Raw genomic sequence first — 132,695 nt, forward strand, 5'->3', positions numbered from 1 at the left:
TTTTGCTCTTGATGCGGTGGATCTGGAAGGCTGTTAAAGCAGAGACTGCAGTTGTCTGTACATTCACTTGTGTCAAGTTACAGTCTCTAGTGAATGTCTACACAACCCTTGCACAGTCTTCAGATTTTAAGGCTGTTAAAGCAGAGACTGCAGTTGTCTGTATATTCACTTGTGTCAAGTTACAGTCTCTAGTGAATGTCTACACAACCCTTGCACAGTCTTCAGATTTTAAGGCTGTTAAAGCAGAGACTGCAGTTGTCTGTATATTCACTTGTGTCAAGTTACAGTCTCTAGTGAATGTCTACACACCCCTTGCACAGTCTTCAGATTTTTCTGTTTTAAAACTAATTCTAAAAGGGATTAAAGTTGTTTTCTTTCCTACCGATCTACACAACTGACCGGACATACAGTGTATTCCTCTGGATTTATCCTCTGTATTCCTCTGGATTGATCCTCTGTATTCCTCTGGATTGATCCTCTGTATTCCTCTGGATTGATCCTCTGTATTCCTCTGGATTTATCCTCTGGATTTATCCTCTGTATTCCTCTGGATTGATCCTCTGTATTCCTCTGGATTGATCCTCTGTATTCCTCTGGATTTATCCTCTGTATTCCTCTGGATTTATCCTCTGTATTCCTCTGGATTTCTCCTCTGTATTCCTCTGGATTTCTCCTCTGTATTCCTCTGGATTTATCCTCTGTATTCCTCTGGATTTATCCTCTGTATTCCTCTGGATTTTCAGGAATGTTGGTGGCAGCATCATGTTATGAGTATGCTTATATTAAATATTAAATGAGCAAATCCCAGGTAAAAGTTAGAGGAAACCCCATCTGAGTTTTATTTTTCCTTGTGGACAATTACATAAATGTTCATGCCAAAGATACATCAGAATGAAGTGTTGTGATGGCTTGGAGGGGGAGGGCTGCCGTCTTATTGGCTCTTAACCAACCATTGTTTGTTTTTTCTCATTGTTTGTAACTTGTTTTGTACATAATGTTTCTCCTACAGTATCTCATGATCGAAAAGAGCTTCTGAACATCAGAATCTGTCATAGTTGAAGTGTACCTATGATGAAAATTACAGGCCTCTCTCATCTTTTTAAGTGGGAGAACTTGCACAATTCGTGGCTGACTAAATACTTTTTTGCCCCACTGTAAGTCACTGGCTTTATCAATAAGTGCATTGAGGACATCGTCCCCACAGTGACTGTACGTATATACCCCAACCAGAAGCCATGGATTACAGGCAACATTCGCACTGAGCTAAAGCGTAGAGCTGCCGCTTTCAAGGAGCGGGACTCTAACCCGGAAGCTTATAAGAAATCCTGCTATGCCCTCCAAAGAAACCATCAAACAGGCAAAGTGTCAATACAGGACTAAGATTGAATCATACTACACCGGCTCCGACGCTTGTCGGATGTACCAGGGCTTGCAAACTATTACAGATGACAAAGGGAAGCACAGCCGAGAGCTACCCAGTGACACGAGCCTACCAGACAAGCTAAATAACTTCTATTCTCGCTTCGAGGCAAGTAACACTGAAACCTGCATGAGAGCATCGGCTGTTCTGGACGACTGTGTGATCATGCTCTCCGCAGCCGATGTGACTGCAGGGCCAGACGGATTACCAGGATGTGTACTCAGAGAATGCGCTGACCAACTGGCAAGTGTCTTCATTGACATTTACAACCTACCTTCAAGCAGACCACCTTAGTCCCTGTGTAATACCAACATGTTTTAAGCAGAACACTAAGGTAACCTGCCTAAATGACTACCGACCTGTAGCACTCACGTCTATAGCCATGAAATGTTTTGAAAGTCTGTTCATGGCTCACATCAACACCATTATCCCAGAAACCCAAGCCCACTCCAATTTGCGTACCGCACCAACAGATCCACAGAATCTCTATTGCACTCCACACTGCCCTTTCCCACCTGGACAAAAGGAACACCTATGTGAGAATGCTATTCAGCTCAGCATTCAGCACCATAGTGCCCTCAAAGCTCATCACTAAGCTAAGGACCCTGGGACTAAACACCTCCCTCTGCAACTGGATCCTGGACTTCCTGTCAGGCCGCCCCCAGAGGGTAAGGGTAGGTAACAACACATCTGCCACGCTGATCCTCAACACTGGGGCCCCTCAGGGGTGCGAGATCAGTCCCCTCCTGTACTGCCTGTTCAGTCATGACTGCGTGGCCAGGCACTGCTTGCCGTGCAGTAGCAGAGACAACAGTCTATGATTTGGGTGACTGGAGTCGTTGACAATTTTTTGGGCCTTCCTCTGACACCGCCTAGTATATAGGTCCTAGATGGCAGGAAGCTTGGCCCCGGTGATGTACTGGGCCGTAAGCACTACCCTCTGTAGTGCCTTGCGGTCGAAGGCCGAGCAGTTGCTATACCAGGCAGTGATGCAACTGGTCAGAATGCTCTCGATGGTGTAGCTGTAAAACTTTTTGAGGATCGTGGGACCCATGTCTAATCTTTTCAGTCTCCTGAGGGGGAAAATGCGTTGTTGTGCCCACTTCACGACTGTCTTGGTGTGTTTTCGACCATTATAGTTTGTTGCTGATGTTGAAGGAACTTGAAACTCTCGACCTGCTCCACAACAGCCCCGTCGATGTGAATGGGGGTATGTTCGGACCTCCTTTTCCTGTAGTCCATGATCAGCTCCTTTGTCTTGATCACATTGAGGGAGAGGTTGTTGACTTGGCACCACACTGCCAGGTCTCTGACCTCCTCCCTATAGGCTGTCTCTTCGTTGTGGTGATCAGGCCTACCATCGTTAGCTAACTTAATGATGGTGTTGGAGTCGTGCTTGGCCAATGCAGTCGTGGGTGAATAGGGAGTACAGGAGGGGACTAAGCACACACCCCTGAGGGGCCCCAGGATCACCATGGCTGATGTGTGGTTGCCTACCCTTACCAACTGGGGGCGGCCCGTCAGGAAGTCTAGGATACAGTTGCAGAGGGAAGTGTTTAGTCCCAGGGTCCTTAGCTTAGTGATGAACATTGTGGGCACTATGGTGTTGAACGCTAAGCTGTAGTACCGGAACAGCATTCTCACATAGGTGTTAATTTTGTCCAGGTGGGCAGTGTGGAGTGCAATTGAGATTGTGTCATCTGTGGATCTGTTGAGGTGGTATGCAAATTGGAGTAGGTCTACGGTTTCCGGGATGATGGTGTTGATGTGAACCATGACCAGCCTTTCAAACCACTTCATTGCTACCAACGTGAGTGCAACTGGGTGGTAGTCATTTAGGCAGGTTACCTTTGCTTTCTTGGGCACAGGGACTATGGTGGTCTGCTTGAAACTTATTAGGTATTACAGACTCGGTCAGGGAGAGGTTGAAAATGTTAGTGAAGACACTTGCCAGTTGGTCTGTGCATGCTCTGAGAACACATCCTGGTAATCCGTCTGGCCCTGTGGTCTTGTGAATGTTGACCTGTTTAAAGGTCTTGCTCTCATCGGCTACAGAGAGAGTGGTCATACAGTTGTGCGGAACAGCTAGTGCAGTCACGCATGCTTCAGTGTTGAATGCCTCAAAGTTAACATAAAAGGCATTTAGCCCGTTCGTAAGAATTGTGTTTCTGGGCAGCTCGTGGCTGTGTTTCCCTTTATAGTCCGTAATTGTTCGCAAGCCCTGCTACATCCGACGAGAGCCAGAGTCAGAGCCAGTGTAGAAGGATTCAATCTTAGTCCTGTATTGACACTTTACCTATTTGATCGTTCGTCTGAGGGCATAGCGAGATTTCTTATAAGCGTCCGAATGAGTGTCCTGCTCCTTGAAAGCGGCAGCTCTAGCCTTTAGTGTGGATGTTGCCTGTAATCTATGGCTTCTGGTTGGGATATGTACGTACAGTCACTGTGGGGACGATGTCGTCGATCCACTTACTGATGAAGGAAGTGACTGAGGTGGTATACTCCTCAATGCCATTGGATGAATCCCGGAACATATTCCAGTCTGTGCTAGCAAAACAATCCTGTAGCGTAGCATCCTCGTCATCTGACCACCTCCATATTGAGCGAGTCACTTGTACTTCCTGCTTTAGTTTTTGGTTGTAATCAGGAATCAGGATTTGCCAAAAGGAGGGTGAAGGAGAGCTTTGTACGCGTCTCTGTGTGTGGGGTAAAGGTGGTCTAGAGTGTGACATGCTGGTAGAATTAGGTAAAAATGGATTTAAGTTTGTATGCATTAAAGTCCCCGGCCACTAGGAGTGCCGCTTCTGGATGAGCATTTTCTTGTTTGCTTATGGCCTTATACAGCTCATTGAGTGCGTTCTTAGTGCCAGCATCGGATTGATGGCTACAAAAAATATAGATGACAACTCTATAGCTTATCATGAGGTACTCTACCTAAGGCAAGCAATACCTCAAGACTTCCTTAATATTAGACCTTCTGCAGCAGCTGTTATTGACAGATAGATACTCACCACCACCCCTCGTCTTACCAGAAGTAGCTGTTCTGTCCTGCCGATGCACGAAAACCCAGCCAACTGTATATTATCCGTGGCCTCCCGAGTGGCACCGCAGTCTAAGGCACTGCATCGCAGTGCTTGAGGCGTCACTACAGACACAATCTACAGATTCGATCTCGGGGAGTGTCGCAGCCGTCCTTGCCTGGAGACCCATGAGGCGGTGTACAATTGTTTCAGCACAGTCCTGATTAGGGGACGGTTTGGCCGGCCGGGATGTCCTTGCGCTATAGCGATTCGTGGTGAGCCGGGCGCATGCACGCTGACTTCGTTTCCTCCGACACATTGGTGAGGCTGGCTTCCAGGTTAAGAGAGCAGTATGTCGAGCAGTGCGGCTTGGCAGGGTCGTGTTTTGGGGGAATTTTGGCTCTCGACCTTCGCCTCTCTCGAGTCCGTACGGGAGATTCAGCGATGGGACAAGACTGTAACTACCAATTGGATATCACAAAACTGGGGAGAAAAAGGTGTAAAAAACCTTTATAATATCCGTTTCATCATTCAGTCACGACTCGGTGAAACACAAGATATTACCATTTTGAATGTCCCATTGGTAGGATAGTCTCGAACGGAGCTCATCCAGTTTATTCTTCAGGGATTGCACATTGGCCGATAGAACGGAGGGAAGAGGCGGCTTTCCCACTCCTGACGTCTTTTATTTATATTTCTTAAATTTTGTTTCCCTTTGAAAATGTGGAGTAGGTTGTGTAGATCTATAGAAACAAATCTAATAGAATCCCCTTTTAGATTTAATTTCAAACACACACACACACACACACACACACACACACACACACACACACACACACACACACACACACACACACACACACACACACACACACACACACACACACACACACACACACACACAACACACACAGAATACATAAACAGACAGAATACATAAACAGAGTAAGAAAGACATGGGGAGAGAGAGAGAAGGGCCAGCTATGCTCCAGAGATCAAGTGATGATGACTCATACCTTTGTGTTGCCATGGTGATGTTGGAATTTTTCTGGTAGAGGTACTGAGTGAGTGAATCTTGTGAGCATACAACAATAGCACAACCTGTTAGGAGGCAGCCGAAACACACACACCTATGTAGGCAAGAGGAGCAGTCGCTCATCTCCTTTAGGCAGGCCAAAAATGGGGCACAGAAATGCACCTTCTTTGTTCCTTCCAGGATGGTTATATGATTCACCCTCTGTGAGCTCACACTCGTAGCAGTCTATGTCCTCACTTTTTTTCTTACCTCTGCTGTTATTCAAGGCAAAACTAGGACAAGTGAGATTATATTGTGTGTATATAACAGTTGTAGATGTATGAGTGGTGTGCAGGACCATGACTCATTTCAGTTCATGCCAATTTGAATGTACAGGGATTGCCTTGCTCATACATTTTCATCATCATGTCATACTATCAACAAGACACATATTTGGTTTTCTAGATACACTCTTAGAAAAAAGGGTTCCAAAAGGGTTCTTCGGCTGTCCCCATAGTTAAACCCTTTTTTGGTTCGAGGTAGAACAATTTTGGGTTCCATGTAGTTTGGGTTCCATGTAGAAGGGTTCTACATGGAACCCAAAAGGGTTCTACCTGGAACCAAAAGGGTTCTACCTACTACCAAAAAAAGGGTTCTACAAAGGATTTTCCTATCGGGACAGCCTAAGAACCCTTTTAGTTTCTAGATAGTAAAACATTTTTCTAGGTGTGTAGACCTTGTGATCTAAAGCTGAAACCTGTGATCAAAATCAGATATGTGACAATAATTCATGATTCAGTTCCTCTGAACCATGATTCAACGTATACTGAACAAAAATATAAACACAACATGTAAAGTGTTGGTCCCATGTTTCATGAGCTGAAATAAAATATCCCAGAAATGTCTCGAAACGCATAAAAAGCTTATTTCTCTCCAATTTTGTGTACACATTTGTTTACATTCCTGTTCGTGAGCCTTTCTCCTTTGCCAAGATAATCCATCCACTTGACAGGTGTGGCATATCAAGAAGCTGATTAAACAGCATGATCATTACACAGGTGCATCTTGTGCTGGGGACAATAAAAGGCCACTCTAAAATGTGCGGTTTTGTCACACTGCCAAAGATGTCTCAAGTTTTGAGGAAGCGTGCAATTAGCATGATAATTGAATTTTCATTTCTCTACCATAAGCCACCTCCAATGCCGTTTGAAAAATTTGGAAGTACATCCAACCGGCCTCACAACCGCAGACCACATGTATCCACACCAGCCCAAGACCTTCACATCCGGCTTCTTCACCTGCAGGATCGTCCAGCTGGTGAAACTCAGGAGTCTGTCTTAATAAAACCCTTTTGCGGTGAAAAACTCATTCCAATTGCCTGGGCTCCCCAGTGGGTGGGCCTGGCTCCCCAGTGGGTGGGTGTATGCCCTCCCAGGCGCACCAATGGCTGCGCCGGTGCCTGGTCATGTGAAATCCATAGATTAGGGCCTAGTGAATTAATTTAAATTGACTGATTGCCTTATTATATGTAACTCAGTAAAATAGTTCAAATTGTTGCATGTTGCATTTAAATTTTTGTTCATTATAGATGCAACGCATTGATGCGTGTCATACCGCCTGTAAACACTTGGGGACAGTAATGATCTTGTGTTATACCCCGCTCCATTAGTGCCTCATTAGTCTTCGAAGGGGGGAAATTATGATGTTTGTGACTTAATGCAGGGTTTCCCAAACTCAGTCCTAATCCCCCCCCCCCTAGCACTACATAGCTGATTCAAATAACCAGCTCATCATCAAGCTTTGATTATTTGAATCAGTTGTGTGGTGCTGGAGGTAAAACCAAAATGTGCACCCAGCCCCAGGACCGAGTTTGGGAAGCCCTGACTTAAAGCACCTTGAGAGTCCTTGAAAGCCCCTCTTCTCGCCACATGAGGCAAATTAGCAGCTCTGTGAGTTGCCTGAATAGACGTGCGTTCTAGGCACGTTATAAACGAATATCAACATGAGCAGGTTGCTCTGATTGGGGCAATAGGCCACCTGCCAGAAACCAACAGCGGATCTGAGTTCATTGAGTACATTTGCCATGAGGAAATACTCCAAACATTTCTTCTTAATGAAGACTACAAGTAACATGAAATTATTTTATCAAACCCATGTGCATCGCCATAGCCTCTTTATATAAACCTAATCTATTTGGTGAAGGATGGAAAGAAATATAAAAACCTTCCAGATGCACAATGCCAGAACTCCTGTCCAAGAGAGGAGCTTTAAAAGAGTCTTTGGCACACTCCAAATCTAGGCCTAATGCCTTTGAGACTTGATCCGAGGGACTGAACCTAACATTAATCCCATATGCCCCGGCAAAGGCTTTCAAGAGATTGGGATTTGCAGATGAGGATCAACCCTGACCAGCCTGTATCTATCCATCTGTGGGTTAGCTCTGTCCCTAGCTGCACAGATGAGACGCTGGGTCTGACTTCATCCATAGAGATAGATAGATCTCTGTATCTTTGCCATTATGGCATCTGTTACAGCATGGGCAGTGCCATTAGGCTATCTCCATTTTAAAGTAGTAATTTACAAATCATAGGCAACCCAAATTAAATAAGAAGATAATGCTCTGATCATTGGCTGATTGCTCCCAACTCATTGGAATCCCCACCCAGTAGACTACTTTAAATGGTGAAAGCACCTAATGGCAATGTCCCTGCTAAAATAGGTTATATCAATCTAGATCAGCGATGGGCAACTCAGGGTCAGAGCTGGCCCTAGCCCTGTTGGGGGGCTCCCCCCACCTGGCGAACAAAACATTGTAGCGCCACCCCTTTGACAGCAGAGAGAATGTTTTAGAGGAAATTTCCTGCATATTTTTAGATCCAAACCCTTTCCATTCTCAAGAGCAGAGTTCTGCAACTGGTGACCTGCTGGTCGAATTTAGCCCACAAGTTGTTTTATTTTGGCCCCAAGTTCTCTGTACAAAACATTTTCTTTGTTGGACAAAAAACACTGGAAAACAACTGGAAATCAGCTCCAAGTGATTTTGATTTTGGAAATATCTTCCCAAGTATTCCCACGCATAATACTATGTAATCGTATACAAGTGTAAGCAAGGTTTGAAATCATTATGTTTAAGTCAAATAATATATATCTGTTTGGGCTTCTGTAACTATGTCCCGGGCCCCCTAAACATCCACTCAAGAGAAATTTGACCCGTGAATTTAGTTGATGATCCCTGCTCTAGAGTTTTCTATCTAATTTCTTACCCATTAATTTTTTTACTAATTTTTCTCCCCAATTTTGTGGTATCCAATTGGTAGTTACAGTCTTGTCTCATCGCTGCAACTCCCTGACAGACCCAGGAGAGGTGAAGGTCGAGAGCCGTGCGTCCTCCGAAACACAACCCAACCAAGCCAAGCAGCACTACTACTTCTTGACACAACACTCACTTCCCACCCGGAAGCCAACCGCACCAATGTGTCAGAGGAAACACTGTACACCTGGCGACCGTGTCAGTGTGCACTGCGCCCGGCCCACCACAGGAGTCGCTAGTGCGCGACGGGGCAAGGATATCCCTGCCGGCCAAACCCTCCCCTAACGACGCTGGGGCAATTGTGCGCCGCCCCATGGGTCTACCGGTTACAGTGGGCTGCAACAGAGCCTGGACTCAAACCCAGAATCTCTAGTGGCACAGCTAGCACTGTGATGCAGTGCCTTAGATCACTGTGCCACTAGGCAACTAATTTCCTACCAATTTCTTACTCAGTTTATACAGCATCTTGTGTTAACCAAGACATTTGCAGGTGTCAATCAAAGAGGAGATTGATGCCTAACACTAAACCTTCAACCAAAGAACAATATATCTCTGTTTTGGAAAATGTTGGTGATACGGTATATTTCTAGCTGTATAGTCAATATGAATCATCCAGAGTCTTGATATTAAAGACAATAAATAGACAAAATGTACAATACATTTCCATGTCAGTTGAGAACTCTGGACATTAAATTGAACTACAATAAGATACAAAATCAGTAACCATCTGAAATTATAGAACACGTATACATTAACAGTGCCTTCAGGAAGTATTCACACCCCTTGACTTTTTCCACATTTTGCTTAAAAATGGATTAAATAGAGATGTTTTGTCACTGGCCTGCACACAATACCCCATAATGTAAAAGTGGAATTCTATTTTTAGAAATGTTTACAATTGAATAGAAAATGTCAATCTGAAATGTCTGGAGTGAAGAAGTATTCCACCCCTTTGTTAAATACACTACATGACCAAACGTATGTGGACACCTGCTCGTCGAACATCTCATTTCAAAATCATGGGCATTAATATGGAGTTGGTCCCCCATTTGCTGCTATAACAGCCTCCACTCTTCTGGAAAGGCTTTCTACTAGATGTTGGAACATTGCTGTAGGGATTTGCTTCCCATTCAGCCACAACAGCATTAGTGAGGTCGGCCACTCATATTGTGCTATTAGGCCTGGCTCGCAGTCGGCATTCCAATTCATCCCAAAGGTGTTTGATGGGGTTGAGGTCAGGGCCCTGTGCAGGTCAGTTCCACACCAATCTCATAAAAACATTTCTGTATGGACTCACTTTGTGCATGGGGCATTGTCATGCTGAAAAAAGAAAGGGCCTTCCCCAAACTGCTGCCATAAAGTTGGATGCACAGGATCATCTAGAATGTCATTATATGCTGTAGCGTTAAGATTTCCCTTCACTGGAAAAAATAACCTCAGACCATTATTCCTCCCCCACCAAACTTTACAGTTGGCACTATGCATTGGGGCAGGTAGTGTTCTCCTGTCATCTGCTAAACCCAGATTCGTCCATCGGACTGCCAGATGGTGAAGCAGGAATTATCACTCCAGAGAACATTGCTCCAGAGTCCAATGGCGGCAAACTTTACAGCATGGGCTGTAACTTTACAGCATAGTAACTTTACAGCATATTACTCCAGCCGACGCTTGGCATTGTGCATGTTGATCTTAGGCTTGTGTGCAGCTGCCCAGCCATGGAAACTCTTTTCATGAAGGTCCCGATGAAGAGTTCTTGTGCTGACGTTGCTGACAGTTTTGAATTTGATAGTTCAACAGCACATGGCCTACCAATTCACGGCTGAGCCGTTGTTGCTCCTAGAAGTTTCAACTTCACAATAGCAGCACTTACAGTTGACAGGGGAAGCTCTAGCAGGGCAGAAATTTGATTAACTGACTTGTTGGAAAGGTGGCATCCTATGACTGTGCAACTTTGAAAGTCACTAAGCTCTTCAGAAAGGCCATTCTACTGCAAATGTTTGTCTATGGAGATTGCATGGCTGTGTGCTTGATTTTATACACCTGTCAGCAACGGCGTGGCTGAACTATAGCCAACTCCACTAATTTGAAGTGGTGTCCATAGACTTTTGTATATATAGCCTAAGTTCAGGAGTAATAATGTGCTTAACAAGCTACATAATAAGTTGCATGGACTCACTCTGAGTACAATAGTAGTGTTTACCTTGATTTTTTAATGACTACCCCACACATACAATTATCTCTAAAGTCCCTCAACCACAAAGGCCAGGGAGGTTTTCCCATACGTCACGAAGAAGGGCACCTACTGGTAAATGGGTCATTTTTAAAGCAGACATTGAATATCCCTTTGAGCATGTTGAAGTTATTCATTACACTTTGGATGATGTATCAATACACCGTCACTACAAAGATACAGGCGTCCTTCCTAACTTGGGTGCCAGAGAGGAAGGAAATTGCTCAGGGATTTCCCCATGAGGCCAATGGTGACTTTAAAACAGTTACAGAGTTTAATGGCTGTGATAGGAGAATACTGAAAATGGATCAACAACATTGCAGGTACTCCACAATACTAACCTAATTGATAGAGTGAAAAGAAGGAAGACTGTACAGAATAAAAATATGTTTGCAACAAGGCACGAAAGTAATATTGCAAATGTTATGTTTGGGGCAAATAGAATACAACATATTACTGAGTAGCACTCTCCATATTTGCAAGCATAGTGGTGGCTGCATCATGTTATGGGTATGCTTGTAATCCTTAAGGACTGGGGAGTTTTTCAGGATAAAAACAAACGGAATAGAGACTTACGTAACCATGGCTGGCCACCACAAACATTGGCGGATGAAACCCAGGGTCCGACGGAAGCCGGGATGATAGGTGAGTTCAGAGGAATGGGCCAATTCCAGGACCGGGGACCGGGCCGAATCTGGGACGAACATCCGGTTACAAACATCCGGCTGCACCTTCGCGAACCCAGCTCTCAATACCCCAGACTAGTGTAGCTGCTACACAGGAGGTAGGGAGGAAGGTCTCAGGGTTAGCTGGTGTAGTAGCGGAACTATACGGGCTTCACATTCTGGGACCCAGGGCGGTAAGCGATGGTAAAATTGAATCAAGTGAATAACAGAGCCCAACGAGCGTGCCTTGAGTTGAGGCACTCGGCAGTGCGGAGATATTCTAAATTCGTATGTTCGGTCCACATTAAGAATGGATGTTCTGCCCTGTCAAGCCAGTGCAACAACTCCTCCAGCACCATTTTGACCGCAAGCGCCATCTTGACCGTTCCCCGATTTTCCACGTCATAGTTCCTCTCAGCGGATTTGAGATGATGGGAGAGGAAACCACAGGGATGCAGCTTTCGGTCCTGGACAGAACACTAGGACAGGACGGCGCCCATTCCAATGTCCGAGGCGCAAACCTCCGCAACAAACTGACGGGACGGGTCCAGATGGATTAGGATGGGGGCTGTGGTGAAACAGTGCTTCAGATCCAGAAATGCCAGTTCAGCAGCTGGAGACCACATGAACGGAACTTTTGGAGAAGAGGGTGCAGATAGGGGGAGGCCAGGGTGCTGTACCCCCGAATAAAGCGTTGGTAGAAATGAGCAAATCCCAGGAAAAGTTGCAGCTGCATGTGGGTTGGGGCCACCGCTCTCACCTTGTCAGGATCCATCTGAATGTCCCCTGCAGTGATAACGTATCCAAGAAAGGAGATAGTAGAGCGATGGAACTCACATTTCTCCGCTTTAACAAATAGCTGGTTCTCCAGGAGGCGCTGGAGAACTTGTCGGACATGGTGAACATGCTCTTGAGCCGACTGAGAAAAGACACGGATGTCATCAAGATAGACAAACACAAACCGGTTCAACATGTCACGGAGCGCATCATTGACCAGGGCCTGGAACACTGCGGGAGTGTTGGTCAGACCAAACAGTATAACCAGGTACTCGTAGTGTCCACTAGCCATGTTGAAGGCTGTCTTCCACTCATCTCCTTCCTGTATCGAAACCAGGTGGTAGGCGTTCCGAAGGTTAAACTTCGAAAAGATGGTCGTCCCCTGGAGAGGCTCGAAAGATGAGGAGATGAGTGGTAGAAGGTAACGATTTTTACAGGGATGTCATTGAGGCCCCGGTAGTCGATACACGGGAGCAGGGTTTTATCCTTCGTTTCTACAAAGAAAAACCCTGCGCCGGCAGAGGAGGCAGAAGGACGCAGCTAGAGAGTCCTCAATGCATACCTCCATGGTCCTGGTCCCCATGATAGACAAGGAAAGAAGCTGCCCCCAAGGTGGTGTGGTGCCCGGGGGGAGGTTAATAGCGCAATCGTAGGAAGGAAGGGATGTGGCGCAAGCCTTGTTGAAAACCTCCAGAAGGTCCTGGTACTCCGTGGGAACAGCGGAAAGATCCGAGGCTTTCCCCAAGCCTGCAGAAGGACGTTACAGGGCAGGCTGCGCCCCCTTAAGGCAATGTGCGTGGCAGAACGGGCTCCAACCCAGGATAGAATCTGTAGCCCAGTCGATCAGGGGGTTGTGCCTTTGGAGCCATGAAAATCTCAAAACCAAAGGTGTACGAGGAGATGAAATTAGTAGAAACTGTAAGGACTCACAGTGATTACCTGACACTTTCAGGTTAATGGGAACCGTACTGTGAGTGACCCTGCCAATGGAGCATCCATCCAAAGCTCTTGCGTCCATGGGAATGGAGAGGAGTTGAGTAGAGATACCCAGATCAGATACCAGGGTAGCGTCCATGAAGCTCTCATCAGCCCCAGAGTCGATGAGCACCCGGGGAGATTTTGACCGTTCACCCCACAGCAGGATAGCATGGAGAGGAGTATGACTAATGGGGGTTTGGAGACTCCCTGTATGGTCCACCAATGTAACCGTACCTACTGATAAGCCTGGTCTTTTACTGGACAGCTGGCTATGTAATGTCCTGTATGTCCACAGTACAGGCAACTGTTGGAGCTCAGCCTGCATAAATGTACGCTAGGAGACAATCTAGCCCCGCCCAGTTGCATGGGCTCAGGAGGAGATGAGTCAACAGTCCCAGATGATCCCTGAGGGTACTCGGGTGATTTTGGATTCTCTCGGGAATGCAGACTTCGGGGACTTCCGGGGTTCTTCGGAGGCAAGGCAGAAACCTTGGACAAGCAAGTGTGGCTGAGAACAGACAGGCAGAAAGGTCGGAACCGGAAGACTAGAAAACTTGAGAACTGGTAACACAAGGAAAAACATGCTGGGATGACTTGACGAGACAAGACGAACTGGCAACAGACAGACAGAATATGCAGGTAAATACATAGGGGATAACAGGGAAAATAGGAGACACGTGGTGGGGGGTGGACACAAGCACAAGACAGGGGAAACAGATCAGGGTGTGACATCTACCAGACACTGGGAAACAAATGCACCATTCAGCAGGACAATAACCTAACACACAAGGCCAAATCTACACTGGAGTTGCTTAACAAAACGACATTGAATGTTCCTGAGTGGCTTAGTTACAGTTTTGACTTAAATCAGCTTGAAAATCCATGGCAAGACTTGAAAGTGGCTGTTAAGCAATGTTCAACAACCAACTTGACAGAGCGGAAATAATTTTTCAATATTGTACAATAAATATTGTGCAAAGCTCTTAAAGACTTACCCAGAAAGTCTCACAGCTGTAATTGCTGCCAAACCTGATTCTAACATGCATTGACTCAAGAGGTGTGAATACTTATGTAAATGAGATATTTCTGTATTTCATTTTCAATAAATTAGCAAACATTTCTAAAAACATGTTTTCACTTTGTCATTACTGGATATAGTGTTTGTTGATGGGTGAGAAAAAATGTCTGTAATCCTTTTTGAATTCAGGCTGTAACACAACAACATGTGGAATAAGTCAAGGGGTACGAATACACAGTAAAACGTTCTGTCTCAGTAATTAACATGGTGTAATACAGCCTCATCCAACCATATGGTTGAAGGTTGAGGTTGTACCGGTTGAAGGTTGAGATTGTACCGGTTGAAGGTTGAGATTGTACCGGTTGAAGGTTGAGATTGTACCGGTTGAAGGTTGAGATTGTACCGGTTGAAGGTTGAGATTGTACCGGTTGAAGGTTGAGGTTGTACCGGTTGAAGGTTGAGGTTGTACCGGTTGAGATTGTACCGGTTGAAGGTTGAGATTGTACCGGTTGAAGGTTGAGGTTGTACCGGTTGAAGGTTGAGGTTGTACCGGTTGAAGGTTGAGTTGTACCGGTTGCAGGTTGAGATTGTACCGGTTGAAGGTTGAGGTTGTACCGGTTGAAGGTTGAGGTTGTACCGGTTGAAGGTTGAAGGTTGAGATTGTACGGTTGAAGGTTGAGGTTGTACCGGTTGAAGGTTGAGATTGTACCGGTTGAAGGTTGAGGTTGTACCGGTTGAAGGTTGAGGTTGTACCGGTTGAAGGTTGAGGTTGTACCGGTTGAAGATTGTACCGGTTGAAGGTTGAGGTTGTACCGGTTGAAGGTTGAGATTGTACCGGTTGAAGGTTGAGGTTGTACCGGTTGAAGGTTGAGGTTGTACCGGTTGAAGGTTGAGGTTGTACCGGTTGAAGGTTGAGATTGTACCGGTTGAAGGTTGAAGGTTGAGGTTGTACCGGTTGAAGGTTGAGATTGTACCGGTTGAAGGTTGAGATTGTACCGGTTGAAGGTTGAGGTTGTACCGGTTGAAGGTTGAGGTTGTACCGGTTGAAGGTTGAGATTGTACAACATGAGACTGTATTCCACCATGTTAATTATTGAGACAGAACGTTTTACTAATGATGCTCACATTATGCGGTTGTTTAAGCTCCCACACATGAAGGCACTTATAGGCGTCTCTCTAGATAAGAGCATCTGCTAATTTACTCCAATGGAAATGTATTTGGAAAGAAGGCCTATCTCTCTTCTCCTACAAGTTATTCTCTCTCTCTCTCAATGTGACAATCATTCTTGCAATCCCTGCATTCACTGAATCTCCTCTTATCCACGGAGAAGATAATGGGAATCATTTTCTCATCATGCTCTCCCCTCCTTCCTTCTCATCCCCTGCTTTCTGAGGAGATGTTCTCCCACCCAGCAGACTGTGAATGCTCAACCTTGTCCATGCTTGACAGAAATGCTTTCACTCCAGGCAGAACAACAGAAGGCAGCAGCAGGAACAAAGCTGTGTGGTTGACGCGTGGCCTGTAACAGAAGTGATTCACTCACAAAGCCCTGGGCCGGGTCATCTGCTGGAGTTAGAGGAGGGGACTAGGGTGGAACCTTGTTGTTGTATCCCCCCCCCCCAGGGTTCTGTTTAGCTGGAATGTCAGCATTTTCAAGTTTAGCAGACACTCTTATCCAGAGTGATTTTTCATACTGGTCACACATGGGAGTTGAATCCACAACCCTGGCATTGCAAGCATCATGCTCTACCATCTGAGCCACTGGATGGAAGAGGGTGGGGGGGGGGGCTGGGCAGTGATGGAATCATATTGAATCTCCCAACCGTGTCAGAGGGCGACTGTGTATATCACCAACGAGGAATGACCTAGTCAAGTTTTTTGTTTTTAATCTGTTCCCTATGGGGGTCTGCAGGTTCACAGTGGCCTTAATGCGTTAGTGGCGTGAAGGAATCATCAATGACAAATGCAGTACTTAAGGTATCTTCCTCATGGATAATTATATTCCTTTCTTCTATATGTGACATGGTTTGCACTAGACTAGTGTCTGGTCACTTGGCCATGGTGTGTAATACATTAACCTGTAGTGTTGTCGAACATTCCTCTATCCTGTCTTATCCTCATTCATTGTTGGGTCATAGCGTTTCTTCCAAGCTTTGCCATTATTTTCATGATTGTACACCAGGGGGATATATATTCAAGCTGAAGCAATAGAAAGACACATTATTCCATAATAAAGTTCATTATTGATATCTTAATATCTTTGGGGCTTGACTAGGTACGTTGGTGGATTGAAATGGCTGTATATGGAATTGTGGACTGCGTTAATATTACAGTTTGGTAAGTATTTGTGTGTATGCACATGTGTTTATATGTGTTTGTGCTCATTTATGTCCTTTTCCATATGTGTGCGCTGTTTGAACACCAGCATGTGTAGCTGCCTCCTCTCCTGCCTGTCTGTCTGTGAAGTGTGCACTTGGAGAGGATGGGGATGCAGTTGCCATGACAATGGGGCTGTGTATTCAGGAGTGCAGGCAGAGCTGCGATTGGAGGAACCAAGCGAAGCGGGCGGGTGAAATGCTGGAGCAAACCTGTCAGCCAGCATCCCCCATTCACTTCCACTCGGTAGATCAGGAAGGTGATAGAGACGCTTGGCTCTCATCAAGGCTTCCAACCATCTTCCACAAAACATTTGACTAAAGGCAAGGACCACCTGAAACCCACCACCTCAGATCCAGCATGGCCACCATTACCTGCACCCGCTTCACTGAGGAATTCCAGATGTTTGAGGAACTGGGCAAGTAAGTTCCACTGGAGATTTTACCTTTTTTTTTACTAATCCAAAGTGGTATTTGGAATTGCATTTCTGGCCTGTGTGACAATGAAAGATGACCCCTGTTCAGTTTGAGTCAGAGGCATATGTTTACAGCCAGTGAGGGAGGCAGGGTTGATTATATCTGGTGGCAGAAATCAATGACATTAGACTTCTGAGGAATCCCTTTATGGTAGGAGAGGGGAAAGGTCTTTTTAGCTGATGAAATGTCATTTTTATGTGAGAAGGGGAGAGAAAGAATAAAAAGAATGGTGAAGAGATTAAATAGAGGAGTGAGAGAGAGAGAGTGGCTTGGTGCTGAGAGTTTAAGAGGGAACAGGTGGCAGTGGCAAGTCAGGGAGAAAGGTCTCACTTCTGATGGAGCAATGTGAAACGAGAGACATTTCCCGCCTGAGAATTATTTCAGAACTCTTGACAAATTCAATTTTCCTGAATGGAGTGCGTCTGGAGAGAGGAGCATCATCAATCAGAAGACAAAAAACGTAGGTAGCTAACTGTTATCACAGGAAGCTGGATGATGTCACTGAGTGTCTTATTGGAAATTCAGTGGAATGAGGCGAGAAGATGAGACTTTAATATTTTATATCGGTGCTCAGTGGTTCACTTTCATCCTCTACTGGTAACACACGAAACACACATTCTCCTTCTTTCCCATTATCTGCTGCTACGAGACGGCGCAATAATGTCGATCGTCTGATAAGTTCTCAAAGATTTCACAGAACTCAAAGAACTTTGAATTGTTCACTACCAATCGAGATAGAAAAGAGGACACATTGAAGTTGTTTATTCTCTGTGTATTGTGTTAATAAAATATCATGTTATTTGTCACATGCGTTTAATACAACAGGTGTAGACCTTACCCTGAAATGCTTACTTACAAGCCCTTAGCCAACAATGTAGTTTTAAGAAAATAAAGCTAAGAAAATATTTACTAAGTAAAACTAAAGTTTAAACATTTTTATTTAAAAAAGTAACACAATAAAATAACAATAATGAGGCTATATATAGAGGGTACCGGTACCGAGTCAATGTGCGTGGGTACAGGTTAGTGAAGATAATTTGTACATGTAGGTAAGGGTAAAGTGACTATGCATAGATAATAAATGAGGGGTAGTTCACTATTTCAGATAGTCCTTAGGTATAGGTGTTTGTGTTTGAGATTTTAAATTGTCCTGGATTGTAATGCTTGATGGTGCTACTTGAAATGCTTGATGGTGCTATATGAAATGCTTTATGGTGCTATATGAAATGATTGATGGTGCTATATGAAATGCTTGATGGTGCTATATGAAATGCTTGATGGTGCTATATGAAATGCTTGATGTGCCCCTTGTGTTTAAAGCATTGTAATGTGCTCAACCATCTGAGAGTTGTGACACATCTACAGAAAGGGTCCCCACCCACACTGCTACTCCCCCCCCCTCTCTCTCTCTCTTCTCTCTCTCTCTCTCTCTCCCTTTCTCTCCTTCTCTCTCTCGCTATCGCTTGCTCGCTAGCACGCACGCATGCACACACACACACACACACACACACACACACACACACACACACACACACACACACACACACACACACACTCACAGGCAGCCAAAGATGCTTACATAATTTCATTTGGGGGTGGCAATCCAATAGTTTGACATGGACATATTTCATAATACATACAGTACTATATATACACTACTGTTCAAAAGTTTGGGGTCACTTAGAAACGTCATTGTTTTTGAAAGAAAAGCACATTTTCTGGCCATTAAAATAACATCAAATTGATCAGAAATACAGTGTAGACATTGTTAATGTTGTAAATGACTATTGTAGCTGGAAACAGCAGATTTTTAATATAATATCTACATAGGCGTACAGAGGCCCATTATGAGCAACCATCCCTCCTGTGTTCCAATGGAACGTTGTGTTAGCTAATCCAAGTTTATCATTTTAAAAGGCTAATTGATCATTAGAAAACCATTTTGCAATTATGTTAGCACAGCTGAAAACTGTTGTTCTGATTAAAGAAGCAATACAACTGGCCTTCTTTAGACTAGTTGAGTATCTAGAACATCAGCATTTGTGGGTTCAAATACAGGCTCAAAATGGCCAGAAACAAAGAATTTCTTCTGAAACTCATCATTCTTGTTCTGAGAAATGAAAGCTATTCCATGCAAGAAATGGCAAAGAAACTGAAGATCTTGTACAATGCTGTGTACTACTCCCTTCACATAACAGCGCAAACTGGCTCTAACCAGAATAGAAAGAGGAGTGGGAGGCCCTGGTGCACAACTGAGCGAGAGGACAAGTACATTAGAGGGTCTAGTTTGAGAAACAGATGCCTCACAAGTCCTCAACTGGCAGCTTCATAAAATAGTTCCCGCAAAACACCAGTCTCAACGTCAACAGTGAAGAGGCGACTCCGGGCTGCTGGCCTTCTAGGCAGAGTTGCAAAGAAAAAGCCACATCTCAGACTGGCCAATAAAAAGAAAAGATTAATATGGGCAAAAGAACACAGACACTGGACAGAGGAAGATTGGGAAAAAAGTGTTATGGACAAACAAATCTAAGTTTGAGGTGTTCGGCTCACAAAGAAGAACATTTGTGAGACGCAGAAAAAAAATGTAAAGATACTGGAGGAGTGCTTGGCACCATCTGTCAAGCATGGTGGAGGCAATGTGATGGTCTGGGGGTGCTTTAGTGGTGGTAAAGTGAGAGATTTGTTCAGGATAAATTGGATCTTGAAGAAGGAAGGCTATTACTCCATTTTGCAACGCCATGCCATACCCTGTGGACGGCGCTTAATTGGAGCCAATTTCCTCCTACAACAGGACAATGACCCAAAGCACAGCTCCAAACTATGCAATAACTGTTTAGGCAAGAAGCAGTCTGCTGGTATTCAGTCTATAATGGAGTGGCCAGCACAGTCACCGGATCTCAACTCTATTGAGCTGTTGTGGGAGCAGCTTGACCGTATGGTACGTAAGAAGTGCCCATCAAGCCAGTCCAACTTGTGGGAGGTGCTTCAGGAAGCATGGGGTGTAATCTCTTCAGATTACCTCAAAAAATTGACCACTAGAATGCCAAAGGTCTGCAAGGCTGTAATTGCTGCAAATGGAGGATTCTTTGGTGAAAGCAAAGTTTAAAGGACACAATTATTATTTCAATCAAAAAATCATTATTTATGACCTTGTCAACGTCTTGACTATATTTCCTATTCATTTTGCTACTAATTTCAGGTATGTTTTCATGGAAAACAAAGACATTTCTAACTGACATCAAACTTTTGAACGGTAGTGTGTATATATATATTTTTGTTAACGCTAAACTCTCACAGGTTGGTGAGCACACATCGATGTCTGATGAATTAGCTGACATTTTGACATCATGAATGTAATGTGAGTGCAATTTTCCGGATCAGAACAGATCTGAACAATGAAAGTGGCAACTATGATTACGGCAGTGAATGATCTACGGCCGTGTCCCTTCTGTTTCCGACCTACCCTGGCCTTTTTCCTGATGTGTACTGACAGTAGTACTGAGGAAATAAACAATGTTACAGTGGCCAGGGTGAAGCCCTGTCTCAATCTGGATCCATTACGGTAGGCAGCACACAATCAAGTTCATGTGTCGTTTCGAGACTCACAAGCAATTCCTAACACAGTAACTCAATTAACCAATCCTTCCAGAGCAGAGGCACAGGATTACCATGAGGAAGTGCTGCTGAGAGAAAGAGAGATGATGCTATCTGTTTCATCTGGTTTGGGCAGAATGAACTGTCTTGTCTGCCCCCACAGCCGATCCACAGGGCTCCTTTGATCTACTTGCTGTTTCCATAAGGCCACTTGAGCTACGCACACAGAAGGAAAAGGCCACAATGGTTGAATAAAAGAGACGGCAGATTAGGTTTGGTTTGGAACAGAAGCTTGGGATAGCACTGACCTTGTGTCTCTGTCTTCAGTTTGAAAGGTGGTGGCGTCTCAGTCATGGGGATTGCGTGTTCTTAAACTCCAACCTGATCTGTCTGGGATCGTCGGCCAATGCCTGATTTTGTTGCAATCGTGCTATTGTACAACTCAAAAGTGTTTCGTGCCTACTGGCAAGATGCCGGTTCAAATATCAACCACAGTATTTGTCAGATTTTCCTAAAAGAATGCCCACAGTGCAATTGTCAGAGGATGTATTTTTCCGGTCAGACTGTGAATGAGTGCTATAGCCTCGGTCTGCATTTAGCTGGCAGTTTAACTTTGACCATGAAACGAATGAGATATTAGCCAATTTAGGTGCGAAAACATTACATTCAAATGAATTGGAAAAGGAAATTAATATTCACCATAACTGTGTGGTTCAATATGCATTTTTGTCTCCTGCTTTTTCCCAGGGGAGCTTTTTCTGTGGTGCGTAGATGCGTCAAGGTCCTCTCGGGGCAAGAGTATGCTGCTAAGATCATCAACACCAAGAAGCTCTCTGCCAGGGGTGAGTCTTTCTTATCACACTCCACCTCCCTAAATATGTATTAACAGTCCTTTAACAGGCGATTGTTGCATTGTTGGGTTTTCAGTTGGCAAGAAAGGCATTTCATTGTACTTGTGCATGTGACATTAAAACTTGACACTTGAAACTCATTTCATCCTCAGTTTTGCCAGAATCCTTTGTTGGGTACTGACTGACCTGGAAAACGCTGCTGGCTCACATTTCTAAAATGGTTTGAACTGGCTGGATATCTGACTGTGGGTTTTTCACAGTTTGATTGGCACATTCATATTTCAGTCTCCCCCCTTCAGTCCCCCCCCCCCTCTAGTCCTAAAGAAGGCAGCCCTACTTATGATCATCTGTTCAATGAATGATAGTTGTAACATTATCCAATGGGACTTAAACTACTGTTTTTGATGAGTTTCGTCTGTGATCCTATGCTTGACAGCAGGTTTGGAGTAAAATACTTCTCCCTAGACATCAAATTGATATGGCCTTTACTCTTAGTATTGCTGGTCCGTTGAAATGAATAACCTTAAAAATAGTTGAGACAAACAAGTAGCAGTGAGTTCATAATAGTTCATAATGGTTCATAATGGTTCGTAATAGTTCATAATAGTTCACAATAGTTCATAATAGTTAATAATGGTTCATAATGGTTCATAATAGTTCATAATAGTTCATAATAGTTCATAATGGTTCATAATGGTTCATAATGGTTCATAATGGTTCATAATAGTTAATAATAGTTAATAATAGTTAATAATGGTTCGTAATAGTTCATAAGAGTTAATAATGGTTCATAATGGTTCATAATAGTTAATAATAGTTAATAATAGTTCATAATGGTTCATAATAGTTAATAATAGTTCATAATAGTTCATAATGGTTCATAATGGTTCGTAATAGTTCATAATAGTTCATAATGGTTCATAATGGTTCGTAATAGTTAATAACAGTTAATAATGGTTCATAATGGTTCATAATAGTTAATCATAGTTAATAATAGTTCATAATGGTTCATAATGGTTCGTAATAGTTCATAATAGTTCATAATGGTTCATAATGGTTCGTAATAGTTCATAATAGTTCATAATGGTTCATAATGGTTCGTAATAGTTAATAATAGTTCATAATGGTTCATAATAGTTCATAATAGTTAATAATGGCTATTAATGGTTCATAATAGTTCATAATAGTTCATAATGGTTCATAATGGTTCGTAATAGTTCATAATGGTTCATAATGGTTCGTAATAGTTAATAATAGTTCATAATAGTTCATAATAGTTAATAATGGTTCATAATGGTTCATAATGGTTCATACTGGTTTGTAATAGTTAATAATAGTTCATAGTGGTTCATAATAGTTAATAATAGTTAATAATAGTTAATAATGGTTCATAATGGTTCATAATGGTTCATAATGGTTCATAATAGTTCATAATAGTTAATAATAGTTAATAATGGTTCGTAATAGTTCATAATAGTTCATAATGGTTCATAATGGTTCGTAATAGTTAATAATAGTTCATAATAGTTCACAATAGTTCATAATAGTTAATAATGGTTCATAATGGTTCATAATAGTTAATAATGGTCAGTGGCACCAAGGTGCCTTAAAGCTGGAATCCTTAATGATGAAACTGCCACGTCTGTTTGGGGTATTACAACAACAAAACAGTTACTGCAAAATACTTCTCCGTAGACATCAAATTGATATGGCCTTTACTCTTAGTATTGCTGGTCCGTTGAAATGAATAACCTTAAAAATAGTTGAGACAAACAAGTAGCAGTGAGTTCATAATAGTTCATAATGGTTCATAATGGTTCGTAATAGTTCATAATAGTTCATAATAGTTAATAATGGTTCATAATGGTTCATAATAGTTAATAATAGTTCATAATAGTTAATAATGGTTCATAATGGTTCATAATGGTTCATAATGGTTCATAATAGTTAATAATAGTTAATAATAGTTAATAATGGTTCGTAATAGTTCATAAGAGTTAATAATGGTTCATAATGGTTCATAATAGTTAATAATAGTTAATAATAGTTCATAATGGTTCATAATAGTTAATAATAGTTCATAATAGTTCATAATGGTTCATAATGGTTCGTAATAGTTCATAATGGTTCATAATGGTTCGTAATAGTTCATAATAGTTCATAATGGTTCATAATGGTTCGTAATAGTTCATAATAGTTCATAATGGTTCATAATGGTTCGTAATAGTTAATAACAGTTAATAATGGTTCATAATGGTTCATAATAGTTAATCATAGTTAATAATAGTTCATAATGGTTCATAATGGTTCGTAATAGTTCATAATAGTTCATAATGGTTCATAATGGTTCGTAATAGTTCATAATAGTTCATAATGGTTCATAATGGTTCGTAATAGTTAATAATAGTTCATAATGGTTCATAATAGTTAATAATAGTTAATAATGGCTATTAATGGCTCATAATAGTTCATAATAGTTCATAATGGTTCATAATGGTTCGTAATAGTTCATAATGGTTCATAATGGTTCGTAATAGTTAATAATAGTTCATAATAGTTCATAATAGTTAATAATGGTTCATAATGGTTCATAATGGTTCATACTGGTTTGTAATAGTTAATAATAGTTCATAATGGTTCATAATAGTTAATAATAGTTAATAATAGTTAATAATGGTTCATAATGGTTCATAATGGTTCATAATGGTTCATAATAGTTCATAATAGTTAATAATAGTTAATAATGGTTCGTAATAGTTAATAATAGTTAATAATAGTTCACAATAGTTCATAATAGTTAATAATGGTTCATAATGGTTCATAATAGTTAATAATAGTTCATAATAGTTCATAATAGTTCATAATAGTTAATAATGGTTCATAATGGTTCATAATAGTTAATAATGGTCAGTGGCACCAAGGTGCCTTAAAGCTGGAATCCTTAATAATGAAACTGCCACGTCTGTTTGGGGTATTACAACAACAAAACAGTTACTGCAAACAATCAACACTGTTTTCTTCCCGATGACATCATTGCACGTGCGATAGAACAGCAGAATATGTCCTGCGCTTTTTGTGTGACCAAACTGCTTGACGCTCCTCACCTCTGTTTTGTCTAACTAAACAATAACAATAACAAAGTGGCTGAGGGAGGACAGTGGTTCTGTTTCCCCTAAGCGCGGATTCCGCCTTTAACGTTAATTAACAGGCTAGCATAAACCAAGGCATTCTGAGGGACCACACAGCAGCCAAAGTATTCTTCTTTTCATTAAAAAATAATAATCATCTGATTTCCGGGTGCTGTTGAGATGAAAAACCTATTCTGTGTCTAAAATGGCATCCTATTCACTACTTTTGACCAGGGCCCATAGGGCCCTATACAGGAAATAGGATGCCATTTAGGATGCAGCCCTACTGTCTGGTAGGAGTGTGGGAGGAACCAGAATGCCCCACGGGTACGCTAGTTATCAGCAACTCACACCTCCTACACAATGTTTATTTGAAAAACGGTTCATCAACGTATGTACCTCATCACATAAAACAGTCAAAAAAATCAATGACATATCTTGTATAAAAACTATCGATAATGTTCACATGCATGGCACACACGCCACACGCACTCACTCAAGTCAAAGGAATCCACCCTAACTCATTCGAGACCTATCATGTCTCCTTGGGAAACACTGTAAGGCAGTCAGAAAGTGGACGTCCACTTGCATTCATTTTGCGTTGGGCTGAGCTGAATTGGCCTTCAGGGGTTGAGCCTGAGTGGCAGCAGCAGTTGAGTGGTGCCATTCGATTGAAACATGTAGACATCTCTGCTACAAGGAGACTGCGAAAGAGAGAGTGTGTGTGTGAGAGAGAGAGAGACAGAGACAGAGACAGAGACAGAGACAGAGACAGAGACAGAGACAGAGAGAGACAGAGACAGAGACAGAGCGAAAGAGAGAGTGTGTGTGAGAGAGAGAGACAGAGACAGAGACAGAGACAGAGCGAAAGAGAGAGTGTGTGAGAGAGAGAGAGACAGAGACAGAGACAGAGACAGAGACAGAGACAGAGACAGAGACAGAGAGAGAGACAGAGACAGAGACAGAGCGAAAGAGAGAGTGTGTGTGAGAGAGAGAGAGAGACAGAGACAGAGACAGAGACAGAGCGAAAGAGAGAGTATGTGTGAGAGAGAGAGAGAGACAGAGACAGAGACAGAGACAGAGCGAAAGAGAGAGTATGTGTGAGAGAGAGAGAGAGTATGTGTGAGCGAAAGAGAGAGTATGCAGGAATTCCTTTATGCAAATTTAACAGTTGCATAATCTTACTGCCGCCTATAGTCTTTTGACCTGGTGAGCCGGTATTTGGGTTTATACTTACAGTAGCTACAGCATAACATTAGCACTAATGAGGGAAATCCATGGAGGTGGTAGTAGACTTACGTTGTCAAGCGCCATATAGTGGGCCTTGGCTGTTAGGCTGCTCAATCAATTCAAAGGCGGTATTGTGTGAAATACATTTGAGATTTGGGTGAATCTCCTTTTTACGAGCATGTTACAGAGTGGTGGAGTGCAGGGAGCATGGCTCCTCATTCAACTAACCCATGTAGCTGCACTGTATCACTGAGCTGCTGGCGGGCAGACAGGTGGAGAAAGTGCGCTGAACCGGAGGAGTGCACCAGAGAAAGAGACAAAACACAAGCAGAGCTATTCATAAAATATTTCCTCTCCCCCTCTCTGTCGGCCTATTGAGAGAGAGAGAGAGAGAATGAGAGAGAGAGAGAGAGAGAGAAAGAGAGAGAATGAGAGACAGAGAGAGAGAGAGAGAGAGAGAAAGAGAGAGAGAGAGAGAGAGAGAGAGACAGAGACAGAGAGAGAGAGAGAGAGAGAAAGAGAGAGAGAGAAAGAGAGAGAGAGAAAGAGAGAGAGAAAGAGAGAGAGAGAGAGAGAGAGAGAGAGAGGTGTCTTGTATTAACCGGATGGAGGATATTCTAGCCTGAGGTAACTTCTTACTTCTGAGAATGTAATGAACAATAAATAGGCGATGGAAATTTCCTCCACTTTGCGTCTATCTCTTCACTTAGATCTGTACTGTACCTACAGTTCTATGTGATATATTTCACTTTGCATCACGACATTTCATTGTCTATGAGTTTAAAAAAATGTTTTTACTTGAAAACAAAACATATAAAAATCTACACTGTTTACATTGCTAACAGCCAGATGAAATTCAAACATCTTGGCCATGTATTGTAAACTGTTTAATCTTCATTTGGGTATTTAATGGTCAGATTAACAGAGGAATGTGCTTGTTTTTCATAAGTGTATTTCTGTATTTTTTTGTGTTTCCTATGCTCCACCTTGATCGAATTATTTATGTCTCTAACTTTTGATGTCTAATTGCTGCTGAGCTCCCTTGCAAAAGAGACTTCGGTATCAGTGGGACTCCAAGCTAAAATGAAAATGACCATCCAAATAGAAAAAATACCTAATCATCGTCAGGATTCCTGAACAGATCACGGCAGCAAGCCCTGAACTCTTGTGACCCCGGCCAAAACATAAAGTCAGCCCTGAACTCTTGTGACCCCGGCCAAAACATAAAGTCAGCCCTGAACTCTTGTGACCCCGGCCAAAACATAAAGTCAGCCCTGAACTCTTGTGACCCCGGCCAAAACATAAAGTCAGCCCTGAACTCTTGTGACCCCGGCCAAAACATAAAGTCAGCCCTGAACTCTTGTGACCCCGGCCAAAACATAAAGTCAGCCCTGAACTCTTGTGACCCCGCCAAAACATAAAGTCAGCCCTGAACTCTTGTGACCCCGGCCAAAACATAAAGTCAGCCCTGAACTCTTGTGACCGCGGCCAAAACATAAAGTCAGCCCTGAACTCGTGACCCCGGCCAAAACATAAAGTCAGCCCTGAACTCTTGTGACCCCGGCCAAAACATAAAGTCAGCCTTGAACTCTTGTGAACCCGGCCAAAACATAAAGTCAATTCAGAGTTGACAAGGTCATCATCAGTTAGAGAGAAGTGACTGTGTAGCACAGCCACGCACACCCACTCACTGCCTGTGTGTCGACACACAGGACACTGTTGCCTGAGGAGGCAATGAAGCTTCAGCGGCTCCTTTGTATGGCAGCAACTCTCATCTGAAGTCGTTAGGCTGTGCCAGACTGGCAGGGAATGGAAGCACAGCCACGATGACAAGTGCAATCTCCCCTAAACATCCTGACAGGCCCAGGTTCACTCCTCTCATACAGGGGGCAAGCGCCGATCCAGTTTTAATTAGCTAGCTACAATATAAGCAGAATCGGCTGGTTTGAGCGTGTTATTGGGTCCTCATCCCCTGGTTAACGATTGATTCTAACAAAGACAGCTTCCTTGGCCCCCTCACCTCAGCTGTGAAGCCCACTGCCTTACAGTGGCGGTCAGTTTTTTGAGCATGGCCTTATTTCAATTACAGCATGTTGGATGACTGTCATTCATATTCTGTTCATCCAGTTCAATCTAACAGCGATAGATTTAGGCTGCTACATGATACTCCATTTTCCCTGTACCCATCATGAGGTTGCTGCAACCTAGCCTATGAATGACAGTTTACAACGGAGGTGCACACAGGTTGAGAGACAAATTTGAGGTGACAGACAGTGACATACGGACAGACAGTGACATTCAATACCGCCTTGCACACTCTTGCCTCCATCTAGCTGATATAGGGTGTAATCATTAGTCCAACAGTTGTAAATGAGAGTTTATATTGGACAAAATCAGGTATGTTTATCCCCGTTTTTCTTACGTTTAAGAAACGTTTTCAACAGAATCAGCGGAATGAATACACAGTTCATTTTCATAGCAACCACGTTGTATCCCTTCATGCATCTATGCACCTTCCTCCTCTCACCTTTTCCCTTCACTCGTGGACTTCAATGTATGTGACCAGGCAAAAAAATCACTCCAAGCCAAACTGCTACATACAGTCTACATCGTTGTCACCATATTTACTAACGTAACATCATAGTCAGCATAGCTAATAGAACTAACGCGTTAGTAAACCCGCTACAATCATGGAGTAACGTTACAGTGTACAGTCAGTAAGCAGTTACATCGGTGGGCCCCAGTGGCAATAAATTAGTAAATCCAAAAACTTACCTTGACAGGGAAGAGTTCCAGTGTTGTGTTAGAAAGTCACAGATAGCTAGCTAACATAGTATCTCTCTGTTTGAGCAGGGTGTTTGCTAGCTAAGTAACATTAAGTGAAACTGAAAGTGAAAATAAAATTACAATCTCTCTCTCTCTGTCTATTTCTCTCTTGCTTCTCCTTCATTTTGGAAGATATTAAATTGTTCTAAACTGTTCAACTACTGTCTTTGTCTCTCTTTGAGTCAACTACTCACCACATGTTATGCACTGCAGTGCTAGCTAGCTGTAGCTTATGCTTTCAGTACTAGATTCATTCTCTGACCCTTTGATTGGGTGGACAACATGTCAGTTCATGCTGCAAGAGCTCTGATAGGTTGGAGGACGTCTTCCGGAAGTTTAAGTCTAAGTCTGTGTAAGTCTATGGAAAGGGGTGAGAACCATGAGCCTCCTAGGTTTTCTATTGAAGTCAATGTACCCAGAGGAGGACGGAAGCTAGCTGTCCTTCAGCTACACCATGGTGCTACCCTACAGAGTGCTGTTGAGGCTAATGTAGACCTTCTTTACAAAATAATGTGTTTTAATAAATTATTTGGTGACGTGATTATATTTAGTATAGTTTTATCTAAAAAGGATAACTATTTAAGTTTTACAATTTACATTTTTATGAAATTCACTGAGGACGATGGTCCTCCCCTTCCTTCTCTGAGGAGCCTCCATTGCTGCCTTACTCTACCTCACCATGTCCCACCTCTGTACTCAGTCTGGTCCCGTAACATAGTAAAATGTAAATCCGGGACACTCAAATTAGTACAGTATGATATGTTATGTTTGGTATGTTAAATAAGACAGAAGGTTACTTAAGACAACAATTAAAGTAGGGTGGTTGGTCAGGTTGGATGTGTATGCGTATAAGGCAAATAGCAACCTTAAAAGGTTGCATGTTTGAATCTCATATGGACAACTTTAGCATTTTAGCTGATTAGCAACTTTGAAACTACTTACTACTTTTTAGCTAATTTGCAAGTAAATTATAATGTTTGACAAGCCTTCCCCAAACCCTTTATCCTAAACTTAACCCTAAACTTAACCCTAAAACTTAACCCTAAACCCCTAACCCTAACCCCTAGCATAGCTAACATTAGCATGAGCCACCTAGCCACCTAGAAGTCGTAACATATCATATATTTTGCAAATTCGCTACATATTGTACCAATTGTAATTCATAACATATCATACAAAATGAATGATGGACATCCACAAATTAATACATATATAGTACCAGTCAAAAGTTTGGACACACCTACTTATTCATGTCACGAATCCCGCTTCCTGAGTCTGTTTTTTGCCTGTGTTCTGTCCTGGAGTGTTTTTTCCGGCATCCTGGAACGCACCCTGTCTGGTTGCCGGGCAATGTAGCCAGTTGGGAGTTCTGATTACCCGCACCTGTATCCCATCAGCTATCTGCACACCTGGTCCTGATCATCATCTCTCCTCTTCATAAGCCCGGACCTGACATCCATTCCCTGCCGGATCGTTAGCCATGAACAGTATGTTGTGCCATAGTATCAGCCTCAAGTTGGATAGAATTTGTTTTGTTGTTTTTTACGTATTGCTTGCCTTAAACTTACCTCCATTTGTTCTGTCTTCAGTTACTCACCCGGATCATTTACCCCATTCCCGCCTGGTCGTCGGAGGATTCCGCTTCCCCATTGGATCCACCTATTTACTCCCATCAACTCACCACCGCTGCCCGCTACGCCACCTGGATATATCTACCCATTCACATTCACTTGTAAATAAATACTCACCTTCTTCCTACTCTCCTTGTCCTGGTCTGCTTCTGGGTTCGATTTTGAAGAAACGTGACAGAACGATCCGGCAAAGGATGAACCCAGCGGACCTGGATTCCGTTTGCCATGCCATTACCCAGCAGGGGAAGACATTGGGACAACACAAGACAGCGCTACAGGAGATAGCGGGTGCAATCCAGAACTTATATGCTAGCTTGACACAAATCCAGGATCAGCTCAGGTTGCTGGCGATTCATTCACCACCTGTTTCACCCATCTCACCTGCCGTGTCTGATGCGGTTTCCTTCCGTGAACCCAAGGTACCGACGCCTGATAAATATGAAGGGGATTTGGGAAGATGCCGTTCGTTTCTTATGCAGTGTGGGTTAGTGTTTGATCTGCAGCCCCCTTCTTACGCCACTGACAAGGCTAGGATAGCCTTTGTTATTGAACTGCTGAGTGGAAGAGCTCTGGAATGGGCTTCAGCCGTTTGGGAACGACAGGAGACCTGCATGGCTTCATACCAGGAATTCACGGGAGAGATGAGAAGGCTTTTTGACCATCCAGTCCGAGGTAAGGACGCAGCTAAACGTTTGTTCACTCTTCGCCAAGGAGCTCGCAGTGTGGCAGACTTTATGATCGAGTTCAGGACATTGTCTGTGGAGAGTGGTTGGAATGAGGAGTCACTACAAGCGGCTTTTTACCAGGGGTTGTCGGAGCAACTCAAGGACGAGCTAATATCCTATCCAGAGCCTAGTGACCTAGACAGCTTGGTCACTTTATCTATTCGGGTAGATAATAGAGTCCGAGAGAGAAGGAGGGAGAAGCAGTGGGGCCCATCCAATCAATCAGCAACTCGGTTACCATTCGGTTCAGGAAGTGAACCAGAACGTATTGATCGTTATTCCCCACACGGGATTAGTGGAGGGGTCTTGCCACCAGATCCTGAACCAATGCAAGTGGGGCGACACGGGCTAACTAAGGAGGAGTGCCAACGTAGACGTGAGACCAACAGCTGTCTCTACTGTGGTAGCTCAGGACGTTACATCTCCGCTTGTCCACAGCGCTCGTTAAACTGCCCGGCTCGCTAGTTTTGGGAGGAATTTTAGCGAGCCAGTTTCAACCTCTCAAGAATCCTGTCAGACCCCGTTTTCCTGCGACCCTTATGAATAAGGATCAGAGCTTAGAGATGAACGCTTTTATCGATTCAGGTGCCGATGGCAGCTTTATTGATGCCGACTTGGTGGAACAGCTGGGGCTTTCCAAGGAGCAATTGCCGGAAGCCATTGAAGCAACCACTCTGAACGGCAGTAGTCTGGCACGGATCACTATGAGGACTGAACCGGTTAAGATGTTGTTGTCGGGGAATCATTCAGAGTTTATCTCCTTCTTCATTCTGTCCTCGCCCCATGTTCCTCTGGTTCTTGGTTACCCCTGGCTGAAGGAACACAATCCCTCGTTTGATTGGGTGACAGGTAAGGTAACTAGTTGGAGCATTGATTGTCATGCTAACTGTCTTAGGACTGCCTGTTCTCCTGCCGTTTCCAGTCAGGTCAGTGACTCTGCTCCTCCTGATTTGTCCCTGGTTCCAGAAACATATCACGAGTTGGGTGAAGTATTCAGTAAACAGAAGGCTCAGTCCCTTCCTCCCCACCGACCTTATGACTGTGCGATTAATCTGTTTCCTGGAGCCGCCTTTCCCAAGGGACGGTTATACAGTATCTCTCGACCTGAACGTGAGGCCTTGGAGACCTACATCAAGGAGTCTCTAGCTGCAAGTCTCATTCGGCCCTCGTCATCACCTCTGGGAGCAGGATTTTTTTGTGAGCAAGAAGGATGGCTCTCTTCGACCGTGTATTGATTATCGGGGTTTGAATGATATTACGGTCAAGAACAAGTACCCCCTGCCCTTGATGAGCTCGGCTTTCGATTCTTTACAGGGTGCTACAGTTTTTACGAAGCTTGATTTACGTAATGCTTATCATTTGGCTCGGATCAAAGAGGGGGACGAGTGGTTGACTGGGTTCAATACTCCGATGGGACATTTCGAGTACCAGGTGATGCCGTTTGGACTGACCAACGCTCCTGCTGTGTTCCAAAGTATGGTGAATGACGTTCTGAGAGATATGATTGGTATTTTTGTGTTCGTTTACCTGGATGATATCCTCATCTTCTCGAAGGAGCTTTCTAGCCACGTTCAGCATGTCAAGCAGGTCCTGTAGCGGTTATTGGAGAACCGTCTGTTCGTGAAGGCTGAGAAGTGCGATTTTCACGCCCACACGACGTCCTTCCTCGGGTACATCATCTCCAGGGGAGAGATCAAGATGGACCAAGAGAAGGTTCGGGCGGTTCGGGATTGGGTCCAGCCCGGTACGAGATTGCAGCTCCAGAGATTCCTGGGGTTTGCGAATTTTTATCGGAGGTTTATCCGTGATTACAGCCGGGTGGCCGCCCCTTTAACTGTACTGACGTCTTGCACCAGAAGGTGCAAGACGTCAGAAGCATTTCTAGATTTGAAGAGCCGATTCACCAACGCCCCGATTCTCTCTCAACCTGACACTTCCCGTCAGTTCGTTGTGGAGGTGGATGCGTCTGTGGGGGTGGGCGCCATCCTGTCCCAGCGTAGCTCCACTGACGGTAAACTCCATCCCTGCGCCTTCTACTCTTGTCGTCTTTCTCCAGCTGAAAGAAACTACGATGTGGGTAACCGGGAGCTTCTCGCTGTGAAGCTTGCCTTGGAGGAGTGGCGTCACTGGTTGGAGGGAGCGGAGCAACAGTTTGTGGTCTGGACTGAGCACAAGAATCTGGCTTACGTGCAATCGGCCAAACGTCTCAACGCCAGTCAGGCCCGGTGGGCTTTGTTTTTTGGACGCTTCAATTTTTCCCTGACGTTCCGACCTGGGTCGAAGAACGGGAAGGCAGACGCCCTGTCCCAGATGTTCTCCAAGACAGAGGAGAGTGGGGCCAAGACTGAGACGATTCTTCCCCAGAACGTTGTCGTGGGAGCCGTTACATGGAGGATTGAGGAGGTGATGGCGGCTCTTCGGACACAGCCCGGGCCCGATAACGGTCCACCCGGTCGGTTGTTCGTGCCTGAGTCGGTTCGTTCTGCTGTCCTTCAGTGGTCCCACAACAGCAAGATAGCTTGTCACCCTGGTGTTGCTCGGACTATGGCGTTACTGTGCAGACGATTTTGGTGGCCTGCCATGGGAGAAGATAGCCGGAGGTTTGTTGCCGCTTGTCCTGTTTGTGCGCAGAATAAGAGTACCAATCGGGCCAGCTCTGGGCTTCTTCACCCCCTACCTATTCCCTGGCGACCTTGGTCGCATCTGGCCCTGGATTTTGTCACGGGGTTGCCCTCTTCTGTTGGTAACACGGTTATTCTGACCATTGTGGATAGATTCAGCAAGTTTGCCCACTTTGTTCCCCTCTCCAAGCTGCCTTCTGCCACCGAGACGTCCGAGATCCTGGTTAGGGAGGTGTTCAGGGTCCACGGGTTGCCCTGTGACATTGTTTCTGACCGTGGTCCTCAGTTTACCTCTGCTGTCTGGAAATCCTTCTGTTTGGCCATTGGAGCTACAGTCAGTCTCACATCTGGATTTCACCCCCAATCTAATGGTCAGGCAGAGAGAGCCAACCAGAAGATGGAGTCCACGCTGCACTGTCTTGTTTCCTCTGATCCCACCTCTTGGTCCTCTCAATTACCCTGGGTCGAGTATGCTCATAATACTCTCCCTTCATCTGCCACTGGGATGTCTCCCTTCCAGTGCCTGTATGGTTACCAACCTCCCTTGTTTCCTTCTCAGGAGCGGGATCTCTCGGTTCCTTCTGTCCAGACCCACATTCGTCGTTGCCACCGCACCTGGCATCGGGCCAGGAAGGCCCTCAAGGTTTCTGACCGGTATCAGATCCAGGCGAATCGTCGCCGTATTCCTGCCCCCGCTTATACCGTTGGAGATAGAGTTTGGTTGGCTACACGGGATCTTCCTCTACGGACTGAGTCGAGGAAACTGTCACCGAAGTTCATTGGTCCGTTTGTAGTGGAGAGGATCATTAATCCTGTTGTGGTCCGACTCAAGTTGCCTGCTACACTAAGAGTACATCCCACCTTTCATGTCTCCTGCCTCAAGCCGGTTCTCCTCAGTCCTCTGTTGCCCCCTCCTCCTCGTCCTCCTCCTCCTCGGATGATCGGAGGTGGTCCTGTCTACACGGTGCGCCGCATCATGGACTCCAGACGGCGGGGTCGAGGGTTCCAGTATTTAGTGGATTGGGAAGGATATGGTCCTGAGGAGAGGAGTTGGATTCCTCGGCGTCAGATCCTTGACGATGACCTGCTTCGTGACTTTTACCACCTCCACCCTGGCGCTCCGGGTAGTCCGCCCGGTGGCGTTCGTCGGAGGGGGGGTACTGTCACGAATCCCGTTTCCTGAGTCTGTTTTTTGCCTGTGTTCTGTCCTGGAGTGTTTTTTCTGGCGTCCTGGAACGCACCCTGTCTGGTTGCCGGGCAATGTAGCCAGTTGGGAGTTCTGATTACCCGCACCTGTATCCCATCAGCTATCTGCACACCTGGTCCTGATCATCATCTCTCTTCTTCATAAGCCCGGACCTGACATCCATTCCCTGCCGGATCGTTAGCCATGAACAGTATGTTGTGCCATAGTATCAGCCTCAAGTTGGATAGAATTTGTTTTGTTGTTTTTTACGTATTGCTTGCCTTAAACTTACCTCCATTTGTTCTGTCTTCAGTTACTCACCCGGATCATTTACCCCATTCCCGCCTGGTCGTCGGAGGATTCCGCTTCCCCATTGGATCCACCTATTTACTCCCATCAACTCACCACCGCTGCCCGCTACGCCACCTGGATATATCTACCCATTCACATTCACTTGTAAATAAATACTCACCTTCTTCCTACTCTCCTTGTCCTGGTCTGCTTCTGGGTTCGATTTTGAAGAAACGTGACAATTCAAGGGAATTCATAATATTTACTATTTTCTACATTGTAGAATAATAGTGAATACATCAACACTTTGAAGTAACACATATAGAATTATGTATTAACCAAAAAAGTGTGAAACAAATTTTATATTTGAGATTCTTCAAAGTAGCCACTCTTTGCCTTGATTACAGCTTTGCACACTCTTGGCATTCACTCAACCAACTTCACCTGGAATACTTTTCCAACAGTCTTGAAGAAGTTCTCAGATATTTTGAGCACTTGTTTGCTGCTTTTCCTTCACTTCTTGGTCCATCTCATCCCAAACCTTCTCAATAGGGTTGAGGTCAGGTGATTGTGGAGGTCAGGTCATCTGATGCAGCACTCCATCATTCTCCTTCTTGGTAAAATAGCCCTTACACAGCCTGGAGGTGTGTTGGGTCATTGTCCTGTTGATAAACAAATGATGGTCCCATGAAACGAAACCCACTTGGGATGGTGTATCGCTGCAGAATACTGTGGTAGCCATGCTGGTTAAGTGTGCCTTGAATTCTAAATAAATCCCTGACAGTGTTACACTCAGAGCACCCCCACACCATCACACCTCCTCCTCCATGCTTCACAGTGAGAACCACAAATGCGAAGATCAAGACAAGGTGGCTGGAACCAAAAATCTCAAATTTGTACTTATCAAAGGAAAGATTTCCACCGGTCTAATGTCCATTGCTCATGTTTCATGGCCCAAGCTAGTCTCTTCTTCTTATTGGTGTCCTTTTAGTAGTGGTTTCTTTGCAGCAATTCGACCATGAAGGCCTGATTCACACAGTCTCCTCTGAAGCATTTATTTGGGCTGCAATTTCTGAGGTGCAGTTGACTCTAATGAACTTATCCTCTGCAGACTGTCTTTTCTCTTTTCTTATTTGAGCTGTTCTTGCCATAATATGGACTTGGTCTTTTACCAAATAGGGCTATCTTCTGTATGCCACGCCAATCTTGTCACAACACAACTGATAGGCTCAAATGCATTAAGAAGAACTTCTTAGGGATAGCCCCCTTTTTTTCCATTTTCGCCTAAAAGACATACCCAAATCTGTAGCTCAGGCCCTGAAGCAAGGATATGCATATTCTTGGTACCATTTGAAAGGAAACACTTTGAAGTTCATGAATGTAGGAAAATATAACACAATAAATCTGGTAGAATAAAATACACCACCAGCTTTGAAATGCAAGAGAAAGGTCCCAAATCTAGCCTTCACTCTGGTTGTAATTCCGATGGTGTCCACAATGTATGTGAAACGTTTCAGACTGATAACTTGAAGTATGAGCAAGATACATGACATTTAGTGTGAAGTCACCCAGGTACATTTGGGTGAATTGTGAAGGGCACATTTACATGACATTTTTCTGCAAGAATATCGTCAAATCTGTAAACTTGGACTTTGATTTAGCTTTTCCAGTATTAGTAGCCATATTCTAAGTTCAACATTTGCATAACACCCAGTTGTCATAACTTCATAACTCTCCATATACTTGCAATTTTTGTCCAAAAGGAAAAGGCTTACTGTCGTACAAGGTTAGCAGCCAAATTTTGCAACAGATACGGGGTTTCCGCATACTCCCGTAAAGCCCAGCTTATTGGCTATCTAGCTAGCTTTGACTGATTGAAACAACATTTAGGGTTAGATTTTCACAGATTCTTTTCTTTGCAAATTGAACGAGTGGAAATACAAAATCGATCGTGCATGCTATATGGACCTTTTTTTAACAAAACGACACTTCATGTTATCTCTGGGACCCTTGGGATGATAAATCAGAGCAAGATTTCAGAATGTAAGTACACATTTCACCATCAGAGGTGAATTTATCAAACCTATCGCAATGAAAAAAGTGTTTTGTTGTTAGGAGCTCTCCTCAAACAATACCATGGCATTTTTTTCCGCAGTAATAGCTACTGTAAATTGTACAGTGCAGTTATATTAACAAGAATTTAGCTTTCAGCCGATATAAGACACTTATATGTACTGACATTTGTTGTTTCTCTAAAATCTGCGATCGTGACACACAACGCTGCATGATTTACAACTGTCCCGACTCCTATTTAAGAAGGAAAAAAATTCCACATGTTAACTTTTAACAAGGCACACCCGTAAATTGAAATGCATTCCATGTACTACCTCATTAAGCTGGTTGAGAGAATGCCAAGAGTGTGCAAAGCTGTGATGAAGGCAAAGAGTGGCTACTTTGAAGAATCTCAAATATAAAATATATTTTGATTTATTTAACACTTTTTTGGTTACTACATGATTCCATATGTGTTATTTCATAGTTTTGATGTATTCACTATTTTTCTACAATGTAGAAAATAGTAAAAATAAAGAAAAACACTTTTAAATGCTACCGTAAACGAAACGTAACATATAGTACTAATTGGAGTGCTCTGGATTTATGTGTACTATGTTACATCTACCAGTCCAGGTTGCTGTGCTGTATCATCCTCCTCTCCTCTCCTTTATCCCTGGCACAAAACTCCCATTTCACCCGGTCTCCCATCCCTCCTCCGCACAATAGATTCTTCTTTTATCCATTCCTTTCCCACTAAAGCCCAACACACTCAGTCCTATTAGGGGACTTTAAGGGTCACTGTCTGTTCAAGATTGTGCATTTCACGTTGCCATGATTCAAACTTTGTTAAGTGTCATAATGAAGCATTGACTTTACACTTGGCTTTCCTGGTCTTTTGCTTCACATTTGTTGAAGTGTTCCTGAACAGCATTAGCCACTAAGGTGAGAGTGTTGAACAACTCAATACCTTCCCCGTGGTGGGAGTTTGTGCAATGTGCACGTTCTTTGTAATACCAAGTCACTTTGTGTCTTGCGTGGGAGACTTTACTGAGAAAGACTGTGATGAATCAAATGCTCTGATGCATTAATATTAATGAGTTAACCATCCCTGCCTTTGAGAGTCATCCAAGGTTTTTCTTCAGTTGGTTATGATTCAACCCATATAACAACCAACTGAGCTGCTGAAGGAAAGGCTCCTGAGCTCAGTGGAAGACAACATCAATACCAACATATTTGCTTAACATGGGTGAAATGTACTTGTATTGCTAGGAGGAATGTATATTGTATCCTGACTCATATTTCCAGAGTCAGAGTGTACCTGAACTACTGCTCTTCCAGATAAGCACCACTTGCTTGATATTTACAATGCCATTTGGTGAGTTTAAATAGGTAGTGTTGTGTGTTGTACTGAAGTATCAACATTTCAAAACCATTCTATTGTATGACAACTACACTAAATATCTCATCACAAGAACCACAGCGTGGTGACACGGACATTGACCACCAGAAGAGTCTGATATTGGCTCGATGTTCTGACCATGTCCTCCTACTGGGCTCTCGTGTGAAGGGCGCACGGTGACACATCATTTAAACAACAACGAGAGGCCGTAATGGACTGCTGTGTGCAGCCTGATTGAAGGGCCCTCAGAGGACCTGGCGTGGGCCTGCTGATTCACCTGAGAGGGAGGAGGCGGAGGGAAGAGAGGAGGGAAGGAGGGGAAAGCGTGGAAGGAGGGAGGGAACAGACGGAAGAGAGAGGAGCGAGGGGAGGGAGGGAGTGAAGAGAGAGTAGGGAGGACGGGGAGGTGCAGGCAGTAGGAAGGGTACGGAGGGGAAGGAGAGGGTTTCAGACTGAGCACATGCTGACTCTCTACCTACTGACTCTCTACCTACCATGTTTGACTCTATTACTGTTTGTTTTTTTACCACATTCTTGCCTGCATGCTCTTTTTATACCTCCCGTGTACATGCAGCATTGCCGGGGAAAAGTGGTGGTAGTGGTGTGCAGATGCTGGTGGGCGTCTATTTTAATAAATCCATTGAGAGTATGCACCATCAAAAATAAATCCATTATTCATTCGTTTAGACAGGTCCTAAGAAACAGAAGACTAATCAAATGTATTTTCAAAAGAATAGAATAGCATATTTTGAGTATAATTAGGCCTATGTTACGGGTCTGTGCAGCCATCGTTGCCATCCAAATGAAATCAATAGTTCATTATTTTGTTCATTAACCAGACAAGACACACCTACCCAGTCACTTTCAACAGACATATATTTTATAGTAAGAATATAATGGAATATAAAGTAGTAAAATACTAATAATATTCTTGATTTAGGCTACATTACTCCATGCTACATTACTCCATGTTTCTGATGAGTGATAGATGAGCAAACGAATAGATGAGCTATATCACCTCCACTTATTTGCCCAGACAGAAACCGATGAAACAAATAGCCTATAGAGACGGAGATTCAGTGAAACAAAATCACATTAAGTCACAGGTTTTTTGGTCGGGAGTAGGACTAGGCTACTAAGCTACTAGGAGTGAAATAATCAATTTGTTAACTAGACAAGATGCTCATGAGCAGCACTCACCTCAACCTAGCTAACATTTCCCCAGCCTAATTGTAGCCTATAACCAGTATCCAAATAGAGATTTAGTTATCAATAGAGATTGAATTATCATCTCGTTGACCACACGCAGGTAGGCTATTCCAATCATATCACATCGGTGCTGATGTGATTATCATCTCGTTGACCACACGCAGGTAGGCTATTCCAATCATATCACATCGGTGCTGATGTGATTATCATCTCGTTGACCACACGCAGGTAGGCTATTCCAATCATATCACATCGGTGCTGATGTGATTATCATCTCGTTGACCACACGCAGGTAGGCTATTCCAATCATATCACATCGGTGCTGATGTGATTATCATCTCGTTGACCAAACGCAGGTAGGCTATTCCAATCATATCACAACGGTGTTGATGTGATTATCATCTCGTTGACCAAACGCAGGTAGGCTATTCCAATCATATCACATCGGTGCTGATGTGATTATCATCTCATTTGACCAAACGCGGTGCTGAGTGATTATTCCAATCATATCATCATCGGTGCTGATGTGATTATCATCTCGTTGACCAAACGCAGGTAGGCTATTCCAATCATATCGGTGCTGATGTGATTATCATCTCGTTGACCACACACAGGTAGGCTATTCCAATCATATCACATCGGTGCTGATGTGATTATCATCTCGTTGACCACACGCAGGTAGGCTATTCCAATCATATCACATCGGTGTTGATGTGATTATCATCTCGTTGACCAAACGCAGGTAGGCTATTGCTTCAAATGTTTTACAATGATTGGATGACTTTGGGAGTTTTATTAAGTAACAATTTGAGACATACTTTGAATTGTATTAGCCTACTTTATTCCAGTATTTTCCCTGTTCCATGATATTTATTCCCACAGTAATTCCAGCCTAGTCTCATAGACTAGAAGTAACAGAGTAAATGTAAATCCAGGACACTCAAATTAGTATATGTTAGGTTTGGTATGGTTACATAAGACAGATTGTGGGTTGTGGTTGGTTGGATGGATGGGTGTATTACGCGAATGTCTGTCAACCCAAAGGATGGAAGTTCTCATCATGGACAACTTTAGAATTTTAGCTGATCAGCAACTTTACAACTACATACTACTTTTTAGCTACCTTGCAACTACTTAGCATGTTAGCCACATAGCCACCTAGCTAGAATTCATAACGTATCGTACGATTTGCAAATTCGTAACATATTGTACGCTTTGAAAGTTCGCAACATATAATGCAAATTGTAATTTGTAACGTATCATACGAAATGGGTGATGGACATCCACAAATGAATACATACCATATGAAACATAGCATAACATACTAAAAGGAACTAACATATGGAATTGTTTTAATATGGTCATACTATGGGTCCTTTAGATGTTTAAATTTGAATTGTAGGACTCCTTTAGGTATCAAAAAATATATATATATCTATAATATATATTAGCTAAAATATTGAATTTGGCCTTTACTACTATAGACCAGAGAAAGACATTGAATAATTTATAAATGCAAAAAAAAGAGCTAGAAAAAATAGATAGATTTACCACTAAAAGACCAAAATATATCCCTTTTGCAACGAGCTGTCAAAATGAAGACCAGAATTGACATGTTTCACTATAACTAATCCAGAAACATCTAGTTTTCGATTAAACAATTTAGCAGCACAGTGTGTGTCAATGCCTCCTCAGCATTATGGTTTCATACTAAGCTATAGGCAAAACCTTACTGAAATGATTACTAGGTTTTTTGGCGGAAGTAAAAGTTTCGGCTTTGATACCGGCAAAACCTTTCAGATATAAAGAAAAGGCAGAAAAAAAGTTGGCGGTATTGTAAAGTTGGTGGAAAAAGTCTGATTGGTACAACATTTGCTGTTTCTAAAAAGGACGTATTTGAGTCTTTTTGGAGACTTTGTTCATGTTTAGCCATGGCCCCCATACTGCAGAACAAGCAATGAAGAAGTCTACTGCTGGTGCGGTAAGTTTCTCAAAACCAAATGAAATCGTAAAAAAATAGCTTCTGGGCCATTCTGTAACGTCCCTTTTACATCAAAAATAGAGATTTGGTTTAAAAAAAAGAGTCAACCACTCCTTTAACTGACCCTGTATATAGTATGGTACTAACTGACCCTGTATATAATATGGTATTAACTGACCCTGTATATAGTATGGTATTAACTGACCTTGTATATAGTATGGTATTTAATGACCCTGTATATAGTATGGTACTAACTGACCCTGTATATAGTATGTATATTAACTGACCCTGTATATAGTATGGTATTAACTGACCCTTGTATATAGTATGGTATTTACTGACCCTGTATATAGTATGGTATTAACTGACCCTGTATATAGTGTGGTATTAACTGACCCTGTATATAGTGTGGTATTAACTGACCCTGTATATAGTATGGTATTAACCTGACCCTGTAAATAGTATGGTACTAACTGACCCTGTATATAGTATGGTATTTACTGACCCTGTATATAGTATGGTATTAACTGACCCTGTATATAGTATGGTATTAACCTGACCCTGTATATTGTATGGTATTAACTGACCCTGTATATAGTGTGGTATTAACTGACCCTGTATGTAGTATGGTATTAACTGATCGTGTATATAGTATGGTACTAACTGACCCTGTATATAGTAGTATGGTATGGTTAACTGACCCTGTATATAGTATGGTACTAACTGACCCTGTATATAGTATGGTACTAACTGACCCTGTATATAGTATGGTATTAACCTGACCCTGTATATAGTATGGTATATACCCTGTATGGCATTAACTGACCCTGTATATAGTATGGTACTAACTGACCCTGTATATAGTATGGTATTAACTGACCCTGTATATAGTATGGTATTAACCTGACCCTGTATATAGTATGGTATTAACTGACCCTGTATATAGTATGGTATTAACTGACCCTGTATATAGTATGGTACTAACTGACCCTGTATATAGTATGGTACTAACTGACCCTGTATATAGTATGGTACTAACTGACCCTGTATATAATATGGTATTAACTGACCCTGTATATAGTATGGTATTAACTGACCCTGTATATAGTATGGTACTAACTGACCCTGTATATAGTATTAAACTGACCCTGTATATAGTGTGGTATTAAACTGATCCTGTATATAGTATGGTATTAACTGACCCTGTATATAGTATGGTATTAACTGACCCTGTATATAGTATGGTATTTACTGACCCTGTATATAGTATGGTATTAACTGACCCTGTATATAGTATGGTATTTACTGACCCTGTATATAGTATGGTATTAACTGACCCTGTATATAGTATTAAACTGACCCTGTATATAGTGTGGTATTAAACTACCCCTGTATATAGTATGGTATTAACTGACCCTGTATATTGTATGGTATTAACTGACCCTGTATATAGTATGGTACTAACTGACCCTGTATATTGTATTAACTGACCCTGTATATAGTATGGTATTAACCTGACCCTGTATATAGTATGGTATTTACTGACCCTGTATATAGTATGGAATTAACTGACCCTGTATATAGTATGGTATTTACTGACCCTGTATATAGTATGGTATTTACTGACCCTGTATATAGTATGGTACTAACTGACCCTGTATATAGTATGGTACTAACTGACCCTGTATATAGTATGGTATTAACTGACCCTGTATATAGTATTAACTGACCCTGTATATAGTATGGTATTTACTGACCCTGTATATAGTATGGTATTTACTGACCCTGTATATAGTATGGTATTTACTGGCCCTGTATATAGTATGGTATTAATATGACCTCATGTGTTAAATCACAGGTACAATAATATGATGCACATAATTAACTTACTGTCTAATGAGTTGGTGTGCCTCTGTAATTGGCCATGGCAGACATGGCAGACATTTATTCTTGGGATAATATACATGCAGATGCTTTGCTCCAAAATGATTAGTGAGGATTTTACATGTACTATTTACTTTTTTTACACAAAGCCTGCCTCTCTATTTGCTATGTAGAGACTGACTTTGGGTTGGGGACCCTCGGGTGTAAGGCTCAGGTGTAAAGCTCAGGTGTAAGGCTCAGGTGTAAGGCTCAGGTGTAAGGCTCAGGTGTAAAGCTCAGTTGTAAGGCTCAGGTGTAAGGCTCAGGTGTAAGGCTCAGGTGTAAGGCTCAGGTGTAAAGTTCAGGTGTAAGGCTCAGGTGTAAGGCTCAGGTGTAAGGCTCAGGTGTAAGGCTCACGTGTAAAGCTCAGGTGTAAGGCTCAGGTGTAAGGCTCAGGTGTAAAGCTCAGGTGTAAGGCTCAGGTGTAAGGCTCAGGTGTAAGGCTCAGGTGTAAAGCTCAGGTGTAAGGCTCAGGTGTAAGGCTCAGGTGTAAGGCTCAGGTGTAAGGCTCAGGTGTAAGGCTCAGGTGTAAGGCTCAGGTGTAAGGCTCAGGTGTAAGGCTCAGGTGTAAGGCTCAGGTGTAAGGCTCAGGTGTAAGGCTCAGGTGTAAGGCTCAGGTGTAAGGCTCAGGTGTAAGGCTCAGGTGTAAAGGCTCAGGTGTAAGGCTCAGGTGTAAGGCTCAGGTGTAAGTCTCAGGTGTAAGGCTCAGGTGTAAGGCTCAGGTGTAAAGCTCAGGTGTAAGGCTCAGGTGTAAGGCTCAGGTGTAAGGCTCAGGTGTAAGGGTGAACAGAATGGATTGCATGGAGCAGGGAAAGACACTTGGCTGAATAGCACAGAAGGCCCATTAGCATTCTGATAATATACTGCTAGGCCATCGGGAGTTGGTTGGAACATTTACCCCAAAACAGCTGTGAGTGAGCTTGATTTCTGACTTTAGATTTTTTTTTAAAGGCCAAAAGGTGTATTAGTTATGGTCAAATCAACTCAAGGCATCACACTATCCAAAAGTGTATTTATTGTGCATCTACATTGAGACTAACTGTGAAGGTCTTCATCCAGGGTCAGGTCTATGTTTGCCTAGATAAGAACCTTACAGATTAAAGTCCATGCAGCAAGAGTGCAAAAGGAGACCACCCATTGGCTACGTCGATGTGCTAATCAATACTGTACATATGTTAAGTTGTAAATCCACTCACTGAACAGTGGACACCAATGATACTGTACAAAGTTCCACTGGTATGGTGAGTTGGACATATCCTTTTCTGCGGCTTCTGTCATTTGCTGTTTGACTGTTGTTGGGTAATACATGATTGGGAAACTGTTTCGTAAGGTTCATTGTAGTCTCACACTCTCCTTGTATAGTGCCGTTGACCTGTGCTCAGTGTTGTTGAAGTTTTTATTTGAAATCCTCCCTGTTGGATGATTTATACAGGGTCATAATAACTAAGTTTGCTGTGACTTTTTCCTCTGTAGTTTTTTCAAACTCATATATCTTATATTTCTATTTCTGGTATATTCTGTAGCGTTGCTTAGCAACACCATTTTCAAAGTCTAGAACATATCTTTGCTTTTACATTACAGTGGATACAGTACAGTACGGGAGGGCTGTACGGAGGGGAGATTGTCATACACTTAATAAAACGCTGGTACGGCAGCAAATATTATAGAAGTAAAGAATGAGGGGATATTTGTTTCATATCTTATCTGTCTAATGGTGGAATCCCAGAAACCATTACTCATTTATAATGATATAAATGTAGCTGCTACACAGCACTTGGGGTTTTGTGAAGCTTCCGCTCACACAAGAAAAGCCTGGATGATGGAGGAGGCTTGGTTTATCCAATCTCCGATGCGATCATGAACTTGATGAAGAGGGCAATGCCTTTGTACGACTTTAGGGCTGATACAGGCCTTCTCCGTCCCCGATTGAGCTCTACAGATTGTGCAGACAGTGAAGGGCTGTATTATTAAATAGAGGGGTAGAAATTAGGAGGGAATAGGGGGTCTCCTCTTCCTAATTTGTCAATATGGATTGCTCATTAATACCGCAGAAAGCCCTCCGCACTCACAAAGGAAGGTAGCGTTAATTTGGCAAAGCGGCACTGTTATTTCACTGGCTGCCCTCCCCCTCACTTTCATTAGTGGGCAAAGTGGCTCGTGGCGACGTGAACTCTCTCTTTTCCCGAACCTCCTCCTTTGCACCGTGCCCACCATCACCCCCTCCCACCCTCCCACCCACACCCTCATTATACATTACCAGCACTGTTAACCGTCAGCATCTACAGTACCTTCAGAAATTATTCAATACATGTTAGAATCACATATGACAGTGATTACACCTGTGATTCTTTCTGGGTTTGTCTCCCCCTTTCTGGCTTTGCACACCTGGATTGTACATTATTATTTTAAAAAATTCTTCAAGCTCTGTTAAGTTGGTTGTCTGTCATTGCTAGACAGCCATTTTTAAGCCTTGTCATAGATTTTGAAGCCGATTTAAGTCAAACTGTATCGAGGCCATTCAGGAACATTCAACGTCGTCTTGGTAAGCAAATTCAGTGTATATTTGGTTTTAGGTTATTGCCCTGCTGAAAGGTGAATTTGTCTCCCAGTGTCTGTTGGAAAGCTGACTGAACCAGGTTTTGCCTGTGCTTAGCTCTTGTCCGTTGGTTTTTATCCTAAAAAACTCCCCAGTCCTCACCAATGAAAAACATTCCCATACCCAGGGCTCCCGAGTGGTGCAGCTGTCTAAGGCACAGTCTCTCAGCGCTTGAGGTGTCACTACAGACACCCTGGTTCAAATCCAGGCTGTATCACAACCAGCTGTGATTTGGAGTCCATCAACATGCTTGCAAATATGAAGAGTGTTGTGTTGGATTTGCCTCAAACGTAATGCTTTGTATTCAGGACATAAATGTAATTTCTTTGCCAAATTGTTTGCAGTTTTACTTGAGTGCCATGCTGCAAATAGCAAGCATGTTTTGGAATATTTTTTATTCTGTACAGGCTTTCATCTTTTCACATTTAGGTTAGTATTGTGGACTAACTACAATGTTGTTGATCCATCCTCAGTTTTCTGCTGTCACAGCCATTAAACTCTAACTTTTAAAGTCACCATTGGCATCATGGCGAAATCCCCGAGCTGATGTATTGATTCACCACTCAACGTTTATTAATAACTTCACCGTGCTCGAAGGGATATTCAATGTCTGCTTTAGATTCTTTTTTTACCCATCTACCAAATGGTGCCCTTCATTTGCGAGGCATTGGAAAACCTCCCTGGTCTTTGTGGTTGAATCTGTTTGAAATGCACTGCTTGACTGGAGAACCTTACAGATAATTGTATGTGTGGGGTGAAGAGAGGAGGTAGTCATTCATAAATCACGTTAAACACTATTATTGCGCACAGGCAGAGTCCATGCATCTTATTATGCCACTTGTTAAGCAAATACCATTTCTCCTCCTTTTTAAGCTTGCCAACAAACTGCTTGAATACTTATTGTCTCAAAACATTTCAGTTTCTAATTTTTAATTCATTTGTAAACATGTCTAAAAACATAATTCCACTTGGATATTATGGGATATGGTGTGTAGGCCAGTGACACAAAATCTCAATGTAATCCATTTTAAATTCAGGCTGTAACAACAAAATGTGAAAAAAGTCAAGGGGTGTGAATACTTTCTGAAGACACTGTACAGTATTTTTTCCTTCGGTATCATCAATACTGGTATTAATGGTCCATTGTAGCTGGTGTTTTAAAAATCTACATTTCAAATCATTTCTGGGTGACAATTAAGTACCTTACTGTGATCACTTTCAATAAAAATGGTCAAAAATAAACAAAAATGGCTTCTTAGCAAAAAGCTATTTCTCAAGCAAGAACTTTTCTAGGACTGTGCGGATGTGGTCTAAGTGAGGGACCTCATTGAAGGAGCCTAATGGGAGGGATATGTGTCCTGAAACATAGATGTTATTGATGGAGAGGTTTGAAACTCCCTTTGTTATTCGTCTATTAACTTAAACCGCCTGGTGACTTCGCCAGGCAGGCTAAAACGCCAACTTGAAAAAAATGTGGACATTTCAGGCCTTCTTTTCAAACATCTCTTAAGGGAAAAGGGTATTATAATAATATAAGGCTATTATAACAGTATTATTCAGTATTTAGTACTTTATTAGGATCCTGGTGTCTGGTGGGGTAAGTGTGTGTGTCAGAGCTGTGTGTAAGTTTTTATTGTCAATTAAAATTTGTATTTTTTTATTGAATGTTTAAAATGTACAATGTACTTGCCATGAAGCTGCTCAACAACTGCATCACATTAGTCATCTGACCCACTCTTATCCAGAGTGACACACAGAAGCAACCAGGGTCAACGCCCTGGTCAATGGCACATCGACAGATCCCTCACAAGGTCAAAAAACGGGAACCTAAACCAGTGATCCATCAGCCCCAAGCTCCCAACTGCCAGCCTTCCAAGATGCCCCCCCCCCCCCCCCACACACACACAGTTCCTCAAGAGCTGCCCCTCAACCATCCGAGACCACCCCCACAGCCTCAGAATAAGAAAAATTAATAATAATAATAAAAAATACAAAAAATCCGTTCCCCTCCCCCAAGACCCCCCTGTGCACCAACAACCAACAAAATGAGCAAAAGAGAATAAAAGAGAAAGACAAAGGAAAACAGAAAACAACAATGCAAAAATCAACAAAGACTTGAAGGACAAGTGAAAATGTTTGAGTGCACGGCACTATTTACCTGTGTGTACCGTGTATGTGCACATGTTGTGAATTTGAATGAGAGTGTGTGTAAAATGCATGTATACAAACACCTGCACGGCATCAGCCTCAGGCAAACAGGTATTAGCTGTAAAAACATTGCCCCTTAGTGTCATTCAAACTTACAATACTTTTATCTTTGACCGTCATTCTATCCCCCGCCCAGCAACTCCACTCCCACTTGTCTCCAATTCCACATCCCAACCCTCAGCTTCCCTCAACCCCTCCCACCTATCTCCAGTTCCACATCCCAACCCTCAGCTTCCCTCAACCCCTCCCACCTATCTCCAGTTCCACATCCCAACCCTCAGCTTCCCTCAACCCCTCCCACCTATCTCCAGTTCCACATCCCAACCCTCAGCTTCCCTCAACCCATCCCATCTATCTCCAGTTCCACATCTCAACCCTCAGCTTCCCTCAACCCCTCCCACCTATCTCCAATTCCACATCCCAACCCTCAGCTTCCCTCAGCACCTCCCCCTATCCCCAGTTCCACATCCCAACCCTCAGCTTCCCTCAGCCCATCCCATCTATCTCCAGTTCCACATCCCAACCCTCAGCTTCCCTCAACCCCTCCCACCTATCTCCAGTTCCACATCCCAACCCTCAGCTTCCCTCAACCCATCCCATCTATCTCCAGTTCCACATCTCAACCCTCAGCTTCCCTCAACCCCTCCCACCTATCTCCAATTCCACATCCCAACCCTCAGCTTCCCTCAGCACCTCCCACCTATCCCCAGTTCCACATCCCAACCCTCAGCTTCCCTCAGCCCATCCCATCTATCTCCAGTTCCACATCCCAACCCTCAGCTTCCCTCAACCCCTCCCACCTATCTCCAGTTCCACATCCCAACCCTCAGCTTCCCTCAGCCCATCCCATCTATCTCCAGTTCCACATCTCAACCCTCAGCTTCCCTCAACACCTCCCACCTATCTCCAATTCCACATCCCAACCCTCAGCTTCCCTCAGCCCATCCCATCTATCTCCAGTTCCACATCTCAACCCTCAGCTTCCCTCAACCCCTCCCACCTGTCTCCAGTTCCACATCCCAACCCTCAGCTTCCCTCAGCACCTCCCATCTATCTCCAGTTCCACATCCCAACCCTCAGCTTCCCTCAGCCCCTCCCACCTATCTCCAGTTCCACATCCCAACCCTCAGCTTCCCTCAGCCCATCCCATCTATCTCCAGTTCCACATCCCAACCCTCAGCTTCCCTCAACCCCTCCCACCTATCTCCAGTTCCACATCCCAACCCTCAGCTTCCCTCAACCCCTCCCATCTATCTCCAGTTCCACATCCCAACCCTCAGCTTCCCTCAACCCCTCCCACCTATCTCCAGTTCCACATCCCAACCCTCAGCTTCCCTCAACCCCTCCCACCTATCTCCAGTTCCACATCCCAACCCTCAGCTTCCCTCAACCCCTCCCACCTATCTCCAGTTCCACATCCCAAACCTCAGCTTCCCTCAACCCCTCCCATCTATCTCCAGTTCCACATCCCAACCCTCAGCTTCCCTCAGCACCTCCCACCTATCTCCAGTTCCACATCCCAACCCTCAGCTTCCCTCAGCCCCTCCCATCTATCTCCAGTTCCACATCCCAACCCTCAGCTTCCCTCAACCCCTCCCACCTATCTCCAGTTCTACATCCCAACCCTCAGCTTCCCTCAGCCCATCCCATCTATCTCCAGTTCCACATCTCAACCCTCAGCTTCCCTCAACCCCTCCCACCTATCTCCAATTCCACATCCCAACCCTCAGCTTCCCTCAGCCCATCCCATCTATCTCCAGTTCCACATCTCAACCCTCAGCTTCCCTCAACCCCTCCCACCTATCTCCAGTTCCACATCCCAACCCTCAGCTTCCCTCAGCACCTCCCATCTATCTCCAGTTCCACATCCCAACCCTCAGCTTCCCTCAGCCCCTCCCACCTATCTCCAGTTCCACATCCCAACCCTCAGCTTCCCTCAGCCCATCCCATCTATCTCCAGTTCCACATCCCAACCCTCAGCTTCCCTCAACCCCTCCCATCTATCTACAGTTCCACATCCCAACCCTCAGCTTCCCTCAGCACCTCCCACCTATCTCCAGTTCCACATCCCAACCCTCAGCTTCCCTCAACCCCTCCCACCTATCTCCAGTTCCACATCCCAACCCTCAGCTTCCCTCAACCCCTCCCATCTATCTCCAGTTCCACATCCCAACCCTCAGCTTCCCTCAACCCTCCCACCTATCTCCAGTTCCACATCCCAACCCTCAGCTTCCCTCAGCACCTCCCATCTATCTCCAGTTCCACATCCCAACCCTCAGCTTCCCTCAGCCCCTCCCACCTATCTCCAGTTCCACATCCCAACCCTCAGCTTCCCTCAGCCCATCCCATCTATCTCCAGTTCCACATCCCAACCCTCAGCTTCCCTCAACCCCTCCCATCTATCTACAGTTCCACATCCCAACCCTCAGCTTCCCTCAGCACCTCCCACCTATCTCCAGTTCCACATCCCAACCCTCAGCTTCCCTCAACCCCTCCCACCTATCTCCAGTTCCACATCCCAACCCTCAGCTTCCCTCAACCCCTCCCATCTATCTCCAGTTCCACATCCCAACCCTCAGCTTCCCTCAACCCTCCCATCTATCTCCAGTTCCACATCCCAACCCTCAGCTTCCCTCAGCCCTCCCACCTATCTCCAGTTCCACATCCCAACCCTCAGCTTCCCTCAGCACCTCCCACTTGTCTCCAATTCCACATCCCAACCCTCAGCTTCCCTCAGCACCTACCACCTATCTCTGCTGGCCACCCTCTTCGAATTTCTACATTTCTACAGCTAATGCACAGCTGTCAACATCCTGGTCCTCAAATGAAACGGGTATACTTTCCTATTTATGCTATCTTTATTCCTCCACCAGTTTTGATCCTTTATATTGGGCAGACAGACCAGTTCCCTACCTCCGCCCGCAGCCACCCTCCTCCTCCAATTTTGATCCTTTATATTGGGCAGACAGACCAGTTCCCTACCTCCGCCCGCAGCCACCCTCCTCCTCCAGTTTTGATCCTTTATATTGGGCAGACAGACCAGTTCCCTACCTCCTCCCACTGCCACCTGCCTCCTCCATTTTGGGGATTATGCTGTAATCAATTGGTTGTACTCTTGGATTGAGCAGACCTTCCCATACAATTCTGATAACTCCATGAAATACATAACTCTACTGTTCCAATGTACAATATAATTTAAAAACAAAATACAATTTTCAAACATCTTTCCCATAAATACAGGTATTTTATCAACCAGCACATTTGAGTACATTTCATTGAGCACATTTCAGCCATAATATTTGTTCTCTTTTCAGGGGGGTTTTAATTCGAAATAGTAGCCAGCTCTGCAAAGCTTTTTCATTAATTTTTCATTTAATCGAAAATGAGACATGGCAATCTGCACAAAAGCAAAAAGGCCTTTTTTAAACAATGGATGAGCGTTTCTTAAAAGTAAAAAGTAAAACTTTTGAATAAGTGAAGCTTTTAGAGAGGTTTAGTGTTTTTATATTTAATGATCTCAACCCACCCAAATCATTATATAGATAGGCACACTTAATTTTGTCTGGTTTAGCATCCCAGATAAAGCTAAATATTCTTTGCTCATATTATTTGAAAAACAAATCATCAGGAGTAGGCCGCGCCATAAGTAAGTGAGTAACTGAGTTATGACTAAGGAGATAATCAGGGCAATTTTTCCATAAATAGACAGGTATTTACCATGGTTGCAGGATCTTGTCTATTTTCTATTGAAATTCATTGTGGAGAGCTCATTTATACTTTTTGTGACATGAATTCCAAGTTTGTCTACTTCACTGCCAGCCCATTTTATAGGTAAACTGCAGGGTATTGTGAAGTTGTACCTGTATCTTTTAAAGATCCAATACGTAATATTGTACACTCATCATGTAACGATCCTCTTCCTGTGAATGACTGGACCAAAGCGCAGTGTGAGACATGTTCATGATATTTGATTCAAATCAGAACACTAGGACAAAAAATAACAAAGAGGAAAACGAACAGTTCTGTAAGGAAACCAACAATACAGAAAACAACTAGGCACAAAACCCATGTGGGCAGGAGGTACCTAAGTATGGTTCCCAATCAGAGACAACGATAGACAGCTGTCCCTGATTGAGAACCATACCTGGCCAAAAACAAAGAAATACAAAAACATAGAAAAAAGAACATAGAATTCCCACCCTAGTCACACCCTGGCCTAACCAAAATAGAGAATAAAAGCCTCTCTATGGCCAGGGTGTGACGTATCATGATTAGGTTTTTTGTCCAAAGAGTCCAGAAAGGTTATCTAGATCTTCAATGAGACATTGCAGGCATCTAGCTTGTGGACTTAATACAAAAATTGTGTCATTGGCATACATGGACACCTTTGTTTTTAAACTGTGTGTAAGTGGACTATGCAAACTATTTGGAATTTTCAACACATGAATATTATACAAAGAAGAAGTGATGCAGTCAGTCTCTCCTCTACTTTTTGCCAAGAGAGACTGGCAGCATAGTATTCATATCAGCCCTCTGATTACAATGTAGAGCAAGATCTGCTCCTCTGTTCTGGGCCAGCTGCAGTTTTTCTAGGTCTTTTTGTTGCGGCATCTGACCACGTGACCGGGCAATAATCAAGGTTAGATAAAACTACAGCCTTCAGGCCTTGCTTTGTGGAGTGCGGTGTCAAAAAAAGCAGAGCATTTCTTTATCACGGACAGACCTCTCCCGAACTTTACAACCATTTAATCAATATGTTTTGACCATGACACTTTACAATCCAAGGTAACATCAAGTCATTTAGACTCCTCAACTTTCTCAACAGCCACATAATTCATTATCAGATTCTAGAGATCTAGGATGATTTCAGAGTCAAAGTGTTGAATAGTCAGATGCACAGAGTTACAGGTGTTATTGTAGTGTACGGTGAAAATCTTAGGCTTCGAGCTCCAATATGCAGGACTAAGTGAAAAAAATAATGAAAATTGGTGCCATCTTAGCCATCTATCTGCAGGTAACCAGCTCCATAGACAGTCCATCATCAGGCCACAGAGCTGCTGCACCAGTGCCAGACCAGCTCTGGCCTGACAGTTGAATTATTACACAGTTCTGTACATTATATTTGACAAGGAAGCTGACAAAAGGCCCATGTCTGGAAAAGAAAAATACTGTATCCTGCATTATGAACCTGTTTGTGTTTTTCACCCCGTTTCAGATCACCAGAAGCTGGACAGAGAGGCCAGGATCTGCCGATTGCTGAAGCACTCAAACATCGGTGAGTTCTTTCCTTTTGGAGGCCACTCTTTCAGTGTATCTCAGAAGCACTATGATCCATTCATATCATTTTTTGGTTATACTGTCTCATTGATTGGCTGACTCCACAATATTTGTTTTCCAATGTGTTACACTATATGCATTCTTTCACACTACCTAACATGAAGTAGTGCAGACTGGGACACTTCAAAAAGATACGTCACTAATCTTGGATCAGATTCTTTTGGCAGCAAAGTAAACTTATAGTTCACTTGTAATCTGCCTCCATTGAGCAGAATCATGCGCCCAGTGAAAGTATGTCAGCCATCCAGAGAGACAGACAGCTAGCTGACTGTTATGGTTCTTGTGCGTACAGCCGAGGAACATCACTCTGTGGCACCGTCAGAGCCGGCTCAGGTCCACAACGTGTAATTTACTGATTAACAGGCTGAGAAGCACTTTTCTACTTTTCCCAGACCCATAAGTGTTTAATAATGCATTCCACTCGCTGCCATGGACAGGATTGACTGTACAAGATCTCTCCATCACAGTTGACTCCCCGGTGTCCCCCTCCCAGAATGCAAAGAACCTTGGCACGAGCCCTGGACAACACCCTGTTGTTCTCTGAAAACGTCAAAGCAGTGACTCACTCCTGCGGAGTACAACCTTTTCTCACACAGGACGCGGCGGAGGTCCTAATCCAGGCCATTGTCATCTCCCGTCTGGACTATTACAACTCTCTGTTGGCTGGGCTCCCCGCTTGTGCTATCAAACCCCTGCAACTTATCTACAACGCCGCAGCCCGCCTGGTGTTCAACATTCCCAAGTTCTCCCATGTAACCCTGCTCCTCCGCACACTCCACTGGCTTCCAGTCGAAGGTCGCATCCACTACAAGACCATGGTGCTGCCTTCAGGCAACGCTCCAACCCTACACCCCAAGCGAGCCCTCCGTTCTGCCACCTCTGTTCTCTTGGCTGTCCCAGCCCTGACGGGGGTCAGGTCCTGCTCAGCCCAGTCCTAGCTCTTCTCTGTCCTGGTACCCCAATGGTGGAACGAGGTTCCTCCTGATGCTAGGACAGCATAGTCCCTGCCCATCTCACCGAAAACGTCTGAAACCCTACCTTTTAAAAAAAAATCTTGAATAAGACATCTCAGTTTTATCCACCCCCCATAAAAAAAAGCTTTCACTTATATTTTTCTACTAGCACTGATTTTGCTGTTGCTACTTTATTGAGTAAAATTGTACTTACTATGACTGTGATATGTGGTTGTTTCACCTAGCTACTTTAAGATGAATACATTAATTGTAAGTTGCTCTGAATAAGAGTGTCTGCTAGATTACCGCATTGTAAATATAACTGCATAACTAATCTAAAGATGTTTTCAACCGTTTGAAGTGTGAGAGAGAGAGAGAGAGGGGAATGAGAGAGGAAGAGAGGGAGCACGACTTGACTGTACTGTACAGTATGTCGAACCCAGCCTCCGAGTGGTCAGAGAGAGAATCAATACGAGTGTAGCCTGTGGATGCCCTCTGATAAGGTTGTTTTGTGATCTGTCAGGGATAGAGGAGAGAGAGAGAGAGAGAGGGAAGCTGAAACATCCAGCCTTCTATCAACATAAAACTGAATTCCTACTGCTCCTAAACAGACAGACTGGGAGGAAAGGAATACATTATCTGCTGTCGTCTCGCTGAAGATTTGCCCCTGTCGCCATGTATGCATTTTATAGCCCTCGTGGGAAATTTGCCTGCACAGACTGCAGCTCAATAGAATAAAGATCATCAGCGTCAAGCTCTCCCCTGATAATGTAGTCAAGTTCCCGGGTTCTGTACAGTATAGGCTCTGACGTGAGCTAGCTGCCTTTTTCTGAATCAGCCGGATGCATTGAGACACACTGCCCTCATCCTGTGCTCTCTATCCCTGAGCCTAACCGACCATCACAGGCTATTAAAGAACTGGCCCACATCCAGCCTTTTTCATGTGCTCCTTCGTCCACCATGCTGTTTGAGACGGTGCAGAGCAGCAGTGAATTGACTTTGCAGCCTTCGGATTGACTCGTTTTGTTTATCGGCACATTCTTTACATGGCGGCCTTCCTCTGCCGAAACCGGGGGCGGTTATTCGTCAAAGAGCCAAAGTCCGCCCACATAGATCCAGGAGAGGAGAGAACCAACGTGTTGGATGAATTGGCTCTGATACTCATAATTCAGGCTCACCACGCCAAGGGCTAAGGGCCAGGTTTGGTACGTTTGGTTATCAATAGAATAGGCCTGTTTTTTGTTGTTGTTGTTAGTTGTGTGATTCCTGGGAATGGATTTTGTAGAAGACCCACTCAAACCCATTACGACAGTGACACCCATATAGCGGTTTGGAGATATCCTAATGGCTCATGCTTATCATGCTTGGTGGGTTGACAGCAGTCCCTACCTATACGAGGATGTTGCCACAAATGAAGGCATTGTGTTCTGCTAGGGATAATTGGCGTATCAGCGTAGAGGCTCTCAAGCGTGTCATAAAGCTTTCCTCGGTGTGTTGTCATATTGCTCTGTGGGAGAGACAAAGTACTTCAACCATCCCATCCCTATTCAGCTAGAATTCCTTCTTGAATTGCGGTGGTAAATGCGGTCCCTTGACTTTGACGCCACGTAAAAACCATTTCAAATGACAAGAAAAACATGACAAAGCATTTTCTGTTTTGTTGAACTGCTAGTTAACACGAAGACATATGTAAGTCTGTTGTACTGCAAAACATCTATTTGTATGCATTGTAGAATCTACAGGGGGGCAGGCAAATTGGCTTGTCCCACTGGATGTGTAGAGGTGTAGTGAAATGTTTTGGGGGGATTTAGAGAAATCTATCTGTTATTTTGAATGCTAGACAGTTAACAAAAGTATTGAATATATTATATAGATCAATAGAAACAAGGGCTATTCAAATATAGAATGAATTATATCACTTTTGTGAAATATTTTTTAAAGGACTGATGACCGTAGATTTCGAGAAAATGTACCCAACATTTCTCATTGGTGTTACTACTTCTACTGGTGGCATAATGTTACAATAATGGTGAAAAAAATCTATATAAAATGCCATGCCCAAATGCCACCGTAATTCAAGAGCTTCCCAAACACATCTATATTCAGATAGCCTAACAACAGCCTGGACAAGTGATTGGTAAAGGAAAGCTTCTTTAAAGAGGCTGACATCAAAGATTCCCATCGAGAGCTCTCAGGAAATACACCGTTTGGGATGACCTAGGCACAACCCCTAACACAGGGAAGAGTGTTCTCTCTGCTGATATGGAAAGCCCTGCCAAGGGAACCAAAAGCAGACAGCGACAGGCCAAAAGCACCACCACCGGTAAGTAACACCAGATTGGCCTTTTCCTCTTGCCAAAACCCTCTGTGAACAAAACAGCAGTTCAGGGTCACAACGGTTATCAAAACCGATGAGGACATTAGAATGTCACTACTTCCATAAAACGTTCCCTCTCCACACCTCCGTTAGGATTTCTGCACATTTTTGGGAAATAAGACGTACTTTAAGTGTAGACAAAAACTACAAGCAAAACCCAGCAAAAGGAAATGGGGTGGGGTGTTGTTTTAGCAATGTTGACAGTGGCGAATGCAAATCAAAGTATTTTCAGGCAGCCTTTGAGCGGAATGAACTGAGATGGCTGTTTCAGGCTTATGTAATGGTGAGACTGTTGCTATGTATCCGGTGTTGGCAGGTGAAGGTATCTAAACTGCAGTCTTCCACTTTGTTCCCCTTTCTATCTCGGCACCCACACACATGCACACGCGTGTCCTCTCTCTCTCTCCCTCTCTCTCTCTCTGTCTCTCAGTGCGTACACACCCACACACAAGCGCCCGCGTGTCCTCTCCCTCTCCCTCTCTCTCTCTCTCTCTCTCTCTCTCTCCTCTCTCTCTCTGTCTCTCAGTGCGTACACACCCACACACAAGCGCACGCGTGTCCTCTCCCTCTCCCTCTCTCTCTGTCTCTCTGTCTCTCTCTCTCTCTCTCTCTGTCTCTCAGTGCGTACACACCCACACACAAGCGCCCGCGTGTCCTCTCTCTCTCTCTCCCTCTCTCTCTCTCTGTCTCTCAGTGCGTACACACCCAAGCGCCACACAAGCGCTCTCGCGTGTCCTCTCCCTCTCTCTCTCCCTCTCTCTCTCTCTGTCTCTCAGTGCGTACACGCCCACACACATGCACACGCGTGTCCTCTCCCTCTCTCTCTCCTCTCTCTCTCTCCCTCTCTCTCTCTCTGTCTCTCAGTGCGTACACGCCCACACACATGCACACGCGTGTCCTCTCCCTCTCTCTCTCCCTCCCTCTCTCCCTCTCCCTCTCTCTCTGTCTCTCAGTGCGTACACACCCACACACATGCACACGCGTGTCTTCTCCCCTCTCCTCTCTCTCTCTCTCTCTCTCTCTCTCTCTCTCTCTCTCTCTCTCTCCCTCTCTCTCTCTCCCTCTCTCTCTCTCTGTCTCTCAGTGCGTACACGCCCACACACATGCACACGCGTGTCCTCTCCGTCTCTCTCTCCCTCTCTCTCTCCCTCTCTCTCTCTCTGTCTCTCAGTGCGTACACGCCCACACACATGCACACGCGTGTCCTCTCCCTCTCTCTCTCCCTCTCTCTCTCCCTCTCTCTCTCTCTGTCTCTCAGTGCGTACACACCCACACACATGCACACGCGTGTCCTCTCCCTCACTCTCTCCCTCTCCCTCTCTCTCTGTCTCTCAGTGCGTACACACCCACACACATGCACACGCGTGTCCTCTCCCTCACTCTCTCCCTCTCTCTCTCTCTCTGTCTCTCAGTGCGTACACACCCACACACATGCACACACGTGTCCTCTCCCTCTCTCTCTCTCTCTCTCTCTGTCTCTCAGTGCGTACATGCCCACACACATGCACACGCATGTCCTCTCCTCACTCTCTCCCTCTCTCTCTGTCTCTCAGTGCGTCACGCCCACACACATGCACACGCTCTCCTCTCTCTCTCTCTCTCTCTCTCTCTCTCTCTCTCTCTCTCTCTCTCTCTCTCTGTCTCTCAGTGCGTACACACCCACACACATGCACACACGTGTTCTCTCCCTCTCTCTCTCCCTCTCTCTCTCTCTCTGTCTCTCAGTGCGTACACGCCCACACACATGCACACGCGTGTCCTCTCCCTCTCTCTCTCTCTCTCTCTCTGTCTCTCAGTGCGTACACGCCCACACACATGCAAACAGAGCAGCACAACACTGCCTGCTGAGGGAGGGGAGGAGTGTGGTGGGTACAGGTGGGTAGACGAGAGAGAGAGAGATTCTCTCCATCGTGGAGACAACATATGGACAGCAACAGGACACCAGAAGCACTATCTAAGCTTGACTAAAGTCATTCATGAACAGTATGTACCACATCACTTCAGTCAAGCCTACCTATAATCAAAACCTAGATATTCTCCAAAAAAAAGTATGTGAACTCCTGCTCCTCGAACGTCTCGTTCCAAAATCAAGGCATTAGGGACTTGCTTCCATTCAGCCACAAGAGCGTCAGTGATGTCTGGCACTGATGTTGGGCGATTAGGCCTGGCTCGAAGTCAGCATTCCAATTCATCACAAGGGTGTTCGATGGGATTGAGGTCAAGGATCTGTCCAGGCCGGTCAACTTCTTCCACACCGATCTCGACAAACCATTTCTATATGGACCTTGCTTTGTGCACAGGACATTGTCTTGCTGAAACAGGTAAGGGCCTTCCCCAAACTGTTGCCACAAAGTTGGAAGCACAGGGTGATCTAGAAGGTCATTGTATGCTATAGCGTTAAGATTTCCCTTCACTGGAACTAAGGGGCCTAGCCCAAACCATGAAAACAGCCCCAGACCATTATTCCTGCTCCACAAAACTTTGCAGCTGGCAGTATGCATTCAGGCAGGTACTGTACCATTCTCCTGGCATCCGGCAAACCCAGATTCGTCCGTCTGACTGCCAGATGGTGAAGCGTGATTCATCCCTCCAGAGAACGCATTTCCAGTGCTCCTGAGTCCAATAGTGGCGAGCTTTATACCACTTTAGCCAATGCTTGCCATTACGCATAGTGATCTTTGGCTTGTGTCTGGCTGCTTGGACATGGAAACCCATTTCATGAAACTCCAGACGAACAATTATTGTGCTGACGTTGCTTCCGGAGGTCGTTTGGAACTCGGTGAGTATAGCAACCCGAGGACAAAATTTTTGTGAACTCCTGCTTCAGCACTCGACGGTCCCATTCAAGCATTGTACTGGCCTACCATTCTGAGCCACAAGTTGCTCCAGTGATTTCTGGCACTGATAACAGCACTTACAGTTGCCTGGCCAGCTCAGCATTCAGAACTTTCACAACTGACTTGTTGGAAAGGTGGCATTGAGGTGCCACATCTGTCCAGGAAAGTCACTGAGCTCTTCCACAGGCCATCTCTACAAACCATTTCTACTTGCATGGCTGTGTGCTAGATTTTATGCACCTGTCAGCAATGGGTGTCTGAAATGCAGAAACAGGAAAGGGGTGCCAACAAACTTTTGCCACAAAGTGTATTTTGAGAATGTAAGACACTGTGATTTGAAGGTCATGTGGATGCTGATTAGGTTGATTTCCATATGCACTGGACTGGGTGATTGAGATGTGTGATTTAGACATGAATGCAGTGCCCCAGACCATTAGAGGTGTGACAAAACATATGCAGCTGGGCAGTATGCATTCAGGCAGGTACTTTGACATATGCAGTGGCATCTGGGTGATTGAGAGGTGTGATCTGACTGCCAGATGGTGAAGGCGTGATTCATCCCTCCAGTGAACTGGGTGATTCCAGTGCTCCTGATTTCCAATAGTGGACTGGGTGATTATACCATTTAGCCAATGCTTGGTGATTGAGATAGTGATTTTTGGCTTGTGTCTGGGTGATTGAGATGGAAACATTGCAGTGAAACTCCAGATTGAGATGTTGATTTGCTATATGCAGTGGAGGTCATTTGAGATGTGTGATTTGTATATGCAGTGGACTGGGTGATTGAGATGTTTTTGACATATGCAGTGGACTGGGTGATTGAGATGTGTCCCATTTGTATATGCAGTGGACCGGGTGATTGAGATGTGTGATTTGATATATGCAGTGGACTGGGTGATTGAGATGTTTGTGATTTAACATAACAGCACTGGGTGATTGAGATGTGCCAGCTATATGCAGGGCAGAATTTGATGTGAATTTGACATATGCAGTGGACTGGTGGATTGAGATGTGTGATTTGAAAGTCACTGAGCTGATTGAGATGTGTGATTTAGCCATTCTGGACTTGCATGGCTGATGTGTGATTTATACACCTGTCAGCAATGGGTGTTGCTGAAATAGCAGAATCCACAACTTTGAAGGGGTGCCAACATACTTTTGGCCATATAGTGTATTTTGGAGAATGTAAGACACTGTGATTTGACATATGCAGTGGACTGGGTGATTGAGAGGTGTGATTTGATATATGCAGTGGACTGGGTGATTGAGATGTGTGATTTGATATATGCAGTGGACTGGGTGATTGAGATGTGTGATTTGACATATGCAGTGGACTGGGTGATTGAGATGTGTGATTTGACATATGCAGTGGACTGGGAGATTGAGAGGTGTGATTTGACATATGCAGTGGACTGGGTGATTGAGATGTGTGATTTGACATATGCAGTGGACTGGGTGATTGAGATGTGTGATTTAGACATATGCAGTGGACTGGGTGATTGAGATGTGTGATTTGACATATGCAGTGGACTGGGTGATTGAGATGTGTGATTTGACATATGCAGTGGACTGGGTGATTGAGATGTGTGATTTGATATATGCAGTGGACTGGGTGATTGAGATGTGTGATTTGACATATGCAGTGGACTGGGTGATTGAGATGTGTGATTTGACATATGCAGTGGACTGGGTGATTGAGATGTGTGATTTGATATATGCAGTGGACTGGGTGATTGAGATGTGTGATTTGATATATGCAGTGGACTGGGTGATTGAGATGTGTGATTTGACATATGCAGTGGACTGGGTGATTGAGATGTGTGATTTGATATATGCAGTGGACTGGGTGATTGAGATGTGTGATTTGACATATGCAGTGGACTGGGTGATTGAGATGTGTGATTTGACATATGCAGTGGACTGGGTGATTGAGATGTGTGATTTGATATATGCAGTGGACCGGGTGATTGACATGTGTGATTTAGACATTTGAAGGTTATTGACTATGCATTCTATGTGTGAAATATTTGTGCTTTCAATTTCTACATAGGTTGACTTATTTTCTCTCTTTTCTCCGTCCAGTGCGTCTCCATGACAGCATCTCAGAGGAGGGGCATCACTACCTGATCTTTGACCTGTGAGTAATGCACTGCTGTGAATTTATCGACTGCATCATTCCGTCTGCTTTCACGCACACAGTGGGGAATATTGACATGAATGACACAGTGTTTTTTCTAGTTTGGGTGGTAGCTTGATGTGAGTCTTGATGTGTCTCCTGCACACACTTATCAGAGCAGTCCGTAGAAGACGGAACCACAGTGAATCACTATCTACCATTAATGCAAGTAGAGGTCCTGAATTCAAATAGCTCCTTTGTAAGCTATACAGTACAGGCTGTGGTTTGGATCGAACTGCTAATTATGGCTAAAAAGCTATGTAGTGTTGAGTGTACTCCGTTTGAGTGCACCGTAATAGTTCTATAAAAGTCAATATTATATGCATTTTAAACACTCAAATGATGTAATACCTTTCAACGCCTCTCAAAGAACTGTTGATTTCAGTCTGCAAAACAGTAATTACAGTCCCTTGGAGGCGTTGAATGCTTTTCATTACATAAACTGGACATTGTAGCATTGGTAAAGTCTTACGCCATTGTAACTTCGAGAACTCTTCTTGCATCTGTTATGAGGTGTCTTCGTTTACCTGCCTCTTCCCTGTTCATGTCTCTGAATGAAAAACAGCTTTGTAAGTGTGAGAAAGTGAGCAGCAGGACAAAGTGTTGCATAAGAAGATCTTGATGACAATGCAAGTTATTCTTAACTGATTTGAAACAGCAGGGTATTGTCAAGAAGCAGTCGCATGAACACAACTCCATACAATATATTCTCTTTGCTTATTGTGCCCTATCGTTTGAGCACAACTCCCTACAGTATATTCTCTTTGCTTATTGTGCCCTATAAGGCCCAGTGCAGCCCCCCTGTGTTTTATATATATTTCCACACAATGAGGTTGGAATAATACTGTGAAATTGTGAAAATGATGATAATGCCCTTTTTAGTGTAAGAGCTGTTTGAATTTCAGCCTGTTGTGGTGGGAGGGAGTTTTGGTCTGCCTGGTGGCATCACCATGCTGTGAATTTGTTAATAGACCAATAAGAAAGAGTTCCAAACCTCTCTGCCAATAACAGCTAGTTTTCAGTTTGCCCCTCCCGACTCAGTCCACTCCCAGACAGAAATTGGTCTTGCTAAGAAGCTATTTTTGTTTCTTTTTGACCATTTTTGACCAAATTACCTTGGATAGTCTTTCAAGCTGACACATTTTGGAGCAAACTGCTTTGTCAGAGCCCAATCACTTTGTACTAGCAGGTTCATAAAATAGGCCCACAAATACAGTGCATTCGGAAAGTAGTCAGTATTCACCTTTTCCACATTTTGTTACATTGCAGCCTTATTCTAAAATGGATTAAATAAAAATGTTTCCTCATCAATCTACACTCAATGCCCCATAATGACAAAGCGAAAACAGGTTTTTATGTAAATGCCTTATTTACATAAGTATTCAGATCCTTTGCTATGAGACTCGAAATTGAGCTCAGGTGCATCCTGTTTCCATTGATCATCATTGAGATGCATCTACAACCTGATTGGAGTCTACCTGTGGTCAATTCAATTGATTGGACATGATTTGGAATGGCACACACCTGTCCCACATTTGATAGAGCATGTCAGAGCTAAAACCGAGCAATGAGGTCGAAGGAACTGTCCTATGAGCGCCGAGACAGGATTGTGTCGAGGCACAGATCTGGGGAAGAGTACCAAAACATTTCTGCAGTATTGAAGGTTCGCAAGAACAAAGTGGCCTCCATCGATACTTACATGGAAGAAGTTTGGAACCACCAAGATTCTTCCTATAGATGGCCTCCCAGCCAAACTGAACAATCGGGGGAGAAGGGCCTTGGTCAGAGAGGTGACCAAGAACCCGATGGTCACTCTGACAGAGCTCCAGAGTTCCTCTGTGGAGATGGGAGAAACTTCCAGAAGGACAACCATCTGCTCAGCACTCCACCAATCAGGCCTTTATGGTAGAGTGGCCAGACGGAAGCCACTCCTCAGTAAAAGGCACATGACAGGCCTCTTGGAGTTTGCCAAAAGGCACCTAAACGACTCTCAGACCATGAGAAACAAGATTATCTGGTCTGATGAAACCAAGATTGAACTCTTTGGCCTGAATGCCAAGCGTCATGTCTGGAGGAAGCCTGGCACCATCCCTACGGTGAAGCATGGTGGTGGCAGCATCATGCTGTGGGGATGTTTTACAGTGGCAGAGACTGGGAGACAAGTCAGGATCTAGGGACAGATGAACAGAGCAAAGTACAGAGATATTCGTGATGAAAACCTGCTCCAGATCGCTCAGGACCTCAGACTTGGGCGAAGGTTCATCTTCCAACAGGACAAAGACCCTAGGCACACAGCCAAGACAACGCAGGAGTGGCATTGAGGCAAGTCTCTGAATGTCCTTGAGTGGGCCAGCCAGAGCCCGGACTTGAACCTTATCAAACATCTCTGGAGAGACCTGAAAATAGCAGCGACGCTCCCCATCTAATCTGACAGAGCTTGAGAGGATCTGCAGAGAAGAATGGGAGAAACTCCCCAAATACAGGTGTGCCAAGCTTATAGCCTCATACCCAAGAAGACTCCAAGCTGCAATCGCTGCCAAAGGTTCTTCAACAAAGTACTGAGTAAAGGGTCAGAATACTTATATAAATGTGAAATGTCAGGTTTTTTCATTTTATACATTTGTAAAAAAAAAATCTAAAAACCTGTTTTTGCTTCGTCATCGTATGTTGACTGATGAGAAACATTTAAAAAAAATATATTTTAGATCAAGGCTGTAACGAATACTTTCCGAATGTACTTTATCTGACTCACCAACACCACAGGAACCGGCTCCCAAGTGCAACATTTCTCCCATGCAGCAGCAAGACAGGCAGGGTCCTCTGCTCTGGAATCCACTCTTTTAGTGGAGGCTGTCTGATAGATGGATGGCCTCACACCCACCTATTAAATGGGAGCATGGACTTCATCATACTGACAAATTGACAAGGCAATTTTCCCACACTTTCCCACACTGAAGGCCGCTTTGATCTTTGAAATGTCAGCACCCACGCCCTTGCACTCATTGCAATACATTACACACTGGTATGTGTTGCCCTAAGCCCTGAGAATGCATATTTTAAAGGATTCATACTCTCATAGTCTATACTTTGCAACAGAGAGACAACGGCTTGAGTTTTGTCAATGATTTGCCTTTTCTCACATCAGAAATGTACCATTGAGGTGCCTGTTAGGTTCCATGTCAACGTGTCTCAGTGGCTGATATGAAGGGTACAGGGAAGGGTGTTTTTCTCTCACATTGGCTCCATGCTCCAGTCCACCTGCATCCTTGAAACCGGCGGCCTCCTCTCTTCCTCAGAGTGACAGGCGGGGAGCTCTTCGAAGACATTGTTGCTCGAGAGTACTACAGCGAGGCCGACGCCAGGTCAGTGGAACCACCTCACAGAGCGACTAGGGTTAAGTGCCTTGCTCAAAGGAACAGACAGACAGGGATTCAAACCAGGGACCTTTCGGGTTACTGGCCCAATGCTCTTAAACGCTAGGCTACCTGCCACACACCGCATATACCCAAGCACAGACGCACACAGCATACATCAAAACACAGACACGTGAGAATAGCAATGTAGACATTTCAACGTAATAATTTGAGCCGTAAAATGTATTAAATTAGGTGGATTATACAGAGGTCACCGCACTCCCAATCTAGAGTGATTAGAGAGGACCTAAAGGCATAGATATAGAACCCTGACATATATTGTCTAAAGCTTTTCATCCCAGGCTATACAACCCTTTTTTGTGATGTAGTCAGTCAGAGGCCTTTCTTTTTTCCCCTGTAATTATTGGAGTGTTCATTTGGATTGAACAGCTTTACCTGCATAAGCCCCTTCACGGATAGAGCATTTCCCCACTCCACCTAGCCAGTGAAAGCAACTGACTGGGCCATTGATTTGCAGTGACAGAGCGACAGGGCTACAAAACAAATGAATGAATAGAATCAAATGGAAACAGATGACTGTGGAGGTGTAGGAGTGACCTCCAATCAATGTACACGTTTCGCTCCGGGCATAGTGTATCAGTCTCTCTCTCTCTGCGGACCGGGCTCTCGCTAATCCACAGCTTGATTGACAGCTGAGTGTAGTGGCTAATTAGCCTCCCACTGACAACCAGCCCAACATGAAGAAATTCATCAGACAGACTTTGGCCCATACTACTATGTTGATCGACAGCTTTAGGAAAATGAATGGCCAAATCTAACACCTCGGTGTGTCTTTGTAGGTGCAGAGACCATTTCCTCGCCCCAAAATGATGTGTGGATTAAATGCTGAAGCAAAGCCCATTTTCAAGAGCACTCAATTTAATGCCGCCAAACTCCCAGCCCACTCAGTCGTTCTGTTTTCTCTCTCTCTCTTTTCATAGCCATTGTATTCAGCAGATTCTGGAGGCAGTGCTTCATTGTCATCAGATGGGAGTCGTTCACAGAGACCTCAAGGTAAGATTTAATAAGGAATCAATTGAAAGACACACACGATATTCGGCACAGTCCCCGACTGTTTATCCACTGCAATACACTCACTTTGATGACATTGTTGCCGTTTGTGTGTGTCTCAAAATTCAGTTTGTCACATTGGATTTGAATTGAAAGAAAGTATACCAATAATCTTGAGATTATATATGTGTTTGTTATTTGAATTCATTGAAATACATTTCAACCATGCGTTTTAGTCGTCCAGACTCCTTGGAGCAACAATCAGCAGTCGAAAAAATAAAGCGTTCTGCTCGCTGCTGTTTCAGTAGAAAGCTGACAGAGCTATGGATGCAAGGAGTCACCATCCATGATGTCAAAAGTAGAGTTTTAACCACGTTTTTGAAGCTATACAGTGTTTGTTTACATTTATTTTTTGCAAACGTTGGAGTCAAACGACCTTATATTTTGGGTTCTGGTGGGGTACGACCATTTAAACCCTTTAAGGACACATCTATGTAGTCAACGTGTGCTCAGGCTTTAGACAACAGACCATTTGGGCTGCGATTAGACCCTTTAAGGACACATCTATGTAGTCAACGTGTGCTCAGGCTTTAGACAACAGACCGTTTGGGCTGCGATTAGACCCTTTAAGGACACATCTATGTAGTCAACGTGTGCTCAGGCTTTAGACAACAGACCATTTGGGCTGCGATTAGACCCTTTAAGGACACATCTATGTAGTCAACGTGTGCTCAGGCTTTAGACAACAGACCATTTGGGCTGCGATTAGAGCCTTTGTGTTCCTACTGAATGGTTCTGTGAGGACCACCTCTGGGAAATGGTTACAGTGGAGAGGGAGCGTGGGATGAGATGGGATGTTAGCAAATCTGTTTCCAGCCATCACACCCCCCACGCTGTTCTCACAAAGAGGTCTGACGGGAAGAAGAGGAGGAGGAGGAGGAAGAGGGATAACTAGTCGTAAAACATACGGTTGAGTCAGCAGCATATGGGACAATAATAACTTTGTCAATGCCTCTGCAGTCCTCAAGTTATATTTGATTCAGTTCAGGGACATTTTCTTGGGGACATTCAGCACCACAATGTGATAGCAGGGAGGTCAGGTGGAGCTGGGACTTGATGGGTGGTTGGTTAGGGAATCCACCTGTCACCTCCTCTGCTCTCCACAGTGGGTCAGGTGTTACTAAAGACCCCCTGACCTGCCTCGCCTCATGGCTTCGTCCTCCTGTGTGTCATAACTCTCTACAGTATCAACTGTATTCTTAAACTGCACTGCTATTTTCTCATGACGACTTTGCGCCTTACTGATTTGTAGACCAAGAAAATAATTTGTTAAAACCGAATTTGATACTACCACGTTCTGTAGCGGTCAATCAGTCTACACATTTATTTTCTCACCATCGTGTCCCATTAAGACGGATTTAGTTTGCAGGCCACAATCACCTGAGATGACGACTGCAACTCAAAGTCATGACCGGGGTTGTGTGACTCTGAGGGCACACCCTCTTCCTATCCACTCCGTTTGGTTCTGTCTGTTCCATCTGTCCGGTGTCTGGATGTTACTGCTGACCTGATGGCGACCATCAACTTCCTTCACACAACACATTGACATGACAGACAGAGGAATTCGGCAGTAAGCAAGAGGAGAAGCAGATGTATGAGAACAGAATATCAAAAGCCCTTACAAAACATTCAGGGGACATGCTGCTAAGTCATGTCCTCTGCACACAGTTTGACGATTGTAGAATAGGCATTCATTACAGTGCAACAACCGTCAATCCATTGTTCTGTTGTCAACTTGTCATGTACAGCACGTGCACTTCATATCTCAATGTCAGCTCGAGGGACCCATAAAGGAATGTGGTTTCTAATTTACATGAGAAGCGGCAACAAACCCTCACACCATCTCCATCATATCAGACAGCGTTGTGTGTGCTACAGAATCTGCTTTGTTGTTGTGTCAATGAAGGACAGATAAAGCACAGGATGGGTTCCCATTTATAATCACACGTGTCCAAGTGTCGCTATCATAACCTCACACCCTTTCAAAGGTGCATTTGGCTGCGTTTACACAGGCAGCCCAATTCGGATCTTCTTTCAACTAATTAGTCTTTTGACCAATCACATCAGATCTTTTCGAATCAGATCTTTTTCAGAGCTGATCTGAAGACCAATTAGTGAAAGAAAGATCACAATTGGGCTTCCTGTGTAAACGCAGCCTTCTTGCTCAATCTTTCAAAGGTGAATTTTTTAAATCTTTCTTACAGACTGCTTCAGCACTCACACTGTTATAAACATACACTAACAAATTCCCGTACAAAGAGACCCTCCTGCCCCCGAGGGAAGATGGAATGATAAAATGGATTTCTGTGTGTGTTTGGGTGCGTGTGTGCGTGTGTGGTGTATGTCTGTGTGTATCAGGGGTAGATAACATCTCATAGCAGTAGCAGAGTGGAGGGGGGTGTCATTCCTCCACCTGTGTGGGAGGATGGATTTATCAGAGCTCTGCAATGCCGCAACCACAAAAGAAACTAAACACTATTCAATCAGGCCCAGAATCATGTCTGTCTGTCACCCTATTCCTGCTTGTGCTCAGGTCTCTTGTCTCTTCTCACTGACTGATTGGATATTCTCTCTTTGTACCCAGCCTGAGAACCTTCTGCTTGCCTCCAAGTCCAAGGGTGCTGCAGTGAAGCTGGCAGACTTCGGCCTGGCCATCGAGGTTGAGGGGGAACAACAAGCCTGGTTCGGTAATGGCTTATGGCTGATATTAGTCGTAATTACACGCACAAAAAATTTAATAAACTGAAATGCAAATAAGGAATGGCTTCTAAAGCAGGTCTACTTATGCAAGATTTAAGATATAATCAGCAGGGAAACTGCATAGGGTGTCACATAGAGTCATCAAATAAGAAGAATGGGTTTTCTGAGCACAAAGAATTCCAGTCGCAATCTTCAGAGGGAAATAGATAATGAAAAGACTCCCGTGGAATCCAATCAAAACAACTCTTTGCCTCGAACATCCTCAATTTAAAAAAAAAACAGCTACTCTGGAGAAATAGCAACCACTAAAAACAAACGGACATATCATTAAAAAAACACCATCAAGGAAGGAAAAATGACTTCCGCAGCACCATGACTACAACAGGGGAAACAGAAGACGGGCTGTTTGTTTTATTTATGAATTGTCATCCAGAAGTAGAAATGTCACCACAGCGTCATCCAGACTCGTTAGTAGTGAGGCCTGCTGTGTAAAACCGTCTTGTTGGAATAGGTTAGGTACAGCTCATTTTTCATCACTCTGCTCTAACTAACCTAACTGACTGACTGGTGCTGCCTTGTGATTGGTGCCCTTAGGTCCAAAACAGGGCCGTGCACAGACCTTTCCAGGGGCAGGTGCTCAAAATGGAAAAAAGCACCCCCGTTATTTCTGCAAAAACACACTCATTCATCGCAAATTGTGAGCAAGATAGTGCCTTTTAAAGAAATGACGGTCACAGAAAACCAATGTTTTGTAATCCAGCCAATCCCATGAGCCCCTGGGATAGGAGCTCTCTCTTAACCAGGATGGAAGTCTCTCTGCTGTTCCAATGCTGTGGTTTTCTGTGCCTGCTTGAGGATGTCCTCAGTCATTTCTCACAGTGCCTCTCTTTCAGAAGTTTCTTCAGCCTGCCCCACGGGACTGTGCTGTGTTCAAAGACACACGGAGCAGAACGTCCGGTGAACAGGTCCGGGTTCCATAGCCGCAGGCAGAACAGCAGAAACTGGATCAGCAGCACGACTAGAGCTGTGGTGGTCACAAAATTTGCTGCACGGCCAGGTGGACTAGGGACGGGGACAGCCAGGTAGTCCTGAGGCATGGTCCAAGTCTTCCGGGAGGGGAGAGAGAGAGAGATGGGAAAATTAGAGGGAGCATTCTTAAGATCACACAGGACACCAGATCAGACAGGAGAGATGCACCAGATAGGACAGTCTGACCCTAGCCCCCCGGCACATAAACTATTGCAGCATAGACACTGAGGACTGAGACAGGGTGGATCGGGGGACACTGTGGCCCCATCCGACGATACCCCTGGGCAGGGCCAATTAGGCAGGATATTACCCCACCCACTTTGTCAAAACATAGCCCCCACACCACCAGAGGGATGTCAACAGACCACCAACTTACTACCCTGACACAAGGCGGAGTATAGCCCATGAAGATCTCCCCCACCACAAGAGCCTGAGAAGACGCAAGACCGGACAGGAAGATAACGTCAGTGACTCAACCCACTCAAGTCGAGTATAACGGGGGAATAAAAGCCTGGCTAGACGTGATGCACGCCTCCTAGGGACGGCATGGGAGAGCGCTAGCAAGCCAGTGACAGCTCCCGTAACAGGGTCAGAGACAGAGAATCCCAGTGAAGAGAGGGGCGCAAGCCAGGCAAAGACAGCAAGGGTGGGTTTGTCACTCCAGTGCCTTGCCGTTCACCTTCGCACCCCTGGGCCAGACGACACACAATCATAGGACCCGATGAAGGGATGATTCTTCAGTAAAGACTTAAAGGTTGAGTCTGTGTCTCTCTATTGGGTCGGCAGACCATTCCATAAAATTGTTGCTCTATAGGAGAAAGCCCTGCCTGCAGCGGTTTGCTTAGAAATTCTACTGCAGGAGTAAGCAGGCCTGCGTCTTGTGACCGTCGTGTACGTGTAGATATGTACGGCAGGACCAAATAGGAGAGATTGGTAGGAGCAAGTCCATGTAACACTTTTGTAGGTTAGCAGATAAACCTTGAAATCAGCTAGGGCCTTAAACAGGAAGCCAGAGGAGAAATATGATAAATTTTTTCACACACCTTCACGAGTGTGGTCTCAGTAGTATGATGGGGTCTAAAACCAGACTGTCTTCAGGAAGGCAGTGAGTTGCTGAGCAAAAGCATTTTCAAAACAGATGTTCGGAGGAATGGGAGATTTGACATATGCCGATAGTTTGCCTTCTTCAGGAGATCATCCAAGTAGAGGAGTGCTGTAGCACCCCCTGAAACATCAAAAAGGAAGGAAAAAATCACAAAAGGGTTGATGGACTGGGCCTTTACTAGTCCTGTATTAGTGACCGATATAGCCGTATGTAGCGCAGGCAAAATGTATTAGCGACCGATATAGCCGTATGTATTAGCGACCGATATAGCCGTATGTAGTGCAGGCAAAGTGTATTAGCGACCGATATAGCCGTATGTATTAGCGACCGATATAGCCGTATGTCGCGCAGGCAAAGTGTATTAGCGACCGATATAGCCGTATGTATTAGCGACCGATATAGCCGTATGTCGCGCAGGCAAAGTGTATTAGCGACCGATATAGCCGTATGTATTAGCGACCGATATAGCCGTATGTAGCGCAGGCAAAGTGTATTAGCGACCGATATAGCCGTATGTATTAGCGACCGATATAGCCGTATGTAGCGCAGGCAAAATGTATTAGCGACCGATATAGCCGTATGTATTAGCGACCGATATAGCCGTATGTATTAGCGACCGATATAGCCGTATGTATTAGCGACCGATATAGCCGTATGTATTAGCGACCGATATAGCCGTATGTATTAGCGACCGATATAGCCGTATGTATTAGCGACCGATATAGCCGTATGTATTAGCGACCGATATAGCCGTATGTATTAGCGACCGATTTAGCCGTATGTATTAGCGACCGATATAGCCGTATGTATTAGCGACCGATATAGCCGTATGTATTAGCGACCGATATAGCCGTATGTATTAGCGACCGATATAGCCGTATGTATTAGCGACCGATATAGCCGTATGTAGCGCAGGCAAAATGTATTATTATAATCCTGCACCACCCGGTTGACAAAAAAATTATCAAACGATGATACTTACATTATGTTCACCGCTTACAAGATCCACTGTCAATGACGGTACAGCGTCTTCAAGATTAGCTTCCTGGCAAGACCCATCGAATGTTCTCCCCGATTGACAAAGCAACTTCGCCCGAAATGTGGACTGCACACACATGACCTGATGTTGATTTTCTGTTCGGCCTGTCCACCCGAAATGTGGACTGCACACACATGACCTGATGTTGATTTTCTGTTCGGCCTGTCCACCCGAAATGAAAAGTTGCCACTGCTGTCGTATGTCTTCATTCTTTAGAAAATAGTGCAGCGTTAAATTTACACTGACTTCCAGTAACAACACAATGTGGTTTGCCGGCATGCTAGCAAGTATTTTGCTAGTCGACAGTCGCGCCACACATGAAAGGTTACCAGTATTTTTGTGTTCTGCTTGAGCTTACGGTTTGTAAACAAAGCCAATGCAAGGCATAGGCGCACGTGTTGTTGGTTTTAAGCCGGTACATATTTAAATGATTAAACCATTGGTGTATTACATTTCCATCATCATGTTCAACTTAATAAAAAACATGGTTTCCCCATCTCAAGAGGTTAAATAAAACAATGACTATAGTAAGTGCCTATTAAGTGCCAAATAAGGTATAAGGGTTGAACGTAACAGGGTTGACGATTTCATCTTAGAGCTAAAATATGTAACTTCTGTCATTCTCATTGAAAGCAAGTCTAAGAAGCGGCAGATCTGTTCTATGTGTATTATTTCTATGCTTCCTGTTCTTAAGTTTTGTTTTTGCATCTTTTACTTTTGGTTTTGTACACCAGATTCAAACAGCTGAAAATAGAGGATACAATGATTCAAACAGCGGTTTAGAGGATACAATGATTCAAACAGCGGTTTAGAGGATACAATGATTCAAACAGCGGCTTAGAGGATACAATGATTCAAACAGTGGTTTAGAGGATACAATGATTCAAACAGCGGTTTAGAGGATACAATGATTCAAACAGCGGTTTAGAGGATACAATGATTCAAACAGCGGTTTAGAGGATACAATGATTCAAACAGCGGTTTAGAGGATACAATGATTCAAACAGCGGTTTAGAGGATACAATGATTCAAACAGCGGTTTAGAGGATACAATGATTCAAACAGCGGTTTAGAGGATACAATGATTCAAACAGCGGTTTAGAGGATACAATGATTCAAACAGCGGTTTAGAGGATACAATGATTCAAACAGCTGAAAATAGAGGATACAATGATTCAAACAGCGGTTTAGAGGATACAATGATTCAAACAGCGGTTTAGAGGATACAATGATTCAAACAGCGGTTTAGAGGATACAATGATTCAAACAGCTGAAAATAGAGCAATGATTCAAAGCGGTTTAGAGGATACAATGATTCAAACAGCGGTTTAGAGGATACAATGATTCAAACAGCGGTTTAGAGGATACAATGATTCAAACAGCTGAAAATAGAGGATACAATGATTCAAACAGCGGTTTAGAGGATACAATGATTCAAACAGCTGAAAATAGAGGATACAATGATTCAAACAGCGGTTTAGAGGATACAATGATTCAAACAGCGGTTTAGAGGATACAATGATTCAAACAGCTGAAAATAGAGGATACAATGATTCAAACAGCGGTTTAGAGGATACAATGATTCAAACAGCGGTTTAGAGGATACAATGATTCAAACAGCGGTTTAGAGGATACAATGATTCAAACAGCGGTTTAGAGGATACAATGATTCAAACAGCGGTTTAGAGGATACAATGATTCAAACAGCGGTTTAGAGGATACAATGATTCAAACAGCGGTTTAGAGGATACAATGATTCAAACAGCGGTTTAGAGGATACAATGATTCAAACAGCGGTTTAGAGGATACAATGATTCTCTACGCTTTACTTGCTTGTTTTGTCACATAAACTGAAATTATGTGAACTATTAGAATTTTAGCAACCAGGAAATGGTGGAGCTATTTCTGCATAGTGCATCTTTACTAAATCAGACACAAATCCCTTTGTGACAGGGGAAATGGAATGTTGTTGTGTGCAACATGGAGGAGCAATTGAATGCAAGCTTTTTTTAAAACATGACATTTTTAAAACATTTTGAGCCTCTTTGGGTAACAGTTTTGTGAAGTGTTATGATCAAACTACTCAGTTTACCACCAAAAAAGAGTAGAACCAGCTGCTTTTACAACATAATTTGATTGTTATGTGTTTCATGTTTCTTTTGAACAAATCATTTCTGAAGGAATGGACCATATTAAAACGAGAGTTCAGTTCATGCAACAGGGTTGACTTAAAATGAATCACAATTTGTGTTGTCACTCATCACATTAAGGAAATAATACTCTTCAGAAATGACTTTGACAAAGCAACAATATAAGTAGATATTTACAAACTTCAGGGTTAAGTCACAGAGGGTGCACAGATGCAGAAAATGCAGAATTTTGGTACTTTAGCAAGTATTTTGTTCACATTAAAAATCAGATTTATCGAAATCCTTTTTGGTCTATATTAAAGGGCACTTCACTGAATATAACAGCCTTTTAAAATTTCAAAAGGAATTCCTTTGGTTGAACGACCCATATACATTTTAAAACTAGGAACTAGGAATGTCTTTTAGTTTTCAGTTCATTTTTAATGAACTAGAGGACACTTATCCAATACCCACAATTCATTTTTAAAGACGTACATCTCTTCGATCAGGATGATTTTCTGAAACCTCTGGGGGATGCCTAGCTGGTTGATATATTTTTTATATTTTCTAAGAACTGCTGGTGGAGCTGTCAGATCCAGCTCTGCTGCTTCATTATAATCAGGGTTGGGGATTGGGTAATGACATGTAATCAGTTACATGTCATTTGATTAAAAACTTAGTTGAACTGTAATCCGTTACATTACTAGCAAAAATATTGTAATCCGATTACAGATACTTTTGAAAAAACGAAATAATTACTCATTGGATTACTTTTGTAAAAAAAAAAAACGTTATGAAACCTTTCTGTTTTCTCAATGACATTCAATTCAGGATGGAAAAAAATGTGGATGGAAAAAAAGTGTAGGTTTAAGTTTGTTCCACCTGAGCAAGTCTGAGCACAAGTCAGAGACCACTATGATGACACAACAAATGCCTATAATGGCTCCTTTGGATCCTTTGTCTTTTTCTAATGCCTCTTGAGGGGAAAGTAACTGAAAGTAATCCGATTAACTGAAGGTAATCCAAAAGTAATGTTACTGATTACAATTTTGGACAGCTGACTAGTAACCGCAACTGATTAAGTTTAAAAAGTAACTTACCCAACCCCTCATTATTCCATACACATTACAAATTCATGGAAATGAGTCTCGATATTTCAACCTTTCCTTTGTTCACAGTGTGTCAAACCCCAGGCTGGTTCCATGGGTCTGGAGAATAAATGGAGGGATGTATTCTTCTTCACTGTTTTGAGGATTGATATATACAGTAATCCATAATCTATCCAAGTAGCAAGCAACCTTGTTAACTGTCAGTGATAATCATTTCACATGATTATTAGTGGATCTGCTGGGACACGTTTGGGACAAAACAAGGATGGAACATGAGAAGATGACGTGAACCCTTAAAATGAGAGTGAAATAACGGTCTCATCACTCCTCATAAAGAGTTTAACGTCCAGACTTACTGTAGAATGTTAGAAACCCGTCTGGTTAAGGTAGGTAATAAGGATATGGACTGCATACCACAGATGAAGCCCTATTGAGAGAAATGTGAGGCAGGCGGCCCCAGGAACCTGTGGATGATGTTAAGTTAATTACTCTCTCTTAACATTCCGGGGGAAGATGATAATCAGAGCAGGTCTGTCTAACACTGTGCTCTTGGTTTGTGACAGAATACTAAAGGAAGACTTCTGTCTTTTCTTTGTTATATTGCGACGAAGGTTGAAGTATTCTATGCATTTGAAGATGGTTATTGCTCATCACTTTACTGCACCTATTACAGTATATAATGGATTGATATGGTTAGTGTCACTTCCCACATAAAAACAACATGTGCATTTGATCGAAACCTATATCTATATGTATTGTATAGCATTACGATACCAGTATTTAGATTGTTATATGGAGCTATGCTTTATCACCCTGTTCTTTGACTTTCACTGAGAGTATCCCTTCTGGAACTTTATAAAATGATCCGTTTGAATCCTAGATGTGATTCAAGATAATCCACGATTAATGCCTGCAGTTTATCAATCCCCTGTCTCACAGCCCATCCAGGCAATTCATAAATGTAATCTCCAATGGGAAAAAGCACCTCGACATTATTGCCCATTGCTTGTTGCCTAGCATTTGATTTCAACAGAGCTGTGTTATCTGTGACTATTTGCCTCTGTCTGGATGTGATGCAGGCTTTGCAGGGACACCTGGCTACCTGTCTCCTGAGGTCCTGAGGAAGGACCCATATGGCAAAGCTGTGGACCTGTGGGCTTGTGGTAAGCAGGGCGGCTTTCAGATATCCACCTCTTTCCTTGTTTGTTTTTGTCTACGTCTGAGTTGCTTCTCCCTACAGAAAGCATGACATAGACTTCACACCTGATGTGATGAGTTTCCTCACTTATACAACTTTGTCTTTATGTTGTCTCAGTTGGCCAGACTGGGGATTGCTTCAGATTCTAACCTACTAGAGTTATGTTGACCAAAGAAACTATGATTTAATGCACCAGTTTATTTATGGGGGCCTGTTGTTTTCATCCCAAGGTGCAGAGATGAGTTCTCTGTCAGAGCAGAGGAGAGAAGGCAGCCGTCGCATTGATCTGATCTGATCTGAGCTCTCTCTACACTCTTAGGGTTTCAAAAAGGTTACTTTTAAGTTCCAGGTAGAACCCTTTTTAGTTCCAGGTAGAACCCTTTTTGGTTCCAGGTAGAACTCTTTTGGGTTCCATGTAGAACCCTCTGTGGAAAGGGTGCTACATGGAACCCAAAAAGGTTCTACATAGAACCAAAAAGGGTTCTACCTGGAACAGCCGAAGAACCCTTTTTGGTTCTAGATAGCACCTTTTTTCCCTGAGTGTATGTCTATGTACATACTGTACCACAGGGCCTCTGTGTCAACAAGGTGGCAGAATTCACGCTTCAATTGGCCCTCCTCTGGTCTATTTTTTATTGATTTATTTATCCGTTATTTTATATTTAGATAGACGATCGAAATTATACCCGATGTGTGAACAACTTTTACCCAGAATGTAGTACGTGTATATAATCAATATCATATGAATCTTATGTAAACATGATATAAACTTTGACAATATGTAGTGGTACAGGAACTTTTCACATTGCGCATTTGTCACATGCTTCCTCAACAGCAGGTGTCGACCACAGGAGGTTGGTGGCACAGTTATCGGGGAGGACGGGCTTGTGGTAATGGCTGGTTGGAATCAATGGAATGTATCAAATACATCAAAAATACTATTTCCAGGTGTTTGATGCCATTCCATTTGCACAGTTCCTGACATTAGTATGTCCTCCCTTCAGCAGCCTCCTGTGGTATAGACGAACAGTGAAATGCTAGCTTACAGGCCCTTCCAAGCAATGCAGAGAGAAAAATATAGAAAATATTATAACACAAGGAATAAATACACAATGAGTAACGGTAAATTGGCTATATACACGAGGTAACGGTACCGAGTCGATGAGCAGGGGTACTAGGTAATTGAGCTAGCTATGTACTGTACTGTACATATTTCGGTAGGGGTAAAGTGACCTGACAACAGGATAAGTAATAAGCAGTAGTAGCAGTGTATGTGATGAGTCAAAATAGTTAGTGCAAAGTAGGTCAATGCAGATAGTTCAGGTGGTCATTTGGTTAACTATTTAGCAGTCATGTGGCTTGGGGGTTGAAGCTGTTCAGGGTGCTGTTGGTTCCAGACTTGGTACACTGGTACCGCTTGCCATGCGGTAGCAGGGGGAACAGTTTGTGACTTGGGTGTCCTGGAGTCTTCGACAATTTGTAGCGGCTTCCTTTGACACCACCCTGGATGGCAGGGAGCTCAGCCTCAGTGATGTGCTGGGCCGAAAGAACTACCCTTTTGAGCGCCAAGGAGTTGCCATACCAAGCGGTGATGCAGCCAGTCACTCAATGGTGCAGCTGTAGAACCTTTTTGAGGGTCTTTTCATGCCAAATCTTTTCAGCTTCCTGAGGGGGAAAAAGCATTGTTGTGCATGTTAATTAATGGACCATGTTAATTCCTTAGTGATGTGGACACCGAGGAATGTGAAGCTCTTGCCCCGCTCCAGCCCTGTAGATGAGGATGGGAGCGTGCTTGGCCCTCCGTTTCCTGTAGTCCAAGATCAGATCTTTGTCTGGCTGACGTTGAGGGAGAGGTTGTTGTCCGACAATCTAGAATGAGCAGTTTAACCTTGTGTTTTGATCTTTTTTTTTAAAGGAGAAGGCCCATCGCTATGAATGGCTGTATTTCTCTGCCTTTGGTTATTGACCTTGAGATGCATGTGGGCTTTATGGCCAATGGGTTCATGGCCAATGGGTTCATGGCCAATGGGTTCATGGCCAATGGGTTCATGGCCAATGGGTTCATGGCCAATGGGTTCATGGCCAATGGCTTCATGGCCAATGGGTTCATGGCCAATGGGTTCATGGCCAATGGGTTCATGGCCAATGGGTTCATGGCCAATGGCTTCATGGCCAATGGGTTCATGGCCAATGGGTTCATGGCCAGGCTTCGGGGCAGTGGGAGGAAGTCACAGGATACATACGGTTGATGGCTAAGGGGGGCGACAGTGTGGGAATGAGGGAGTAGAAGAGAATGAGGGACAGAGGAGGGGTGTATGGAAGACATACAGTCAGGTCCAAAATTATTGGCACCCTTAATAAATAGGTGAAAAACTTATAATTATACAACTAACCATTTTTGTATGCAAAACTATATTATTTTATACTAATACAATTTCTCAGATTTATTTATTTTTTCTCGCAAAATCTAAAAGATCGTGGTCAAAATTATTGGCACCCTTGCATTCAATACCATTCAATACCTCACCTTGCAAGGCTAACACACTGAGCCTTTTTCTAAATTGTCATGAGATTGGAGAACAGATTGGGAGAGATCTTAGACCCTTCTTTGCTCATCTTTATCAAGGTTGCCAATAATTATGGACCCCACTGTACACACAGGGTACACTACTTCTGCAGCACCTTTTCTTTTCAACAAACATAGAGATATTCATGTAAACACACACGCATGCGCGCACACACACACACACACACACGCATGCATACACACACACACACACGCACACGCACACACACACACACACACGCATGCATACACACAAACACACACGCACACACGCACACACACGCACACACGCACACACGCACACACGCATGCATACACACACACACACGCATGCATACACACACACACGCACACGCACACACACACACACACACACGCATGCATACACACAAACACACACGCATACGCACACACACGCACACACACACACACACACACACACACACACACACACTGTACATACATATATACATGAGTGATCAAGGTTCAGATGTATTGATTTCTGCAGCACCTTTTCTTTTCACCAAAGGTAGATAGATGCATGTGCTGTATGCTAGTTCATTCTTGAGTAACTGCAGTGATGGACAGTCTCCTATTGTGTAGTGATGTATATTGTCTGTACAGGTGTGATCCTGTACATCTTGCTGGTGGGCTACCCTCCGTTCTGGGATGAGGACCAGCACAGACTGTACCAGCAGATCAAGGCTGGGGCCTACGATGTGAGTCACATCCCTCCTGTTCTTAACAATACGATATTACTTTGTAGCTCACGGCTGCTGGGGAACAGTTGAAATGCAGTGTCTCTTCAGGATTGTGTAATGCACTAGTTTCCAAGTAGATGAATCATCTTCAATTCAGTGCCTGGTATAATTGTGGCATTCTGCTGGGAGGAAAAAAAGATCTGCATGTTTTTTTCTTCGGCAATTACAATCATAGTATCCCATGGCACACTCTTCCCTTGTTCCGCTACTCTGCCTACAGACTTTGGGAAATTGTTTGTATTGTATACTAGTACACACACATACAGTCACTGTCCCATTCATTGGAACGACGTCTGTGATTTCTGTCCAAAACGGACACATTGCAGGACATATTATTTTCTCCGGAGGCTCAAATCTGTCAAGGACATTTTGTCTTTTAATCCGTTAAGCGATAGCTTTAGTGATAGCAGGGAGGCTGAAAGAGGCTGGCCATCTGTTAGCTACAAGGCTGGGTTGTTATCACAATGTAGATTGCTGATTGACAAAGGTGTGTGTGTTATTGTCATCCCAGCCCGTTTACTGCGGCTGACATGGCACACTCTACACTTTCTTATTCCTCTACTCTGACTACAGACTTTGGAGAATCGTTTGGGAAAGGGATTTTTGCTCATTCGAATATCATCACCAGCTTTATTGATTTATATGTAAAGGCCATCAGCTCTGTGACATGTCTCCTCTTACATGTACTGTAGTTTCCCTCGCCTGAGTGGGACACTGTTACTCCAGAGGCAAAGGATCTCATTAACAAGATGTTGACGATCAACCCTGCCAAGCGCATCACAGCCTCTGAGGTCCTCAAGCACCCGTGGATCTCAGTGAGTGCAGAGCGAGCACGTCCACACATTCTCACGATGGCCATGAGGTGCGGTAGGATTCAGCCCTGTATCGAACCGGGCATGACTTTTGTTTCTCCTCTCCCTCTCCTCTCCTCTCCTCTCCTCTCCTCTCCTCTCCTCTCCTCTCCCTCTCCTCTCCTCTCCTCTCCTCTCCTCTCCCTCTCCTCTCCTCTCTACAGCACCGCTCCACTGTGGCCTCCTGCATGCACAGACAGGAGACGGTGGAATGCCTGAAAAAGTTCAACGCCAGAAGAAAGCTGAAGGTATTGCAGAGCTCCCGGGGAGCAAAATGAAGTGTCGATATGATACTGGAACATAACATGGTCATCTCTGTATTGCCCAGAAATAACCGTGAGGGGGTTTGAACCCAATAGGGCGGTTTGAATGAGGATGGAAATGTGATCAAGGCAAAATAGCCTTCATGGCGCAATCTATTGAGGCAAAATGTCTTTCATTAGACGAGTCCATGGTTCAAGATGTGAGGACGTCTCTTTGTTTGATTTGTCTCACGTGGAAGCTATCTAATGCATTTGATTTTGTACATAGGGCTTTTGTGTTTGCCCTCTTACACAACCGCTTTCAGGCAGATCCATTGAATTGTAATTGCATTCAGCTTCCACTTAAGAAATCGGAACGACCTACACCTTAAAACTAACGAATTGTGATATTCATGCAGTGACACCAACTGCTTTTTGAATAGAGATTGCCCATGCACATTTCATTTGGCGCTATTAAGACAGAAAATGTTGAAGTACTCTAGGTCATCACATTGACAGTAAGCAGCAATCCAAGCTGTTGATAATACATGTGAGCATCCTACTCAAGGTGTTAATGCTATATTCTAGCCAAGAACACAGTAGAGTATAAACTCTCATTTTTCATGAATCCCTTTGTTCTTTCATCTTATGTAACGATCCATCTCTCTTTGTTCAAAGGGTGCCATTCTCACCACCATGTTGGCGACCCGAAACTTCTCCGGTAAGTCATGTACCCTGTCGAACGGTCCTCCTCTCCATTCATGAGTGGGCTTAATAATCGGCCATTAAGCTGGCACTTTTATCCAAAAGCGACATACAGTCGTGCATGCTTCCTTTTTTTAAAAACTTTTTTTTTAAATGTATGGGTGGTCCCGGGATTATCAAACCCACTGCCCTGGCATTGCAAGCGCCATGCTCTACCAACGGAGCTACAGACTAGAGGACAGCTTAACGGTGTCCCTAGGGAGGTCGCTATCCTAGAGGAGTGACATGGTCTCAGATGGCTGCTCCTAGACTGGGGGGGGGCTCCAAGCCCATGGAACAGGGAGGAGATGATGACAGCCTGTGGAACTCACTGGTCATGCATCAGGACGCTTCCCCATTCCAGTTGACACTCCCCTGTCAGACACTTTGGTCTGGATATACCAACACATTCACTGTCCCATTCATTGGAACGACGTCTGTGATTTCTGTCCAAAACGGACACATTGTAGGACATATTATTTTCTCCAGAGACTAAAATCTTTCAAGGACATTTTGTGTTTTAATCCGTCAAGCAATAGCTTTAGTGATAGTAGGGAGGCTGAAAGAGGCTGGCCATCTGTTAACTAAAAGGCTAGTTGTTATCACAATGTAGATTGTTGATTGACAAAGGTGCATGTGTTGTTGTCATCCCAGCCCACTTACTGTGGCTGAGCCATCTGCTATTGGATCCTCAGTCCCTCCATGACTTCACTCAGATGGTTCTGTGCCATAGAATCCACCGCTGAACTAGTGGAACATCATGTGGCTATTTACCATCCCTATGTTGCTGTAATCTGCAATGTTCTGTCAAAATCCTCTCATTTATTATACTCCTCTTGGTTACAAGGAAGGGACGGCTTGATGAACGAGTCACAGTTGAACATTGTTTTGGAGAAAAATCAAAGCAGAGATGGAGGGATCCCCTTCCAATCTCACAGTTTACACATCTCTACCAATCTCCACCCAGCAGAGTTTATCTCCCCTCATAGCTCCATATAACCATTCTTATATTAAAGAAGTGGACCTGAAGGGGACAGCAGGGAAAATGAATAGCAGTGAGGGGACATCTTTAAATGGGCACGCATTCTCATACCAGTCAGGAATAGATCCCCACCCTATATCTCCCACCTGACAGGGAATTCTGTCTGAAAGCCAAGCCCCCACAGCGTTGACCCTAGAAGCCTTGTGGATTTAAAACCATCTCAGCACCTCTAACCACTACCATTCATCTTTCCTTTTTTCCCCGGTCTATCTTTACCCTCCAGATAGCCGTTGATAACTACAGTCCACAGATACTGTATAAGGCAAGATTACCACTTCATGCCTATTTACAATAATGATAATGTCGCTGTAGCCAAATCTCCCCTTTAAGCTTTTAATAGCCTTTTTTTCTAGCCTATTAACTTCTCCTATTATGCTTGGGGTGGGTCGGAAGTGCTGTGTAAACACTGGTCCAAGGCCAGATTTGCTTTTAAGATGGTAAATAGTGCGATTTGGATTAGGGTAGAGAAAGCGGACCTCAGGTCAGTGCTTGGGGTTACCAGAGCCATTCCACTGCAGACGGGGAGCAGACCAGGGGGAAATCCCATCGGCGTACAGCCACAACCCCTCACAGCCCCCAGCAGCAGGAGAGATTTGGGGTCACAGTGCCAGGGAGCTAGGGGGCTGCGAGGCGGGGATCAGGCTACGCCCCAGCTGTCGAGAGGCCAGACGAGAGGCCATGCTCCACACAGCCCTGGCCCACTCCAGGGCTAAAATTAGTAGCCATGTTGATGAAAATAAAGTGGGGGAAACACCCTGGCTCAGCTCTCATAGAGAGGACATCAAATAAATGATTCCAGCTCAGAGACGAGGAGGAGAGGAAGGGAAGAGGATAGGTGGAGGGAGCGGGCAACAAACTGGACCAGAGCACTAGGAATAACAGGACGTGATGTACTGTATGGATCATAGCCAAACTCTAGAGAGTGAGGGAGTGGGGCTGGAATGTGCCCATGGTATCTCCCTATCTCAAGTGCTCCTATATCACGGATCCCTCTCACCCACCCAGCCAGCCTCTGTAGCAGAGCCCAGTCTGGTTCACCAGAACCTCTGGTGTTACCCTACAGAGTAAATCATTTGAATTTGGTGTTTTTCTATTTTTGTTTTTACTGTGCTTTATTTCCCTAAAAACTCTTATTTGACCAGTTGAATGACCTGAGAGAATCTTCAACAACCCGTTGGGTTCGGATGCTACTACGGACTCTTTCGGCAATATCACTGTCTCATCCGAGCTTATGATCAGTGGAGAGCAGGAAGAGGGCTTGGATTTGAAGAAAATATCACATTTGATTTCCCAGAGACACCTGGATCTGATTTACTCCATTTTCTTCTAACTCTTTTTTTTTGCGTTCGACTGAGTGTTGGCCATGCCCTTCGCCCTCCTCTTCTGGGCTTTCGTGCCCTTTTTGATCGCCCTGTCCCTGTTTCTCTTTGTGTCCCGCGCAGGAGGTAACAAGGCCAACAAGAAGACGGATGGTGTGAAGGTAGGGCTCCAGCTCCACAGGGATCTCTTCTCACCATGGAATAAACCTGACCTGGAGGAGGGCTTTTGGAGGCTAGCCGTTTAGTGTATATAACACGCGCCGTCGATAGACCACTATCATTTCAAAATCTGGCCGTTATTCAACATGTTGTGAAAGGTGAAAGGTGCTTTCACCTCAAAAGCTTCACTTGCGAAATGCAATAATCCATCATGCTCTTTGAAAACGTCTGAACACAGATCTAAGTACAATATGGGATTATGGGAGTTTGACTGTTTGCTCCATTCTCTCTGAACATGCTGGCCCCACCCAAAGCCCTGATCTCCTCCAGTGTACAGAACTGGAGCTGCTAATAGCCCCCGCTTCCCTGTTTGTTTGCCCCCGTACACAGTCTATTGTCTCGGCCCCATGCCTTGGTGTGAGACTGGGCGGTGGAGTGGAGAGGTGTTATGTTTAGTTTTGCCCTCATGTCACACTGTTCAGATGCACAGAGACAGCTGGCGGAGAAGCAGTCCAAGTTCAGTCATCTTCCTTGACATAAGTCCAAAGTTGTAAACACACACCTTTCCTGTTCTTTCCTAACGGGTGGACGAATTCCCCTACCAACATATGCAGTAGCACACAGGAGAACAGAAGATTCATATCAACTCTGTTCGACAACATGCTTTACTGCAACACCATCCAATGTTCAGCATATTGTCAGTTAGATAGGTAGCTAATGAGATTAGCGCTTGGACATCTTTTCAGTTTGAGAGCCAAAAGGAGAGAGAGTCTGTCTGTTTATTGATGTCGTTCATCTGTTCCAGTATTATGAGTCTGTTTTGTGAGTTAGTGTGTGTGAGATACTATATACATGTATCAGGGGATATGCTCCACCTGTGGTAATCCCCAGCCAGTCCAGTCCAGGGTGTCTGATACTGGGATAAGTGAGGCATGCTGCTGGCCACTCAGCCCTGCCACCTCTGCCTCATCAAAGGCATTCCTCCCTGACCACAGCCCTGCCTGGCCCGGAGGTTTCCTAAATGACACGCCGCCGCACGGCCTGCCAAACAGACGGCTCCGAGAGGTGTCCGGAGGGAGACGACAAGGGCACCGTGGCAATACGAACCCCAAACACACACCAACACCTTCAGCCTCAAACCCACCCACACACCCACACACACACACACACACACACACACACACGTCCTCCCTCTGCAGCATGGAGGTCTCCCTCTCTTCCCTCTGTTGCTCCCTGGCTTCCGTCTCCATCTCATCCTGCGTGTTCCTGTCTAACTTCTCGTTTCTCTTCCAGAAAAGGAAGTCCAGTTCCAGCGTCCAGCTGATGGTGAGTGTGACCCCCCCCTCCTCCCCCCCCACCCCCATCCTTTTGACAGCGCGTCTCTGCCACACTCGGCTTTCCGCCTAACAGGGAAAGTGATAATAGCGTTAAAAAATCCAAACGAACCAAAGAACAAGCAAATAAAGCTGTCATTCAAAATGGAGCTGGACTTTCTTTTTGTTTTTTTGTGTGTGAACATCCCATCTCTAACGTTGCCTAATCCCGCTGCTTTTTTATATGCTCTTGTGTGTGTGTGTGTGTGTGTGTGGGGGGGGGTCATCGTGGGGTAACCTATCTCTCCTTCTCTAGGTTTTTACCTCCCTCCTGTTCCTCCCTCCCATATCCCACCCTACTCCTCTTACCACCCAGACCTCTGATTAACCAAATAGCCTGTTCTCTCTCTCTCTCTCTGAAAGGTGCAGACAGGCAGGAGGCCGGCTGTCTGTCCGAGGTGTGTGGTGTGTGTGTGTCTTGACTCGGATCTTCCACTCACCCTCGTGTGGAGAGAATAACACCTGCTGTAATTGAGTGTGAATCTCTGAACCTGTCTGTGTGTTGTTTCTAGGAATCCTCAGAAAGCACCAACACCACTATTGAGGATGAAGACACCAGAGGTAAGGCTATCCCTTTCCTCTCACCTCTCACAGTCTCACCACCTGCAGTCTATACGTGTTAATAGGACAGGGTGACAGCTTTCAGGAGGAATATACAGTATCTCCGCGAAACCTAACAGATACCCTATGCGCATCATGTACTGTATGTTACACACACACACACACACACACAGCTGTTGAGATATGGCTTTCTCTGGCTCTGAAAGTGACATTCAATAATGCTATAAATAACCCTAACACCCGCACAACATGGCTATGAATAGGTTCACTCTTACTACAGTTACAGTCCACTTACAGTGCATTCAGAAAGAATTCAAACCCCTTGACTTTTTCCACATTTTGTTACAATACAGCCTTTATTCCAGAATTGATTAAATTGTTTTTTCCCCCTTATCAATCTACACACAATACACCATAATGTTTTTAGATTTTCACATTTATATAACTATTCAGACCCTTTGCTCAGTACTTTGTTGAAGCACCTTCGGCAGCGATTACAGCCTCGAGTCTCCTTGGGTTTGACGCTACAAGCTTGGCACACCTGTGTTTGGGGAATTTCCCCCATTCTTCTCTGCAGATCCTCTCAGGCTCTGTCAGATTGGTTGCTGCACAGCTATTTTCAGGTCTCAAGTGATGCTCGACCGGGTTCAAGTCTGGGCTCTGGCTGGGCTACTCAGAGACTTGTCTCAAAGCCACTCCTCCTTTGTCTTGGCTGTGTGCTTAGGGTCGTTGTCCTGTTGGAAGGTGAACCTTCACCCCAGTCTAAGCGCTCTGGAGCAGGTTTTCATCAAGGATCTCTCTGTACTTCGCTCCATTCATCTTTCCCTCGATACTGACTAGTGTCCCAGTTCCTGCTACTGAAAAACATCCCCACAGCATAATACTGCCACCACAATGCCGTGGAGATGGTGCCAGGTTTCCTCCAGGCATGACACTTGGCATTCAGTCCGAAGAGTTCAATTTTGGTTTCATCAGACCAGAGAATCTTGTTTCTTTAGGTGCCTTTTGGCAAACCCCAAGCGAGCTGTCATGTGCCCTTCCCCAGATATGTGCCTCAATGCAATCATGTCTCAGAGCTCTACGGACAATTCCTTCGACCTTATGGCTTGATTTTTGCTCTGACATGCACTGTCAAATGTGGGACCTTATATAGACAGGTGTGTGCCTTTCCAAATAATGTCCAATCAATTGAATTGACCACATATGATCAATGAAAACAGGATGCACCTGAGCTCAATTTTGAGTCTCATAGCAACGAATCTAAATACTTATATAAATAAGGTGTTTCTGTTTTTGCTTTTGAATACATTTACAAAGATTTCTAAACCTGTTTTCGCTTTGTATCACGTTTCAGGTATGACCGAGATGCAGACAGTGTCGAAGAAACAAATGTTAATTTCTAAACACAGGGGCAGGCAAACAACCGGTCAAAGGCAGGCAGGGGTCAGATGTCCAGAGAAGGTGCAAAGGGTCCAGAATGGCAGGCAGGCTCAGGGGTCAGTAATCCAGTGAGATGGGGTAAGGTATAGAATGGGAGGCAGGCTCAGGGTCAGGGCAGGCAGGGGTCAGTAATCCAGTGAGATGGGGTAAGGTATAGAACGGGAGGCAGGCTCAGGGTCCGGGAACGCAGAAGGGTCAAAACCGGGAAGGACTCGGCCACAGGAGCAAGAAACAGACAGGAGCAGGGGAACAAACGATAGCAGGTTTCAAGAACAAAATGAACTGGCAACAGACAAACAGAGAACACGGGTATAAATACACGGGGGAAGATGGGCGACACCTGGAGGGGGGTGGAGACAAGCACAAAGACATGTGAAACAGATCAGGGTGTGACACTTTGTCATTAAGGGGTATTGTGTGTAGATTGAAGCATTTTTAAAATCCATTTTAGAATAAGGCTCTAACGTAACAAAATGTGGAAAAAGGGAAGGGGTCTGAATTTGTCTGGAATGCACTGTACATGGCTACAGACTGACAACCTAACAGAGGGGGAGAGCAGATTCTAAAATCTCTACTGTATGTTTTTTGAGGCAGGTCTACTATGACAATTGACTACTGTGAAAACATTTCAGTTCATAAAACAATACAAATAGCTACTGTATTGACTCCCATTTGATACATTGACAGCGGCAGTCCCTTATGAATGAATATGAGTATGTCAGTTAGATAACGGTTGGTGGGGGAGTTGCATAGCTATTGCTTATGTCATTAAGGGCTCCTTGAGTTTGAGCCTCCATGTTATAGGGAATGGGAATAAATAGATAAAAAGACTGATTAAAAAATAAAAAGACCTCTATCTCTTACCAACTACACTGAACAATGAATACAAGTTATTCAGTGGTTCTTTCTCAGCTCTTAAGGTTCCCTGGAGAACTCTTGCCTGATAAAGAACCTTTGAGTTTGTGAGTTTGTGGGGTTCCTGACATGGCATCTTCGGTTCTTCAGAATAATTTTAAAAAAATACTATTTTAAATACAATGGGGAGAACAAGTATTTGATACACTGCCGATTGTGCAGGTTTTCCTACTTACAAAGCATGTAGAGGTCTGTAATTTATATCATAGGTACACTTCAACTGTGAGAGACGGAATCTAAAACAAAAATCCAGAAAATCACATTGTATGATTTTTAAGTAATTAATTTGCATTTTATTGCATGACATAAGTATTTGATACATCAGAAAAGCAGAACGTAATATTTGGTACAGAAACCTTTGTTTGCAATTACAGAAATCATACGTTTCCTGTAGTTCTTGACCAGGTTTGCACACACTGCAGCAGGGATTTTGGCCCACTCCTCCATACAGACCTTCTCCAGATCCTTCAGGTTTCGGGGCTGTCGCTGGGCAATACAGACATCCAGCTCCCTCCAAAGACTTTCTATTGGGTTCAGGTCTGGAGACTGGCTAGGCCACTCCAGGACCTTGAGATGCTTCTTACGGAGCCACTCCTTAGTTGCCCTGGCTGTGTGTTTCGGGTCGTTGTCATGCTGGAAGACCCAGCCACGACCCATCTTCAATGCTCTTACTGAGGGAAGGAGGTTGTTGGCCAAGATCTCGCGATACATGGCCACATCCATCCTCCCCTCAGTACGGTGCAGTCGTCCTGTCCCCTTTGCAGAAAAGCATCCCAAAGAATGATGTTTCCACCTCAATGCTTCACGGTTGGGATGGTGTTCTTGGGGTTGTACTCATCCTTCTTCTTCCTCCAAACACGGCGAGTGGAGTTTAGACCAAAAAGCAATTTTTTTGTCTCATCAGACCACATGACCTTCTCCCATTCCTCCTCTGGATCATCCAGATGGTCATTGGCAAACTTCAGACGGGCCTGGACATGCGCTGGCTTGAGCAGGGGGACCTTGCGTGCGCTGCAGGATTTTAATCCATGACAGCGTAGTGTGTTACTAATGGTTTTTCTGGGACTGTGGTCCCAGCTCTCTTCAGGTCATTGACCAGGTCCTGCCGTGTAGTTCTGATCCCTCACTTTGAGTGTTCGAAGAGAAGGGCCTGTGAGTTAAGGCTCCTCTTTGACTAGGAGAGGCTCGTAGATTTTTTGGGGGAAACAAATGTGTGCATTTCGACACCTTATCTCCTTCCGGAAGTAGTTCCAGAAAATTGAATTGTGATTTCTCCAGGGAGGAGTGAGATCCATGTGGCAGAACTGCAATCCGGGTGATGCAGAACAACTGTGTGGGTGGAGTGGGCGGGACGAGAGATAGAACTGTGTTCTCTGCAGTGGTTGGAGGAGGTGCTCGGGGGGGCTGAAGGAAGGATAGAGAGAAAAATATAATTATATCAGTTCTGTATTTACAGAAGAGGAAAAGTGAGTTAGAAGGTCAAACTGCGAGGATATCACCCCTGTGAGCGACCCCTCTTTGCCATATGCAAGGCGCGACCCAGAGCTGGTGGGAGTAAAAGCTCTCTCGGCACAAGCAGCTCTCCGTGTGGGCAGAGAACATCCCCTTCACATGCAGTAAAGCACTGGGAGGCAGTAGGCAGCACACACGGACACACACACGGACACACACACGGACACACACATGCATGTACAAAGCACGCACACACACGCGGTCACACACGTGGACACACACATGCATGTACACAGGCATGCATGCACAAATGCATACACACACACACACACACACACACATTACTCATACTATATAATGTATCTTTGAAATGGTACCTCACAGTCTCATGCTACAGGAAAACTGTGTTGAATTTTAGAGGATATATAATCAAATCCCAGGGCTTTACGAAGGAGGGATCTCATTTATTTCTTGCAGTGCCAGGCATATTGGAAAATAAATGAATTTTACTGCAGTCCCATTCATCATGGTGGTTGTTGTCAGTAGTTTCAGTGCAGAGCTGTACGTTTGTGCTGTGTGTTTGAGCTGTGTGTTTGTGCTGTGTGCTTGAGCTGTGTGTCTGAGCTGTGTGTCTGTGTTTCACAGTGAGGAAACAGGAGATCATTAAGGTGACAGAGCAACTTATAGAAGCCATCAGCAATGGAGACTTCGAGAGCTATACGTAAGTAAACAAATCGTGTACTGTACCTTCCCATTGCTGTTCACCCACTCTACTGCTGTACACTCTCAGATAAAAAAAGGGTTCCAAAAGGGTTCTTCGGCAATTCCCACAGAATAGCCCCTGTTGGTTCCAGATAGAACCATTTTGGGTTCCATGTAGAACCTTCTGTGGAAAGAGTTCTACCTGGAACCAAAAAGGGTTCTTCAAAGGTTTCTCCTATGGGGACAGTCGAAGAAACCCTTTAGGTTATAGATCCCCCCTCTAAGAGTGCATATAAGTAACATAGATGGAATAGAAACAAATGTTAGTGACATCTGCTTCAATGCAATTCCACTGATAGAGTCTGATGAGCTCAACTGTGACAGTGCAATTGATAACTCCGGGTTTGGCTTTCGACGTTAATCCAAGATGGCATTAAGGCGGTTGTGAGGGGAGAACTCCTTAGGTCTATGTCCTTACTGATTTAGAGAGAACATCAGTCTCAGTGCATGTGTCTGGGACTAAATTCCTCTGATAAAGGAGGGTAGAAAAATGTCTGCCTGACCAATCGAGGCCATTTGAAGGCTTAACAAGCTGATCCCTTGGTCAAGAATAGCTTGTGCATGTCAATAATTTGCTCCAGAATGTTGCACGTATGCTGCATGGTAATATATTCTATGCAAACCGTATGAGTAACGTTTTATTTCATTATATGCAGCTCTTGAAATGTGTAAACGGTAAAAGTGATCAATTCAATATCCCATCTTGAAGTGCTTGAGTAGTGTGACTCTCCCCCAGCCCACTGCCAGATATAGATTTCTTCAGCAGCAGGTTTTTCTCCAAAGTTGGCATTCTGAGGAGAGTAGCAACCCCCCCAGTCTGTCCCTCGCATGTCTGTCACAACTTGCGGCCAGGGGGTCATCGGAGCACCTGTTCAAAACCAAGTGTATAAAATTCCCATCCAGGCCAGGAGGGGATTTTTTTAGAGGTGGTTGTTAGAGGTTCACCGTCATGGTAGGGCTGTCTGCCAATTACCAAGGCCTGGAAAGAATCTTCTGCCTGCATGCTCAACTCTTTTACAACCATGCAGCGATCTGCCATGGACACGGAAAACACTGTGTCGAGTGAGTCACATGCCCCAAATACTGCAAAAGCAGCTCTGACTGGAGGGTCAGTCTCACCGCTTCACTGAAGCACTTCAAAGAGCAGAACAGAAGATAACCTTGGCTATATTTCTCTCCTCCAGTTGTCTTACTGTCTCTATCCCTGACTCTGTTTGCTTCTGTCTCTCCTTGTTTTTTTCCTCTCTTTCTCTCTCTCTCTCTCTCTCTCTCTCTCTCTCTGTCTCTCTCTCTCTCTCTCTCTCTCTCTCTCTCTCTCACCTGTAGGAAGATGTGTGACCCCAGCGTGACAGCGTTTGAGCCAGAGGCTCTGGGTAACCTGGTGGAGGGCCTGGACTTCCACCGCTTTTACTTTGAGAACTGTGAGCTGCTACCTTCCTCCGCCTTCACTCCTACTATATGTCTTTTGAAAGGATAAATATACGTTTTACATCACACACAGACATTTTCACGCTATAGGAAAACTGTGTTGAGGATATGTAATCAAATCCCAGGGCTGTACACAGGATGACCATAAACCTCTTGCTATACAGCAGTAACAATCCATTTATTGTCCCAGTGAGGGAGAAAGTGACACTTTAGTATAATATATCTTTAGAATGCGCTTTAATAGTCCCTTTGTGCCAATAAGCTCTAGCTAACAGTATCCATGATAAGTGACACAATGTCATTTATTTTTCATTAATTGTGAATAAGATGTTTTATTATTTGTATTATAAACACAATAGAACCACAAAATGCTTCATGAAAATATACAAAAACAAAATATACACAAGATTATAACATGAAAACAAAATATACACAAGATTATAACATGAAAACAAAATATACACAAGATTATAACACGAAAACAAAATATACACAAGATTATAACATGAAAACAAAGCACATCTCAAATACATCTCATCAATAAGGAGGGAACCTTGAAAATCTAATTGATTACCAGGTAACATTCATTAAAACAATGATACTTTCTCTAAGCCTGTGCCGTTTGAAAGCATTTCGCCCATAAACCATTTCTTATGGTTTATTTTTCAATTCCCTCGTGTAGGGATGTATTTTATATGGTTTGGTACACCATTCCATTCCTCTGCACCAGTGTAATGGAAATAGCTTTTTTCCAGCCATGCTTCTATAGCGCAGCGGTCTGATATTGCCAACTGGCTCTGGTGTGATGGCTATGAGAGTCTCTAATGAAATGAATATAACCAGACAGGTAACTGGGGGCAAGATCATTTATAACTTTTTAAAAACATCAACAGTTTGATCTGCACCACCAAATCAACCGTTCAGTCCCCTGAAATGTGCGTCCTATGGCTGAGTTTGGAGTGTACTTTTCCTTTGTTTTGTTTTCGGACGTTTTAAGTTTTGTTATGCCACTGAATCATGAGATACAAGCATCGTCATAGTGGCAATGTATCAGAGATGTTGCCAGGGTCCTCATAGACTCTGTATCCAGGAACCTTGTCATGGAGTGAACCTTCCCAATGACCTTCAGAGCCATGAGTTCACCTGTCATGTGTTGGTCCAGTTCACACACCAAGTATGTAACAGAGCATTTTTTCCCCCTTCACCGCTACACCATTAGACTTGACAGAGAAGTTGAGGAGGAGTTTCTCACGTTGTGTTCGGGAAACAAACAGGACACATTCTGTCTAAATGCAGAGACAGTTTGTTGTCGGATAACCACTTACTGACTTTAGTCAGTTTGCTGCTTAGGGTCTTTTCAACAGTCTACTTATTCTTATGTGAAACCAAGAGGGCAGATTCATCCACGTACAGGAACAGAGGGCAGATTCATCCACGTACAGGAACAGAGGGCAGATTCATCCACGTACAGGAACAGAGGGCAGATTCATCCACGTACAGGAACAGAGGGCAGATTCATTACAGGAACAGAGGGCAGATTCATCCACGTACAGGAACAGAGGGCAGATTCATCCACGTACAGGAACAGAGGGCAGATTCATCCACGTACAGGAACAGAGGCAGCAGATTCATCCACGTACAGGAACAGAGGGCAGATTCATCCACGTACAGGAACAGAGGGCAGATTCATCCACGTACAGGAACAGAGGGCAGAACAGGAACAGAGGGCAGATTCATCCACGTCAGGAACAGAGGGCAGATTCATCCACGTACAGGAACAGAGGGCAGATTCATCCACGTACAGGAACAGAGGGCAGATTCATCCACGTACAGGAACAGAGGGCAGATTCATCCAACAGGAACAGAGGGCAGATTCATCCACGTACAGGAACAGGGCAGATTCATCCACGTACAGGAACAGAGGGCAGATTCATCCACGTACAGGAACAGAGGGCAGATTCATCCACGTACAGGAACAGAGGGCAGATTCATCCACGTACAGGAACAGAGGGCAGATTCATCCACGTACAGGAACAGAGGGCATGAACAGGCGGAGTCTATGTCATTTAGGTAGAGCAACAACAAAAAAAGCAATGGCCCCCAAAACTGTGGTGTCCCCCCAGTGAACCATTTATCTCCTTAGCATCAGACAATGTCCTGCCCACATCCACACTTTGGACCCTATCAGTTAGGCGTGGCTTCACCCATAATAAGGAGTCGGTGCCAAAACCAATTGCTTTCAGTTTGTACAGCAAACTATCATGGTACACAGCATGAAATGCTTTTTGTAGGCCAAGCATGTCCATACCACAGAAGTTGCCCGTGTCAATTTATTGCTTGATAAAACCTGTCAAGTATAGTAAACAAGTGCCGGGAGAATATATAACTGGAGTGAATGTTCTATATAATGTACTTTAGGATCTGTTCATGGAGTGAAAAAAATAACGTTGACAACACACTCAAGATTGACACTGGTCTGTAGTACCCTTGCTCAACTTTGCTTCCTTTCTGGTTTAAAGGAACAACTCTTGCATGTTTCACCTCTTGATTCTGAGGGTTACATAAGGTCCAATGTGATCAGCAGCATCACTCAAGAATCTACCTGGGATGTTATCCAATCCGGAATCTCGTGTCTTTTTGGCAGTAGACTACATACATTAAGATGTAAACAACGCCTCTGGAGGCGAGGGGCTTGAATGAGTCCACCTCAGGAAGATCCGTTTGGGGCATTTGGGTTGAGTTCTCAATTGATTGGTCCTTTGTCCACTCTCCCACAACGGGTTCAACACAGTCCATCTTCACCCAGCGTTGGGCCTCTGCCTCGGATGCTGGAGCGACCACCACCTCCGTCTGGCACCTTCCGGCGTTAGTCGCCGCCAGTCTCCTTAGCCTCTGCCTCACTCCCCCTCTTCTCTCTCACTTCCTGGGCTCCTATCCAAACATGGGCTTGTGGGTATGGCTTGACTATATCCATCATCCCTTCTATATACAGTAAGGGCACAAGGCAGAACTAGATGCAGACACAGGAGGCAGATGGTTAGAGTCATTGTAGTTTATTTATACTCCAAAAGGAGTAGGCAAGAGAATGGTCTTGGACAGGCAAAAGGTCAAAACCAGATTCTGAGTCCAAGAGGTACAGAGTGGCAGACAGGCTCGATGTCAGGGCAGGCAGAAGGGTCAGGCAGGCGGGTACGGAATCCAGAAAAAACAGGCAAGGGTCAAAACCGGGAAGACTAGAAAAAGAGAATAGAAAACAGGAGCACGGGAAAACACGCTGGTTGACTTGAAAACATACAATACGAACTGGCACAGAGAGACAGGAAACACAGGGATAAATGCACTGGGGAAAACAAGCGGCACCTGGAGGAGGTGGAGAAAATCACAACAACGGGTGAAACAGATCAGGGCATGACAATGCAGCCCCGGTGGAGACTAGAATGGATGTCTTAGAAGAAGCAGGCTCTCCCGTGTGTACCAGTGTCTAGTTGCATCTTTAGTTTCCATGGTTACCACAGGTGAGAAACACATCAAAGCAGCAAAAAAGCCACGAAAAGTCTTTAAAAAAAAACTCCATCCAGCAGTTGAAGCAACCATTCCAAAGCAATGTACAGAAAACTGCACGCATGAAAAACGGTCTTTGGCTACGGGCAATGCGATGATATAGGAAGATCTAGGCTGGTATTTCAAATCAAAACAGCTAGCTAGTTGATTGGAGAAGTAGTCAAATATCCAAACCAATTCAAAATTGTTGATTTAAAAAAAAACTTGATTTCTGTATTCCACTTGTAACGACGACGCAGGGAATCAGGAAGCAGGTGCAGTTGGTGAGTTTAATAAGAACGAACAGAGTGGATAGACGAATAAGAGTGGCATATGAACACAGAAACAATACTGCCTGAATGGTGATAACAATGGAGGGATAGATAAAGGGTGAGTAATCAGGAAAGTGATGAAGTCCAGGTGTGCCTAATGATGAGGCACAGGTGTGCGTAATGAAGGTTGCCAGTTGTGCGTAATAATGGGCTGTCAGGATCGGTGGTTAGTAGACAGGAGACATTGAGCGCCAGAGAGGGGGAGCGGAGGTATACGTGACAAAACTTGAATAGCTATCACCCAAAGAGGTCCTGCTTTAAATTACGTTGAGCTAATAAAGGCTGACATTCGTGATAGTTAAAATCTGTTAAATTTGTGAACGTCTCAATCCACATTAAACAGACAAGGGGAGAAGGACTAAAGGGCCCCGATTTTTGTCATTGTGAGCATATGCAATGTGTCTGCCTCTGACATAAAAAAACAAATGTTTGACTTCCCCCACAAAATGACTTATTTACTTATTTTAGGTTTAAGGAAGGGTGTAGGTCGTATTCTTTATCGGAGAACTGTGAACGTTTTTGTATTTAGATCCGCCTGCTCTTGAGACAAATTCCGCTATTGCTTTGCCATGTCTGTGCCCTGATGCAGTCCAGCTGGATTCATGTTTTTCCTTGCCATAACATTGCAGTGAAGTAATATAAATGGATGTAATGATGCAGCTGACCAGTAGATAGAAGCAAATACAGGTTTATTCGACTGGGGATGATGACATCATCCTAGGAATGTCTTCTGACTTCTAAAACGGTGGGAAACCAATAAAATAAGTAATATAAACATAGACAGTATTCGAAAGCAAACATATTCAGAAAGTATTCAGAGCCCTTGACTTTTTATTCTAAAATGTATTAAATTATATATATTTATCAATCTGCACACAACACCCTTATCCAGGTAGTATCAGGTCAACCAGGTTGGATGGGGAGCGTCGCTGCACAGCTATTTTCAGGTCTCTCCAGATATGTTAAATCGGGTTCAAGTCTGGGCTCTGGCTGGACCACTCAAGATCATTCAGAGACTTATCTTAAAGCCAATACTGTGTTGTCTTGGCTGTGTGCTTAGGGCCGTTGTCCTGTTGGAAGATGAACCTTCTCCCCAGTCTGAGGTCTGGAGCAGGTTTTCATCAAGGATCTCTCTGTACTTTGCTCCATTCATCTTTCCCTCGATCCTGACTAATCTCCCAGCCCCTGCCGCTGAAAAACATCCCCACAGCATGATGCTGCCACCATCATGCTTCCCCGAAGGGATGGTGCCAGGTTTCCTTCAGACGTGATGCTTGGCATTCAGGCCAAAGAGTTAAATCCTGGTCTCATCAGACCAGAGCATCTTGTTTCTCATGGTCTGAGAGTCTTTAGGTCTTTAGGTGCCTCTCGGCAAACTCCAAGCGGGCTGCCATGTGCCTTTTACTGAAGAGTGGCTTCCGTCTGGTCACTTTATCAGAAAGGCCTGATTGGTGGAGTGCTGCAGAGATGGTTGTCTCCCATCGCCAGAGGAACTCTGGAGCTCTGTCAGAGTGACCATCGGGTTCTTGGTCACCTTCCTGACCAAGGCCCTTCTCCCCCAATTGCTCAGTTTGGCGTGTTGGTGGTTCCTAACTTCTTCCATGATGGAGGATACTGTGTTATTATGGACATGCAATGCTGCAGACATTTTTTGGTACCCTTCCCCAGATCTGTGCTTCGACACAATCCTGTCTCGGACAATTACTTCGACCTCATGTCTTGTTTGTTTTTTTCTGACATGCACTCTCAACTGTGTGACCTTTATATAGACAGGTGTGTGCCTTTCCAAATCATGTCCAATCAATTGAATTTACCAAAGGTGGACTCCAGTCAAGTTGTAGAAGCATCTCAAGGATGATCAATGGAAACAGGATGCACCTGAGCTCAATACTGAGTCTCATAGCAAAGGGTCTTAATAATTATGTAAATGTGATATTTCATTGAATTTTTTGTTATTTTTATACATTTGCAAAGATTTCTAAAAACTGTTTTGCTTCATCATTATGGGATATTGTGTGTAGATTGATGAGGAAAAACATTTATTGAATCAATTTCAGAATAAGACTGTAATGTAACAAAATGTGGAAAAAGTCAAGGGGTCTGAATACTTTTTGAATACACTGTACCTATTTTTTTGTACATCCAGTGCCCGATTTTGGGGACTGTCAGCTTAAGATGTTTTAAGCATTGTTGCGAACACAGAAAAATCCAATTTAGTTTGTTTTTCTATTGAAAAGTGTGAAAAAATTGGGGGAAACCGAAACCTGTAAAAACAAAACAGAGAAAATGAAATTTGTGGAAAAAAATGGAATTAGATTATTTTTGAAATACAAATGGATTTCCTACCAATGTTTTTTGCTGAGCACGACTGCAATTTAGAGTGTGTGTCATCTTGCAGCACTGCATTTTGGGGGAAAGTTGAGGTCATGTCCAATATTAGCTATGCACTAAAGAGGGAAAGAGGTTGGGCCATCCTATAAATATTTTTGAATAATATAATATAATATATACAATTTACCAGATGCTTTTATCCAAAGCGACTTACAGTCATGCATGCATACATTTTTACATATGGGACGGTCCTGGGAATAGAACCCACTATCCTGGCATTGCAATGCTCTACCTAGATGCATGACACTTTGAAGCCTATTTAATATGATGTAATACTTTATTAAGCAGTGCTTATGCCCCCCCCCTTATAAAACACAGATTTATGTCACATTTGACATTGGTGGTCATGTCACACAGTTATGCCACATTTAATAAACCCTTTATAGAGCATGACATAAACGTGTGATTTCTGACGCGTTGATGTAGTGTTTACGAAGACTATATAAGCGGCACGTAATTTAAAGCAGGACCAAGAAATATATTTTTTATAAAAACAATGCAGGAGTAAACTACCAAGGCGACAATTACAGGATTACAGGAAGTTGTGGAGAACAGAAGTTTGTTGAGAACAGAAGCTTGGGGCCAGTTTCTGTAAGTGAATATCGTGCTCATTAGCTGATGCAGTGGCTGTGTCCAGCCGTGGCTGCAGACAGCACGCTTCTGGCTCATTTGCTCCCTGATTTCTCATTTGTGGTGAGTAATGGACCAACCCTGCTCTGCTCTAATCCTCTCATATCAGCCACTGTTCTCCCAGGCAGTGGAAACGGCTCTAATGGGCTTGATTGGGCTATTTGGGAGAATGGCAGAGCGAGGAAGAGAGAAATGGAGAGAAAGGGAGAGAAACATAATGAGAGTGTGGCAGGCTGAGAGAGACATGCTGATTTGATAACATTAATGAACCCACTCAAATATTAACTACATAAAGCATTGATAAGGGAAAAGTGACATCATCAATGAGAGAGAACATGGCATACCTAGTCATAAACCACTGTGAAAATTCCTGTAGAATGACTTATTCATTGACTGACTTTTGTCTTATTTGTTTGCTACTCCTCACCCCAGTGTGGTCTAAGAACAGTAAGCCTGTCCACACCACCATCCTGAACCCCCACATCCACCTGATCGGGGAGGAAGCTGCCTGCATCGCCTACATCCGCATCACCCAATACATCGACACCAACGGCATGCCCCGCACCGCCCAGTCGGAGGAGACACGCATCTGGCACCGCCGCGACGGCAAGTGGCAGATAGTCCACTTCCACCGCTCTGGATCACCCTCCGCCATCACCAAGTAAGTCAGTCTGGTGAGTCTCCTCACCGCTCTTCTACTGTCTATACTGGAGACAGATCTCAGATCAGGGCCTGCCATCTGGTGGGAGTTGTTGCAATTGCATGCAGGCCTATTATTACTCAATGCCAGAGATACATTAGCTGGACAGGCACAGACTACTGCATTATGTTTTCAGTGTTTCTTTTTCGTCTCTTTAATTCTCTCCTATTTGTTTTTGAATGAGGTAAAGTTAACCTTTCCGTTTCTCTGTCTCCTCCCCTGCGCCCAGCTGAGCTCCAGAGGCGGGAGGGTTTGAGTGAGACATCTCTCTGAGTGACACAGGTGGGTGACCAGCTGGCTGCATGGGGACACAGAGGGATGCCCACCGACCGGCCTGAGGAAATACGAGCCCACTGCATCTCATCTCTTTACTTGAAATCAGATTACTCCTCTCAACGCTGTCTGTCACAAGCCAATCGCATAAATGTCACACCGTGTCAGGCTCTCATGTATGTATATATGCTGTGCGTTTCAGGACCATCTCGGCGCTTGTCATTCGGTCTCTGCTCTGACTTTATTTTTTTTCTAGTCATGTTTCATTGGCAGAGGCACAATTAGTACAAATGGATGTATGAGTGGGGTTGAATCTCTAAAGCACTTGCCGTAATCGCCGCCTAGATCTTTTTTACACGTGACTTGGCCTTTTCAATGCAGTTGCACTTACACCATACCGTTACACACCGCCACGCCATCCTCTGAACCCGGACTTGCAGGCTATGATAGAAACATTGACGATGTACCATGTGTCACTGAACCAAAATATCTACTGTACATGTTTGTTTAATTTGACATGGATTGGATTATGAGAAGTGGGCAAGCATTCACGGACAGTGAAATGTTCCTTTTGATTATGGGTCTTATGGTGTATTCCACAGTTGATAATCCACCGCCCCATGATCATGGTGCCTCGAGCACATTTAGCGTAGACAACAGAGGAAACCGTACTTTCCCCTCACAGGTTTAAATGATTAAATGGTGGACCGCTAGTCTGAATAGACACTCACTCAGTGATTCTTTAGGTTTTCCCAATGAGGACTGTGGGTGTACAGATCTTCCCCACCTATTAGTGTTATCAATACAAACCCTCTTGCTGGTTAGAGCAGTTTAACTCACTTGCAACAGATAGTGTAAAGAACAGTATTCTGCCTAATACAGTTTAAAGTAAGAAGCAATTTGCAAAAGACCACTAACACTACCCCAGGACTTTCTGCAATAAGTCAGATTGTAAAAAAATAATTTAAAAAACTGAATAGAGTGTGATAAAGATTTGGTGTGGATTTTAAAATGGCAATGATATTAAGTGACTTTGTTTTATCCATGTGTTCCATTCCTTCACTTTCTTTCCTCTCCAGTGTTAGCATCACATTATATTGCATGCAAGTGTAAAATGAGCGTTGGTTCTCTCTGCTTGGGCTTGTAGTCCTCAAAATGTGTTAAATGTGACATTTCAGATGTACTCTGAGATTTTACCAGTGGTTTATCTTTTTACTGTCAGAAGAATGTAAATACTGGACAAATTAGAAAATGATATCACCTCTACAAGCTACAGTATATGTTTCCCTATGTGCAAACAAGGAATTCCTCACAGAATATTTGATTGTGCTGTGAAAAACTGCCCGAAAGGGATTTAGCTTTTTTTTTCTTCCAAAGTTGTATACTATTGGCAGTTCACTATAGATGAATATCCCACTTTGTACTGCAAAGCAATTTGTGAACAAATCCGCTGAATATGGCAAATGTTTTCCTCAAAATATTTGATAGGGAAGGAGACACCAAGAACCCCAACTGCCAAATTCTCTGTGTCTTTTCTAGAACTGATTCTACAGAATGTATACTTGTTTTATACAGTAGTTTAGTCTTATTGTGATAATGGACAGGCCTACTGCCACTTTAATATGGCATTAGAACTTCAATCAGACTGTTGCTCTGATGTTGAGGTTGTTCCACTCCTCGCACCGTTGACAGGAGCACATTGAGAGGACCTTATGGTACTGTATAAGAGCACGGCTTTTTTTAATATTCTGGGTAAGTTACACTTTCTTTTGAGGCATGCACGTTTGTAACGTACCGAAGTTGACGTGTGTGTGTGTGTTTAGAAAAATACATTTTCTAAAGGGTCAAAGTAGTAATTTGCCGTCGTTATATAATATCTTGTGAATGTGGGGCTGTAAATAAAAGGATATTATAATGTCAAAGGCATTGCCCGTCTTTTACAGTGTTTTGAGTGGTCCGAGTTTTTGTAACGTGATATATAGGCCTTCGATCATTGGTATTATTTTAATGATGGAATTGATTTGATTCCCAAGACACATTCCTTTTGCTGTGGAATAATGTTTATTTCTTGGACCTTTCTTTGAAACTTTGACCTTTTAAGGCGATTGAGTGAGACCTATTTCCTTAATGCAGGATGCCATTTCTTTTCAAACTGCTCCACGCGTTGAGCGGGGCCAGTTTTATGAAACCACTTCTGAGAGATGGAAAATGAGACCCACCACTCCAGTTACACTTTGGTTTTCATGTTTAGGCCTACAGTATCTGGTTTCCTTCCTGTATTGAGAGTTAGATTCATGTTTTTTTGGTGTTTTTTTTAAGAAGCGCCTTAAAGTAGAACATCTTGTTGTTACATTTGTATATTAGTGACTACGGAGTCCTTGTTGTGTATAGCACTGCACATCTAACACAGAACTAGTCCAGATTGTATTAACGGTATTTATTGGTGTTTTTCAAAAAAGCACAACATTAATCAAAGCATGATATGCCACCTGTAATCCACAACGTCTGTCTAATCATCTATATGTGGTATCCCAATCTTTTTGTTGGTATGGGCTTGCATTAAGAGCTATTGTTACTTTGCATCAAACTAGTTTCATTAAAGGTTTGTTTCATTTGTGTTTTGCCTGACACAAAATAAACATGATGACGCCTAACTAACCTCAAGAGACACCTTACAAATGGAAAGATCTGTTTAAATGTATATATTCACTTTTAGGGTCCCTTTTTTTGTGTGGAAACGATACATAGAAAGTGTTTCAGCTGCCCACTAGGCCTTAAAACATTAAGAAGTACAGGTAGCACATTTTGGCCACAATCTGAGCGGATGTCAGGCGTCACACGTTGTTCACATTACTTTCACACTGTAGAAGAGAGGACTAAGATGAGATGACAGCTATTCAAGGAGCATAACCATTTTCTAAAGCACCATACATTTTGCCCACTTTCTCCAGGACTTCTTGGCCATTTTGACTTTGGTGAGGGATACTGGTCAGTATACGTGTATGCATTTTCTCTATCTAATGAGGTATATGGCGATGTAAGTTGGCGATGTAAGTTGATACTTGAGGAAAAGGACAGGTCTAGCGTAAATCTAAGATAATACAAGATGCGGTCTACTATATGCTGGACACACTAGTCCTGGACTGAAAAGCTATTTCAATGGACATTCTCTTTATTGATAATGCTGTGGACTAGGCTTCCTCTCTGTCCAGGAAACTGACCCACACAGTATTAACCATGGCTAATGAAACCAATCGTTACTAAGAAAAGACAGTAACAGTTATTTAACTTGGATTAAAAAACCAACCCATGCAATGATCAAGTATTAAGAATCTGGGAGGTTTTGCCTATGGAAAGATTTAGCTCCAGGATAAAAGGGAAATTAAAACATTTATACTAAAATGTGGCAGCCGAAATTGGACCATTTGCCTAGAGATTAAGTTGACCTGTTTGAGAGGGGCAGAAATGCTGTAGCTTGGCACACGAATAGGCAACCTTAACTCAGTGTAAACATGGTATGTGGATACAGTACTGAATATTCCATTGCAGCTAATTTAGATTAAAGGTAGGGACCTTTCATTTATATTTTATTTCACTTTTAATTATTAAGAGGAGCCCAATTGAGACCAGGGTCTCATTCTCAATGTTGCCCTGAGAACAAAACAATTCACAAATCAACTTGCTAATGCAATTAAACAGCAAAAAATAAACTACAAGAGAGCAGGTACAGATATTGTACTGTACTGTACTGTTTAGGGAGAGGAATGATCTATTTCTATAAAAGAAGCCTACTTTAAATCTCAGCTTCTTAACTAGCTTATCCGCATGTTTTTTAAACCTCACATTTTTGTCAATCCAAAAGCAGAGGTATTTATAGGCGGGAACCTGCTCGATGAGAGAACCATCCAATGCATAACCATCCAAAATATTTCTATGAGAATTAGAAAACAACATACATTTACTTTTTCCGCATTAAGTACCAATTTTAAATCAACAAGGGCTTCCTGCAAGGCAGTAAATTCAGATTGCAGCTCCAACATAGCCTGGTCAGCAGTAAGGGCATTAGCGTACATAATATCGTCATCTGCATACAGATGAATGTTGCAGGTTTTTGCAGATATATAAATCTTATTTATATTAACAGTAAAAAGGACAAGTACCAAAAGCAACCCCTGCGGGACACCTTTAGTAATATTGAGGTGATTTGACACCATCAGAAAGCACACATTGTGTCCTGTCTGACAGATAGTTCCCAAACTACTTGCATAGACATACAAACTACCTAGAAAGGAAACAGCCCCATAAACATACAAAAACCCCTAGACCAGAAAAACACATAAATCCCCCATGTCACACCCTGACCTAACCAAAATAATAAAGAAAACAAATATAACTAAGGCCAGGGCGTGACAAATATGTTATAAATACCTAACAAAATAATAAAATACAATGTTTGCAAGCAAAGTAGGCTAGTTATGGTTTGCTATTCACTTCAAGCATGCACCTACAAGGGCACTGCATGCAGAATTGACAAAGTCTGTCTGTCGCCCTGACAAACTGTCTACAAGCCTGTCTTTGATTTGTATAGAATCATCACATTTTGATCCGTTTAAGTCCATTTTGAAGCTAATGCTCCTCTGAGATTTATGCTTAATTTCATTCCTCTTAATTTCGTGCAGGCAAAAGATAAATGGATCCCATGATAATTATAGTTCTGGTGGTGACAGCAGCAACACAAGGTAAGACATTATATTACAGAGAATAAGGAGAATAAAGCCTAGCCATAATAACAAACAAACAAAAACAATCAGAAAAGTATGCTAATTGTTGAAAATGTTCTGTTAATCCAATGTTCTGCTAATCCAGTGTTCTGCTAATCCAATGTTCTGCTAATCCAATGTTCTGCTAATCCAGTTTCAATGATTACATAATGTTAAAATATATATATATAAAACAAACCAGTACATATTCTAGAAGAGTGGGTTCACTGTTAAATAAATCATCAATAACTGAGTGCCTTCAGAAAGTACTCATACCCCTTTACTTATTCCACATTTTGTTATGTTACAGCCTGAATTCAAAATGGAATAATACATTTTAAAAAATCTCACCCATCTATATCCCATGAAGACAACGTGAAAACGTGTTTTTAGACATTTTTGCAAATGCGTTGAAAATTAAATACAGAAATGTCTAATTTACATAAGTATTCACATCCCTGAATCAATCACCTTTGGCAGTGATTACATCTGTGAGTCTTTCTGGGTAAGTCTCTAAGAGCTTTGCCACATATGGATTATACAATATTTCAACAGTTTTTAAATGTTTTTTTTATTCTTCCATCTCTGTCAAGTTGATTGTTGATCATTGATCACAGCCATTTTTAAGTCTTACAATAGATTTTGAAGCCGATATAAGTCAAAACTAGGCCACTCAGAAACATTCAATGTCGTCTTGGTAAGCAACTCCAGTGTATATTTGACCATGTGTTTAAGGTTATTGTCCTTGTAAAGGGTGAGTTTGTCTCCAAGTGTCTGTTGGAAAGCAGCAGGCTGAACCAGGTTTTCCTCTAGGATTTGGCCTGTGCTTAGCTCTATTCCGTTTATTTATATTCTAAAAACTCCCTAGTCGTTGCCGATGACAAGCATACCCATAACATGAGGCAGCCACCACCATTCTTGAAAATATGACGAGTGGTACTCAGCAATGTGTTGTATTGGATTTGCACCAAACATAACACTTTGAGTTTCACGACATAAAGTGAATTTATTGCAAAATGTCTTATTTGCAGTTTTTCTTTAGTGCCTTGTTGCAAACAGTTGGAATGTTTTAGAATATTTTTATTCTGTACAAGCTTCCTTCATTTCACTCTCATTTAGGTTAGTATCGTGGAGAAACTACAATGTTGTTGATCCAGCCTCAGTTTGCTCCCCCAGCCTCCATGTAACTGTTTTAAAGTCACCATTGGCCTCATGGTACAATCCCTGAGCGGTTTCCTTCCTCTCCGGCAACTGAGTTAGGAAGGACGTCTGTATTTTTGTAGTGACTGGGTGTATTGATACAACATCCATAATGTGATTAATAACTTCACCATGCTCAAAGGGATATTCAATGTCTGCTTTATAAATGTTTACCCATCTACCAATTTTCGAGGCATTGGAAAACTTTCCTGGTCTTTGTGGTTGAATCTGTGTTTGAAATTCACTACTTGACTGAGGGACCTTACATATAATTGTATGTGTGGGGTACAGAGATGGGGTAGTCATTCTAAAATAATGTTAAAGCTTATTATTGTACACAAAGTGAGTCAATGGAACTTGTTGTTAAGCACATGTTTACTCCTGAACGTATTTAGGCTTGCCATAACAAAAGGGGATGAATACTTATTGACTTAAGACATTTCAGCTTTTTGTTTTTTTTAATAAATAAAAAATATCTAAAAACACAATTCTACTTTGACATGATTCGGTATTGTGTGTAGGCCAGTGACACAAAATCTACTTCTAATCAATTTAAATGTAGACTGTAACACAACAAAATGTGGAAAAAGTTAAAGGGTGTGAATAGTTTCTGAAGGCTCTGTATATGAAATATTTGCTTCACATAAATGTCATTATTTTTTTTAGCCTTTATTTAACTATTATTTTGCATTGAGCTATTGTTATATTTAGATTTTTCACTTAAATGCACTTTCAGACTTAAATGAATGCAACACAAACATACACTACCCACTGACCTAAAATAATTACTCCCCAGTTAGTGCCACGGCCTGTAATCTCTCTCACGATAATGGAACTCATCAATGCTATGGGGCCTTGGGAGAAGCCTTGTTCGTTGCCCTGGCTGCAGACAGCGGTAATGAAGAAATAAGATTGACGAAAGGGGATAAATATATTCTGAACATCAAAACTGGTAAAGACTGGAAACCGAAATTGCAACCGGAGTTTAAGAATCGCTCTGAGTTATTTAATAATGGAATTAATAATTATTATTAATTAATTCAGGCTGGACAGAGTCTTAAAAAATGACTCTGGAGATTACCAGATGGAAATATATAACTCAGAGGGATCACTGTTGCGCCGAGTCAACATGCGACTTCAGATACAAGGTACAGAACCTTTTTTTTTTTTTTAGTTAGGCCTAAATACTTAACGCATCCTTTTCCTGGTGGGGGGGGGGGTTCTGAAAGGTCACCGGGATGTCAGTACTTCAATAAGTTTATACTGCAGTACTTGGCAGCAGTTATACTACACCGAGAGAAGTTATTGTTAATACATATACTGTAATGCTTTAGATATACATTTTGTATTGAGTCAGTAGATTTTATAGCGTCTCTGTGTTTGTGTCTGTCAGCCCCGGTGTCAGTGCTAGTGTTGTCTCACCTCTGTCTGCCTAATGGAGAGACCCTGGTCAAATGCTCCTCAGAGGGAGATGGTCTTCAGTATAGCTGGACCATGAGCAGCCAGCCTCTGACCTGGACTGTAGCCTTTAATTCTATCACACTGAAGAGCAGTGATATGGCAGAACTGACCTGCTTTGTTCAGAATAATGTTAGCAGAAGGAACTCAACAATCGATCTCCTGGCCTGCCCAGGTAACGTCAGGACAGTTGACTTCATTCCTTTTGAATTAAGAGTAGATATAATTTAATTTGTATGAGTCATGAATCATGTAAAAGTGTACTGATGTTTTCTTTCTAGTTGTCTCTTCCCAGTTTCCTTTTGTAGCTGTGACAGTGGCTGTGGCTTTGATTGTTGGAACTCTCACACTACTTCTTGCACTATATGTCGGTATTAACCATCTATGCAAGAAACGAAGATCCAGATATCATACTTCAGGTAAAAAAATACAAATAAAAGTTGTACTTTGTGCAGAACATACAACATGTCCAGATTGTACAACAGCTTTCCTCTTCCTTCCATTTTTCAGTAAGCATTAACAAGGATGAGGATGTGGTATACGCTGATGTGAAAATAGACAAGCAAAGGAAGCGGAGGACCCCAGCCACAGACATGGTGGAGTATGGACAGATCAACATGGCTGGGAACCCAGACGTGGCAAGCAGCCCATAGACTTAAAAAAAAGAAGTTGTATTTCTTATTTCTTACTATTATTATTTTTATTGGTGCGTAACTGTTAGGAAAGTTGTATTGTCAATCTTGTTTTGTATTTAAAGGCCACTTTAAATGTGTACATGACACTGCAACAAAATTTCCCCATGGGGACAATAAAGTCAGTAAGTAAGTAAGTAAGTAAGACTCAAGGGTAGATATTTTAACAACATGTAAATTTATAAAGCAGAACTAAGACAAGGGTTGACTGAACATTCTGTGCATGCATGCCCTGGTTGAGTTGGTCGGACAGACCATTGAACTAGTGACAAATGAACATCAAGAGATGGCAACAAGAAAGACGTACTGTATGTCATTTTGAGTTTGTTAAGATTAATAAAGTATCAACTTTTCTGTTGTATTGTACAATGGTATGACAATTTTTAAGTATTTTGTCATTTTTCCTTAAAACCATACTATCAATTTATCTGTATTTCAATGTTGAATGGATCCCGACTAGGGTGCTTGCAAGTCAGACCTTAGCTCTATTGCTTGAGAGAAAGCATCTGAACATTTCCTGTAAACTGAGCTGCAATATCATACTGTAAATGTAATCCTTTATTTCCACGAGGCATCCACGTTGTTGTACCAATGTTTATTTGTGTTAAAATACTTAGTTATAACTGTTATATAATATATTGGGATCGGTATATACATTTATAAATTATCTTCGGGATCGGTGTCCCTTCCACGGGACGGTTGAGCTAACGTAGGCTAATGTGATTAGCATGAGGTTGTAAGTAGCAAGAAAATTTCCCTGGACATAGACATATCTGATATTGGGGGATAGCGTAAATTCTTGTTAATGTAACTGCACTGTCCAATTTACAGTAGCTATTACAGTGATAGAACACCATGCTGTTGTTTGAGGAGAGTGCACAATTTTGAACATGAAAAGTTATTAATAAACAAATTAGGCACATTTGGGCAGTCTTGATACAACATTTTGAACAGAAATGCAATGGTTCATTGGATCAGTCTAAAACTTTGCGCATTTTTTAATTTATTTTACCTTTATTAAACTAGGCAAGTCAGTTAAGAACAAATTCTTATTTTCAATGACGGCCTAGGAACAGTGTGTTATAACTGCCTTGTTCGGGGGCAGAACGACAGATTTGTGCCTTGTCAGTTTTTTGGGGGTATTATCTTTTAACCAGATCTATTGTGTTATATTCTACTACATTCCTTTCACATTTCCATAAACTTCAAAGTGTTTCCTTTCAAATGGAACCACGAATATGCATATCCTTGCTTCAGGGCCTGAGCTACAGGCAGTTAGATTTGGGTATGTCATTTTAGGCGAAAATTGAAAAAAGGGGGTAATCCTTAAGAGGTGAGAGGCTGTAGATAAATAAAGACATTGTACATCTTTTACAGTGCTTAAGTTTATAGAGCTATTCATATTATTTGTGTTTTCTTACGTATATTGTTGCAGTGATAACAGTACAAGATTATATTAGTATGATAAGACACATTTATTTTAGTTGTTAAAAAAAAGGAAATCCAGTTGAGCTAATACATGTTAATACAATTTAACATTCCAAGTCAGTAGAATGTGAGGTCGGTCAATAAATAAGTGTAGCCAACACTACGCCATTTAGTTTGCTAAGAGTTTAGGAACTATTTCCATGCAATAACAGCAGGTAGCCTCGTGGTTAGAGTGTGGGGCCAGTAACTGAAAGGTTGCTAGATTGAATCCCCGAGCTGGTATAAATCTGTTGTTCTCTGCCTCTGAACAAGGCAGTTAACCCACTGTTCCTAGGCTGTCATTGTAAATAAGAATTTGTTCTTAACTGACTTGCCTAACTAAATAAAGGTTAAAGCACACAGGTGCTTCACAATTTGGTGGGAGCTTACAGCCAGGTTGCTGCTTCTTTTGTGGTCTGTCGTAAAATAGTTGCATATAATCAAAGTATTTGGACAAAGAAACAGACAAAAAGAACAATATAATGACACCCCTTTTGTGACACCCCCACTGTAATCTGTAGGCCCAGTTTGGTTCACTCATTCCGGGAATGGGCTGTGGCGATGGTTCAAAGTTCTACAATCTTAAGAAAAATGTGCTATCTTCCACGGAGGGTTTTACATGGAACCCAAAAATAGATCTATGTGGAACCAAAAAGTGTTTTCCTGTATGGACAGCTGCAGAACCCTTTTGGAACCCTTTTTTCCCCCCGGGGATAATAAAGACTATTCCACATGCCCAGGAATTGACGAGCCCTGTCATATGTGATGTTTTGCCTTGTGGAGGGTGTGTGGCCGCACGTCTGCATCTCGCCTGTGTTATAGATGACGACTCATCTACCCATTTTAGAATAAGGCTGTAACATAACAAAATGGGGGGAAAAGTCAAGGGGTATGAATACTTTCCACTTTGTAACTCAACATTGGGAACACGGTTGCACAGAGTCAACACGCGACTTGAGATACAAGGTACAGAACCTTTTTATATACAAAATCTCATGCATCCTAGTGATAATTGAAACATAACTGTCAGTAGTATATCTACAGTATTAAAATACCATGAATGGCAAGACACTGTCCAGGAGTGTAGCCTGTGATGGCCACCACCAGAGCAGTGTCATAATACTGAAGAGTGATATGACAGGAACCCTAACCAGTAAGGTTCAGAACGAAGTTAGCAGCAGCAACTCCACTATTCAACTCCCGGCCTGCCCAGGTAAACTGTTCAAATAGAAAGACTCAAAACACCATGAAAAGTAGTGCACCTTAGCTAACATCTAGTGTTTTGGAGAGTGTTTGAATATAAACCCAATGCAAGTGGTATGATACACTGAATGTACTTCAAAACAGAATGGAAGTACTCTGAAACAGCCAAGGTGGTTCTTCAATCGGAATAATTGTGTTTTAAAGACAGTGTTGTGAAAACACTTTCTGCTGTTTCAGTACAGGTAAAAGGCAGCATCAAAACACAAAAATAATGTTCATAATATAATAAAAAAATTAAATTGCAAATGATTTATAGCATAAATATTGATTGATTATACATATTTGTTTAATTTTCTGTCAATATTTTGATTGACATTTTAAAGAAGACTCTGGGAATTGAATACTTTTCCGAGGGTAGACTTCTGCACTAATTATAGGCTACAGTTGCTAGGCATTTATAAATAATGTTACAATCCAAATGTTTCGGGCTATGTAAAGTTATAGCAGAGGTAACATGTATAAAGTGGGCCATCATCACTAGTATGCATGTAAGGAGGTGGATGTGAACCTGGGTCTCTTGTCTTAGTCCACTCAGCCATTCTTCAGGACTAAACTGTTGTGCTGAACATCCCTTGTTACGCTGATCACATGGGGCACCATTCAGATTTGAGATAAGTAGACTTAAAGATGCACTATGCAGAAATCGCTCCGCCATTTCCTGGGTGCTAAAATTCTAATAGTTCGCGCAATTTCAGTTTATGTGACAAAACATTGTATGCCTCTTAATTGTAAACTTATATTTACTGTTTGATGCATGCCCCCAATATCGGACTGGCCGTCGGGAGCACCAGGACATTGCCCGGTGGCCTGAGGGTCGTTTTGGCCTGCAGTGAATAGTCAACTTGGCCTGCCGTGAATAGTCAACTTGACCAGCGATAATATAGCAAGCGGGAATAAGTTGACGGAGAATCCACGTATCAGGCTCGACTCTCACTCTCTCGCTGCAGTGTGGTCTCTCCGCAACGCACATAGCAACCGTCTACCTGCGTGATAAAAGCCGTTCCCAGTGGTCTTAACTACACTTATGAAAACTCATCTTAACTTTGGGAATGATCACAAAGTTTATCCAGAAATCAGGTTGGAAGGCGTGGGCTTACTTGAGAGGTCTTGTTGGAATAAATATATAAGACAAATTCTTCATTCACAAAACCAACTTACACCGAGAGGAAAGTTTTTCTGGAACATGCTTATTCCCGACATTGTCTGGAAAAATACATGGTTAATCCATGTAAATCTATGATATCCAAATTTGTGGCTATTGATGATATCTGTGTTTTCTGTGAAAAATAAGTTCTTTGAACGTAAATTTGTGTCAGAATTTTGGGAAAACCTTGCTAAATACTTATTTACCATTATGAACACTGCCTATATTTTTGACATGAAAGATATGTTACTATTGCAATGATAACAAGACCACTGAAATTATTGTTAATTTTTTTTTTTATTGTTGACAAACACTTTACACAAACAAAAATTACTATTTTTTTCTGATTGAATTTAATTATCTTATTAAAACAGTAACCCTAGTGAATAACAACAAGAATAACATCTTCATGAATCATTATAATAAGATATTTTCAGAGTGAATATAATTGCACTTAAATTGTTTCATTTTTGTATTTTATTTTTATTGATATTTTTTGTATGTTTGAGCATTGTTAATACCTGTGTTTGGTTTGTTAGACATGTTTGATGTAGCAATGTAAGTAGATTTTTCTATTATGACATTTAAAAATATATATTTTAAAAAGTCTACCTGCTTCTCTACGGATAACATTTTAGACAAGTCGCACGGTGAAATGGACGGTCAGAAAAGGAAAGGTGGAGCAGTGAGGGAGAGGATATAAAAGAGAAAGGCCCTTGCCACAGAGGCAGCTAAATGCTGCAAAATAAACTACATGTTCGCTAGTAAGGGACCAGATCAGTCAAACCACTAGCTAGTGTTAGTGTTTCATACTGGAGAGGGAATGCAAAACAACGACGCTGGACAGAGTGGAATCAGGTGTATCAAAAAGGCAGTTTATTGGTCAAAGTCATCTTGTTCTACGTCGTGCACGGACCTAAGGAATGTGACTCTGTGAGGAGTCAGAATAATTAGGCAGCTCAGCCAGAGTTTACAGCAGAATCTATACACAGAATAATGTAGGTGGAGTCTCTCGTGTTGATCTTCTGACTGGTCCTGAAGAGTTGGAGGCGGGCCTTGCTCTAGCCAGAGCGGGCCCCATTGATGCACAGCAAAGTCCTTTGCTCTTTGCACCCAACCAGTAGGGGGGGTAGAGTTTGAGTGTACAGTGCTTTATGAGATGTTTGTGTGTCTAGGAACGAAAGATAGGGGAAACTAGCAGTGTCTGCTTTAGGTGCAGGTGTTTCCTGTTTATGCAGGAGTGCATGAAAAGGTCAATGTCAGTGAGATAGCTTGGCACTTCTAAGCTCGTTATTGTTGCAGGCTGCTCTTTGTAGTTTTACAGGGAGTATATTTGCGTGATGGCAGCTGTGTGTCCTTCGGATACTCATGTTATTGCACACAGGCTCTAGACTTGACTGAGGACACTGGGCCCAGAGTTGTCTGAGGGCATCCGGTTTAACCAGAGCTTTGGTCTGCTAGTAACGCTTTATATTAGATTATTTATATAACAAATCCCCCTCTTCACGTCTTATTAGACGTGAACAATAGAAATAAAATATGAAGCAACCAAACAATTTGGTAGGAACCAAATTTTTGAGTCCCCCTCTAGTATACAGCGAAACTAGGCAAATAAGCAAGGACATACATAAGGTGGTGCTTCTAAACTTGTCTGGTGTGCATGGTGGGTCTGTAGGTGTAGTGCTATGTTTGGTGCGTGTGAGATTGAAGGGAGTGGTGCTAGGAATGTTATCAGGGATAGGGGTTGGGGTGAGAGGGGTTGATGCTTTAGTATGTGTTTGTTGTTCTATTAACCATGTGAAAGTGCCCAGGGACACCCCAAATATCAGTAGGAATATCACAAACAGTGGTTCAGATATTCCTAGCCTCACCCAGGGATGGAGAAATGTCCCTCTAACTGGGCGAGGTTCCTTTTTCAGGGGAGGCGGAGTTTGATGCCGCATCACCTGAGGAAGGAGTGTCTTCATTTGGAATCGAATTTAGGCCGCTCAAATCAGCTCTGACTTCAGTCAGTGTTCTGGAAGGAGTTGGGGCTAGGGTGCAATGTGTAAGGTGGTGCCAAGGTGCGCCTGATTTACCTCTGACCTGGACTGAGTGTCAAGTAACCTCCTTCACTTCGTACGGTCCAGTCCACCTGGGTTCCAGCCACTTTATCTTGTGGACTTTTAACCCTCACCCAGTCACCAACCTTTACCTTCAGTAGTGGCGTGTCCCCCGGCAGCTCCCCCTCCTGGACCTTGTGAACCTGGGTAGAGAGTGCTGCAGAGAGAACCGTCAGTTTTTTCACATAATCAGACATTACAATTTGTTGTACATCAAGAGCGGGCATATGACCTCCCTCCCTTGGTGGACCAGGCATGACTCTTACCAGTCACTTTTGCTATCTAAGCTTTCAAAATCTGATTTAGCGTTCCACCAGACCTTGGGATCGGGGGGTGGTACACAGAACCAAATCTGTGTGTTATGCCAAATCTTTCTTCCACCTGTCTCAGGTGTTTGTTATTGAAATGTGAGCCATTTGTCAAATTTGATTTGTCTTGGGATGCCATACCTGGGTATTAGTTTGGTTTGTTAGCCACTTAACGACTGACCTAGCATCCCTCTTTGCTGTTGGTATTGCTTCTACCCATTTGGAGAACCTATCTACCATAACTAGGAGATAGCGTTTGTCTTTAGATACATTTTGGGGGCCCATATCGGTGTATTCTATACTAATGTCCTGAAAACATGCATTAGGTACTGGGTATTAGCCCATCGGTGTTTGATATGATTTCTTTGGGTTGTGGCTGCCACATATGTTGCATTCGTCATAAAATAAGTCATCATCATAAAAAATAAAATAAAAAATAAAAATGTCATATTTTCATGTGAGGGTGCCACCAGATGTGCGAGACCTTTTGAAGGGTCTTTAGTTTTCCTTCGTGTGTGGGGCCATGTGCTTCTCGTAAAAGTTCTGGGTCCATCAGTGTGGACTGCTCCATGGGCATAGGCTGAGTCTGTATAGATATTCACAGTCTTTCCTTTTCCTCTGATGAGGGCCTGCGTCAATCCGATGATTTCAGCTAATTGGGCCGATGCTGGTTGAGGGATGATGGCTGATTCAAGGGTGACATGTGAGCCGTCTGGGAGTTGTTCCACCATCGCATAGGCTGCTATGTTTCCTCCTTTTCCTTTGTAGCAGCAGCCATCAGTGTACAGCCATTGGTCGGGATTGGTAAGTGGTTCATTCTTCAGGTCTGGTCTCAGTTTGACCTTGTAGCCCTTGGTGGCTAGGAAGTCTGGCAGTGTTTTTGTTATTTGTAGGCAGAGGTCAGATGTAGGAGCGCCTAGTAGTAGATTGTCAACGTATATGGAAACAGAAGACAGCATTTGGGGGAACTTGATAGCAGAATAGGTGCATCCTGTGTCTACCAGGAACTGATGGGGGACACCATCAACTTCGCACATCATTGTTGGTTCAGTGTGCTGTTGAAAATGTTGTCTCCCTTCTCCTGCCGTGGGTGGTGCGCATCTTTATGGCCAGGGCATGGTGTCCCCAGTCATTCCCTGGAATTGCGGTTGGTTGTATGCGGGTTGCTGATGCATGGGTATGGGTCCTGGTTGCTGATGTTCGTACTGTTGAGGTCTATTTCCACCCCTTCCCCTCCCATATGGACCTCTCGTAGAGTTCCACTGACGTTGTTGTGGTGTGAGTGGGTATGGGCACTCTCATGAGTAGTGCCCTGGAGTTCTACAGTTGAAACAAACCTCTCCCCTGGGATGGCCTGGTATCCATTGCGGCTGGTATGCAAGTTGTGGTTGCGGAGGATACCAAGGCTGAGGAACTCCAGGTTGCCCCACTGGAGTAGGCCCCTGGTTGGCTGGTTGAGGACCGGCCTGCTGTTGAATCATCTGAGACACAGTCTGGGCCACTATTTGAGGGATGTTTGTTTTGGTGGCTGACTCCTGGGTTTCTTCCACCACCATCTGTTTCTTAGGTTTTTCTCCTTTTTGTGCTTCCTTCAATTGGAGTTTCAGGAGTTGTACCTGGAGGGACTGTACTTGGTTCTCAGATTCCCCTCTGCCTTTATTGTGTTGGCCCACATGGTGGTGCACATGAGCATTAAATTGGGTCAAAGGAAGTGCGATCAGTCCCACCGTTCCCCTCAGTTTGGTTTTTACATCCCCTGGGCAGCCAGTGACCACCATCTCTTTCCACATGTTGAGGGTGGTGACTGTATGGTCAAATGGTTCATCATGGACTGATCTCCAGGTGGATTTAGCTCTATCCAGATATTCTGCTGGATGCTCACCTGGGTTGATAGTGAAGGAGGACAGGGTGGCATGGTTCCTTTCAGTAGGATAAGCTCTGCGCAGTTCATCCCATAAAATGGTCCTGAAACGATCTAGGGGCAGGGTGGGTGGCTGGGCTCCGAGATCGGCTGCTGTCATGATTCCGTTCATGGTGCCATGGTTGGTGGCTCTGGATAGTAGTGCTTTCATATCTCCTAGGCAGAGATCCAGACCGGAGGTCAAAGTCTGCAGCTGGTGTAGCCATGCGGAGGCCCCTCCATGTAGGCTGGGCATCTGTTCCATCAGTGTGGTCAAGTCAATCATTTTCCAGGGTTGGTACTCTACGTAGCGTGGATCAGCTGCTGGGAATAGAGGATACATGCTGGCTCCACCCCGTTCCAGGTCCCAGTCTTCTCTGGTGGTCACTCCTTGAGATCTTAGTCCAGCCACCCTGGCAGACTTCCGGGTTGCGGCCGCCCCCTGGGTGTTGGTTACATCAGTCACCTTTCCCTTCATCATGCCTTCGATGTGGTACTCACCCATCCCTCCGCCTTCATTATTCATCAGGCCCTTGGCTTGGGCTATTGATTCACTTAATTCTCTCCTTAAGTGTTGTATTTCACAGTCTATTTCTAAACTGGTGGGTGTCTTTTTGTTGCTGTCCTCATCATCTTCCGTCGCCTGACTCTCGTGGCTGAGGTAGGACCCTTCCTTTACTTGGAGGCTTCGTGGGGAATACTTTAAATGGAAGTAGTTGGGGTTTGGTCGTTGTGCCTCCAGGGGGAAACGCCCATCTGCAGCTCTATTTCCTGGGCTTGTGAGGGAGCCCACAGCACCTCCGAGATCTATCAGAAGGGGCGCGGCGGAGTTACCAGGGAAAGCTCCTTCCTTGCATTGGTGCTCTCGCTTCTGGGGGGTGTGACCTGTATGTGGAGTGCTGGTGGTGGGGAGTGGCTCACACTCTATCTGCCCTCCTGTTATTCCGAAGCTCATAGCCCCATTCAGCTGGCCCGTCTGTACGCTTAGCACTGGGGCCTGTATCGCGGGCTGGGTCCCGGTGAGGAAAGGGTTACCTTTGAACGGGTTGTGAGAATGACCACGTTGGTCATGCCCCATTGAGTATGGTGGAGGTTGGGCCACCTCTAATGGTATTTCTGGGTATAGTGAGGGAGGAGCAGACGCAGTGCTGGCGTTGGCCACTTGGGGTACTGTGGGTCAACTCTCGAGTGGAGTTTTTTTCTCTGCTGAGGCCACACACAATATGTCCAGTTTGTTTTTTGGCAGCACTCTTCTACTTTCTTCTATTGCCCACGTCCCTATTTTTAACTCCGCTTCGGCTCGCTCTCTCTCTTTAGTGCCTTGGTTCTTGAACAAATGAGTCTTGTTCCCATCTGTCTCACTTGCTTTTGCTCCCTTTACGGCTTCTTCTAGCCCTTTGTGCATAGATTGGAGTTCCTCTTCTACTGGAGGTCCCCCTCTAAGGTAACCCGCCTGTATCCATTTCAGTCTTACCCCCTCCCACACTGTTTTCATTTTTTTATACTGGTCTTTCCCTCCCGCTCTATTAGTCATGCGCTGTTCTAAGTATTCATTGAACTTGAGTTTGGGTGTATTTGAGCCAGACATGTTTTCACAAAATAATTACGTGAACTGCTAGGGTAATTATTAACGCGGTTAGGCAAGATATATCTGAGGCAGTGATTATCTGAAAAAGGTCTTATATGGCTTCCTAATTCCTGTTCTAGCTCATCTGGTAATGTCTGAAATGTGTCCTTTAGGTTTGAGTCAGTCCTGTACTATGTCCTGTGTAATATGTGTTTATTTCGATCTTTGTATACTTAGCCCGTCCTTGGTCGAAACCAAGGATGTATTCGCGGTGCCAGGACAGACTCAAACCTTGTACCCCACCCTCGTATTCAAAGGTTCTATCGGTATGTGATTACAATTACGTGTGTGTTTCTCCGGTAGTAATTTGAAATTGTTCAGCGACTATTTAGGTATTTTCTAGAAATGATTGAGCAATCCCCTCTTGGGACAATATGTTAGCAAATTCAAGCGGTTCTATAACATTTGTCAGAATAATTCTAGTACGTTAGGAAATATAAAAATAGACAAATAATAAAAATAAAAAATGTTCAGTGAATCATTTAAATACTTTCTGTAAATAATTCAGTAACTTCCTTTATGAACTTATATCAGTAAATTAGAGCGATTCTATAGCAATTGTCAGAATAATTCTATCTCTTTAGGAAATATGGATAGAATAGAAAAACCCCAAAATCAGTGTGTGGCTTAGCGTCTGTCAGTGAAAGACTACTTAGCTCGGCGGCTTATTTAAATACTTTCTAGAAACAATTCAGTAACTTCCTTTATGAATTTATATCAGTAAATTTGAGCGATTCTATAGCAATTGTCAGAATAATTTTATCTCCTGGGGAACACCAACAGCGGAAGAGGGAAAAAAGAAACCATCAATATTTTAGCACGGCGGCTGGGTTAATTCACCGCTCGGCGACTGATCAGTATTTTGGCTCACCGACCGTCAATCTTACACCGTTTATGTATTCAGAGTATGGCAATCATTCCTCAACAAATGTTTTCTCTGAATTGGGCACAACAAAATCGCGGAACATCAAAACTGGTTATATTATGTTATAGTGTGATGTGCAATGGTCACATCATTCCCGATCTCTGTCTTGTGGAACGCTAAACTTACATATTACAATTTGTCTATTCGACTACACCTCTAACATAACCAATTAAACAGTATACCACTTATTTAATAGGATCTTTTACATGCATTAACTACACCTCTAACACAACCAATTAAACAGTATAGCACTTATTTAATAGGATCTTTTACATGTATTAACTACCTCTAAACACAACCAATTAAACAGTATAGCACTTATTTAATAGGATATTTTACATGCAGATTCAATCGATCTCACAAATAGGCCAATTAATAAAAATAAAAATAATTTAAAAAATAAAATAAATTTAAAAAACGAGCAAAACAAGATCTCCCTGATCAATGCCTTAGGTTCTTATGTAAAAAAAATTGGCAACGATTCATACTCACGTCAGTACTTTCTGATCAAAATTTGGTTTAGACTATAATACAATATGCAGATTTCGATTTAACCGGCTCTGCTCACCTTTCAAGTAGAGCGCTCCGATCAGATTTCCTGAGGCAAGACGAATAGCTGTGGGTCACTCTTCCGTCTGATTTTGAGCCGCTGATCTGTTTCGTCCTCTCACACTAATTGATCATAGATCGAATCCAGGAATAACCATCCTCTTGCTACCATTTTGTTAGTGTTTCATACTGGAGAGGGAATGCAAAACAACGACGCTGGACAGAGTGGAATCAGGTGTATCAAAAAGGCAGTTTATTGGTCAAAGTCATCTTGTTCTACATCGTGCATGGACCTAAGGAATGTGACTCTGTGAGGAGTCAGAATAATTAGGCAGCTCAGCCAGAGTTTACAGCAGAATCTATACACAGAATAATGTAGGTGGAGTCTCTCGTGTTGATCTTCTGACTGGTCCTGAAGAGTTGGAGGCGGGCCTTGCTCTAGCCAGAGCGGGCCCCATTGATGCACAGCAAAGTCCTTTGCTCTTGGCACCCGACCAGTAGGGGGGGGTAGAGTGTGAGTGTACAGTGCTTTATGAGATGTTTGTGTGTCTAGGAACGAAAGATAGGGGAAACTAGCAGTGTCTGCTTTAGGCGCAGGGGTTTCCTGTTTATGCAGGAGTGCATGAAAAGGTCAATGTCAGTGAGATAGCTTGGCACTTCTAAGCTCGTTATTGTTGCAGGCTGCTCTTTGTAGTTTTACAGGAGTATATTTGCGTGATGGCAGCTGTGTGTCCTTCGGATACTCATGTTATTGCACACAGGCTCTAGACTTGACTGAGGACACTGGGCCCAGAGTTGTCTGAGGGCATCCGGTTTAACCAGAGCTTTGGTCTGCTAGTAACGCTTTATATTAGATTATTTATATAACACTAGCTAATACACACACTGACACACACGACACCCAGCATGGCTAGCTAAGTAGCTTAGCTAATAACAGTGACACAACGGCCGGTAGGCTAAACAGTTTGCGCATTCGTGGAGGAATTATATCATAGTAATGAGTGCAGCATAGCGATCATAATATAACTTTGAATGCAATATGTTTCAACTAGCAAAGACTAGTAAACCTAGGCTATGGACTTGCCAGCATTCGGTCATGACTCATGCTACATAAGCTAGGGAACATAACCACAATACATCCATGAACGTAACACTGTGTGACACAGCACAGGCAATGACAAAGATCATTAGCGCCATTAGTACCAGTATTACAAGTTACTACAATAATATACAGCTCTAGGAAAAAATTGAAAGAGACCACTCCAAATTAAGAGACCACGCTTTATGGACACCAGTGAGTGAACATTGTAATCTAAACATTTTTGTAGAGGAGTGCTTTTTCGACTTTTGTATTATACTTACACACATTGTTGTAGCTTATGTTCAAGTTCAGTGAATGTGAATGTGTGTGCGTGAAGTTTTTTTGATATGCTTGATGCTTGAATATAAAGATAATCATTTGAACATTTGAGCTAACTGTATACCTCATTGTCTTTTTTTTAAAGTGTATGCTAATTGTTTTGTGTGTCTAGCCTTGCACATTTGTATGTGCTATGATTGGTGTATTCCTAGTGAGTTTTTAATGGTAAACCTACCATTAAAATTATAGATGGATCATTTCTTTGTCAGTGGGCAAATGTACAAAATCAGCAGGGGATCAAATACCTTTTTCCCTCACTGTACATATACTTTCATAAATACTGTTGCTTTATAAATCATTTCCCTTAGTTTCTATATAAATAACAATGCAGTTCTGTATTCTCTCTCATCTTCACTCATACTGCTACTGTACTGGAAATAATATTCTCAATGAGTTTACACAGGTTACAGTAAAGTTAGGAGAAGTATTTCCTTCAGCAAAGAATCACCATGACCTCAGAAACACATAAGAAATTTGGCTTGTCACCAAAAGCACTCACAGACTTCTTACAGATGCACATTCGAAAGCATCCTGTCGGGCTGTATCACCGCCTGGTACGGCAACTGCTCCGCCCACAACCGTAAGGCTCTCCAGAGGGTAGTGAGGTCTGCACAACGCATCACCGGGGGCAAACTACCTGCCCTCCAGGACACCTACACCACCCGATGTTACAGGAAGGCCATAAAGATCATCAAGGACAACAACCACCCGAGCCACTGCCTGTTCACCCCGCTATCATCCAGAAGGTGAGGTCAGTACAGGTGCATCAAAGCTGGGACCGAGAGACTGAAAAACAGCTTCTATCTCAAGGCCATCAGACTGTTAAACAGCCACCACTAACATTGAGTGGCTGCTGCCAACACACTGACTCAACTCCAGCCACTTTAATGATGGGAATTGATGTAAAATATATCACTAGCCACTTTAAACAATGCTACTTAATATAATGTTTACATACCCTACATTATTTATCTCATATGTATACGTATATACTGTACTCTATATCATCTACTGCATCTTTATGTAATACATGTATCACTAGCCACTTTAACTATGCCACTTTGTTTACATACTCATCTCATATGTATATACTGTACTCGATACAATCTACTGCATCTTGCCTATGCCGCTCTGTACCTGACATTCTCCCGTAGAATTTCTCTGATACAGAGCAGAATTCATGGTTCCTTCCATGAAGGCAAGTCACTAACAGGGATGTAAACAAATTTGTGCACAACATTTGAGAGAAATACATTTTTTTGTGCATATGAAACATTTGTGTGATCTATTATTTCAGCTCATGAAACATGGAACCAACACTTTACATGTTGTGCTCATATTTTTGTTCACTCTATTTACACAAAGCAGTATCCAGATCCATCGGATGTAGTGATCACAATATAGTAGCCATATCTAGGAATACCAAAGTTCCAAAGGCTGGGCCTAAAATAGTGTATAAGAGGTCATACAAGAAGTTTTGTAGTGATTCCTATGTTATTGCTGTAAAGAAAATCTGTTGGTCTGTGGTGTGTAATGAGGAGCAAACAGACACTGCACTTGACACATTTATGAATTTTCCTATTCCAGTTGCTAATAAGCATGCACCCCTTAAAAAATTAATGTACATTTTTTTAAATCCCCGTGAATTGATGAGGAATTGAAAATGGTATGGTTGAGAGGGATGATGCAAAAGGAATGGCTAATAAGTCTGACTGGACAACCGATTGGCAAACATTGCAAATTAAGAAATCATGTGACTAAACTGAATAAAAAGAAGGAACTACACTATGGAATCAAGATATTTAAATAAAGCATGATAGCAAAAAGATTTGGAGCACCTTAAATGAAATTCTGGGAAAAAAGGCAAACTCAGCTCCATCATTCATTGAAACAGATGGCTCATTCATCACAAAACTGATATTGCCAACTACTTTAATGATTTTTTCATTGGGAAGATTAGAACATTTAGGCATAACATGCCAGTAACAAATGCTGACACTACACATCTAAGTATAGCTGACCAAATTATGAAGGACAAGCACTGTAATTTTCAATTCCTTAAAGTTAGTGTGGAAGAGGTGAAAAAATTATTGTTGTCTATCAACAATGACAAGCCATTGTGGTCTGACAGCTTGGATGGAAAATTACTGAGGATAATAGCGGACTATATTGCCACTCCTATTTGCCACATCTTCAATTTAAGCCTACTAGAAATTGTGTGTCCTCAGGCTTGGAGGGAAGCAAAAGTAATTATGCTACCTAAGAATTGCAAAGCCCCCGTTACTGGCTCAAATAGCCAACCAATCAGCTTGTTACCAACCCTTAGTAAACTTTTGGGAAAAATTGTGTTGACCAGATACAATGCTATTTTACAGTAAACAAATTGACAGCAAACTTTCAGCATACTTACAGAGAAGAACATTCAACAAGCACAGCACTTACACAAATGACTGATGATTGGCTGAGAGAAATTGATGATTAAAAGATTGTGGGGGCTGTTTTGTTAGACTTCAGTGCGGCCTTTGACATTATCGATCATAGTCTGCTGCTGATATATTGTGGATAAAGAGTTACCTGTCTAACAGAACACAGAGGGTGTTCTTTAATGGAAGCCTCTACAACATAATCCAGGTAGAATCAGGAAATTCCCAAGGCAGCTGTCTAGGCCCATTACTTTTTTCAATCTTTACTACTGAAGCATTGTATTTAGTGCCAGACATGCACTCAAACATATACAGTTGGCCTTGCTGTTATGATTTTAGTTGTCCTTGATGTCCTTTGTTTTTTTTGCATTGTGGTTTTCTGTTTAATTTTTTTATTTTTCTCATGAGTTCATTGTCTTGGTTGTTGGTGAATTGGGGGGCTTCTTGGGGGTGGAGAATGGAATTAATTATATTTTTATTCTTTTTCTTTTTCTTGGTGGAGATGACTATGGGAGGGGTCTCGGATGGTTGAGGGACAGCTATGGGGAACTGTGGGGGGATCTTGGAGGCTTCACGTCCTCATTCTTTTTGGCCTTGTGGGAGGTCTGTCGACGTGCCCTTAAGCAGGGCGTGGACCCTGGATGCTTTTGTATGTCACTCTGAATGGGAGTCTGTTGGATGATTGGTGTGGTGTAGAGTTGGATAATTGGTGTGGTGTAGTTGATTTGATTAGTGTATTGTAGTTGGATGATTGGTGTGGTGTAGTTGGATGATTGGTGTGGTGTAGTTGGATGATTGGTGTGGTGTAGTTGTTGCTTCACTTCAAGTATATTGTATATTTTGGATATTCAATAAAAAAAATTAAAAGCATTGTATTTGGGACAAATCATTCACTAAACCCTAAACCTTGAAAAAATCTTGTAATAAATAATATCACATTTGGCACAGTTGTCACAGTTGTCAACATCCTGGTCCTCAAATGAAACTGGTATACTTTCCTATGTATGCTATTTTTATTCCTCCACCAGTTTTGATCTTTTATATTGGGCAGACAGACCAGTTCCCTACCTCCTCCCACTGCCACCTGCCTCCTCCATTTTTGGGGTAATGCTGTAATCAATTGGTTGTACTCTTGGATTGAGCAGACCTTCCCATACAATTCTGATAACTCCACGAAGGACATAACTCTACCATTCCAATGTACAATATAATTTTAGAACAAAATACCCTTTCCCATAAGTACAGGTATTTTATCAACCAACACATTTGAGTTCAGCCATAATATTTGTTCTATCTTTTCAGGGGGATGAAATTGAAATTGTATCCAGCTCTGCAATGCTGTTTGAAAGGCAACAAATGATTAACAAATGATCAATAAATTGGTATAAATGTTTTCGAATAAGTATGGATCCTCCCTATTTGGACCACATAGATTAATGAGCCAAATCTCTTTTTCGTCCACTTTCATATTCAAAAAGATCCACATTTCCTTGCGAATCATTCCTGACTATTTGCACATTCAGATCGACATTTTTGTTAATTAATATCATCACATATTTTGAGTGGCTTTGTCCATTCAACTCCATCTAAGGATGTAGAGTGAGTTTCCTGTAAACAACTTCATCTAAGGATGTAGAGTGAGTTTCCTGTAAACAACTTCATCTAAGGATGTAGAGTGAGTTTCCTGTAAACAACTTCATCTAAGGATGTAGAGTGAGTTTCCTGTAAACAACTTCATCTAAGGATGTAGAGTGAGTTTCCTGTAAACAACTCCATCTAAGGATGTAGAGTGAGTTTCCTGTAAACAACTTCATCTAAGGATGTAGAGTGAGTTTCCTGTAAACAACTTCATCTAAGGATGTAGAGTGAGTTTCCTGTAGGATCATCTAGGATGTGAGTTTCCTGTAAACAACTTCATCTAAGGATGTAGAGTGAGTTTCCTGTAAACAACTTCATCTAAGGATGTAGAGTGAGTTTCCTGTAAACAACTTCATCTAAGGATGTAGAGTGAGTTTCCTGTAAACAACTTCATCTAAGGATGTAGAGTGAGTTTCCTGTAAACAACTTCATCTAAGGATGTAGAGTGAGTTTCCTGTAAACAACTTCATCTAAGGATGTAGAGTGAGTTTCCTGTAAACAACTCCATCTAAGGATGTAGAGTGAGTTTCCTGTAAACAACTTCATCTAAGGATGTAGAGTGAGTTTCCTGTAAACAACTCCATCTAAGGATGTAGAGTGAGTTTCCTGTAAACAACTTCATCTAAGGATGTAGAGTGAGTTTCCTGTAAACAACTTCATCTAAGGATGTAGAGTGAGTTTCCTGTAAACAACTTCATCTAAGGATGTAGAGTGAGTTTCCTGTAAACAACTCCATCTAAGGATGTAGAGTGAGTTTCCTGTAAACAACTTCATCTAAGGATGTAAGAGTGAGTTTCCTGTAAACAACTTCATCTAAGGATGTAGAGTGAGTTTCCTGTAAACAACTTCATCTAAGGATGTAGAGTGAGTTTCCTGTAAACAACTCCATCTAAGGATGTAGAGTGAGTTTCCTGTAAACAACTCCATCTAAGGATGTAGAGTGAGTTTCCTGTAAACAACTTCATCTAAGGATGTAGAGTGAGTTTCCTGTAAACAGTAATTGTTACATTCCTTTTCTTTTAGAAATGTAAAGACTGATCTTTTTTTAATAATCTGCTCAACCATTACAATTATTACTGGCTATACTTATTTCACCCCTTACCATAACTAGATACTATTCTCAGTCTAAATGGACCATAATTAGTGCTTGTGAAGTTACTGCCATCAGAGGTGTTATGACGGTCAAAAGTAGAGCTTTCAAATGTCTGATATTTAGAATTCAAGAAATAGGTTCTAGCTATATTTGTTTTATTCCCTTGCCTGTTTGCCTGTGAGCCAATGCCACAGATGTTAGAAAATTGAGACAAGATATTATGTGTGTAGTAAATCTGAGTATATTGATGTGTATGATATTGGATGTGATATAATGAGAGTTTGTACGATGTCTGTATAAGAATAAGACTATAATGTGTGCTGTCCAAATAATAATAACTCTGCCAGTTTGCGTGGTTGAGTGTCTATGTGTGTAACATGTAGTGCGTATAGCCTTAATATTCATGATGGTAATTATAATCCATATCGTATCACCATCATAATTACCTTTAACATCATTGAAAATACACATCCCAGCATTTCCATTGCAATTGACGTTTCACATGATCATAAAAGAGACCTTGCATTACTCTTGAGACGGCTTCATTGAAGTACAAATGTTTTCCGTACAATATGTTATTATTCCCCAATGCCCCTATTCTGATATCTTCCCCTTGCTTGTTGTAAAACATATATAAACCTGTAGACAAATACATAAAAAAGATAGACAAACAATAAACATTTAAAAAATGATAAAACAGTTCTCGACAATAGGTAGAGAGAGAGAGAGAGAGGGAGAGGGAGAGAAGAGAAGAGAAAAGAGAGAAATGGAGAGTGAGAGAAGAGAGCGAGATCAGGTGTGTGTATATGTATAAGTCCGTATGTGTAAGCGGACGTTTAATTGAGTACATGTGTGTTCATATCCACTTCATAATGTTCAAACATTTTATAGTTCCCATAGTTCCGATTTCTTAATCCGGCCCTGGTGAGCAGGACATGCTTGTGAGCAATTTTCCCTCTAAACTGCACATGCAGTCGCCCTGAGACTACCATGCAGCTCCCCAGGATTGCCACTCAGAAATATCAGCCCACAGATAGAACTGTTGTCATTTTGAACCATTTCTGTCTGAAGGTACAAACTCTGCCTTCCCAGCGGGCCCAGAGAGCAAATCAAATGCACTATAAGCGTACTGCTGGCCAATCGGATGGCTCAGATGACCGTGTCTGCAGTAACATAGCAGGCATGAAAGAAAGCTACAGAAAAGTTGAAACTGTGAGATTTTTAAATGTTTAAAACCAAGACTAGAGAGAGACTGTCATCGAATACAGCAAAGAGATGCTGTTTTTATGAGTGAATTCATGTTTAAGTTCTTACTCAGCACTGTCAACACTTTTTATTCAACACTTTTATAAGCCATAAAATGAGCGTTCTTACTATTTCCAGTCAGCGCTACAACAAGCACTACAGCGGTAATGAATGAGTAGGAAGTAGTAGGATAACTTGCGTTGTTGTTATTATTAGCGGCTTATTTTTTATATTTTTTATATATATATATATCAAGGATTATTTCACTTTCTCTGTTCACAGAAGTAACGACATGAATTTGTGCTTGAGGCAGAAATAATGCGGTGCGACTTGAGTCTTGCCGTCACCTGGAAGACGGCGTCCCTTTTGGGTCAGTGTCAGTGGGGAAAAGAAAGAGCGGAGGGATGATGAGCGGCGGACCCTCAGCCTGCTGCTCTCTCCCTCCGCTGAGACTGACCATCAGATGCAGGCACCATCAGCCCAATGAAATAAGTAATAAAACAACGGGTCGGTGTGATCATATAGCCTACCTCTATATTATTTGAATTGTCTCATGGGATGTAGACCTACATTGAACACCATACATTGGCTGCTACTGTGCGTCCAACTTCTCTGCAAAAACTGAAATTTAAGTTTTTCAATGCTTTAGAATAGATTAGCAAAAATTATAGTGGGTTAAACTTATTAAGATAAGATATGCAAATACTATTAACATATTCAACCTACCTTAGCTTATGCAAAGATAAAGAAGCAGCATCCATATTGGAAACCCACCACTAGATGTTAAAGCTCTCATAGTCTGAGGAGAGGACATGTTTATAAAATAGAAAGTTTGTCAAGAAATTCTGGTCTAGTTTTCATTAGACTCACACAGTTATGTTTCTTGTTATGGGAAATGACCCCTCTCTAATGTTAGCTGCGAAGATTAACTTGAGAAGCACAAGATACCACAGGATATGGGTTTAGCACTTGTCAAACAGTGATGCATGGTCTTTGCAAACTCAACTGGCTACGAGACGAGCACTGCCCAGTCCCACTTCCCACAGTTTCAACCACGTCTGTCTACTCACAACCAATGTTCCCTCAAACAAATTAGGCACTTTCAGGTCTACTGAGTGCAAACTTGAACGTTGTGAAAATTCTGCGCAACTTCCAACGTATTTTTACTGTGAACACTGATGCTGTACCTGTTTTAAGTTACAGCGTTAACAGTGGCCATGTAGACTACTGTGGCTATTTGATCATAATGTAGGCCTACCAGAGTGGCCTAGCATCAACAACTATGGAGGATATGCATCCCATAACATTTTAACACGGAAATAGCTGTTTTAATAGCTGTTTTATCACACTGAAATTGAGTTACATGCCAAGGTCCCTGACGCGACATGGAAACATGCAAACATGTATATAGCTAAAAGGGGCATATAGTGGAACTATTTAATGATGATGGAGAATGTATATCCAAGCGGTACATTGAGCTCAGTATTCTAGGTGAGTAGTTTGTCATTTCTGCATGTTTGACATCATCTGCTCTATAATCTACATTGACCTAATTGTTATGTACATGTACGTTTTAGCGTGAGCGTACCTGTCTGTGATGATTTAAGGGAATGATTTTGATCAGTTTGATGTTTGGTTTTGATTGATTCATATCTTTTTTTTTACAGGCAGAGGTACAGTAACTCCTCATGCATTTTTCTGCATAGTATTGGTCCAGAATCACTCTCTGTAAAGTAGACCTTCCCATTACTTGTCCGGGTAGCACAGTATGTATTGAGTTAAGCTTTGAGGGTCACGAATATCAATCAGGGGATAGGGTACAGAACAAAATACCTTGTAACATTCATGAATGAGTGTCTTCCGAAAGTATTCATACCCCCTTGACTTATTCCACATTTTGTTGCGTTACAGCTTGAATTCAAAATGTATTACATCCCAAATCGGTTGTTGATTATTGCTGGACATCCATTTTCAAGTTTTGCCATAGATTTTCAAGTAGATTCAAGTCAAAACTGTAACTCGGTCACTCAGGAACATTCCCTATCTTCTTGGTAAGCAACTCCAGCGTCTGGTGGAACCAGGTTTTCCTGTTGGATTTTGCCTGTGCCTAGCACCACTCTGTTTCTTTTTTATCCTGAAAAATTCCCCAGTCCTTAATGAATACAAGCACACCCATAACACGATGCAGACACCACTATGCTTGGGAATATAAATGGTGGTTTCTCAGTAATGTGTAATTTGCCCCAAACATAACACTTTGTATTCAGGACAAAAAGTGAATTTCTTTGCTACATTTTCTTGCAGGATTACTTTTTTGCCTCGTTGCAAACAGGATGCATGATTTGGAATATTTAAATTCTGTACAGGCTTCCTTCTTTTCACTCTGTCATTTAGGTTAGTATTGCGGAGTAACTACAATGTTGTTGATTCATCCTCAGTTTTCTCCTTTCACAGCCATTAAACTCTGTACCTGTTTTACAGTCACCATTGGCCTCATGGTGAAATCCCTGAGTGGTTTCCTTCCTCTCTAGCAACTGAGTTAGGAAGGACACCTGTATCTTTGTAGTGACTGGGTGTATTGATACACCATCCAAAGTGTAATTTATGCTCAAAAGGGATATTCAATGTCTGCTTTTTTTACCCATCTAGCAATAGGTGCCTTTCTTTGCGAGGCATTGGAAAATCTTCCCTTGTCTTTATGGTTGAATCTGTGTTTGAAATGCACTGCTCGACTGAGGGACCTTACAGATCATTGTATGTGTGGGTACAGAGATTGTCACGTCCTGACCTTAGTTCCTTTTGTATGTTTCTATTTTAGGTTGGTCAGGGCGTGAGTTGGGGTGGGCATTCTATGTTTTGTTCTTGTGTTTATATTTCTATGTGTTTGGCCTGGTATGGTTCCCAATCAGAGGCAGCTGTCAATCGTTGTCTCTGATTGAGAACCATACTTAGGCAGCCTGTTTTCCCACTCTTGTTGGCGGGTGGTTATTTCCCGTTTCAGTGTTTTCCACCATACCGGACTGTTTCGGTTTTTCTTCATTCACTTGTTCGTTTGTTTCCTGTGTTCAGTGTAATAAATATGACGAACACTTACCACGCTGCATATTGGTCCGATATTTCCTACTCCTCCTCAGAAGAGGAAGACGACAACCGTTACAACCTTTCTGTGTTCAGTGTAATAAATATGACGAACACTTACCACGCTGCATATTGGTCCGATATTTCCTACTCCTCCTCAGAAGAGGAAGACGACAACCGTTACAACCTTTCTGTGTTCAGTGTAATAAATATGACGAACACTTACCACGCTGCGTATTGGTCCGATATTTCCTACTCCTCCTCAGAAGAGGAAGACGACAACCGTTACAACCTTTCTGTGTTCAGTGTAATAAATATGACGAACACTTACCACGCTGCGTATTGGTCCGATATTTCCTACTCCTCCTCAGAAGAGGAAGACGACAACCGTTACAACCTTTCTGTGTTCAGTGTAATAAATATGACAAACACTTACCACGCTGCGTATTGGTCCGATATTTCCTACTCCTCCTCAGAAGAGGAAGACGACAACCGTTACAGAGATAGGGTAGTCATTCAAAAATCACGTTAAACCCTATTATTGCACACAGAGTGAGTCCATGCAACTTATTATGTGACTTGTTAAAAGAAATACATCTGAACTTATTACACCAAAGTGTGGAAAAAGTCAAGGGGTGTGAATACTTTCTGAAGGCACTCTACGTACAATTCAACTGTGGCACTTGTTTTGGAAAAAGGTCACATTTCAACTGTAGCTGCGTTTGGACTCTTTGCCTTTGCACTGATGACACTGGCCGTCGCCATTTTGAATTTGAAAAAGAGGTGTCAGGAGACAAAGAAAAAAGGTACAAGTAATATCCTCAATTTTATGTCGTTTTGTTGCAATACTATAGAGCATTCACATTAAACATTCTATTCCCCCAAACTGCACTGATGTGTTTTTAGATGTGGAGGAGAACATCTATATTGAGATGCATGAGGATTTACAGCCCAAACGGTCACAGGAGGAGACCAAGACCTACCAAGACACCTCCCATTACGGTAACTCACAGCAGAGAGTGGCACAGTACATTTCCTTTATATTTGAAGTGTTCAGTAATAAGTATCACCACTTTAAAAATATAAAAGTATATTTTGTAAGTTGTCCCACAACAGTTTTCTGCAGCTCTATTGCACCCGCTTCAAGCTCGGATAAAGCGAAGACTACGCAATTATGTACCATATTCACTAATCATATTTACCAATCAATGATGGTTTATTGAGGAGATTATGGTATAGTATTTTGAGGTATATATTTCTTCATACAATAATAGTAATAGTAGAGATAATAGATAATAGTAGAGACTACAGGAGAGAAACAGTGCTATTTTCTTTTTACCTGTATTTTGATATTGTATCGTTCCCTTATTTAGTATCGTACTGGACCACTAGGTGGAAGCATTACCGTATGATAAAGAAACAGTGTTCATCTGTGACAATTGCTGTGAAGAAACATTCCAGGATTACTGTAATTACATCAATAGTTGTTTCCAAACATATGGACACACTTGGACAACTGTAAATTATTCCATTTCTAATTTTCAAACCAAGCTGTTCTGGCCATTTATTGTCAAATGTATGTTTTTCGTCTTCAAAATGAAGATCATTAGAATCGACGACTATCGTTACATAGTTCAAGATGTTTAAGTCAGCAGTCTAGTTTCATTTGAAGTGATGCTAGAATGAAGAATGTAAATACATGTAAATAT

General features: G+C 43.0%; 1 protein-coding gene across 2 annotated transcripts; it reads left to right on the forward strand.

The window, feature by feature from the left end:
• The first annotated feature begins 16,253 nt into the window (after window positions 1-16,253).
• On the forward strand, window positions 16,254-102,634 carry LOC112229044 (calcium/calmodulin-dependent protein kinase type II subunit alpha). 2 transcript variants are annotated; one of them, XM_042309325.1, is made up of 19 exons: window positions 16,255-17,232; window positions 21,628-21,722; window positions 53,956-54,015; window positions 62,327-62,381; window positions 65,717-65,782; window positions 66,775-66,847; window positions 69,489-69,591; window positions 77,095-77,178; window positions 80,404-80,498; window positions 81,233-81,355; window positions 81,556-81,639; window positions 82,312-82,354; window positions 84,862-84,899; window positions 86,191-86,223; window positions 86,783-86,831; window positions 91,284-91,359; window positions 92,727-92,821; window positions 100,154-100,382; window positions 100,651-102,634. In XM_042309325.1, exons 1-19 carry the CDS (start codon window positions 17,171-17,173, stop codon window positions 100,652-100,654), a joined length of 1,467 nt encoding a protein of 488 aa, XP_042165259.1. In that variant the 5' UTR covers window positions 16,255-17,170; the 3' UTR covers window positions 100,655-102,634. The 2 variants fall into 2 exon arrangements, with proteins under 2 accessions (XP_042165260.1, XP_042165259.1); XM_042309326.1 differs by lacking the exon at window positions 86,191-86,223 and having other exon boundaries at window positions 16,254-17,232.
• The last annotated feature ends 30,061 nt before the right edge of the window (window positions 102,635-132,695 follow it).

Source organism: Oncorhynchus tshawytscha, linkage group LG30 (genome assembly GCF_018296145.1).
Source record: "Oncorhynchus tshawytscha isolate Ot180627B linkage group LG30, Otsh_v2.0, whole genome shotgun sequence".
In the NCBI taxonomy this organism is placed as follows: domain Eukaryota; kingdom Metazoa; phylum Chordata; class Actinopteri; order Salmoniformes; family Salmonidae; genus Oncorhynchus; species Oncorhynchus tshawytscha.

Bases quoted from the DNA above. Each gene is read 5' to 3' on its own strand.
- LOC112229044 (XM_042309325.1), top strand. From the start codon at position 17,171: ATGGCCACCATTACCTGCACCCGCTTCACTGAGGAATTCCAGATGTTT. The intron at 62,382-65,716 runs GTGAGTAATGCA...TCTCTTCCTCAG, and splicing joins CACTACCTGATCTTTGACCT to AGTGACAGGCGGGGAGCTCT. The intron at 86,832-91,283 runs GTAAGGCTATCC...TGTGTTTCACAG, and splicing joins TGAGGATGAAGACACCAGAG to TGAGGAAACAGGAGATCATT.